The 131,004-nt window shown below is 46.2% G+C and overlaps 2 protein-coding genes across 4 annotated transcripts; one reads left to right on the top strand and one right to left on the bottom strand.

The window, feature by feature from the left end:
* Positions 1 to 58,223: 58,223 nt before the first annotated feature.
* Positions 58,224 to 102,210, bottom strand: capu (formin protein cappuccino). Of its 3 annotated transcripts, none has more exons than XM_075699612.1 (22): positions 101,892 to 102,210; positions 98,604 to 100,320; positions 94,834 to 95,009; positions 93,292 to 93,436; positions 90,448 to 90,509; positions 89,576 to 89,668; positions 88,960 to 89,283; positions 87,308 to 87,698; positions 83,262 to 83,382; positions 81,621 to 81,756; positions 79,997 to 80,084; positions 78,959 to 79,020; positions 77,823 to 78,032; positions 75,782 to 75,854; positions 73,157 to 73,230; positions 73,014 to 73,073; positions 72,916 to 72,945; positions 71,884 to 72,004; positions 70,308 to 70,452; positions 67,405 to 67,554; positions 65,454 to 65,556; positions 58,224 to 63,956 (listed from the first exon to the last, which is right to left on the bottom strand). In XM_075699612.1, the coding sequence occupies exons 2-22, from the start codon at positions 100,282 to 100,284 to the stop codon at positions 63,891 to 63,893; spliced, it is 4,311 nt and encodes a 1,436-aa protein (XP_075555727.1). In that variant the 5' UTR covers positions 100,285 to 100,320; positions 101,892 to 102,210; the 3' UTR covers positions 58,224 to 63,890. The 3 variants fall into 3 exon arrangements, with proteins under 3 accessions (XP_075555727.1, XP_075555728.1, XP_075555729.1); XM_075699613.1 differs by lacking the exon at positions 101,892 to 102,210 and adding an exon at positions 100,690 to 100,771; XM_075699614.1 differs by lacking the exons at positions 72,916 to 72,945; positions 101,892 to 102,210 and having other exon boundaries at positions 98,604 to 100,439.
* Positions 102,211 to 104,809: 2,599 nt separating this feature from the next.
* Positions 104,810 to 130,179, top strand: LOC142588128 (GTPase-activating protein skywalker-like). Its single transcript, XM_075699610.1, has 11 exons — positions 104,810 to 105,047; positions 105,235 to 105,407; positions 110,925 to 111,257; positions 114,421 to 114,537; positions 115,337 to 115,447; positions 116,328 to 116,421; positions 116,829 to 116,891; positions 118,946 to 119,070; positions 122,628 to 122,864; positions 125,457 to 125,812; positions 129,134 to 130,179. The coding sequence occupies exons 2-11, from the start codon at positions 105,270 to 105,272 to the stop codon at positions 129,267 to 129,269; spliced, it is 1,710 nt and encodes a 569-aa protein (XP_075555725.1). The 5' UTR covers positions 104,810 to 105,047; positions 105,235 to 105,269; the 3' UTR covers positions 129,270 to 130,179.
* Positions 130,180 to 131,004: the final 825 nt, after the last annotated feature.

Here is a 131,004-nt window from a genome sequence, read left to right as displayed (position 1 = left end):
TTAACTCGTGGTAATTCAAGAATTAAAATTATATACTAAACATCGACTTGACAGTCAAAGAGTGTAATCTTCCTGCTGCTTGTGAAGTAGTAGTAAAATACACCGTTTACTCTGCGTAGATATTTCCGCGCGCGGATAGAACGATGGCAGGAACGGGATTGCAGCCATTAATATTTGCGCGATTCTAGCGACTGAAATTGTCAACTTTGCAACTGGTGTCAAGCGTTTTATCGAGCTGAACGCGCAAGTTTTTCCGTACTCTTTCCCGGGACCATAGAGTATATATAAATTTTGCAGGTCATTGACGCAAGACCCTGTACATACTTCAGCTTAGCGAAACCGCAGCTGTAGCTCTTCAGAATGTACAATAAGACGAATCAAATTAATAACACAACACAGAAGTTTCAGTAGAAAAGCCAGCGATGGTGGGCCACTAGATTCGCTTCTTATCCGGTTTGCAACGAGATTTTTGCCCGTATGTGAAGCATGGATGCCCGATGCATGCGGTAAAATTAGGTTGAGGGGGGAACAACGTACTCCGTGAAATAATGACATGATCACTAGCTCGCAAGAACACTTACCACGAACTCCTGTCGATGAAAGAAGTCGACGCTCTTATTTTCGCATCTCACATAACATACGTTGGCCCTGGTTCCACAGTTTTTTGACGGCACGGCGAAGTATGATCAATCCAGTGAGCTCGGCGCTGAAATCGTCGCACCGCACTGCCGAGCAATAACCTCGAAAAAGAAAAACAATAGACTTTCACGAGAGGAAAGGCGAGAGAATGTCGATTGTCAAATACGGCGCTGACTAAAAGCGAACGGGGTCCGTGAACACCGAACGAAGGCGCTCTCACGTCCTTCTTCACAACAATTTTTAAGTAGGGCGGCCAACAACAGCGAATACTCGAATAGAAAAGCAGACGACGCGCGCCACGGAGAGGAGCAGACGACGCGGCGGCGGCGCGTCTCGTCGTCTGCTCCGCGGCGGCCATGGATCAACCAATAGCAACGCGGCGCGCAGCGCCACGGAGGAGAGGGGGTCTCGTGGCGCCCTCTCCGAGAGGGCGTGGCAAAGTCGCCGCCGCCGCCGTTCAAGTTCACTTGGCGCCAGTCGGCCAAATGGCGTCGTCTGCGCTGCCGGCTCGCTGCGGCCGTCGTCTGTTTCGCGCTCCCATGCGCAGTGGCCGTTCAAAACCCCGTTGCAAATCAAAAACGCTTTCTTGCCCCCTCCTCACAGCGGGAGATCTCGCACACCTCTACTACCTTCCCTTTCTTAGCCTCTCTCTCTTTCGCGTTGTGCATCTGTTGCTGATTTTCTGCCTGTCAGGCCCTGCCCCTCCGGCCCCCCTTGTATATGTACGTTCGTTCCGCAACATGCGTACCTGCAGGGATCTCTTTATTTATCTATTTATTTATTTATTTGTCGTGACGTGCTTATTTCGGGGCCGTTTCTGTTTCGCTCTTTTGTCGGAGCGGCTCTCTCGCGCTTCATTTACCGAGTTCCTTCCTGGACGGGCCTTCCCCGGGTAGATGCGTGCAGCACGGCCAAGGCTCGCGTTAGCGCAATCAGCCGTACCCGATATTAACCGGCAATCTTCACACTTTCGAACGTTTCGTGACTATACCAGTGTTTTTTGTATCGTGCTATCAAGCGGTGGGTCTGTTCGACGCGTGGACTCCCGCCGAACGCTCGTCGTTATTATACGCACGAGCGGTTTTCGGTTCAAAATTAAAGCTCTCCATAAAGGTGGCGCTCATGCCGCGCCTTCGACAATACTGAAAGGTTCTAGCAACAGACGAAGCCACGCACCGCAGACGCGTTTTTACTGCCGACGTTTTCGAGGTGGATTAGGCAGACAGAAAGGGAGCATTGGAAATGCTGTTGCCCGTAATCGTTTCCTCATACTTTTTTAATCTTGTTTGTTTCGGCGAGGAGGGGGAAAAAGAAAAACTGTCGGGCGTGTCTGGTTGCACTGGTTACCTGTATGCGAACGCATGTTGCTCCGAGCGGTCTATAGACCTCAAGAACTATCATCTTGTAGCGAAATTGGACGGAAAGTGCGAAGTGATTGAGCACTCTTGGCAGGTGATATTTCCGCAGCTCTGAGAAGCTGACAGAATGAACGAAGACGAACTCGAACGGAACTGTCAGCGACCCATTCCGTTAAACAACGGACAGCCGAGTATTGAAAAAGAAACGAAAAATGCGAAATAGCTAGACTAGACTAGACTTCTTCACATCTCATCACATGTTTGCACTGTTCCGAGCTGCAATGCATTCGAACAATTATGCCTAGAAACATTTCTTCAGCATCAATAAAGGAGACGCGGTGAGTGATACATGCTATAGTGGCAGGACAAATTTGAAGAATATCTGGGAGGACAACGTTCTGATGGGAACTTCATAAAAGCGACTAAAACCTAAAGAAGACCATGACCGGACTTGACAAAAAGCCCCCTTATCGAAACGTTGGATGCAGTGACAACCTTTGTCTGAGTGCTGTTTATCTTATAGCATTTTTTAAATAAGTCAGTACATACAAATGTCTGGACCCATAGTCACAAGGCTAGTAGAAAGTGCATGGCAAAATAGGCATACGAAACTGCAAAATCATTTTTTTATTTATTTGTTCAATACTGCGATGCGCAATTAGTTCGAGCAGGAGAGGGCAAACACAGAGAGGTAAAGCCACTGTTACAAAATGTCAACGAAGTTTCTCATAGATGAACAGTTCGAATGTTAGAAATAGAATACACCAGGATGATCAAAAAGAATCAAAACGACCAGGTCAACAAAAGCAAAACAAAAAAATAACACGTGAACTACTCCACTGAACCAAACAACTTTGAATCATGCGGCAGCCAATTCGAGTCATCTATTGTTCTAGAGAAGAAGGAGTACCTGTAACAGTTTGTGCGTGCAGAAATAGGTTTGATGCTCTTGCTTGTGACGAGAAACTCCAGCTATATACTTACTATATGCTCTTCTGGTTTTATATCATCATCAGCCTGTTTTATGTCCACTGCAGGACGAAGGCCTCTCCCTGCGATCTCCAATTACCCCTGTCCTGCGCCAAGCAATCCCAACTAGCACTAGCAAATTTCCTAATTTCGTCGCACCACCTAGTCTTTTGCCGTCCTCTACTGCGCTTCCCTTCTCTTGGTACCCATTCTGTCACCCTAATTGTCCAACGGATATCTAATCTGCGCATTACACGACCTGCCCAGGGCCATTTCTTTCTCTTACTATCAATTAGAATATCGTCTATACCCGTTTGCTGTCGAATCCAAACCGCTCTCTTTCTGTCTCTTAACGTTATGCCTAGCAATCTTCGTTCCATCGCTCTTTGCGCGGTCCTTAAGAGGAAGCTTTAGCTCCGGTGCTCCTATCTAAATACATGTAAAAGGAGAATTCGTTTTTCTCGGCAACCACTGCACCAAATTTGACGAGGTTTGTTGCATTTAAAAGAAAGACTTAAAATCTAGTGACTGTTGGTTTCGAATTTTCGAGTTAGGTCGTGAATATTTTATTAAAAATTGGCAAATATCGAAAATTTTCAGAAAACTAAACTATCACGTTTACACCTCTGTAACAACAAAAAATGATAACACAATTCTGTGAATTCTATCCAATAGTACATCTAAAGCGGACAAAATTGATATGTTACTCATGAATATAGAAAATTTTAGCAATAGGGAAATGCAACTTTTGCAGAACCCTTGTAAAAAACGTAATAAAATCGCGTAAGATGTAAAATGACACATCAAATTTGTCCGCTTTGAATGATCTAATGGATGGCGTTTACAGAACCGCGATATCAGTTTTTTATGCAGAGCTATGAATTTGTAAACTTCGTGCTTCTATTTTTTTCAGACGGTCAAATATTTGAAAATCTTTTTAAGAAAATTCAAGCCCTAAATCGAAATTCTGCTTCCAACAGTCACTAGAATTTAACTTTCTTTTTCAAATGCAACAAATTTCATTAAAATCGGTCTAGGGGTTATCTCACAAAAACGTTTTTGCGTTTTACATGCATTTGAATAGGCCGCGTCGGAGTTGGGCCCGAGCTAAAGCTTCCTCTTAACTTGTTCTCCAGCTTCTTTGTCAGTCTCCAAGTCTCTGCCCCATATGTCAGCACTGGTAAAATGCACTGATTGTACAACTTCCTTTTCAATGATAATGGTAAGCTTCCAGTCAGGAGCTGGTAATGTCTGCCGTATGCAATCCAACCCATTTTTATTCTTCTGTGAATTTCCTTCTCATGATCAGGGTTCCCTGTGATTAAGTGACCTAGGTAAACGTACTCCTTCACAAACTCTAGAGGCCGACTGGCGATCCTGAACTCTGCAAAATACAGTGAATGGGAGAAGTTGAATCTTGCTGGTTTACGTCTGTCCTTCAACGAGTCTAATTTGGTTGAGGAGAGCATCTCAAACTGAGGGCCTTTTCGACGCGTTTCGCACTGATTGGCGCGCACAGATCTGTGTGGCATTCCTCCATTAGCCTTTTATGCCACGTGCCTTCAGTCTTTTCTGTCTTCTTTTGTCTCACACCGTTTTCTCTCTTCTCTTCCTCCATTGTTTATTCCTTGAATCATGACAATATGTTATCCCCCTTCCCCTATATGCTTACACACACACACACACACACACACACACACACACACACACACACACACACACACACACACACACACACACGCGCGCACGCACGCACGCACACACACACACACACACACACACACACACACACACACACACACACACACACACACACACACACACACACACACACACACACAGGTCCCAAGAGGCTTCCGGTGAATCGCTCTGAAACCACACACGTCACAATACCTTATAGATATGGTGGGAACGGCGCGGTCCAGCAGTTCACGTGACCAGTATACACTCCGACCCTGGCTGCATGAAAGAAAACCCTTGTCCCATATAGATCCCACAATATATGCAAAACTTTCCGATTGACGCAGTTTTTCTGTTCAGTTAAAATATTGACAAATGAATCTTACTGCTAAGTATAACAACGAAGTTACACAGACTAGCTCGACACATTCTGAACACATCGACAACATGTACATAGATTAGCGAAACAGGGACTAGTGAAATAAGGGAAAAGATACTTATTGTTTCTTGGCTAACTTGGCTGTCAAGAATGAATGACCGGAAGTTTTCGGCGGTCATGAAACACATTGCCATTGCTTTAAAGGGTCTACTGTTTTAAGGAAATGAAAGGGGACGAAAATCTATCTTTTCATCTTCAAGATGTGCTATGCTACGCAGCATCCTGACGTTGCAATTATTGGATTGCTATGCTGCACGAGTGCCCAAAAGCTGATTCTTTGCTCGTGCAGCCATGGTTTCCTCGTAGGATGAACAGCAAAGCCATCTCTAAAACAGTTCACAAGACACTATAGCACGTCCAAAGTTATGGTACGCAAGTGATGGGATTCCGCTCAGGTGAAACTAGCATTCACTTGCGTATATATCATGCATCTTGAATTATAACCGCTTGTTTAAGATGTTATAACGCATTATTTACAATTCTATGATCACAAGCCCCTGAACTTGATTTTCCAACTTACTGCCTTTGTGTTACTATAGTTTGTGTGTTCGTTTGTATGCTCGCTTGCTTGTTTGTTTGTTTGCTTGCTGCACTCTCCTTCGTAATGTCCACGGCTCTGAGGGCACAGTAAATAAATAAGTCAATGAATAATTGTTGTCTAACGTGCACAAGGGCCTTGCTTTCGCAAGCCACTTGCGTACAGTGCACGCGTGGAAGGCAACCGCACCGTTTGGCACTGCGCGCATGCGCATGCTTTGGTGCGGGCTCTAGCGGTGCGCTCTCGTGAGATCCCGTTGCTGGCGAGATAGCGACAGATGTCTGGAAAAATGGCTGTAGCGTTAGAGCTGTACGAGTGTCGCTGTACGTGTTACGTTTTTCAGTCGCGATAGACGTGGCGTCATATAGAAGTTAAAAAATCTATATAGTATAGTAAATGATGGGATTTTACGTGTCAAAACCACGATCTTACGAAGCACACCGTAGTGGGAGGGACTCGGAAATAATTTTGATCATGCAACTGCGGCTCTTTAACGCATGCTCCTAAATCCAAGCATAAGCAAGTGTTTTTGAATTTCGCCTCCACCGAAATGCGGCCTCCGTTGTAGGGATCGAACCCACGAGCACCGAGTTCAGCCACGCCACGGGAAAGTTACCGTGGCAAGTGGCATATGTGCGGAATTACACAGAACGGGACGCAACAAGCAGCAATTTATTGCGCGGCGCAAGAATCGAAACACAAAATATACGAAATTCGCAAGCATCAAAGGAAAGTTTCACACACACACAAAAACATGGACGACGCTTAAGCTTCGCCTTTAAGAATGGAACGCGATAGCGTTCAAAGACCCCTTACTGCTTTTCATGCTTCCCGCAACTGCAGCTTATGTGACCGTAACGCTTGCCGGGAAACAATGACTGCGAACGCTATGCCCGAAGGAGAGCTTTTTGGTAGAAACGCGGCGCCTTGCGTGGGTTGATCTCCTGTCATTGTTTCGCATATTTAATATTTCGCTCCGAGAAGAGCTAATATAAAGGACATACGCCGTCGGTGTTCTTTTCCATTACATTTGTTTGTGTGCTGCCGTTCTCAAAATTCACAGGAATAACTTTGTAAAGAATGAAGCACAATGTATGAGCAGCTTTTATGGTAGAGAAGTGGCTGGGTGTGTGTGTGGTCCGGAATTTGGTTTGGAATTCTTTTTGCCGAGGCGACGTTGGACTCCGGACGCCGTATCTTCCGCGACACAGGCTCTTTAACGCTGTCGCGTTAAAAACGTCCTGTGACATGCGCAGAACGCAGGTATAGTGCGAAACGCGACGGTACTGCACCCGCGAAGCATTTGACCACTCGGAGCAGAGACGCGCTGGCGTCTCTTGGCGATCCGCGCGCAGAGCGGTATAGCATAGGTGGCGGCGGAGTCTGGAATCACACTCGTCGTCTAACGAGCTGTACATTGTCAGCGTTGCACGAGCCGTATTCCAAACGGGAGTCGCGCGCACCACAGGGGCCGTAAACAAATGTGCCGTTGTCAGATGGGAAGAGGACTTGGCACCCGGACGGGCGCCAAGTCCTCTTCCCATTCTCTTTTTCCTCTTCCCGGAGGTGCCTCCGTCCAAAGCATACATGTACTCATCAATCCAGCATTATTCGGTACATTGACCCCGGCACACCACCTCTACCTGGGTTGGCTGGGCGGGGGGCTTTGGTTCGGGCCAACGGTCCTTCCCGGACAAGGGGGCTGCTATGGAGCAGCACAAACTGAGCCACTGCGCTCACCGCACAAGCAGCCATGTCGGTCTTACAGGACTTGAGCCTGACAGACCCTTGGATTGCCTTAACCGAGTAGAGGTCAAGGGCAAGCATCCACGGAGATCACCAAAGCCGTTGGCAGTGCAGCGCGACCACACGAGGGTACCCCACGACCGGTTCCGGCTCTGGGTTCCACTGAGCCAAACGAAACCCCGTGGATCGACTGGCACACACGGCCAAGTCGAGCGACCTTTCAAGGGCATGCATCACAACTTAATGGAGAGCTTTCCACCTTACTCGCCGAAAATCACGGCAGGGCGAGCCCACACTTCGAGAAACGTCTTGTCGTCTAACTGATGCCGCTCCCAGGTGAGATGGAACCTAACCACCTTCCGTGCTTTCGCAAGCACTTCGTGAAGGCACGGTGCCCCCCCCCCCCCCAACCCCGAAAACCGTATCACAGCGTGCTAACCAGACTTGGTATGAGCCCTCAACTAGAAGAAGCACGAACTTGTTGATCGCCTGCTTATGCAAAGGGTGCAAGAAACGAACAATCTGACATGGAATACCTGGAAGACTACAAAGACTAGCAATCCGTTGCAGGAGAGGCGCGGGAAGCAAACACTGCGTAAATATATGAACCGAATCCTCACGACCGCCACAAAAAGGGGCACACTCCACGAGCCGGTATGGCTGTGAAGCGCCTGCAACTCATCGGCAGACACCCTCGCGCCAGGCGGTACACGAACGTAGCTCGCCTGGCGTCGAGAAAGCTGGCCGTAATGAGCTTCCAGCTTGGTCTGTGGAAGGACAGATCGTACCTTTGGCAATGCGGGGGGAGACCTGGGGTGAGGATATCGACTAGTTCTTGGATTGGAGTCGAAACTACGTCGATGTCGGGGTGAACCTAGCGGAGGCGTACCACAGAGTTGGCAGCCGCAGCATAAATGGTGGACGGGGTACCTGAGCGAGGCACACAGTGGGAAAATGTGATTTGCGAAAACAAACGGAGTCGAGTACTAAGAAAAAAGGAAGTAAAGATTCGAGTCAGGAGCATATCCGAGGTAAGAGCGACTTGGGCCCACCCGACGTGCAGGCAGTAGCCACGAAGCCCAGGTCGGGAATTCCGAGTCCTCCCTTATCCTTGCGCAACTTAAGCACTTGCCGAGCTACGCAACCAGTTGTCCCTTTCCAAAGAAAACCAAAGAGGACCCTCTCCAGGATAAGCTTGGTTCGGGTTGGAACAGGAGACACAAATGCTACGTACGTGGGAAAGGAAAACAGAAGTGAGCGAAGAATTGTCGCTCGAGCTGTCAATGGACCTGACAACGCGCTGAATACCTGAATCTCGGCTTCAAGCTTCTCCTTAGCTTGCTGCTAGCTTTCAGGAGATAGACCATCCTGATCGAATTGGAAACCTAGAATTCGCGACCGCGTTTTCACGGGTAGACCATTAACGGGCTGCGGACTGGATGGAATGGAGTTAAGTTAATGGCTGCACTTTTCGATCTATTAAACCTTGCATCACTCGCGCTACAGTAACCGCCCAGGACATCTAAGACGGTGCAAATTGATGCCTCGTTCGGGCCGACAATGGACAAGTCATCCGCATAGGCAAAGAGTGCAACAGGAGGGGAACCTGGTGGAAGGAGGAACCTGCCAATTCTGCTGTCACAGGACAACCTCTGCAGAAGCGGTTCAAAAGCGAGTACGTAGAGGGCAGGTGAGAGAAGACACCCCTGCCGTACACCACGTCCCACAATGAACGCCTCCGAGACGCTGTCCCGTATGAGAACAGCAGAAGTCGGTCGAGAATACAAAACTTGGACCATCTGCTGAAAACATGCACACACTAAAACCAACCTCTTCCAGGACACGGAAAAGGTACCTATGGCTAATGATGTCGAAAGCCTTCTCCTGATCGAAGGAGCAAAGAACACATGGAAGTTTCCTGGTATTTGCCCACAGGAGAAGGTCCCTCACTGCTAAACCATGAAGCTGAGTAGAGCGCCCCTGGACACTACATGCCTGGTATGGACCCAAAACAGTGCTGAGCACTGGCGTGAGTCGCATAAACAGGCACTTTGCTATGAGCTTGTAATCGCAGTTCAGAAGCCTGATTGGACGCCATGCTCTCAGATCGGAGCTCCTCGACTCGTCCTTACAAAGGAGAGTGATTAGCCCCTCTCGTTGAGACGCTGACAAAGTCCCTTCACTGAGTAGCCTGTTCACCAGTGACGTGAACGGCTTCCCTAACAGTGTCCAAAATTTGACATAAAATTCGACTGTCAGACCATCGGATCCCGGCTGCGATTACGCTTCATAGACTTCAAAGACGAAAACAGCTCGTCCTCATCTATGGCTGAGTCGCACACTTGCGGCGGCTCAGTTGGTGAAGCGGAACCGTTGTCAGATGGGAAGAGGACTTGGCACCTTTGAAGGCGCCGCGTCCATGAGCTTTCGTGTACTCATCAACCCAGCATCATTCGATACATTGACCCCGGTTCCCACCCTCTACCCGGGTTGACTTGGCGGGGGGCTTTGGTTCGGGCTAACGGTCCTCCCCGGCCAAGGGAGCTGTTGTGGTGCAGAAAGTATGTACAAACAAACTAGAGTGTACGTAGCCGACAGAAATCAAGCCGTCGAGTGACACCTATACAAATTACACAGCCCCCAAACCTGCCCAAAGGTTTCTAGCCTTCTCGTCATAAAGTGTGCTCGAACATACCTGCGGAGCGCAGAATGCAAGCAACATTGTACAGGCACACGTCAGTAGCATGGGTCTTTTAACCTATACAATGTCCTGAGTTTAGCAGGCTGTGGAACATCTTGGCCCGAACTTGCCTTACGTTCAAGCAAGCATACCCGCAGTCTGCGCTCTCTGAAATGCATCAACAGCATCGAGCAACGAAAGCTATACGCGTCAGTAGCTTCCACATGAGTTTCTCCGAGGGAACGTGGCACTGCAAAGCGACACCGCCGCAGTGCGGTATGTCAATCACTTTTGTTGCAATGACAAATATGCGGGCCACGTGGTATACAGGACACTCAAGGCACAGTCACGCTGTCGGCATCGCCGTTGCCGTGCGTTCCCTCTCGACTTCGCTTGTGCAGCTAAGTACGAAGCCTGCATCGTTTTTGCACTTCGCTAAGCAGTCTCTTAATGCGTTCGCACTGGGAGTGTCAAAACTGATAAAAGTGATATATATATATATATATATATATATATATATATATATATATATATATATATATATATATATATATATATATATATATATATCTAGAGAGAGAGAGACCTTCAAGCAATTATACTACAGTAGGTCCGCGTATTGTCTTATGGTAAGAATATGCAGGTGGGATACATTTGAAAGGAACTGATTTTTATTTTATTTTTTGCTAATTACACAAAGTGCTACTTTCGGCCGGTTGGTACATGTTGCATAAAAAAAAAGAGTAACAGTGCGAGACACAGCACTCCTTTCGTCTCCTTCTTATATGTTCTGCATGTGTTTTGCCTTGTTACCCGTTTTACATGCAATCTTACATGAGCAGCCTTTGGCCAAGAACGCGCAGTCAACCGTCTAGCTTTTCTAGCGCGATAACTAGCGTGATCACTTGCAATCACCAAAAGGCACCGATAAAACTGGCGAAACGTCGAACTATATATCGACCTCACCTTCATCCGTTCATCTTTCGTCGTCGTCTATCCAGGTGAGCGGCGTTTAACCGCTGCCCGAACGTAACGCGCCCCATATAAGTCACGTTTCCCCTCTGAACGCTCGGACAAAGTGTATGCCGTCGTGTGTGACGAAAGAGTTCAACGGCCTCCGAGGCGCCCGCAAGACGCATGGGCGCTTACCTCGTAGCTGTCGCGTGCCGACCAACGCACGGTATTTTTCTGCACGTTGCAGTCGTCGACTACTCCCGCGGTTCTTCTCTCATCTCACGGGGCACCCTCCTCTTAAGAAAGCTCACGGGGCCAGCAGGCGGGTTATTAGCGATAATTACGGGATGCCCTTTTGTGACGACGATGGCTCTTCTCGGTGCGCCCGAAGCAGACGACGCGCAACAGCAGACGAAAAAGCTGGCGCGAGCGCACGCTACAGCGGCGACTGTGGCGGCGTCCCGTTTCATTTTTAGCACGCGGCTCCTTGGCGTCGATGCCTCCCATTATCTAAACGATATGAGATTACGGCGCGCGCCACCAGGAGGAGACAGCGATCTGGGGATGGGATTGAGAAAAGAACGAGAATCGTTGCTGCCGGTGAAAACCTCTTGTCGTCGCGCCACGAGAGAAAAGAAAAATGACGTGCGTGTCGTCTGCTTCTGGGAGTATATCGTCCGCAAGAAATCTCGCAGCGTGCGCGACGTCTGCAACCGCCGTCGTTGCCGTGTCTTCGTCTGTTACCCGCGCATGCCATTAGCGAAGCGGTGCCATTCCGGCGTCGTCCGCTATACAGTGCAAAAACAGTTCAATGCAAAAACATTCTTACAACAGAGCTTTTCCGTGGACAAAATTTACAATATGCAGATTACTTTGCAGCTAAGTGCTGCACTTCCAAATAGAGGTCGACTACCTTCGGTGAACATTTTTTATACCTAGTGAATTTTTACAGTATCACTTTGTTTAATGACTAGTCCTATATAGTTCGAGTTGCCAGTTAACCTACTGTAGCCTCGCGATTAGCTCAGTTGACAGAGAAACAGCACTGTAAATGAGGTAGTGCCGGGTTTGATCTGTGGGTCACGATCACCTGCAAGCGAACGTCTCCTTATGAGGGACCCATGTGCGGATCCCTTGATACCTTCATTTTACTTTCATCTATATGAAACAGACTTGTTTACCTTATCCTATCCTTACCTTATCCAACTTGCCCTTTTCATAAATCTCCCTTCCCCTTGTAGGTTTCCGCAGAATTAGTTTCTTTCGTCGAAAAATGTGTGTCGTTTGCTGAACATACACCATCTGCGACGCCACGCATTGGACAGAACAGATGGTTTTCACTTACACGAATTTATGCAAACCGGCAATTTTTTTATGCTTGTTTTTCTTCTGTACCCCCCCCCCCCCCCACTGTAATGCCCGAATGGGCGCCGTGGGTACTAAATAAATAAACAGACGACGCCGTACGCCGTTTAGTCTGCTTTAGATTGCGCCAAGACTGACGGCTCTGACGTCGTCTGTTGAAGTGTAGTATAGGGCATGAAGTTTCCGAACGATGCTAACGGTACTGATTTCTTTGAAAAACTAATTTGTCGTACGCAAGGGACAAAACTATAGTAGGCAAGAACATCCTACTGAATCTAGGTGGCACACGTGTGCGGTCCGTCGAGTCGCCGCAGTCACCGCGCGTCTAGTAATATTCAGGCAAGCCTGCCGTATAGCCCAACTGTCGGGGCGTTGATCTAAACTTGATGTCTGCATGCATGCAGGCGCCACCACCTCTCTATGTATCTCTTCGTTCTTCGGGTCTTCTTTATGCTGTGATTTACTTATGTATTTAGGGTAACCGTGCAAATAGCGAAGGCAGGGCCGATATATAGGGCCCCTCGTCAGACGGCACTATTTTTCTAAGTTCCCGTCTGGTAAATTTTGCTCGTCAGTTTCTCCTGGAAGGTGTTCTTTTTTTTTCTGTATCACGGCATGCTTTCGGACTTGCTGCTGCAGCCTCTGTTTGGCCAGAGCAGCGAAGATTAGGCCGTGTTTTTTCTCAAGCACGGATTGTAGAATGTGTGCAAGAGCCTATCTATCTATATGTATCGATAGGCTAATCTACACCGGCCACGACACGCGCGATGTCGGAACTTATCGCCGCGCACACTCTACGAGCATTCCGAGCATCTCTCTTTCCCTTGACACTGTTAAAAAAATGAGCGCTCAATAAACCAAAGTTTTCTTTATCTGCTCGGAACTGGCTCGTTCATATCTTGCTTAAATACACAACGAAACATGGTGTCAGGGCATACTCCAAGATAGAACACAAACAGTCTTGAGCGAATGAAAAGGAAAGTACAAAAAAAGTATGCAGATCCCACGCACTGTGGGAATCGATGTAAGCGAAACCTTGTCTACTGTTTGCGTTCATTGAGATTATTTGACAGACGGCATACGACAGTCGTGACGAGGTGTGCAATGTTACTTTGCCTGCTCCGCTCGACGCTTTATGCGAGCCTTCGTCTCGTCAGCACTAAGTGCACGCTTCGGAGCCATTCTGGGTTGTAGAAATGTAGCTCACAAAACTGCCTCCTCTCCCTCTCTCTGTATTCCTTCGTCAACATTCTCCCCACCTCCTCCCTGTACTGTCGTTGCGGGTGAGCACGGAGACAAGCGCGGCAGCTCCTGCACAGCATTTGAGAGGGGTCACGCCTAGTCAAGAAAGACGCGTCGATGCCGCGAGGGGGGGGATCAAAGTAACGGCGAGCAGCCATATGCCAGTTTCAAATGCCGTATACGGAATAGGTGTGGGCACCTATAGATGTGGGCGAAGACACGCAGCACGGAAGTGCCCAGCATATGGACATACCTGTCGGCGATTCTGGAGGCAGAAATAATTTTGCTGTGCGCTGCAACAGCAACAAGCAGGTCGCGGAAGCCAAAAGCAGCAAGGAAGACTAACGTCCTCGACATCTCGGTCAACAGAGTCATGCACCAACACGACTGGGTGGTCCAAGCAGAAGTAGCGGACAGGGTGGTCGAACTGAAGGTGCATACAAGTCCTAAAGCCAATCTGCCTCAGGTTCCAGTGCAGGTCAGAGGCGCTAAGATTCCAGTGTAATCGCTGGTACCGCTTGGCTTCCAGAAAGTACTGTAGCCACAATTTGCGTCGCGCATACACTCTGACTACAAAACAATCGCAAACCATGACAATTGAAACAAGCGCGAACGATCCCAAACCAAGCAAGCGCGAGCGAGAGCTGACGAGAGCATACGAAACTAGCGGCCCGGCTGAGACCAAATACGAGTACGCATCGAGCGGTCGGGCGAGTTTGCATGAAACCCGTTTCTCACGTGCACGTCAGCTCTCATTGGTGTCCGCCGTTCGTGGCTCGCGTCTTTTTTCATCTGCCGCTCAGCATTCGCTCTTTCATCCTTCGCCGCTGTGCTCGTTCGCTCGATTACGTCGAGACCGACGCCGACGCAGGAAAGGGCGTAAGAGTTGCGCTCTAACAAATACAATGAAAGAGATGACTTAATGTTGACAGGGATGCGATTCCAAAGTGCGATACCGTAGAAGCGAAGTGTAAATTTTCCATAGTTGAATGGGATTTTATTTAAGAGAAGATTATCGTGCACTGAAAAACTATTATGTTTGTTGATGAGGTTATCAAATGGAAGGAAGGCCGTCTAATGATATTTCACGCAGAAACAGACGGAATTGAATAAGACACGAAGATGTTGATATGTAAAGAATGGCAACGGAATGAGCTAAAGGTCATTAATTTTATTGCCTGGTTTTGAAGACGTTAATGTGGTTAGAGATGACTCGCATATGTATTACCCCATGAGGAGAAACAGTACAATAGATGAGCATTAATATAAGCACGATACGATGATCCGATAACATGAGGGTGGAAAAATGCGCGTTTAATTTATAATTACAATGCGCATTAGTAAATCTCATTGATTTAGCGTGTTTAGCGGAAGGGACAAGGGTTGCAGCTACGAAAGCCGACGGTTTTCCTTCGACCTCATCTTGTGCACCTTCGAGGTACAACCTCTGCAACACCGCTGGCGGCGTTTCTCACCACGCTGCAGCGTTGTGAGACGCCTGGTATAGTTGCCAGGGTTGTTTCTGCTGCGCTGCCGCAGTTGCCTTGCGTGCTACGTTGAAACAACATGCCGACCCCGCGTATTCTTGAGCACCACCCGAGGAACTTCAGCAAAAAGCTCACCTTGCCATCGCTTTCAATGCTTCCCCTTTTGGACTATAAACAGCCCATTATTTTGTGACATACAAATCGACATAGATGTTTTTATTTATTTATTTATTTATTTATTTAATTCAGTGCATACACACAATACACAATACTGTTCGGACCCATAGCCTTGGCGGCTAGTTTGGGGTCCAATAACAAAACAGACATAAGAAGAACATCGTACTTATTGTACCAGACAACTTAAATACATGTTATGAAAGCATTTTTACATGGAAAATATAGAATAAACAAAAGACTATGTCATGACATTAGCTTATACAACCAGAAAGACCCTGTGAGCATTCATGAAAGAAGTTTTTTAAGCATTACACAATGTTTTGGCTAGTCATTACACTGAGTTTCCCTGGGATTACTTCGAATATACAAGACATATATTCCAGACGCCTTTAGATACAAGACAATGTGTATTGCCACTATTACCATCCTTTATAAAACAATGCTTTCTTCTTGTAGTCGGACGGGTTTTGATATGTTCACTTGTTAGACTGGATTCCTGATGAGGTTACTTTGAGAGGAATTTTCTTTTGTGCCCTCCAAAGGTATGAGTGATAATTTTCGTTTTATTCGGGAGATTCGTCGAAAGGCATAAGTAGCAAAAAGAACGAAAATTTTGTGGTGATGGGCCTTTAGACAGGAGGTTGCGGGCGGTCAGGGGGAGAGGGAGGCGCCATTACGACGAAGGCGGGAGGAGAGGTAGTACAGCGCACCTATCGATTGGCTCAAGAGAGGACGTAATTGGGTAAAAGGATAGCGCGGCGCCAATTGGATGGCACAAGCGTTGACGTCATCATGCTGCGGCGGCGCAGTGGACGCGACAGCATTGCCCACAGTGCGCGGCATCTGCGCGAGTTCTTTGACCTGCGAGATTTCTGCATGCCCGCCACCGCCAGAATTGCGAATCTCTTTCGCAGGAAGAATATATGAAGAAGATATGCAGCAATTCTGAACATATACTTGATTGTTCACGTAGTTCATAAAGATTGATTTAGTGTATTACATGAGCGGCGAGCTACAATTACCTCTTTTTTTGACCCATGGCACCGGCCTGTGCGTATGCCTATAATGGGAACGCCCTTCCTGTATTTGTTTTCTATCTCTCTCCTCCTCGCTTCCGTTCAGCCCTCATTCGCCCCATCCTAGAGCGGGGTAGCAAACCGGAAAATGTCATCTGTATTCTTTCCTGGCTATATACCTCTTGTCACGTCGCGACGTAACAAGCATACACAAAGCAAAACGTCACTCGGTTAGGTTTACACAAAGTGGTGATATTCGGACTTTCTTCAGAGATCTCAAGGAGAGTGTGTTGGGAGGCTAGTTAGTAAGGCATATTTCTGGAAACTTAAACTGCGCTAGGGACTAGACACCGAGGTAGAAGACAGGACGAACGCAGGCTAACAATTGGTTTACTGAAACCACACAATGCTGCCTCTTCGAGCAATGCGCATGCCCAAGCCAAATCATACCCACGTGACCATGGAACACTTCAATGATGTTTCCAACCAAAATTACTACAAGCGATTCCGGTACTAGTGCTAGTGTCTACTAGTGTCTGCGATCATGGCGGTTCAAGCATTATGGGAAAGATCGACAGTGCATGAATTCGCCTAAACCTCGTCCGTCTGGCTTTAAACGTCTTTCTGACTGTATTTTCGACAATAGCTTGCGTTACAAATGCAACCATTCGCAATGTGTTACGGGTGCGTGCAGAGGCTCGATGCCTTGCTGTGTGCAGAAAACCATGAGGGTTAGGAAATTTCGAAAGGTAAAGTGTAATAGATAACTCCACGAGAGCGTTTGACACCCGCAAGCACGAAGATTACACAAATCCATGTACTAAGTCGTCACTCCCACGGTGACTGAACGACTGCAGCACTCTCAAGTAATTTTTTGTAGGATACTATATGCTTTATTCGAAAGTCGAGGTAGATGAATTTCTGCAGGACTAGAAACACGTAAGCGCACAGATGTCGTGTGCTGGAAGCGCTATATCTCGCAATCGTCCTGTTCGCAACTGGCTGTGACTGTTGCGAAGAACACCGTGAATGTTTATTGGAAAGCAATAAAGTTTGCTTTAAGACGTGACTCGGCTCGAACCTCTCCCGGCAATTCGTCTCGTTTCCTTTGAGCTCCTCCTCGCTTTTTACTTGGGTCCCGCATTGTGTACAGGCAATCACAATGTGCGGGATTGGACAAGGCGGTGTACATCTATATAGGGAATAAAGAAATGCGCTTGGCCTCGCAGCGGTTATTTACATAAAGATGAAAGCACTAGGAATACATCAGGCTTCTTTTTTTTCTATATCTTTCTGTTTTTCTCCTTTCCTTCTCACTGCTTCCGCGGTGATATATATAGACAACATTCGTGGATGCCATACATATGCGAAAGATAAACAGAGGAACTCCACCGAGAGCATTATATGATACGTCCACAATGCCGCATCTCCGAGGGATCTGGGATATACCGGAACGAAAACAGTGATAGCAAAGAAAGAAGAGAGAAATATATGTCGTTCTTTGTCATCTCTTCTGGTCCTTTCTTTCTGAACCGGGCGACCGTCGGGCAGGCGGTCGGTGACACTATGGTTGTCCCAAGGTCTAGCCAGCCATATAGCCAAAACTCGGCAGCATTCTACTGCTGCGTCACAGATGACACAAACAAAAAATGGCGGGGGAGAGAGGGGGGCTAACGAAAGGGCAGGAGGGGTACGACAACGCCACCTAGAGCGCATTGGGTACGAGTGCGGTTTGTAGTGCGGAAAGCAAGGCGGAGGCAGCGACGGGAGTTTGGGGGAGGTCGCGGTTGTCGCCATGATGACCCCACGGGAGGTCTTCTGTCTGCCTCCCCCCCTCTTTTTGCCCCTTGTACTACCTGAGGCCCTCGAGGCGGCTAGACTACAATACTACAATAGCTCTTGTTAAGCGGTCGAGACGCCGGTCGCTTTTTTGCCGCTCTATGCTGCCGCCAGCGGCGGGTAGAACCTCTAGGATATAGCCAGGCTCCTTGAAGCCTTCTCTCCTCCTCTTTCTCGAGCAAAAGCGCTATTCTTTCATTCCCTCCGAGATCGACGACGCCGTGGCGCCATCTTGTGTCGCATGATCCCGACCCCGCTATTCATTGGACTTATTGTGTGGCGTTACCATGTAGGTCCTCCCCCGTTCTCGTGGCATGAGGGTCGCGGGCGCGCCATACATATGCATATATGCGGTATATTTATACACACGTTGTCGTGTACGTGGGTGCTGGCGTGTGGCGAAGCGCAGACGACGGAAGCCTGCGTCTTCCCAGGTCTCGTTTCTTGTATCCTTCCTGAGTGGCAGACTAGAGAGCACTAGCCCAGGTCGACCTCTGTCTTTCCTGTCAATAAATCCTATTCTATATATTCTTCCTTTTCGTCTTTTTTGTGCATTCCGTGCACACTAACCGGGGCACGCTTATAATCTCTGTATGGTCCGCATCCAGACAAGGTCATGCACTATTGAATTGTGCAGCCCCGAACATATCTTTATTATGTTAGCCTATAAATGAGCCACCGGCTACTCCCCGTCTCGAAACACGTTTTACACATATGCTATTATACACTCTTATACATAACTCCAATACCCTTCTACATGTAACACACACACGCGCGCACACACACGCACACACACACACACACACACACACACACACACACACACACATATATATATATATATATATATATATATATATATATATATGTGTGTGTGTGTGTGTGTGTGTGTATGTGTGTGTGTACTGCCTATGTAAACAACGTAAATTCAGTGTAATCAACGCATTACAAATTGACGAAGCAGCGCAAACAAAGCAACCCTGCCACTTAACACACAAAGCGCAGAATGACACTACAAAAAATGTTGTGATAATATTTTTTTAAGAAAAGGGTCGCATTGTGTACGTGCATCAGAAAGCTTTAAAATGTGAGAGAATCGAAAACTTTGTTACGTCTCCAACTTACCCACACCAATAATAGTGGAATAAATCAGGCTCCAAAATGTATAATTAGGTCATTATGCTCAATAGCCGGCTACGAAGCAATTGCATATTTCACTCCATTTTCAATTACAAGGAACACATGTTCCAAATGTCTTTTTTCTCGTCACGTTTTCATTGATGCTGATGGTACAGCTGCTAATAGCATGTGATTATGCCCCAAATTTTTCTGCAAGCTATATTACATAACACATCCTTACAACATCACCACAGAGCAATCTTTGTGCGCTTTTGTGCATGTGTAATGCAGATCTACACAAACATACAATCCTAAAATGAAAAAGAAACACGTGCTTCCTCTTTTGAAGATCAGCACAGGAACCATGCCGGATTTCGTTAACAGCCTTTAGAATATCATCACAGGAATCGTGCAAGACTTTGTTGGCAGCCTTTAGAACATCCTTATAGCAAATGTGCAGGGTTTGTTTACAGCCGCTTGAACCTCAGCACTGGCATTGCACAGGGATTTGTTGACAGCCCTTAGAACACTAGCACGACAATCGCTCAGGGATTTGTCGAAAGTCTTTCGAACATGAGCACAAAAATGCAGGATTTGTTTTTTGAACATCAGCACATCATCAGGTTTTTGAACATCAGCACACGAATCATGCAGGGATTTTTTATAACTTTTACAACATCACCATGGGAATTGTTCAGGGATTTGTCGACAGCCGTTCTAATATCAGCACAATAATGCAGGGATTTGTCGACAGCCTTTTGAACACCATCAACTACTGGAATCGCGAAAGATTTGTAGACAGTCTTTTGAACATCAGCATTGGAATTGCGCAGGGACCTGTTGACAGCAATCAGAACCCCAGCACAAGAATCGTTCAGGGATTTGTCAACAGCGATTTGAACATCAGCACAAAAACGCAGGATTTGTTGGCTGTGTTTTCAACACTAGCACAGGAATCGTACATGATTTCTTGACAGTCTTTTGAGCATCAGCATTGGAATCGCGCAAGGATTTGTCAACAGCCTTTCGAACATCAGCACAAAAATGCAGGATTTGTTGGCAGTCTTTTCATTTTGAACATCAGCACTGGAATTGCACAGGGATTTGTTTACAGCCCTTAAAACACTAGCACGACAATCGTCCAGGGATTTTTCGAAAGTCTTTTGAACATCGCACAAAAATGCAGGATTTGTTTACAGTTTTTTGAACATCAGCACAGGAATTGTTCAGGGATTTGTTGACAACCGTTCTAATATCAGAATATTAATGCAGAGATTTGTCGACAGCCTTTTGAACACCATCAACCACTGGAAAAGTGCAGGATTTTCAGACAGTCTTTTGAACACCAGAATTGGAATTGGGCAGGAAGTTGACAGCAATTAGAAGCCCAACATCAGAATCGTTCAGGAATTTGTCAACAGCCTTTGCAACATGAGCACAAAAATGCAGAATTTGTTGGTAGTCTTAACACCAGCATAGGAATCGTACATGATTTGTTGACAGTTTTTAACATCGCACAAATCATGCAGGTATTTGTTGATAACTTTTAGAACATCAGCACAAGAATCATTCAGGAATTTGTTGGCAACCATTCTAACATCAGCACAATAATGCATGGATTTGTCAACAGCCTTTTGAACAACCACTGGAATCATGCAGGATTTGTTGACAGTCATTTGAGCATTGGAATTGTGCAGGGATTTGTTGACAGCAATCAGGGCCCTAGCACCGGGATCGTTCAGAGATTTGTCAACAGCCTTTCAATCAGCACAAAAATGCAGGATTTGTTGGCTGTCTTTTCAACACCAGCACAGAAATCGTACATGATTTCTTGACAGTCTTTTGAACATCAGCATTGGAATCGTGCAGGGATTTGTTGACAGCAACTAGAACCTCAGACCCAGAATCGTTCAGGGATTTGTCAACAGCCTTCCAAACATCAGCACAAGAACGCAGGGTTTGTTGGCCGTCTTTTCAACACCAGCACAGGAATCAAACAGGATTTGTTAAGTATTTTTAACATCAGCACTGGAATTGCGCAGATTTGTTTACAGCCAGGTTTAGGCATTTGTCGACAGCCTTTCGAACATCAGCGCGAAAATGCAGGATTTGTTTACAGCCTTTTGAACATCAGCACAGGAATCGTGCAAGTATTTGTCGAGTCTTTATAGCATCAGTAATGGAATCCCGTGAGGATTTGTTGACAGCTTTTAGAACATCAGTATGGGAATCGTTCAGCGATTTGTTGACAGCCTTTAGAATATCAGCACAATTATGCAAATTTGTTCACAGCATTTTCAGCATCAGCACAGGAATCGTGCAGGGATTTGTTGACAGGCTTTTAAACATCACTACAGCAATTGTGCAGGTAGTTATTGACAGTTTTTGAACATTGGCACAGGAACGTTGTGGTGTTTGTTTACGGTCGTGTGAACATCGACATATGAATCTCGCCGGGATTTGTGAGAGCCTTTTGAACATTAGCACAGGAATAGTGCAAGAATTTGTTGACAGTCTTTAGAGCATCAGTAAGGGAATTATGCAGTGATTTGCTGAGTTTTCAGAACATCGGCATAGGAATCGTGTAGGGATTTGTTGACAGATTTAGAAACCTCAGCACAATTGCAGGGATTTCTTGACAGCCTTTTGAACACTAGCAAAAGAATCGTACAGGGATTTATTGACAGTCTTTAGAACATCAGCGCAGGAATGTTGCGGTGTTTACTGTCGTCTCAACATTAGCACATGAATAGCGCAAGGATTTGTGGCAGCCTTTCGGATATCATCCAGCCCATGAATAGTGCAGTGATTTGTGGCCAGTCTTTAGAGCATCATTAATGGAATGATACAGTGCTTTGCTGGCAGTTTTCAGAACATCAGCACGATAATGCATGAATTTTTGACAGCCGTTTGAACTTTTTCACAGGAGTTGTGCAGCAATTTGTTGACAGCCTCTAGAACATCAGCCCAGGAATCGCGCGGAGATTTGTTAGCAGCTATTTGAACGTCAGCACAGAAATCGCGCAGGGTTGTTTACTGCCTTTGAACATCAGCATATATATAGTGCAGGAATTTCTCGACAGCCTCTAGAACTCTAGCACAGGAATCGCCACGGGATTTGTTGATGAACTCTAAACACCAGGAGATAGCAGACGATGCTAAGCGCGCCAATCATGTGACACATGAGATACGCTGGTCGGAGTGCCGCTACTTTTCGATGACAAACTGAGGAGCACCACATCGCCGACACGTTTAGCCCAAGGAGCTCTCAAACAGCCAAATATAGCCTACAAACTCTGGTTTCTACTGATGGTAACTTCTGGATCGGGCTTATAAACGGCAGGTTGTAGTGGCAGTTGAGTTAACACGTACCACAACTAACACATACACCACAATGCTGCGGAACCACTGGCCGGCGTAGAATGAAGAGTGTCATTCTAAAAGCTAGTAGAGAGAGCTCTCAACTCAAAATACTGACCATCTTAGTCATTGCAGCACACGGAAAATTACATTTAAGTCTGTGACGTTACAGCGACGTACCGGTGCTAAGCTCATGTGCGCTATTCAAAATGTGAAAGTTTATCAATAACTTTATCCACTTGTAACACGCCTTTTTCCCGGGACATAAACTCTTGAAAAAATACTTGATCAGCACAAAAAGATATTGCAAAGGAAACTTTCGCAATGTGGTCAGATAGCCACACCCTTTTCTAAAAAAATTCTCAATAACTAATACTCGCACTCGCAAGCTCACTCACATACTAATTCGCTCACTCGTTCAACATCCGAAAACTCACTCAATATACTACATGAATTGTTCTACTTGATCACGCACTGATTCAAGAAATTAAGAAGTGATTCGCTCCGAGCTTACTGCGATCTGTCAGTTCAAAGACTGAAACAATCTAACTAAAATCTCTGAATTAAAAGAAAACTGATATGTCGCGACCGCATGAGGAGAGCTTTGATTGATTTCCTCGATTTCTTACAAAATAGGACAAGTATTATTTAAAGAAAGATAACTAGGATAAATCGTTTCCTTCACAGCTCTTTAACCACTCAACAACTGACGTCATAGTTTTAGAGGCCAAATATATGATAGAATTATTTAGGCGAACTTCGTTATGTTGGCTTGCAGGCTACGCGACATGCTTGCGTTGTTTGCATAAATCACGTAAAAGTTCTATTCATATATAATTGGCGTTTTAGAGCAGTGTAAAATGTCGAATTGGCTCTGTACGTTTCAATACGAATATCCTTAGGTTACATAATCTGCTTTAACGGGAGTTACCAATTTGTAAAACTTATACATATGTCCCTTCAACCTTTGGTATTGTAAACAGGAAGAGCACCTGCACTTAAAAAAGCAAAGCGTCCATTAAAAGTTTAAACGTGACAGTATCGATGCAGCATCTGTTGTCAAATAACAGACCTTCTTTAGAGCACCCAACTGTACTCCATCAGGGGTATAGCGTAAATGAACTCTTGTCATTTAAGGAGGGAGTAGTGGCACTAGAGTAATTCAACTCCACACTGGAGAAGCGGAGTACCTGCGTTAGGCGCTGTTTTGCTCTATTGCAGTTGGGTTCTGCAAGTGCAGTGCTGCAGTTTTACTCTTGTCATTGCTGTTAATGCAGCGGTTCAGTCCAAGCTCTGCAGCAGTTGGATGATGCAGCTCCGCCCCCGCATGGGACAAGACGGCACTTGAAATCTTGTTCAAGAAATTACATATGTAGGAACGTCTGACTTCGAAGGATTGCCCTTATGACTACGTATGTGTAAAATGAAACAATATATTCGACACATTTTCATGTGTCGAATATATATATATATATATATATATATATATATATATATATATATATATATATATATATATATATATATATATATATAGTCTTGTGGCATAGGAGAGCTTCGGACATAGTGATAGGTTTATGGTAACAAACAATGGGAATGATAGGAGCAAGGCCCATGAGGCTAAGGCCTTCAGTAATTTTTTGTTTGAGCAGGTACACTGAACAGTAGCTGACTGACAAACTCAACCGCGAGCAATTTATGATTTTCGCATGCAACGAAAAATTTGCTTCAGTATTCTGGTGCTTTTCATACAAAAACACTGGTTGGATGTGTACAGTACTGGCAGGAAACTGCAAATGGTTTAAACGGACAATGTTGGCAGGGAAAATGCTGATTTTCCCATGCCACAACTTAGAACGAAAAACAAGAGTAATTCAAGACAAAATTTGACTCCAGGAGAAAAGAAACCACACGACATATCAGTAAAGGGCCCGCAAACATTTTAAAGCAAAATCGCATTTTGTGCAATAGCTGGTGAAAACTGAATATAACAATGTGCCAGGGAGCCTATAAAGTGTCCCTCAAGGTGAATGAATGGATTGCAACAAAAGTATGCAGTTATCAATGTTTATCGTTTATAGTATATGCTACAGAACAGTATATGGTTTACGACTGTGCGCTATGGAGACATCGCTGAGATGCTTATCGACATTACTGCGAATAACAATACCAGTAATTCACCATGAGAACCAACCGAAGCGCGTGAGCAATACTCTACACTTCAACACAACGTACGTGGCCCATCCGCCACGCAGTCTCCTTCCTATGTCGAACCTACCTTCGCACACAGCGAAGCTCTCAAGGAGCGTTGCACATAAGCAGTTCTTTAATATTCAGACGACTGTAACACGTCGGAGAAGCATGAGAACTGGCACAAGAACAAGCATGTAGTAAACACAAACGCTGGTCATGGCGTTACACTTTGATGAGTGGCAAATCAAAGAAAGAAAGCGTTGGATCAACCCTTACCTGAACGAAAATACCACCATTGCCACTCGTTGTCTTCAAAATTTTGGTAACCATTAAAGCTGCCTTGAAAGCTTTAGCGCGCCGCTCACCTCGAAGCGAACGTTGTTCTTCGAGCATCCGTAAGGACCAGGTGCGCTACCTCGCTCACATATCGTATCTTGGTTGCCTGTGCCCCTCGCAAGCGGCTGAACTGAGAGGCACCCACAATGGGCCACAAACACGACGCAGAATGCATGCGGCCTACACAATTTTACGCAACTAAGTGGCTGCAGGCTCTGCGGGCAAGAAAATACTGAATACTCAAATACTAAACACTCAAATGCTAAAGTGACAATAAAGAAATTTCCAGTGGCTTCGCTGCCGAGCAAACTGACTCCGCGGATCGAGCTTTCGATGTGGAGTGTATTTGCACGTGCAGCACTGCACTTGCAGCAAATGTTCTGTTGCCTCCTAGTCCACTGTCGAAAACGAGTTCGAAAAAAGTTACTCCATTTCTTGTGGAGTGGTGCTGGCATTTACGCTTGCAGTACTCTTTTGTTTAGTATAAATAACAACCGCCTGCTGAAACCAACTGGAACTTAGCTTTTTATTTTAAGTTTCACTAATTCAAATCGGTTTAGCAGTCGGCGCTGAGAGCGTTTCGTCACGTCACGTGTGATTGATCGAATGATTAATTTATTTGTCGATGAATAAATCGTTGAATTAACCAACCCCTATGCGACGCTTGCTTTTCTGCACGACGCACGTGTCATGCGGTAAAAGACCTTGCGTTAACAGCAGGCGCGATATAAGGCTCTCCAAGGTTGTGTCACCAGACAGATAGGGTGCCTTGATGTCAGCGCCGCCTCCCACCGTAGTATCCAGCGTGGTATCGATGCACCCTAGACTTACACCAACTCTGTGTTTCAAAAGGCAAGCAGCAGTTGCAGCGCTCTTCCTGATTACTTCGAGCCCTTCAGGGAACGCTACACTTTTATAGCTCGCGTGTGTATATCTAAATGCATATGTTAGAGCACCTGAAGCCAACAAATTTGATATATTTGTTTACAGCATACATGAAATTGTTACTATGCTTACAAAAGTTCCGCAAAAGTTTCGCATCAATTGTGCCCAGTTCAGACGCAGTACTAGATGAAATTCACAAAATTGTGATATCGTTTTCATTGCTGAGTTACAGAATTGTAAAACTGATATTCCGCTTTTCTTTACTGTTGCAGTTGTTTAATTTTTTAAGAAATTGATGCCATAAGCTAGAAGTTCACCCCTTACAGTTGCTAGACGGATTTTAATGGAGCAAAACTCATGGAAATTGGTGCAGGGAAAACGATTTCTCCAGTCCCACGTATTTAGAGAGGAGCTTCTCTTTAAGTAGTTAATAAGCATATTCATAAAATAAGAATCTTCCCGATTATGACGAGGATGTAACGGAAACTAAAGACGGGAACAACAAACTAAATTTTGAGCTTCTATCCCCTGTCGCAATAAAAAAAGTTCGAAGCTGGTCCTGAAAGAACTGTCCCCCGTGCTGTTCTCGTCCCTTGAGAAAGTGATTCATGAGTCGAAATGTATCTAGCATAATGACGTGCGTTCAGTTAAGTCACATGAAAATGGCATTGCTGTTAGTATGCACAGTTGAGAGTTACGCTGTAGACATCACAGAGTTTCTGTAATATTTTCACGCAAAGCGTTGTGCAGACATTTTCTCAAGTCGGTTTCTTGGAACAGCAAGCTGGACACGTTCCCTTCTCAGCCCGCGGGACACTTTTCCAACGAAAAGGTTCAGCATCGCTGAAAAACTGGCTTCGAAGGCAGTGTCATACGCGTTGCCTCATCTCTCTACGTGTGCGCACAGTGGAATAAAATGAACACGCAGTTTAACAAAGTGTGAAAGCACGCGTGAGTTTGTCAGGTTGATTTACCATCAAGACAAATCAACTCGCCGAGTCCAAGCCGTTGCATTCTGTTTCGAAGGGAAAGAAACAAAGGCTCGAGCGCCGCGCTTTAGGTCCACGTTAAAGAACCTCAGGCGGTCAAAATTAATCCGGAGACCCCACAAGAGTATCCTCCCTTGATAACAACCTTTTCAGTTTCGGGAGGTTAAACTTACGAATTTTAACTTTTTTTATGTCGTTGTTATGGTACCAGTTCGACTACGACATCGTCCCGATCAGGGGGAAGAGCCGCTAACAGCTGCCTGCTGTACAAAATAAAGATGCAGTTAAGTTGCTCTGATTTTATCGCGCTTCAGTCTTCATTAAGCCGCCGCCGTCACTCCGAGTAGTGCGCAGTCAGCACGAGGTGATGTGCTCGACGGCGCCAGTCTGGCTTGGCGTCGGCACTCGAAAGATCGCATCAGCATCGCGGCGTCATCAGCTGCGCGTGCGTGCGTGCGTGTGAGAGAGAAAGAGAGAGATACAGTGGACGCCGAACCCCACGGCGCGGCGCCGTACGCGCATTAGCTCGTCTCCCGTGCGTGCGCGCCGGTATACATTGCCTCATTTAAAAGCGTGCACCACTGTGGAACATGCACCTCGCGTGAGCCAACTGGCAGAACGGGGCACAGGTTCGGAAACAAAGGACGCTACTGTGACGCGTGCCGCAGAGAACCGCTTAGTTAGGTGCAGTGTCTGAGCAGACGAACTCGTTCAGCAGACGAACACATTCACATGAGCAGGCGAACAAATTGACGTGAGCAGACGAACGCGTCGACATGGTCACACACTGACATGGTCAGATGGGCGTGTTAACGTCTGTTTACGCACTTGTGGGTTTGAACAACAATCTTCGCAAGAAGAGTTTTGTGAATTCGCAAGTGAAACTGGAGATGACGGCCGCTTTAATGAGGGAAAGAGCTAGGAAAGTGGCCCAGTCAAACGCCTGGCATGCTACTTCTAATGACTACGGCAATTGTTTAAAAAAAGAAATGCTAATAAAAATCAATATTAAAGAAAGAAAACACGCATTCGTCACGTCTTTAGAGAGGCAGAAATAAAAAATGAGCATAGCAGGTCAGACGAGTGACGGGTCACTAAACATTAAATAACGATGTAAAACCTGCACATATAACTTCCAGATAGCTCTAAAACGCACATACATCATAATAGCATAGTGTATAATATTCGTTGAACAACTTCTTTGACTATTCAATTTCTCGTTTCTTTCTAGCGCACTCTTAAGCGACTCGGTATGTGCCACTGAGTACATGCCCATTCTTGACCTCTGCATAATGAGTATGTGCCACTGTGACACAGGCATACATATAGCATACACACATGATCACTATCCTTCCCATGACAAGCATCATCTATCACCTCAGTTCCTGTCACATCGCTACGTTGACGTCATCAAACTGTGCACCTGCCTGATTAGGTTTCTTTTTTTGCATTTCGGCGTGTAGCTTTGTGAATGTACTGCATGGACATAAAATCGCGTGACATTACAGTTCTGCCATGTGCAGCACAACGGCCATAACTTTCTTAGCTGGATCATAAAATATCAGTCGTCATGGCATTGCCCTCACGGTCGCACCATCGCCGTCATCACTTTGCTGCTGGCGCCACATACGAACAGGTTCATCCGTAACTAAACACTTTATAGAATCCCAAGCGATTCTGGATAACCAGATACCTTCAAAATGTTTTGCTTAACATCGATTGCCGAAGTTGATGGGATGTGCAAGATATTTTTTTACAGCGAAGCTGCACATGGCTAGCCGATTCGTCCGTCCGTCTGTCGCCTGTACGCCGAAAACTCCTGTGGCGCAACCCCATGCGCATGCGCGAAAAAAAGAGAGAGGCGCGCGAATGGCTGCGCCAGTATACTGGCTAGTGAGGTCGATGCCTTCCGTCGCAGCCGAGCGCGCGCGCAGCAATTTCTCTCCGGCTCCGAAATGGGTAGGCCAGCCGTCATACGTGCTCCTTAGGAGCAGGCAACTGTCGATCAGCAACGCCGCGAGCAGAACCGGGAACGAGCTCGTGAACGCCGTGCAGATGCTGCAGCCCGCGCACTAGAAGAGGCTTGTGCAGCCGAGCGCAAGCAGCAACTGCATACCCAGGATCCGGCAGCCTACCAAGCCGTCGTTTAGTGAACCGTCGGGATTAACCTATATATATATATAGTTATAAAAACCGGGGCCGCACGTTTTCGCTTCGCTCGTTAACCATCTGTACGGAGTGCTTGGGCGGTGTTTTTTTTTTTTCATCTGGGACACTGGGCTTCGCCAATTTTCGACACGCGCAGTTTCAACTTCACGGAAATCGAATCTAGCATTCTTTGGTAAATAAAAAGGCTCATAGTAGAATGAAATTTTCAACATTTAGTAAAAGTACATGCGTAAGTTTAACGCCCGCGAGGCCGCAACGCCATTTGATTGGGTCAAGGAATTAAGCAGGATGATACGTATATCATTTTTTTACTCTCCGCGCTCTTTAACAAAGAATGGAGCGAGAGAGTTAAATATTGTACGAAAATTTGTACCCTCAAGAGGAGTCGCCCCATCGCCGACCATGGTGGCTTAGCAACTCGGCGAAGTCTGCGAACTGATAGGGAGATATGTGCACGGAGGATTAAAAGAAAAACAAGGTCGCCCTCTCCCAGTGCTACAAGCTTCTTGTTTCAACGTTCATCTGATTGCGCAAAAGTAACAATACCGCTGAACGCGTAGCCCATCGAGCTGCATCATACTGCTGCACCCTCTCGCGCCGACGAATCTCCCCTCCTGCTATGACATGCAGGCTCGCCTCGGCCTGGCCGACAAGTCGGAGCCAAGACAAGCCAAGACAAATGATTATCTCCACAGCAAGCAGACGATACGATACGCATGTTGCACATAAACTGCTACGGGCTACCACAGCTCGTGGTATGGCGCTGCCGGTAGTACAAAGAGAGGAGCGCCGACTCGCATGCTCTAAAATCAGCTGCTGTTCATCGAGCATGCACACACGAACACGCACACGCACACGTTAGGACGACGAGAGCGCTTGTATCCTCTCCCGCGTTCGGTCGCGAGAACCTCCGCCGGCGAGAAAAAGCAGCAACGGGGCCCGACCTTTGGTGGCGAGCCGCCGTCGCTGCCGCCGCATCGGCGCCACTGCCCAACCCCTCCGCAAGAACAGTGCGCACGGTATTGCGTGGTATCGTTCATTTTGCCGGAACCACTGGGAGCGAAGAAGGCGAAGAGCCGCCGCCGCCGCCGACGCTTACCCCGCCTACCGACGCAATCTGTCTCGCTAATGCGACTCGCATCTTGGCCCCGGCCTCCGCCGGTACGAAGCTGCGAGAGATCCATACGGGCTACAACTGTTCAGCGCTGCAGAAGTTACAAGACGTTATGAGGTAGCCATTGGGAGCGCGGCTGTATAAATATGTAGCACGTATGCTGTTATCTTACGAAGTGTTCTGACCAATGATCTCCCTTGTGAATCCCTGTATCCGCTGTTCCCTTGAAGACACAACGACAAACAAAGAACTTAAGAAGGATCGATCACTTTGTTGGTAGGGAAGAAAGGTATTCGCATGTACAGCAGCACAAATTATTCGCGCGCGAACGCTTGTCAAAAGGCGAAGTCCTTCATACGAAGAATGAAAGACCTCATCAAAACTTCGGTGGCATCATCGACACTGCCTTTGAACTTAAGAGCTGTCCGCGTTTTGCAGGGTCTTCTGCTCGCTCACTTCTTCAGAAGACGACTCGTGCGCAATTACGTAACGCATATATACTTACACGCTCTAAATTTTGATTGGCTTAAGTCACAAGGTTCTGTCCTTCGCACTGTTACACCGTTTTGCGTAAGCCGTGCAAATCTCCGGCTTTGTGGACGTAGCTAGCTATCAGCAAGTGCGTGCGAATACGATGTAAAGAACGCAAGAGAGAGCAGCGTTTTTTGCTGTTTCTCTGTAGGCGAATGATCGAAGATCGCACACAAATGACAGAAAAGAGAACAGGTAATTCGATCCGCTCCCTACATTCGCCGATGACGTTTACGATGACGTTTACGACAACGGGGTTAGGTGGGTTTACACATTACACGGGCGCTCGATTGCAACTTTAACGCAGCACAATGGAACTCTGCCTTTCGAACTTCTCCGCGTACCCCTGCGCGAGCGAATGTCTTCAGAGATATGTTGGCCAGATAGCGGCATATGAGGGACGACGTGGCTATGTAAATCGCTGAGCCACATCGGGTGCGTGGTTACTGTAGATGTAGTATGCGCCTGCTGAGCAGACGAACTCGCTGAGCAAACGAACAGGTTGAGCAGACGAGCATGTTCACATTTCTTTCTTCCTTCGCTTGGCGCCAGTTCTAAACAGCGATCATCGGCAGAACATTGTTCTAGACACCACTGCACGCAACTTACTTGGGCGTGCCTGCGCGCAGGGGAATGTATCGGTGCGGCGGACACTGCACCGAAGTTACTCGGAGGGTCCGACGGGAGGCTTTAACGCTTCCCTGCCAATGCGGACGCCGAACGTTCTCATAAGAGCACGCGGGCTTGATGTCTGATCGAGGCATACACAATGCCTCGCGCATCCCCTCCTCCTCCCTCTTGAGCCACCCTCCTTCGCTCTATCAAGGGGCTTTACTTCGCTCTGCTCAACAGCGCCCCATACAGTCGCTTCACCGGACAACACGACCCCCCCTCCCCATCGCCCCCCCCCCCCGTTCTCCTCTTCATCTGCCTATGTCTAGCATGCTTACACGCCCAAGGAGGACCAGGCGTGGGAAGAGAATCTTTTAAGACCTGGCGCCGGCGCGTACACCTCGCAGGCGCCTTATGGACGGCGCCCGCCGGTGTTGTTTGTGTGCGCGCGTGGATATTGCGGAATTGATGTTCACCGTGAGGCGACATGCAGGCGCTCGTGAAAGGGGCGCACCCGCGGCAACAAAATGATCGACGCATGCGCCTTGCACTCTCGGCGAATACATTCTCGACCGGCGGGCCGATCATGCGGAACTCTTCGGCGTAGTCGTGTCTTCCGCACGAACGAGAAAGGTCACCGGTTCGACTGCTGACCGGCTGTTTCGTTTCTCTTGTGCGTTACGCTGTCTTATGTTACGCTGGCCCAGCCGGTCGGTACGCACGTGTCAGCGAAATACCGTGTTACAGGTGAGGGGCCCTTTAAAAAAGCACTGATACATACTTTCGGAGTTTTATAAACGCTATCACATGTTCCTCACGCGTAGAGCGATGTTGGGAAACAGATACAAGATAATAGAACTCGCAACCTTTTGCCACTCCTTGCTACCGTTCTCATGACGAGTTACAGGGTACTTTAATTCGACGCTAAATTTGACCTCGAAAACCCGACGTCATCGGCCCTATATACCGTGTGACGTCATGGCACGAAAGCAAATATACTAACGTTGTTTGACAATTTGAACACGTGTTATCACATTGCTCACTAAAAAAATTAAGGTGTGCTGCGTGTTTTTCTTTCGGCTGCGGGCTCACGTGTGGCAGCCTGAGGGATCGCATGAACACAGCACGCTAACGTATCATGACTCATTCACCTGTTGGGCACCGAAACTGAACTGATTCGCAAAGGAAAGTACCGTATAGACTCGTGTAAGGGCCGCACCCGTGTAAGGGCCGCACCCGTGTAAGGGCCGCACCCCAAACTTGGCAGCCCAAAATTTGGAGAAAGAAATTTCCATCGGATAAGCAATCGCGTTCGGTGACCCGACGCCACGCGGGCGCATCGGCAAGTTTTCGCGCTCTGCGCCCTTCCACGTGCCCCTACTAGACCGCGAAAGCTGCACATTGACCTCTGATACAATGTTACATTCGTGGATCCGGGGTGTGCAGTAGTCGTCGGCTGCGCTGACACCATTTTGACAAAAAGGTTCGGTCCCTTTAAGGGCCGCACCTCGTCAAAATTGGGGAAAAGCGCGGCCCTTACACGAGTCCATACGGTATTGCAGTAAACTGTTTATGGGAGCGTTCTGAAGGACAAGTTGGAAATGTTGGCTCAGTACTCCTCTAACAACATATATACCGCAAGCAACAGAACTTGTTCGTATAGTTCGTTAAAACGAAAAAGCTGCGTCTGTTTTCACTCATGGTCCCATTAGTGATCACTACTGCTTCTTTAACGATTGTGTACTCTATAAGGCCTGATTCACACACATTGTAAAATAGTTTACATCCTCAAAGTGAACATCCTTAATTACACAGTTTTTTGGTTGCGTGTGTTTATAGACCAATTAACACCCTTGTTCACTTGTAAGGGTGTAAACTACATTACAGTGCAGCCGTCATCCAATTCATACCGTCAGCGTCTCGGCACTAGCTGGCGTCCGTGAGGAATGAGCCGTTTCGTCGCCAGTTTCTCGTCGAAAAGAAAGAAAGAAAGAAAGAAAGAAAGAAAGAAAGAAAGAAAGAAAGAAAGAAAGAAAGAAAGAAACGCCGCGGGTGTCCCCTTTTCGAGAAGCAACTGCGGCGAAGAAACGCTCTCTGTCACGGCGGATCGCACGATGCCTAAGTGGATCAAGCCTGACTGTAACCATTAACTGATGACGTGATAAAATGGAAACCCTGCTCTACTGATATGGTTCGGTTCAATCATAGCAAACTGAACAGTGCGCGAACCGAGGCTATTTTTCGTGGGTACCCCTTGTTTTACCTTCACAATGAGCATTGAAACACTGTCAGTAGAAAATTGGCGAACGCATATCCGAAAGAAGTTTGCTGCATTTAGGGGAGAAGTTTCAATTCTACTAACTGTGCATAAGAAGCGGGATATCGATGTAGGGCCTCGCACTTTTGACAGAAATTGGCAAAAATCGGAGTTATAAAAAAAATTGAAACACAAAGTTTGCACCATCCGTAACTTGGCACCGAAAACAGATATCGCACTTCTGTAAACTGCACCTGCTAGACTATCTGAATTCGACAACGTTAACATGCGAGTTCACTGATGATACGCGAAATTATCATGGCACCATGTTTCGCGGGCTTTTTTTTTTTTCAAAGTCCTGCTGACGAATTAGTGGTACATTTCAGAGCGATGTAAAATACATCAATTTTGTCCGCTGTGTAGATGTCTCAATAGGTCTCAATGTAGATATCGTTTCTTATTGCTCAATCAGAGAGTTGTAAACTTGATACTTCAGTTCTCTCCAGGTGTTGTGACTTTCAACATTAAAAAAAAAATATTGATGCTCAATACATAAAGTCTGCTTCATACAAGCAGCAGATCTTCGTTTAGCGTAAAGTTTTCTTTCACACGTAACAAACCTCAACAACATCGCTGAAGTGGATGCCTTGAAAAATGTCGGTTCGATCCCAAGACTAAGACCAATTTTGCCTGCACTGGCAAAGTTTTCTTTCTGAGAAACTCCGTATGGGATTCATTTGTAGCTTTGTTCTGCACTCTTGGTGTGTATGGCAACATTTCTCTCACCCGAGACTCAAGTTTTCAGCGCAACAGGTCTGTGTGATCCATGAAGCCGTATGGCGGTCCACCTATAACTCATCTCGCGCTTCAATTGTTTATCTTTTCGTTTCCCGTCCAAGTCTGTCTCAGTTGTTCATTGAGGTCCGGCTCTGCATGTATACTAACGTTACACGGTCTTTTCCTTTTCTTCTTGTCCTTTCTCCATTAAAAAAAAAAAACCTTGCGTCGAGAATTCCTTCTCCTAAAGAGGAGCACAATACCGCTTGACCATAAGTGCCCTTTAAGTGAAGAAAAACAAGGAAGCAAACAAACAACGAACCGACTCCCGGCGTTTTGTTCTGGAGCTTCATGGTGCCGAGCCCCGGACTGATGAGTTTTCCGGGAAAGAACAGGACGAAATGAAGCATTCCGTTTCGTTATCGCTCTCTCCCCCTCTCTCTGTAGGCGTTGTTCGTTACCGACCGCGAGACACGTATACCGCAGAGATCTGAAGAAGCGTGCCACGGCTGGCGTATATGAGCCACCACCGGACATTCCTCGCGGTAATGAACTCCCTGGCCGTAGTTCCGGGGCCCCCACCTCAAAGGTGCCGCTGGATGCGTTTGGCATGGATTCGCCGCAACCTGCAGCCCGGCGCGCCCTGCAGGAGAGAAGAAAGAAATTTAAAAAAAAAAATAAAAGGGGATATTCTTTTAGCTTTTGACCTGCTAAGTGTGGGCGGTATACTTGCAGAAGGGCGCGATCCAGTGCCTTGGTCACGGGTCAGTGAAAAAAAAAATTGTGCGCCGACCGAGGCAATCCCCTCGTTTCAGGAGAATAGAAAGAAGATTCAGATTAGGCACGCTTGAACACGCTCTACGTGCGCCCCGCTGCCCTACCCTTCTCTGGCTACACCACTGCGCATGCGCCTCTGTCCTTAAGAGCATGCCAAAGTATTAAATAAATAATATTTTACCAAATGAGCCAACATGCATCCACGCAGTGAACAAGAAAGTGCACAGCAATATCTTAACCAGCACGCGCTCCCGAGCTGCCCGGCGCGGGCGCAAGCTCACCCGAAAACCCGGGCTTGGCCCGCAGGCAGGGGAGGCCCGGGCCGGGCCGACTACGGCGTTGTTTAGCGGTCCTGGGCCGGGCCTGGTGCCCTCGGGCCTACGCCGGGCTTGAGGCCACGGGCCCGCGGGTGGGGCCTGGGCCCGCTCTCTGATGGGCCTGCAGGTCCCGTTTTCGAACACATGCGGGCGTTCCACATAGATACAAGGCATAATGTGCAAAGCTAAAATGGACAAGCTTGAATTTAGATTTATTTTTCTTGAACAATACATACAAGGAAGGAGCACAGCGACAACGAACTACTGAGATCAGTAGGTTGACGGGGTGCCTGCCCCTTCGCACAGCAGCAGCAGCAACAGCAGCAGCAGTTTACAAACATTTTTCATACGAATGACTGATTTTACGCACGTGTACATGATTTCACATGCGAACTTAAGCACTTTGCAAAATGCGAAGGAAAGCTTGACAATAATACGATACATACAAGAAAAATAAATACACGATTTATAAAAAGTAATCTCGCATTGTTTTTTCAGACAACTGTGACACATCTACAGATTTGTTGGCAATATTATTGAGCAAAACTGAAACAGTAAAAGTGACTTATTGTTTCGCACAGGTGTTATGAGGAGTAGGTATGTGCCAAATATTGGGGCGACGCGTAGTGTATACGGCAACATTTCCCCTTAAGAGGAAGCTTTAGCTCGGGCCCAACTCCGACGCGGCCTATTCAAATACATGTAAAACGCAAAAACGTTTTTCTGAGATAACCCCTGGACAGATTTTGATTAAATTTGTTGCAGTTGACAGAGAAAGTTAAATTCTAGTGACTGTTGGAAGCGGAATTTCGATTTAGGTCCTGAATTTTGTTAAAAAGATTCTAAAAAATTCGAAGGTTTGAAAAAAATACAAATCCAAAGTTTACAAATTCATAGCTCTGCATAAAGAGCAGATATCGCCGTTCCATAAACGGCATCAATTAGATCATTCAAAGCGGACAAATTCAATATTTCATTTTACATCTTACGTGAAATTGTTACGTTGTTTACAAGGGTTCTGCAAAAGCTGTATTTCCATATTACTAAATTTTTATATTCATATGTAACACATCAATTTTGTCCACTTTAGATGTACTAATAGATGCAATTCACAGAATTGTATTATCATTGTTCACTGTTGAGTTACAGAGTTGTAAACTTTATAGTTTCGTATTTTGAAAATTTTCAATTTTGCCAATTTTTAATAAGTAATTGACGACCTAACTCAAAAATTCGAAGCCAACAGTCACTAGATTTTAAGTTTTTCTTTTAAATGCAACAAACCTCTTCAGATTTGGTCCAGTGGTTGCCGAGAAAAAACGAATTCTCCTTTTACATGTATTTGGATTGGAGCACCCGAGCTAAAGCTTCCTCTTAACTCCGAAATCTCACTGTAAAATGAATTGTTCTTTTTTGTTTCCGAGTAGTATGACTGGAGTAAACGAGAGTCATAATAATCACTTACAACCTTAAATTTTTAAACATTTGCCGCGTGCTACAATCGTACGAGATATTTGCAATTATTCTCATAAACTTCTTTCGAACTAAGAACAGTCGGTTTAGATAAGTTTTTGTTGTGTCCCATACCAGGTGTGCGTAGGATAACTGAGAAAGGGCTAACGAGTTATATAGTAACAGCTTTATACGTTGATGCATGCTATTACCACATTTGTTTAGCATACCAGTGGTATATTGCACAATTTTTGTGAGTTTCGCGGATATCAATGAGATCATGATCAAGTGTAATCATCGGCAAGTTTACAACCTTGTGCTTTGGTCCGAGGAGCATTGCTTTTGTTTTTTGTGGTATTAATAAGCGTTTATTAAGAAGATAGAAATAGTGGCGTTGAATTACCTTGCCAATGGTCGAAAATTTCGTTCGTTTTCATGTCTCAAAAACAAACAGTTCTCCCGAAAGCAGAAGAAAAGAAAAAAATTCTTTTTTTCGCTACTAAAACGATTGCACTGTTATGTTACCGCTTTCGGTACGCACATTTTAATGCAATTGCGTCATTTTGCCGCTGTTTATTCATTCAAACACAGAAGATTTGGTTATGGTCACTGCAGAACACATCGATGGCTCCCACTTCAACCGCATTCACAATGTTCTTCGTGGGCCTCGTGGAGAAGTACTTGTTCGTGAGTTCGGCAGGGTATAATTGTGGCAGCTCATTCCTCGCTCACGCGCCCACAACTGCGTGTGATGTTGTATAAATTTCATCACTTGAATTTCAAATGAAAAGATGGAGAAAATGTTTTTATTTCTAATAGATTCTGGTCATATTGGTGATAGCTTGATCATACCGTACACGGATCGCCAATTGCCTCCTTCGTTATTTCCGTGCCAAGGCTAGAATGCGTGTGTTTGAAATTTCGGCTGCGTTTGCTTGCTGCATACGCCTAATATAAATTTGAACTTTTTATTGCTGCACAGACAATTCATCAATAAAAAAAAATCCAGCAGAACCAAGCTCACAATGAAGGTTGACGCGACTGCGATTAGCATTGAAGCAATGTATCGACACGTCGTATTGCAACCACCGAAACGCGTCGTGTAGTGAAGTGAATGCATCTGAGATGCTCTCTCACGTTTCCCTCGGAACACACGTGGTGCCATCTCGCGCCACCGCAGCGAAGTCCCCACGTGGCGCATGTGAGAAGAAGCCAACAAACACTGACACCAAGGACAACATAGGGGCAATTACTTGTGCTTAATAAATTAAATATAGAAACGATAAATTAATGGAAATTAAAGCGGATGAAAAAACAACTTGCCGCAGGTGGGAACCGAACCCACAACCTTAGCATTTCGCGAAGGTTGTGGGTGTGTATATATATATATATATATATATATATATATATATATATATATATATATATATATATATATATATATATATATATATATATGACGTCAGTGTGCGCCCGCGCAGTCGATGAAGGCTTTATAGAAATGTCCAAATTGCCAGAAAACGCCATTTCCTTCTTCTCGCACTTCGGCGAAAGAGCCATTTGGACAAAGCAAACAGTTCGTTTGTTCATTCCTTAATTGTCCCTTCGGTCATTATGACCACGAAAACGCACTCATCGAACGAAGGCCGCCTTGAATATATAGCTGGTCTCGAGCACAACGTCGCCCCACAACAAGGTGCAGCTTCGTCTGTCATACTGCAGCCAGCATTAGCTGCAACGAATGAGCGAATTAATTAATTAATTAATTTGAAGACCCGCATTTCGTGCTCGTTTCAATGTTTGTTCTGTCCGCGTCACTTTGAAGCGCGGCTCCTGATTTTTTTACGAACTATTCGCAACGCCACCGAAACGATATTCTGAACAGATGCGTTGGTTATGGTCTACGGTTGTAGAGAAAAATTGAACGAAGGAAGAGTCCCGCCGCAGTACATGCATCATACATAACTCGTTTCGACGGTGTCAATACGCTGTGTCGCCATATTGATTCAACGCTGAACGCATTACCGTCGACAGTCATTGTGAGATGGGTTGTGCCGATTTTTCCGTTAATCACGACCCATATAATGTCAGCAGGCAATGGAGCCAAGAAAAGCATAGGGGTAATCAGCTGCTGTTGAAACTGAAATGTAGAAAATAATGAAGAAAATTGGAATATCAAAGGGGACGAAAAGATAATTTGTGGCCGGTGGGGACCAAACCCACTACGTTCGTATGACGCGCGCGATGCCCTGCCAAATGTGCTACAGCGGCGGCCATCAATCAGTCCACTAACTTGTGTGTGTGTGTGTGTGTGTGTGTGTGTGTGTGTGTGTGTGTGTGTGTGTGTGTGTGTGTGTGTGTGTGTGTGTGTGTGTGTGTGTGTGTGTACTAGACGTCGCGCTCGGAGTGTTAGCCAGCGCTACTCAGAACCCTGGCGGGAAGATGTGGAACACCCCCGCCCTGTCTTTTTTTTTTTTTTTTTGCCCGATGGCGTCACGTGACACGTGAATTTATAAGGCATTCACGTGGCTAATAAACCCTCGTATGCTACCCAATGGCATCGAGGCTGCCAGACTCGAGACCGTCTCTATGAATGAACGAGGAGATGGGAAACACAGGAGCTCGACTTTTTGTTAATCAAGGCCATATAAAGCCTGCAGGCAATGAAGCCAAGGAAAGCATAGAGGTAATTAGCTGTGGTTGAAATTGAAATTGTAACACGAAGGCACTGTTACAAGTTATTACAAGTTAGTTAGTATTACAAGTTAGTCACCGGCGACAAGTTATATTTTCGTCCACTTTCATTTCCCATTTCTTCATTATTTTCTACGTTTCGATTTCAACCACATCTAATTACCCCTATGCTTTCCTTGGATACATTGCCTGCTGGCTTCATATGGCTCTAAGAATTCCGATCGCATTCAAACCACTTCACAACTGTATTTACTAAACCATACAGTATTTTCAACAAATTATTACGCAGAGCTTTAAATATAATACTTGACATAAATTTTTAACCCAACCTTTGCTTTCTTTTTCTCTTTTAAATGCTAGCTGCTCACTTCCGTAATGAAAAAAAAAGAGATTTTGTTGCAATGTCTTATCGTCACAGCAGTTTTATTCTAATGTCCCTCGATGTACCACCTAGCTATGATGTGTTTATTGTATGTGCAGAGGGAGGTCCCTAGGGTTCCCGGGCACAAGCTGGGCTTGGGCTTCAGACGACGAGCCAGGACCGTGCGCGGGCTTCAGGAGACGGGCCCGGGCCGAAAAATTAGGCCCATGCAGTGCTGTATCCCACACTTCACTTCGTTCTCTGTAACGTTTGCGTATTTCTCTTATCGTATAGTTTTTCTTATCTCTTCTGAGACACAGTTACGTGCGGCGCTATGATCCCACAGGCACCTCTCCACCATGCTCGCTACAGTAACGTGGGCGCTGTAGGGAGATACTATCACATAATGGAGATAGATAGTGAAAGAAAGAGAGAGACAGCAGCTACGGCAGCTGCAGCAGCCCCATCTATAGCGTTTGCGGGCCGCAGGACATGGAGAGAGCGGTTCGGACGAGGAGGAGGCGACGCTGGAGCGGCATTGCAGTGATCCGCATTGATCAATATCTCGCGGAGCGGCTATTCGCTACAAATGCAAGCCTCATGGGAGAAAATGAGGAAGAGAGGCGGCAAGAAAGAAGGGCATCCGCGGCGAGCGCGGTAGCAGGAGCGCAGAAGCTCCAGAAGCATCGGCGCGCGAACACCGTACACCTCACACGCCGCTAAAGACGGCGCAGTGGTGCTCTCTCTGGCGTCAGATACACAGCGGCTTCGACGCCGCATGGAGCCGCTGCCGTTGTTGTGTTGTTGCTCGATAAATAACCTGCAGCCACCGGTTCAGAGAGAGAGAGAGTGGGCGCGCGCGGGAACCAACAGATCGAGCAGACGTGCGCGAGCAGACGACGCCGGGGCCGGCCCTGGATGGATGCAGAAGGGAAAGGTGGTACTACATCTCGAACACGCTGCTGCCGTCTGCTTCTTGCTGGTGTCTTGCTTGCGTGTTTCTTGCTACCCTAACTTTTGCTTCTTGGTGTTCATTTATCGTTCGCGGTGCTCCTTCAGCGATGGCGTCGTCGGTTGGCGCCAGCGGGTCCCGGCGGCGGCGCTCAGACGTCCAGCCGGCGATGGTCCGGCCCCTGCAGTGACGAGCTGACCCCCGCGGCGACCCCACCCGACCCCACCGCAGCCCACCGCCGCTGGCTGGCCGCTGCCCTTTCTCGCCTTCCTCTTGCCTTTCACTCCTGCTTTCTCGCCCGGCTCTTGAGAGTTCTCAACGTTCCGCTCTCCCCCACGACTACCCATGGATAAAAGCGGTGGAAGCCTCCGACGAAAGCCGCCAGACGCCGCCACTGACCGGTCCGGCGAAAGGTTCTTAGGCCGGCGTAGATGACAACTCCACTCGCCCGTTTTGTACTACCGCGCTTTCAGTTAACGCTGAGCCGTTGGGAGGCACAGAACACTGAAAATGAAAGTTATGGTGAAAGAGGAGGGCACATATGTTAGTTGCCCGATCAAGGGAAGCGCGAGAGAAATACACGACGTTGCATTTGTGTTCGTATTGCTTTTTCATCGGGAAAAGAAAACATCATTTGTAAAAATCTAGGGGGGTAGGGCAAAAATGAAGTTGGTTGGCACTACCAAACCTAGCTAAATTTGTGGTATTTGAAAAAAAATAATAAACCTGCAGGGAGTAGGTCTTTTACTCGGGCAACAAGCCTTTTTATCAGTAATTGTGAACGGAAAAATTTACAATAACTGAAGCATTCATAAGCTTAATTACGACGCCATAAATAATCAATATAGAACGGTGTGACAATTACGTAAATCAGCCCAGTTTATGTGGCACCTAGGGAGAAATACAGTGGAACCTCGATATAGCGAAGTTGTGCTTCCCGCGACAAACTTCGCTAAATCGTGAGATTCGTTACTTCGAGTTTTAATGTTTCAGCATTAAAAACAACTTCACAAATTCTCAGAGCATTCCTGGCGGATAATATCTTGCTAGTAAGCACTCATAAACAAATCGCGAGAAGGTCGGTCCCCAATAGCGCGGATATGAACGCCAGCGCGTGCCATGCATCGACGTGGCTCACGGCGTCCGAGATCTACGTGTGTCGTATCGTGCGGCGCCGTAAATCTTGGAGGCCATAGCCGGCCGCGCTTAGTGCCCGCAGCCGGCACCCACAAATTAAAAACAAAAGTGTAAAAAGATAGGGATATCGTTCCTGAGTAAAATAAAAAGTCAGTTTCGCCAGAAAGGTGGAGCATTGACGGCGACAGCAGAGAGACTATATACACGAGGTAAAATTCGCATAGTTTTATCGGTGTCACGCGCATCTCACTCGCTCGAAACTCATTCGATGACCACGAACTCGCAGTCGCAAACGCGAGCGAGCGCTTCGTACCGCGTCTCGGAAACTCGAGATCACGCGAGATCACGCGATCGCCAACACTTGACGCACGGGAACAACAACAAAATGCGCGTGAAGGCACCACCCATTTCGGACTGCCGCGGAGAGGGTACCTCTAACATCATTGATACGGCGCGCGAGGAGGAGAAGGCAGACACACCCGAGTTCGTGCCCCCTCCCCCTCCTCCCCACCAGCGCGTGCTTTATCACGTTACCACGCGTCCTCGCCCTCCCCATCCCGTTTGCGCAGAAGGAATCGTCAGCTCTCGCGTTTCCCGGAGTAATTTACGAACGCGACAAATGGCACAGCGGTGTTTCCTGAGCAGCACGCTAGTGAGGTAGCTAGGCTCAGTGGAGCCCTGGAATAGGGGCCCACCCTTGCCGGAAGAGGCTCCAAGTCGCCGGCGCCCAAGAAGACGACGGAGACCTCGAGACACTAAATCCTTGAAAGAACCAAATAAAGTTTTCTCTCTCTCTCTCTCCTGCCTATACCGCTTCCCGGCACGTGCACTTTGGCGGCGCTTTTGCCGCTAAAGCTTTCCATGCAGAAGGACGCTTGAAATAACTTTTGCCTCGGCTATAGTTTCACGCTAGATCGATCTATCAGCCATACAGGCTCCATGTACGTGAAATGGCCGAAAACTTCGTTAAATCGAAACTGTGTCACCAAGTTGCTTCGTTAAATCGCGAAAAATATATATACACGGTTTTCAATGCAACTACAAGATCGGGAAATGAAAACAGTTCGTTTCATTGCGAATTTCGTTAAATCGAGGTTCGTTAAGGTGTCGAAGTTTGGCTTCTACAACGAAATTGCGAGTAGGTCTTTCGCGATACGCTCGTAAACACTATCAATTTTAACGATTTCACCTAAGCTATCAACTCGTTTATCACATTTGTCTACTTGTGATGAATCAGCTGATGCAAAGCTATATATATATATATATATATATATATATATATATATATATATATATATATATATATATATATATATATATATATGTGTGTGTGTGTGTGTGTGTGTGTGTGTGTGTGTGTGTGTGTGTGTGTGTGTGTACCTGTTTTCAGTGCAGAGCTACGGATTTGAAAATTTTGTGCTTGTATAGTTTTGGAATTTGCTGAGTTTCTGTAATTTTTGCAAGAATCTACAAGGTCATAAATAAAAATTATTCTCGCTACAGTCGGCAGATATTCGCTTTTTTTTTTTTAACGCAACAAATTTCATTCAAATCGTCCAAACGGTCGTGCAATGAGAGAATCTCCGCGTTTCACACGTGTTTCGATATGAAAATTGACGTGAACTCCGAGCTACGTCTTTCATGTGTTGTATGTTAAATGTCAAGCCGCAGGCTTACAGATGTCCCACTCAGCGACGATAGACGAATTTAGCAGTGACTTTTTTTTTCGAAGTCATTCAGCCAACTCAACGTTCCGTAAATTTTCAACAGCATGCCTCGCGCGCATAGAAGCGCATTCTTTTCCTCATCATTGCACATGGCCATCTTGAACCAATCGTCTGACAGACGTTTCGCAATCGTAGCGACGCGGGTCCAAAAATGTTTTCCCCTTGCTCCTGCGCCAATGCGTTTTCCTGAAATTAATTCTGACGCAGGAGCGTTGTGTGAGGCACATTATAAAAGCACAAGTCGGCACAATACGTGGACGTTCGCATATACTCACCGGCATTGATTTCGGTATATATGCATTCGCTCACACTCATGCGTACACTCGCACTCATCGGCCCTCCTTTGCATTATAAAATAATTTTACACATTTAAAAGTGAACAAGGGTGTAGATAGCAGTCCATAACTCATACCCTTACGCAGAAGGGTGTAAGGTGCTAGTTAGAGACCGATCTACACACCCTTAGTCACTTCTACACTTCAACTCACGCAGAAGGGTGCAAGGTGCGAGTTACAGATTGACCTACACCCTATGACACAGAACACTCACGCTTAAACTACACGTGCTCGCCAACATTCACTCGCGTTCATACTCTCCCTTGGTTTACATCTCACGCTCGTACTCACACTCACGCTCATCGGCACATTGGCACTCACGTCCGCTCAAAAATCACCGTCGCCGATTTTTTTGTTGATATCACGGACGTGCCGACTCAGAACTCGCCGTGGCGAAACTTTCATTTTTCTGGCTGAATTAAAATAAGAAGCACTGCAAATAATTACTGAACCCTCGTCTTTCCCCCTATAGTACATATTTTAATGCCTTATTATTATTTTTTTTGACGTTCGTTGTAGTTGGCTTCCCCGGTGTCCTCGGTGATACCAATTGGCTCCAACAACTAATCCATGGCCCTCAGTCCCCAGCAGCTGCGGAGCACCAGACCAAGGTGGCGGTCAGACTTGTAACGCAGCAGAGAGTGCTAAGAATCTCAGGATTCGGACAGGCCGCCAATGGCAACTGACCCTGTCAACCTTTAACGCCCGAACGCTGTCGAGTGAAGCTCGCTTAGCAGTACTCTTTGATGAACTATCAGACATTGTTTGGGGAATCATTGGCCTTAGCGAGATTAGAAGAACTGGTGAGTGCTGACTAACGGCCATGTCCTCTGTTACAGAGGCCTCCCAGATAAGAAGCAATACGGGGTAGGATTCCTAATCCATAAGGACCTAGCCGGCAACACTGACGAATTCTACAGCATTAATAATGGGCAGCAGTAGTCGCAATCAAACTTAGTAACAGTAGTAACAGGTATAAATTAAAATAGTTCAAGCCTACGCTCCAACATCCAGTCACGACGATGATGAACTAGATCAGTTTTATGAAGACGTTGAATTAGCGATGAGAAAAGTGCAAACTCAGTATACTGTAGTAATGGACGACTTCAATGCAAAAGTGGGAAAAAGCAGGCTGAGGATCAAACAATTGACAACTACGGCGTCGGTTCTAGGAACGCTAGAGGAGAGATGTTGATAGAATTCGCAGAAAGAAATAAGCAAGCTTCGGAACAATGCACACCTTTTTCAGGAAGCGTAGCAACCGATAGCGGAACTAAAAAGGCCCTAATGGTTGTTTTATGTCGAGACGGGCTCCCTACAATCATGTCACCCAATGGTGTCACTCTCTAGTAAGCATGTTAAAAAATAAGAAACAACGTAATCCAGTTTGAATAGTAAGGGGCAGTGTTTATTTTATTTAAAAAGAAAACAGAAGGGAGGGGTTAGTAAAATTCACAGCGAATAAAATATTTTCAAAAGAAATAGTAAAACCCATTGCAAATCGAGTCGAACATTCCCAAATACGAATAAAAATGAGATGCATACAGAACATCTTCAAATATAACCTATTTCTAATTGATAGCAGGCTGATTGGCATGAGGCCCGAACTTTATCACAAGTGAGATTCTCTCGCAACAGCTGGTAAGTCAACCTCAACTGTCCTGACATACTCTCAGCTCGCGCACAACACCTCAGTGTTAAGTTTCACTGTTTTAAAGAGTTTCTTTGCTTGGATGAAGGACACCTGCATTTCGGCGTCAGCCAACACTTTGCTTTTAGAGTGCAAGCTCCTTCAAAAAAGCGGCGGCATGCTTCCTTTCCCGTTCATTTCTCACTGCGTAGATCCTTTGTTTTGTTCTCCTTCGGCTGCGTGTTCGCCACACGGACTATTTGAAGCATCTTTTTGGAAAGTTGTACAGTCAGCGTACGAATTTTCGGACTCGCTAGGGGCCGCGAAAACGTCCGAAAATATGAATGCATGTCTTTTACAGCCCTTAAGGGCTCAAATCGCCACACGCGCACCCGGAAAAGCTCTGAAGGCCTGCCAGTACACTTATTAAGCATATCGGTGCTCTTACTGTTACAGGAAATGGCGGGTGCACGTGTGTATAGTTAAGGAATACATACTGGTGTCCAGTGACAGTTGCCCCTTCTCACACTTGTTATGCTTCACAGCGTAACATTGCTGTAATTAGGCGAAGCTGACTTTCGGGAACCAGCATTTTTTTTTTTTTTTTTCATGTACCCTCAGGGCCATTGGCATTGGAGAGGGGAGTAGTTACAGGCATACAAAACAAGATTATGCAACGCGCCGTGCTTTCCAAACTTCAAAGCGAATCGCGATGACCGCAAAGGCGGTGTCGGTGAAATTGCTGACAGCGGCGAATTCTTTCAATGAAAAACACGGCACAGAACGACAAGAAGCTTAATACCGAACCTCGAAGCAGCTAGGCCTAGCATTGGCGCGGTGGTGGCTACGGCTGCCAGTGGATCTGCGTGTGAGTGTGCCGGTTCGAGGCGGCGAGGTTATCAAAATGGCGGCGGTCTGCGGTCACGGCAAAAAGTCCGCAAAATCTGACGGCGACAGGTTCTTGCAACCGAAATTTCAGACGTTCTTATACATTGACCTGATGGGGTACGTAGTGAGGCCGCGAAGCCGTCGCGTCCGGAAAGTCGCTCGTTGACTGTACTCTGGCAACTCCTCCAGCGGACGAAGTGGCGTCGAAGACCATTCGTTACAATTCCTCTATGTTACTCAAGCCAGCATTACCTCGACTTTCGTTCCCTTTCAACAAAATTACAGCTAATGTTCCCTGATCGAAGCACAAGTTTCCTGAGTTTGCCCTGAGTTTTTCCGAACTACTCAAAATCCCTGAGAATTCCCGGTTTTCCCGGTTGGTAGACACCCTGCGCGGCTTCCGCCTCCACACCGTAAAAATACTATACACGCTTATTCAACTTTAAGTGTGTCAAGTATTTTACTGTGCAGCAGCCAGTAAAAGTTAACCTTTTGATATCCGTTTTCATTGCTCAGACAGAGCCTTAAGAGGGGCGTGGACTTGGATGCTACCTGTAGCACCCTATAGGTTAATCTTACGCCGTCGCATCAGAAGGCCGTGAAAGCGCTACTGCACTTCTTCGGATCGACTGGCCCGTGTGAATGCCTTTTCTCTTATCTATTCCTATTCTTCTTCTATTCTTATATTATTTTTTCTCTCACTCTCTTTGCTCTCTTTCTAACCTTTATATCCCCCACTCCAGTGCAGGGTAGCAAACCGGAAACTCGCCCATTGTTAACCCCCTTGCCTTTCCTCTCTCTCTCTCTCTCTCTCTCTCTCTCTCTCTCTCTCTCTCTCTCTCTCTCTCTCTCTCTCTCTCACGCCGTCGATATCCCTCTGGCGCCACTGCCCATTATTCAGCGGTCTCGCGGACGCGGAATTTCGCCGAGCGGTGATGAGCCGGACGTCGCCAGTTTGGCGCGCGATACTTTCCAGGGTGGCCTGGCCGGGTGAGGCAACCGCGGTGAGTGCGTGGCCTCGCGGAAGAAGAAGAAGCGGCGGGTGATACGCTAGTAGCGGCGGCGTCGTACAACACATCCGCCGGTGCGACGAAGAAGCGAAACTTTCGGCGGCACGCGAAGAAGAAGCAGCAGCAACGAGGACGACGACGACGCACGATGAATGAGCGCCACCGCCGCACCCAGCCGGCAGAGCCACCGGGGGTGCGGCACGGCGCTTCCCTTTTTTTGCATTGGCGTGGGAGCGCACCGCGTAGCCGCCGGGAGGGAGAAGTCACGCCTCGCGCGGAGCGACCGTGCGCTGATATCAACAACGGCACCGAGATTTGATAGTTTTCAGCGAACCCATTTTAGGATAGCCGTAAATTTATTACCAGCCACTCGGCGAATAGCTCCGCTGAAGAGTTTAGCCCAACTTTTGGGGTGGCCATAACTTTCTTTCCAGCCGTGGACGGCAAGTATAAGTATCGCTGGTGGCGACAACTATTGGCAGCTCTGTCAGAGTATAATGCATACGAAGCGTTTATATATTGCGTGAGTGGTTCTGGTCGAAGGAAAACATGAATTAGCCGGTTAAATACCATGCCACCTTCTTGTGTGTGACGTCATTATTTCTGCTTTCTACTTCCGGGTTTCCAGGAATTTCGCCAAAGTCGTGCTCACGTGGCGGGTCTCTATAAAGTCTACGATGTTGTACTTTGGCATGCGGTAATCAGTGATTTCTAATTCTAATCATTCCAGACACTGCAGCAACTCCACTTGGAACTAAACTTATACTCTGATATCATATATATAATGAAAACCATGAATTTTATACCGTAATGATTCTTTTTCTATTTTCATGACTTATTTTGAATATCCTCTATCGTCGTCTCAGGAGGTGAACCGGAAGTGCTGCGCAAGAAACAAGAGTGTCAATCAATGCTCCTGCCACTAAGACTGCATATGCTAACGTCTACGTCAGTACCGACGCTTCACAGCAGCAGCCAAGTAGAATATGGTTGGCGAGAAAAGCTCTGTGTCCTCTGCGGTTATTCTCTGCGCCGCAAGAAGGCGCCACCAGCGCTGCCGTTCACGCTAACGTCTCCTGTGACCTGGTTTTCTCTAAACTGCAATGCGTTTACGGGCAGGCTGCGTGTAGACGCTTTACAACAGTGAAGTATAATAGTTTTAGCGTGTCCGCTATTCCGGCAAACCGGGGTGGTTTGGCCGAATTACCGGATGGTCGGGGACGCGCGTAAACGTGAGCGGCCGGAGCGGTGGAGCCGCCTGGTGTTGTAGAGCTCAACCAGACAAACACAGAGCTAAGATTGCAGTAACCTACTTTATTCTGCTTCACTGCTCGTGCACATTTTCGGCAGCGGCATAATTGTGTTCATAATTACACCGCTGTCGAAAACTTACACCCCAGCTAAGAATAATATAGTAATTGGCTCTGTGTTTAGGTGGTTGAGCTTTGCACCACCAGCTGGCGCCACCAATCTGGCCGCTCACGTTTACGCCCCCAATTATCCGCTAATCGGCCCAAACCACCCCGGTTTGCCGGAATAGCGGACACGCTAAAAGCCCATAGTGTTTGCGTAATACCGGTTGGGACGCTTCATCTAACCACAAGGCCTTACAGATACGTTTTCTAACTCCGTAAATTTTCTTGTCGAAAAAAAGTTATTTAGAAGGCAAACGTGTTCGCAACTACGCCACGGCTGAAAATTTGCACAACCACAAAGCAGAATACATTTGTTTACTGCAATATTGGTTTTGGGCTTGTCTGGTTGAGCTCTGCGCCCACAGGAGGCGCCACCACTAAACCTGCAATTCAATTGTGTATACCGGAATACTGGACACACTGAAACTGTCTAATAGAGAGATTTAGCTTGTATTTAATCATACTAAGGTTCGCGGAATATCGGGTATACTGTAGAAGCGTACGGTATGGTACAGCAGAAAATTTTAGTGCGTCCGGTATTCCGGCAAGCGCGGGCGGTTTACCGGATGAGCGAGGGCATAAACGTGAGCGGTGGCGCCTGCTGGTGGTGCCACCAGTCACACCACAGACCAATTTTTGTCAGCAACACGATTACGCCAGTGCCGAAAATTAACACCAGCAGCGAAGTAGAATAGACTTGGTTACTGCAATATTAGCTCTTTTTGTGTTTGAGCTTTGCACCACCAGGTGGATGCACCATGCAGGCCGCTCCCGTTTACGCACCCGCCCCAACGCCCCTTGCGCCTACGGTTACCCGAATACCGGACACGCTGAACCTCTCTTAACGGCGGTATACGTAAAGGCAAAATTTTTCAAACGCCTCACAGTTGGACAAGGCGTCACAAGATGTCGCACCATCTTTTTTTTATGATACTGCAGCCCACGGCTCCGGTAACCCGCGGCAATTCGTAAACGGGAATAAGTTCACGGACTAGCTAAAACCAATTTTTAGCCTGTCCGAAAACGTACTGCAGTTTACGGAATACAGTAAGTCGACGGTGGCGGCCAAGGGCGTAGCTACGAGAGAAGGGGAGGGGGAGAGCACACAGGGCATGTGCACCCCATCTCCATTCCCCGAAATTTCTGTGTACCAAAGATATCCGGGCATAAAACGACGTGCGACGATATCCGTTGGCCCCGGCCCCCAACACCACCGAAATAAATTCTGGGCTACGTCACTAGCCGTGATGATGATGACTGGCATCCGCGAACGGCAAGTAAGCTTTACGGACGAGCCAAAAAAAGAAGAACCTTTCAGTACGCGTTCACGTACGCACTCGACGGTGTGCAAATCGACGCACGGCCGCTCCAACAGCGGGACGCTGCTCTCATCACCCGCTCACCTCCAAGCGGTGTGCGGCTGCAGCCCTCAGGAAGAGTGCGTGCACCATAGCCCGGCGCACAGACGGACCCCACCCTTGAATATCGAGCCACCGCGTCGGTGTGCTACAACGGTAGGGAAAGCGGATGAAGAAAAATAACCATCAGCGCGGCAGGAGAAGTGGCGGCAGCTAGGTGGCGCGAAATAAAAATACAAGTAAACGGCATGAAAAAAATAAAGAGAGCCAAAACGAGGAGATGCTGTGGCGGTGGTTGTATAACTATGCGCTTGCGCGGCGGCGATGCGCCTGATAATGCCCCGGACTGCGCAAAGGACTTGGGCCTGCCGCCGACCGAATATGCGAGCCTAATAGGAGGGCCATCGCTCGGGTGTGTATGCATCCCGGACGCGGCGGCGCGATTCACATTGGCGCCGGCGCCGCTATGTCGGCGGGCGTCCTCGCTTGTCTATTTGTTGCTTCCTTTCTTTTTTTACTCGCCATTGTCTCACGCTGCTGTTTCCTTGATTGTTTTGTGCGGCTTTCTACTCGCCTTTTATAGGCACGCCTTATCCTCACAAATGGTTTACAAAAAAAAAAAAAAAAAAAATGCGCGTTAATGCGAAACACGTCGTCGTCGTCGTGTTTCCATGAAAAAGACGAAAACAAACAAAAAAATCGGATATAGGGTCAATCAGAGACGCAGCCGCAGAGGGGTACGACGTGAAACGTCTTGTGCACGCACTGCAGACAGTGTACGGACGCCAGAGTGTACAGAAATGGACTTAACCAAATATACAAGCTACATTTATTCACGCATTAGGAATTGGTCACATGCTTAACTTGCGGTACAGCGAGTGGTGATCTTAATTACGGTCTAATTCTGCAATCGTGCTCGCTCCCTAGCGGACCCGGTTTCTTTTTTTTTTTTTTTCAGAGAGAGTTTCGGCACTAAGGTAACAAAGCTGACCCGTCCCGCCTAGAGGTGGTGCCCGAGACTTCCCTTCACTGCTTGAGCCCGCCGTGATCGCAGATGGTTTTGGGGTTCCTGCGCTTTCGCAACCTACGGCCGGTATAGTTATACCAGTCATATCCAACACGTGCAAAACTAACCTGAATATACAATCCAAGGTGCCCAAGCCCAAGCCCCTGGTCTACCGCGAAGCGCGTCAACGATATAAGTTATTGCAATCGCTCAAGATTACTCTATCAGAACGCACATAACCATTGAAACAATGCGTGTGCGTATAAGACACTTTGCCCGGACCCCTACCCACCACCTCGCAAGTCTCCCTGTGGAAAGACCCCGCACGACATTCAGAGCAACTGTCTTCGCCCACCGTGCCTCTCTTACTTCAGGGTACGCACCTGCTGCAAGACCTTCGATTCATCCACGGTGCGTGAGCCGTATACTCAAGTAAACCTCACAATCCCAGGACTTCAGAAAAAGCCAGACTTGCAGTCATCAGCACTCAAGCAACAATTTACTCGTCTCGTACGAGAAATACAGCGACTGCGCACACGTCTATACTGATGACTGAACTAAATCAACCAGTTCCGGTGGCGCTGTAGTCACCGAGGAAAATACGACAAGGAAGATACCAACAAGGAAAATAACCCAACGGTTATGGACTTCCCATATCACTACGTCTACAGCTGCAGAGCTCGCGGCTCTTCACGGTGTGCTTCATGTAATCAACACAGAGAGTTCTGAAAAATGAGCTGTCTTCTGCGATCCAAGGCCAGCTTTACGATGTATACAGTCATTTCGCCGATATGGAACTCACGACCAACTGACGTGCGAAATCGGGGAACTCGTCCATCACCTGAGAGAACAAGGCCATGATATCGATTTTCAATGGGCACCAGGCCATTGAGGTATCACAGGAAATGATGACGCAGATAAGGCAGCCCGGACGTCAAACCAAGAAGACCGCCGAGTCCGCATTCCTCTCTCGAGGACAGACGCTGCGAGACTGCTTTGCGTTCTAGCACGCACAATCTCGTCAGCTGAATGGAACACCGCACATGCAAGGTGCACCAGAGTGCACAGACTCAACCTTTCGCTGCAACTCAGACCTCCGGCCAGACTGCACCGACGCGAAATAAGCGTCTCTTCTGTGTCGGTTGTGGTTGGGAGTTGCATTCACGAAAGCTCATTCAGCAGTAATTGGAATGCCTGACCGTCCTGCGTGTGATCTCTGCGGCTTCGAGGAGAATACTGACCACTGTCCTCCGTTTGAAGCACAAAGACAATCTATGACCAACGCATTCAGGAAACCAGGTGATCGTCTTATGAGAGAACAGACAGTACTAGAACACCGTCACCACCGATCATCGGCTCAGAAGGCACTAAAGGTACTTTTGTGCTTTCTGAGAACGTCTGGCTTGTCGAGTGCCTTTTGACTCTGTAGTGCCGTTCGTGCACGTCTCTCTACCCCCATCTCTTTCTTTCTCTCCCTTCTTTCTATTCCCTTTCTCCCTTCCCCCAGCGCAGGGTAGCCAACCGGACTCTTGACTGGTTAACAAACATGCTTGCCTTCCTTTTATCTCTCTCTCTCGCAACCTGTGGCGACGGACACCTTGCACCGTGTGTAAGGGGCTCGATATGACGTGCTGCACCAGTTTCTTCACGCTATTTCTGGATCCTACGCGCCGAAACATCGGGGGACGCCATTATAAAAGAAAGCAATAATAACAATAGTAATAAGAAGAAGAAGAAGGAGAAAATAAGAAAAAAACGCGCATTTTTAGGCCTTATAACTCCTGATAAACATGGATTTGCGTTTGATTAATTATACCAACTGTATATATCAGAAAGAGCGCTCTCAACGCGACCACTTCTGTTCGGATGGACAAACGTATTGATGAACTGTAGCCGAGCTACGCCTCTGTGTGCAGGCACAGTCGAGTAATTGGCTTCTTTAAGGTATGCAGTACGAGTGCAAAGATATAAGTCACGTTAGTATTACATGTTTTCGTTGGATGCGGTTTTAGCAAGCGACCCCCCCCCCCCTCATCTTCCTCTGACCGAACTGACAGATGTTTCGCATGAAAATAATGCAGATTTAACGCGCATGTTGGAATTTAAGTGACACGAGGCCTTACGTGAAGCGGTGAACAGTGCTTTACGTGTAACACTGTTCACCTTTCCCACTGCGTTTTGCGCCGAGACGTGGAGACCCTCCAGCACGTGGCCAACATGACCGCGTATTGTACTGCCTCCGCGATCGGCACACGTTAAAATGACACTGCCTCCCGGATCGGCTCGATTTACTTCGACGAGATGACCGAGCGGACGTACCAAACCCCGGGAAAGAGGTCGTAGAGCTCTTCGTTATAGTAAGAAAGAATTTAGGTAGCGTTTGTTGTTTCACTGCTAAATTTTGTAGAGAACATAGCCGGTAATCAGCACATATCTACTTGTAATAGGTGGCTGTACACCAGGTGCTCTTTGTTTTAATGCGCATCACTTTCCTAAGAAAGTACTGTCATATGTGGGCTTCTGTGCCGTTTCTGAAGATATATAGGCTATGTGGCTAGGACGGACAGCATCAGCAAAAAAAAAAAAAAAAGATGTCAATGATAATTTCCGCTCATTAAGTAGAATACGCGAAGTAACGTTTCTAATTATCAACTTTAGGGCGCATGTTGCGATTGTGTAAGCTTACTCTATTTATTTACAATATCTGCAGCACGATTACTACATTACATCAGAGGGGAATAAAAAATATTAAAAATTTCAAAGTCAGAAAGAACAACATGAATTATAGTAATAAAACAAGACAAATATATGTCAATGCGATAGGTATATATACATTAAAGATCCATATAAGGTAACTGCCAAATTGCGGGTCAGACGTACGAGTAATAACTCCACGGGGTAGTTTGTTCCACATAATTGTTTGAGGGAACAATGACAGTTTGAAAACTTCTGTGTGGCATCTTATATCGCTAATTTCCCAAGTATATCATTTGTCCTTGAAATAATATGCGGAGAATATATACACGTTTGTTTAGACCGTTTAGACCGTTAAAACCGTTAGTTTAGACCGTTAAAACTGAATAAATGTGTAAATCGGCCTATAACTCGCACGCTTACACCCGAAATGGGTGTAAGGGTGTCGTATATATATATGCATGACCGAAATTTCAGGCGTGCTGAGGGGACAGGTTTCAACAACTGTCTCTTGGGTCTCTAGGTATGTAAAGTGGGAATGCGACACGGTATGTGCCGCTCTTCAATGGAAACAAAAGGTGCCCTAAAATGTATCTGGTGCTTTGTCGTCTGCTAAACTAGCTTCGTCGTCTGCTATGAAGCTAGGTCGGGCTAGGGTGGCCTAATCGGACCGCAAATAGTAGTAGCATAGAAAGCGACCGAACGAGTGCCAAAACGTGGCAATCAATGTCCTGCTCCCGCGTGGCCACATTCTGTCTCACGACGTCATACTCAGCTTCTGGGAGGCGAAACTGAAACACGTTATATGAAATTTAGAGCGCTCGGCAGCATTTTTTCTACGGTTTCGAGGTGCTTAATATCCATTTAAGACAGTAATTAAAGAGTAAAAAAATATTTTATCAGCTTTATATATAAGTAGGACTTTTTTTTTTTTATCTTCACCGGCTACACGAGTGCAGCTTGTGTAGCACTGATTCTTTTTTTCTTTAATCAGTGAAGATAAAGCGTAGCTCAGCCCACCTACACGAAGCCACTTTTAATTCCTAAGCGCGGCACAAGAACTACTTCCAGCACCGCAGTTTCGATTAATGTAATAGCAGACGAGAGACACGCGGCCGTTGAAAACGCGTGGCGCCATTTTGTCTGGGACTCCGTGTGTGTACTATGTTGCGTTGTCGAGATAAGGACAACGAGGTGTTGGCGCGACCGTGCGTCGCAGAGGAACGTGACCGTATCTTCGAAGATAATAATTACTGCAGAAACCAAGATAACATTCACTCCCTAGCGAGACTTGTCAGATAGTATGTAAGCATTATTTCCAGTCGCTCACGGAAACGAAGAAATTTCTTAGACTTGAAATTGCAAGTTTAATTTAGCTGATGTGTAGAGGTAATAGTTCTTTCTTTTTTTCGCACTCAAAATAGCATGCAGTGCCCGTCGGATTCCTGGACCACTTTAAAAGTTCAATTTTTAAGAAATGTTGCATATGTTTGCTTATGAGCTGCTGAATATTTTGTTTTAACCCCGTGTACTTTTACTTGAAACAGGATCATGAACTTCTGCTCCTACTGCCATCATTATACAAAAAAGGCTTGATCTGAAGGCTGCCGTTACCTTCGGCGACCGCTCCCGTTTCCTGCCTGCCGTTGTTATTATTTGTATTGCGTTCATGCTTACATGGTGGAGCGGCGACACTTCCATGAGCTAAATGAGAGAGCATTAGCAGTTCTTTTACCGATTTGGAAGGCCGACGAACGGTGCATGTTTTGGCGACTTTCATGCGGTATTTTTGTGGTTTCGCTTATCTTCCGTCTGTGCATGGTGGCAGCCTGCGTGGGCTATTTACGCGATCATGTTTTAATGATGTAACATCATGCAACATGATGATGAACATAACATCGCAACCGCATATCGAGTCAGTAACGGAATGTCACATGCTCCCGTCGTAGCCTCAAAGCCAGTACCATAATCAAGTTGCAATTAGGCAGAAGGGGAAAAAAATGTTGCTAACAAACCTAAAGAAACTTGCAATCTGAAACAGGCTCCGTAAATAACTGCATGAACGTGACAGTGCGAAACGTTATCTGACCTTCGCGGCGTTCGAATCGTGCGACGTGGTTTCCAGCGAAGTAGGAACCCTTCAATCGTATTATCACTCACCGAACCGAAATGAAGCGGTGTTGTTGCTGCCGTTCTTGCAAACACAGTCCAAAGTTCTCCACGCGAAAAATCTCATCACTTTAAGCAAGCGAACAGGACGAACGAACCACCACCACTACTGTCGAAAGTTTCAAAACCGGCGAAAAAGAGCGCGAAGCCATGCGAAGCGGCACGGTTGCATGTGGCGCTGCCGGCGCTGTGCTTCAATCACGGTAGCTCGAATAAAGCTAATATTTTCTCGTGCTTACGTATATTCACTTTAAATCAACTTTAACCCACAGCTATGTTTATTGAACAGCATGCATTTACCTTTTTCCTTGTTCTTTACGTAAATTTTAAATTTCGCGCCCCCTTTGAGGGCAGCAAGTCGCAACATGCTATCAATGTGGCGCCAGATTTGAACAGGCGAACGTGCGCGCGCTTCGAAACGTGCGTAGGAAATTTATGCAGAATCGGTTTCAGTGAGCTCCAATTGTGGTGCCGATTAAGCTACAAGGGGTTTCATATGCGCTGTCCCCGCACCCTTTTCCGAAGGATGCATAATTAACCGTGTCGGCCACCCAGGATCCTCTCTGGCAATGCCTTTGAAATTGTGACTTTTTCCTGCCAAACGTGTACACACTGGCAAGCGTGTATAGCTTGGAGACATCAAGTGCTAGCCATCTTGAAGATGTCTAAACTACAGCTTGACATAGCTCTAGCTGCTTCTAGGCTGCTCAAGCTGTATCAAGCTAGCTAGAAGCCAACTTGTGCCTACTGGGCACGCATTGAGTTCTGTTGGTTTTAAGAAACAGTTGATCGATGCGCTTCGTCCGTGGTTTTCGTCCCTGCGTAATGTTTCAACTTTGCGGCGCTGCTCTGTAAGTTCAAGCATGAACTTCACGTCTTTCATTGCCGACCACCCTTATTTACGGGTCGCCATTTCTGCGTTTAGTACAGCTATATAGCCAGTCGCGCACGCGGCGCCGGCCAACTCAAACGTCACCACTTCCCGCGCCGCTCCCTTGGTCCGTGCACGAAGCGCTTCGCGACACTGCGGCGGGCCAAATCGCCGTTGGGATTCGGCTCGGTAGGTCGCGTATTGCGCCCCATCGCCGTTGCTCGTGCGCCTCCCTCCGGCCGCGCTGTCATCCTTTGTCGCGTGAAATGCTATAGCTGCGATAAGATACCCGATTCACGTCACATATCACGTGACGGATTCGTCCGCGGTAACGTCCCCGGCACGTGAATCCAGCTTATCGGCATCGCCGATAAATTGGGGGGGGGGGGGGGGGGCAAAGCCACTGACCGAAGGTGCAACGTGACGTGGTCGAGTTGGGAGTCCGCCAATGGGGACCGTTTTTCCACATAATTCAAGCGTCGTATGCAGTCGTTTCCGCGGAATGTACGCGGTGGCGGGTTATCCGTGGAGAAATACGGCACAGCCGGCAAGTGCGAGTCCCTGCGAAGTGAAGAGTCGGGCGTTTTTAGTCTCGTTTGACGGGCAGTAGATCCGTTGGGCTGCAAGTCCAGCACGAGACGCGGCATACAATGTCCTGCACTGCACTCGTCTGCACGAGCAAACATGAAGTGCAAGTTAAAAAAAATATATAGCTCTAGCAATTGAAGGTTCTTAATGCTCAGAAGCAGCAAACTGCGTTATAAGGTTTGCCTTTAGGGAAGTCTCTGGTTTAACTGTAATTATAGGGGCTTTTTCATCATGCAGCAAAATTACAGTGTGCAAGTTTTTTTTGCATTCTGCGATTGTCAGCATGCAGGCGTTGTAGGCTGGAGTCGAACCCACAACCTCACTCTCTGCAGAACCGTTAGGCTGATAAGGAACGTATGGAACACAACACGAAGCGTGTAAAGAGCTTTATTTGTCTCTAAAATATTATAAATAAATATAAATTAAATAAATACATCTCGAAGGAATGGACCATCTGCTTTAAAAGAAAGTGGGGGGAAACAGTGGAATGTGCGTCTTGTCAAAGTCAATAAGTGCTGCCTCTGAAAAAACAAGTGTTCATCACCCAGGGAGCTTGTACAAAAAAAAGAAGCTGCTATATGCACTACATTCCCCAACCAAACTGAACAGACTCAAATAAAAAAAGGTCCAGAGTAGAACATCTTTGGCAGAGTCCACCACGTCGATCTGCTGAAATAGGCAGCCACACCATGCAACCGCAACATCTACAAGCATATACAGCAATAGCTACTGCAAGGCAACCTTTCCGTACAAGCAACAGAATCACTCGTTGATAGCATACCACTCGTAACAGCACAAGTTATTATTCATATATGGTGTGCGCTGTATTAAGGGTCCTTCACTTTAGGTTTTCCATTTTTACATCTGGGACGTAAAATTTTGGGCGCTATTGGCTTATGGTAACTTGTAATCGAGGTAAAAAAACTTGGGCTATTCTCCTGCAAACTGTTCACAAAATGATTTTTTTATTTTGCGAGAAATTTGAGGGAGAAAGCCTCGCGGAAGAAAATCACAATCAGCACTCTTGCTTTGTCAGGTATAACATACTTGATTACCATTAAGTGTGTGTTAAGCATGGCTGAAGGCCCATCCTCATGCAGAGGGGAGACCTGTTTGTAAACATTAAAGTGGTTTCATTGCAGTGCTGCGAAACGACTGCGATTGTCCCAACAGACTCCCTCCCAACTCTCACCAAAACCAGTTATAAGAGTGTGTCAAATATTGTCTGAAAATGGATTTCAGCCCAGAATGAAGGACCCTGCGCACACAAGTTCAAAGCCAAACCATCAACAAATGGAAGTTCTTAGTACAAAAAAAAATATTGCAGGTGCAATTCACAGATGTCTCACAAATGATATGTATCATCCATTTCAACAAGTGGGCACAATCTGCCACTCCTCCAAGCAATATTAAAGAACAATTTTGAATTACACAATGTGATCACAGCTGTAGGCGTGCACATACAAATCATACACAAAAATATTTTATACAAAGTATACCCTTTATCGCAGTTAGTAACATGTCTCTTGCAGTCACAGCAATGCGAGTATTCTTGCAGGTGCGCTAAAAGTGCTTATGAAACAAAGCTGTGCAAGCAACGATGTCACATAGAAGTAAACCAAACTTAACTACACAAAGCCACAGTAGAAGCAGTCTACTGTCACATATGTATGTACTATATGTTAAATTAAGCGACACTTTCGCATTTGTGGGTATCATTTGATCTCTGTGACAACCTGAGACATGGAACAGAAGCCCCTCCAGCTAGGTGAATTTCCCACAAGCTGGAAAGGTTCTCTTGAAACAAAAGCAACCAGCATGATGATTAATCTAAGCCTTTCAGGCACAAATTGTCTCTGCAGGCTGAAAATTTTGCTTTATGATTTTTTGGGGTTAGTTAGCACTTAAAAACGAGCAAAATCAAAGCAGTAAAAAAAATAGTATCCACAAATACACTAACTCCAAGCATGAACTCAAAATGCTACTTTAGCATTTAGGAATGAGAATAAGCTTTTTAAGATGCGGTTGGAGACACCCAGCCAGTTCTGAAGTTGACCTGATGTAAATCATATCAAGCAAAAAAAAAAAAGAAAAGAAAAAAAAGAAAGAAAAAGAAAATCTCCTTTTGTGGTGATGTAGTGGCACTGTTGGAAAGCACATCATATCTTCCAGCATTTCTTTTCTTCTTCTAACAAACTTGATCCATGATCAACATTCAACAAGTCTAGTAAGCAGGGATCTAAGATGTTGCAACAAAAAAATAATAACCATAATTCTTTTTACTAGTTGCTCGTTTTGCTAGTTTCAATTATCAGGTGCCACCTATGTAGTTAGCACAATTTTAGACGCCCTGCCACAAAGGCCTAATCATCCTCCAGCATGCCGATCTAAGACAAAAGGTTGCAGCAGCAGTTGAAAGCATGCCATGCCCCTGTACCCCTGCGGGCCTGCCGTGCAACTGATCTAGCAGGCAGTTATATCAGTACAAAGCGCTGAAGACATGAGAGGTTCACCGATCAACGCAACTGTTAAAACAATAAAAATTTACGTTGTCCACAGCACTCATCTATGCTATTCGCCTCTGAATAGATATAGTGAAGATGAAGTTCAGTTAGAATTGCAGATCCAGGCACACTGCTACTCCCTTTTGAATAAATATGATAGCAGTGACAAAGCTTGATAAGAGCTGCACATTCTGGCACACTGTTTCTGAAAACATAATTGGTGCAAGTCATAGTGCTTTGAGGGTCATGCATGGCAAACAGCTGACATGCCTACCAAACCTGGGCAAACCCAATGCCATCTTGCAGAAAAGAGAAAGAATAGGCCTACCCGGTTCTGTGCAGTCATGTGTGAAAAGTTAACGCAAAGTCTGAGCGACTGAAAGTTGAGCAAGTTAGGTGGGATGCCCATTACTGAAAGGCAGTGTCCGGGCACACTAGGATGCAAAACTGTCGTTTCTGCTGTCCTGCCTTCCTGGGAGCCTCTGTCAAAATAAACACTCATCGCCCTGAGACAAAGTATTCAAAACGTAAAAACTTTGGCTACAACTTGAAGCCAGATGTATATGGTACCATACAGGCCGTCCCACATAACTTGAGCCAAGAGTTTAAAAAAGGAAGGTACGTCGGAAGCGAATTGAACCAAACGCATACTATTTGCAATAGCCTACAGTAACTCGGACAATTTATTTCGTTTTCCCCATAACTCACTAATTAAGGTTAATTACCCAAATTTTTAATTATTGGCTGAGGGCCCCAAGTATGATACGCAGATTTGTAGAGCACCTTCAGAAACCACCGATCAAGTTGTTTCCTTTACGATATGTCTCACGCAGTCCTTTCTTTCAGGTTGCAAAGAAAGCTCCGCGAAATATGAAAAAAGCCACGTGATGGAGCGTTTGTGCAGTGGTATTGTGCTGCTCTCAAGCATGCGTTCGGTGCGGCAAGCATTCGAGCATGCTGCTGTCATATTAAAACAGTAATTGAATTTATCAGTCTCGCATATAAGGCGAGAAGGTGACTTCGAGGCTAAGGAGGCTGAAAAAAAAAGAAGATGTCAGCTTATATCTCAATAAATGCAACAATTCTGCGACGAGTACATCTTGTCTTGGGTCTTGATAGAACAGGCAGTTTAAAGCGTGTAAAGTTTGGCAAATATTTCATGTTGCAGCAAAAAAAATTTACTGTTTGTGCAGTGTTATAAAGACAGGAAATACATACGATATTGCTGACAATTACTGTTGCGGGACAAGATCATGACCTAAAGCTAGGGTGCACAGTTCTTATGTTACCAGTATCAATGAACAAATGGGTCCACCACTGTATATACTAGCTTCAGTGGGCGCTCCGTTGAATGAAGCCATAAAAATTTAGGTCTAGAAGTGCGTCCAAATGCTTTTGTAAGAGTAAGTTGTAGTTATTCCCGCAAAACAATCATCAATGCAAGTTACCCAGCTAGCGTGCCATGATGTTTTTCAGATGTACAGTTCTGTGGCATTCTCAGATATCTGGTCACAAATTATCACGGCAGGATACCACATTCTCCGCAGTGCACAAATGCAATCCCAAAGTAAACTTGCATATTGAATTGAAACGCTTTTACATGCAATCCAACAGTCCCTCCACAGTACGATTCAAATAAATTTATACAGTGAAACCTCGATATAATGAATATCACGGGCATACTTAAAATTGTTCCTTATTTTGAAGTATTGCATCGAAGGCACGAAACTAGCATTAAAGACTAATTTCAACAGGAGGAATCAGCTATATTTGCAAGTAATACATCCACAAATACATTTACGCCATTTACAGACTCTGCATGACGACATGAGTGAGAACGCACGCTTATGATCTGATTGTGAAACAAATCGTAATTTTGGCCACCTCAGGTTTTGTAACATGCACCGGCATACACGGGTGTTCTTGCATTTACCCTGCATCGAAATTCTGCCGTCACGGCCGGGATTTGATGCCCCGACCTTGTGGTTAGAGGCAAACCAGCCTCTTTCGCTGTGAAAAGACTGTTAACATGAAGCTTGTAGTAACAAGATTTCACTGTATAAGCACATCCTACTGGGTGTTCCTTTAAGCTGCATAAAATTTTTTAAAGATTGCCTATGGCAGAGGGCACAATTCTAACCTGAGATCTAAATTACTCGACGAGACGGCCGTCACTTATACGAGAAATCAAAATGTTCAATTGAATAATTCACGTAATTATGCTAATTAGCTTTTTTCATTATTTACTTTACGCCACATATTTCAATCTATGAATTATAGCCGCTGAGTTCGCACGGCATATCCACTTGGAATGAATTCTCTGGACAGCATCAGTTCAGATATCTTAATTTTTGAAGTGTCCCTCGAAATGCATTGGTGCTTCAGTTATTTTTGTGCTTCAATGCATAACACAGCGGTTTCTTAAAAAGTAACTGGAACACAAATGCACTTCGTCAGAAACTGAAAATTAATATATCAGAACTGGTGCTATCCAGAGAACTCATTCCAAGCGGATACGCTGTGCGCACTCAACGGCTATAATTCGTAGATTGAAATACGCAGCATAAATTATTAATTTAGAAGTTAATTAGCACAATTACGTTAATTATTCAATTGAACCTTTTGATTTCTCATAGAAGTAATGGCCGCCTCATCGAGCAATTTAGATTGGGGGTTTGAATTATGCTAGCTGCCATATGCAATAAAAAAAATGTGGTTACTTCCGTAACATTGTATGGGACACTTGTAGAATCTATAGCATCACTAACATGCTCTGTATTGATAAAAAAGTCTGAACTAGAATTTCTTGTGTTGAGTTGATAAAGCTGCCCTAAAATGCTCTGTAAAGTGGCAGTTAAATTTTTTAATCCATCTATTAGGTTACAACAACAATCGCAACTCACAACCAGCTGTGGCCAGCCATCCAAATGCCACTTGTCGAGAACTAAAAAAAAGCTAGCATATTTTTTTTTCTTTTTGCACTTGCTTCGTCAACCTCATGCAACCACTTCCAAGACACCTGCTATCTTGCATCGTCGAGACAGTGCCATATCCTAATGACTGGGACTGTATTATACAAGGATTCATTTGATTTTCCCTTTTCTACGTCCTTTGTCACTGTCTGGTGAAACTAAGTCTTCGATATTGTCAGTACTGGCCACCTGCTGTGACCAGTGACAAATTAATAGAATCGAAGGAAATCAATCCTTGCACAATCCAGCCCCTGTTTATCGCACCAGTAAGTGCTCATCACGTATGCAAAAAAAGAAACAGTTCCCTGGCTCTTGCATCTAGCAAACACGTTCGACGACTTGAGATTCACGATTTGACGCAGCCTTGCAACAGCTGACAGACAGATCCAACACAAAAGTTACCCGACGTACCTGTTACACGCAACAACAACTGTGCGCCCTTAACAGCATTAATCTCTCATTAAAAATAGTATGTCACACTATGTATATACATATACTTGTATGTTTGCTTCTGCGCACCGCAGGCTACAAACGTCAGATCTATTCTCACAAAGATTTTTTTTTAAGGTGCTCCAGATGCAGGAAAGCTCTGTCCAAGTTGCTGCATCCTTTTCGTCATTTTCGCTTTCTGTTCAGAGAGAAAGCAAAATGCAAAACAAAGAGTCAAACTCGCAAAATGACATTGACTGCTTAATCTCTCAACTGCCAATGGCAAGTCAACTCATCGTAACAAAGGTTACGCCACCTTGTAATTCAGACACATAACTAGTAAACAATGACATTAGTATTTGTTTATTTACACATACTGCAGGCCAAGTTTGAGCCAAGCAGGAGTGGATTAATAAGTCCACAAACAAGAAAGTACTATATACAGCGGAAGATGCTCGAAATTAATGAAATATGTCATGCAAACACTGAGCCAGTAAGAAAGAAACCAAAACGAAAGGATATTTGGGTTCTTTGAATTTGCTTCCAAGCATTATACAATAACAGGGCACAAATATTTGATGCAAACTGCAACAGTGAAGTGTACAATAGAAGAATAGAATTTGTAAGTGCCATAATATTGCACGAGAGTGAAGTGTGTTATATGTATTGAATATGTCATCAGGCAATGAGCTCCAGCAAAATATTGCTTGTGGGAAAAATAGGCCACATATTTTTTTCAAGAGCAGTAAATGCACTACAGGCATTCCTGGTTTCATATTTTTTAAAGTTCACTATTATGTAACTCAACAATAGAAAATGATATCACAATGTTGTGAACAGTACCCATAAGACATCTCAAGCATTATACACCACCCTGAAATATACCACTACTAATTTATGCATAGCGCCTTTGCAGAATTGTTGTAAACATAGTAGCAAGTTTACATAACATTTGTCCGCTTCAGGTGCGTTAAAGTGCAATCTACCAAACTGCAATGTCTTTTTGATGAAGGGTTATACATCTGTAAACTTGATGCTCCGGTTGTTTTCTTTCAAAACTGCCGATTTCTGAAAATTCTTGCAGAAAGCTTTCGATACAGCTTTCTCACTGAAATGCAACAAATTTCATTTGATTTTTTTTTTTTTCAGCATTTGTCCAACCTGAGCATTTCTGCATTTCATACGCATTCGAATAGGGAAATCAGAGTTGGCTTCCTCTTGAACCTTCATCTTAAAGAGACACCAAAGGAAAATATTAAGCCAAGTTACATCGTTAAGTTATTCAGCTGCAAGTCTCATCTTTTTGTCTGTGCCATGAATGACTTTGTCGCCTAGAAAATTGCCGCTGAAGGTCCTGCTGCTGCTTCTCTATTCGGATAGCCCATGCCTGGCTGGGCGGGTTGACATAATCCTCACGAGCTCCCTCTATGCTGCTCTTTGCGAGTCGGCCAGTGTGGACATCGCACGAGAGGTACTGGAGTCTGCAGCAAATGGAACCGCTCCAATTTTTCCATTTTCCACCATTTTCTCGCCTACGACAATGCTGTTCTCGCTCCAAATGACGAATTTGTTATTTGCAGAAGCTCACTCTTCCAATCTAGCTCGACCTAATATTTTTCTTCAGTTAACCTAACCTAGCCTAATTAACCTAAGGCCAACCTATGATTAGCATCACCGAGCACATGCAATCGCTCACCAGGCCAGACGGCTTGTTGTTCCTGACCTTCACCACCTCGGACATCACGCTGGATTTTTTGGCTTCCTGCAGGTCCTTCACCTTCTTCCTAGCTGCCTCAAAGCTGGAGAAACAAAACAAAACAAAAATTAACCAGATTCTGGAGTTTTAATGCACCAAACCCACAATCTCGTCCACAATCTCGTAATGCAGGCCGCAGGTGGGAGACTCCGGATTAATTTTGACCACCTGTGGTTCTTCAATGTGCACCGAATGACCAGTAAACTAGCATTTCTTTTTTCATTATGCCTCCATAAAAATGCGGCTGTTGCAGCCAGGATCAAACCCACCACCTAAAGCACAGTGGTGCAACACCACAGCTACTGAACCCCTGCAGTGGCACATCAAGCTATAACAAGTGATCATACTGGGTAGCTACATGGGCGTGTTGGTACGGCATCTTCTATTTTGTTGTACCGCACGTATGACTTACTGACACATTGGTATGACATATTGAGGGTTATGATCTATAGTACAACAAATTGAGAGTGTATATAGCAACGAGAACTGGAAATAAATCTGTTGTTGAAAGTTAGCACTGTGTGGTTGTCAAGTGTGCCTTTCTGTTGACCCTGTCGTTCAACTTGTGCTACAACAAAATAGATTACGATATAGGCACTAGCTGTTGTGGTTAGAAACGTCATGCAGCTTTTGCGACTTCCCAACTGGACACCATGGGCACACTTTAGCTCTCCATCTACTCTGTAGCGCAGTCACTGGTTCCTCGCACATAGTAAAGTTTACAGAATGCCAAAACATTGGAATCCTAGCTAATAGCAGTAGCGTTGGTGGTGACACCTTGTGGGAGTTTGTTAAACCACAAGGCATCAGAAGTTTTTTTTTTTTTTTTTGCAGTTCTGTTCTCACTGAAGGAAAAGAAGAGAGCTGCTCTGAATTCAAGATTATGTTGCTAACAATGACTCTGTGCAAACAGCTAAGTTGCCCAGTTGCTCAGGAACCAAGAGGTTGCAACGTCCCCACATGTTCCAATTCAAACAGGGCATTGGCCCCGAGAGCCAAACCCTCCCTCCAACATGGTAACTGAAGCCTGGCTTTCAATATAACAAGGAAAAGTATGCGTGGGCGAAATTGACCCCAAGTCCTGCCACTCCACTCAGCATACTCTTCTGGAGCAGCTGAAAGTTGCACGTAGCCCAGTAAATGCAATGATGGCGTAATGCCTCCTAGTTCAACTCAACATCACGAGGTGGTGCCTGCCACGAACACTGCTGTATGCATCCGGTATCCTGCAAACAGTCGCACACATAGGGACAAGCTAGATCTCTTATTTTCAACTCTGCAAAGTCGGCTTGTCAATACTTGGAGAGAAGCTCCTGCGAGAAGAACGTGTGTGGAAGTGGCTAGCAAAAATGCATTATTGCAGCCCTGATTGCGCTTCTCAATGACGTCCATGGTCATATTTTGTAATGACTACATTTTTAATTCCTTTCTGTCGTTCCACACTCGCTCTTGCACAACCATGCTACCATTACTGTCAATACAGGTCACTTGGCATAATGAATACAATCAGGCGAAAGGAGTCCTTATAAAACATCAGCACTGTGTTGAGCCGCTAGTTGATTCCGTTTGCAGATATGCTTAAAATAGTGGCACTGTGAATAATTTATCAAAATTTCTTCCAAAATCTATTTAAAGATTGCCATTTGTGGGCACCAATTTCATACAGCTAAATTATAGACTCAAATAGAACCTCCTTTTTGCAAGGACCGATGCATGGCCTGCAGTATGTTATAAAAAAGAAATGAAGGTGCTGAATTTAGAAAGCGGTCAATTAAAAATATAAAAAATTTTATGGCCTATATAAGCTGGCTGGAGACAAAAGGTTTACTCTCCAGTGATTTTGAACTTGAACTGGTCAGTGGCTTTCTGCAACTTTGCGAGCACCACTTACTCAAGCTTGATCTTGCGCTGGACCTCCTTCTTCCAAATGTTCTTAAAGTCATTGCAGAAAGGCACCCACGGAGTGAAGAACTCCTTTGGCCACTCGGACTCATTCTTGGACTTGGGCTGCAAGCTGAAGTAGTCCTTGGTCTCCAGGAATCTGAGAACAAGAAGCAGCACAGGCACTCCGAATGGGAGTCTGCAACACCCGTTGTCAAAACACGCACACTGAGGGCATGGATCCGATGCTGATCATACCATCCCTTGATTACATATGCAGTTCAACGTTCTCAGTTTATTTTTACAAAGTTCTTTCCTTTTTTTTCCTTCCAGTGAGTTATACAGGGTCTTCAAAGTTAAACAGTAACAGCGTGCTCACTTGAGCTCGCTGGTACACCTTGTCAAACAGCAGAATTTTGAACAGCACAACACAGGACAAAGAAAGGAGACACGCGACAGAGTGCTGACTGACAACCAAATGCTGTTTGCAAAAGCGGCATATACGTAAATACATGAGGAAGATAGAAAAAAAAAAAAGGAAATGTTAGGACAGATGGTCCCATTTATTTTGTCTATAGGGATATGGACGGAAAGCTAACGAATGTGTCCCTGTGTGTCAGAATGCTAAAAGTTTCAGAAAATCTCCTGCATGTGCTGTCTGGAGTATCTTTTTAACTATTAGGCACTTATCAAAGATTGAGGTGCAACTGTACCTTCGACAACACGTAGCAAGATGACTCTGCAGGGAGCCTCTAAGTAAAGCTGCATGTTCATTAAGGCAGTCATCGATACAGCTTCCTGTTTGCCCAATTTAATAGCAATTGCACTTGAGCAGAATTCCACATACAACATGGGTGCGACACTCAACAACACGATCAGCAATGCTGTTTTACAACTTGTTCTTGATGAACTCACTTGCATGATCTACCGATTTTGTTAGGGGTGCTAAATATTACCTTAAATCCAACCTCAGCTGCGATTTTCAAAATGTAGGGGGACACGCCGTGCACATATGGAAACCCAGCAAACCTAGATCTTGAGGGTGGCATCCTTCGGTTGGATCCGTTCGCCATTTTTTATTCTCACCGACTAGAGCTACAGCAATGCTACGCAGGATCTTGCTCGGATAGCCACCCAATTCTGGCTTGTCAACCTGTGCTGAAAAGCTCTGTTCCACAGAGTGCTTGCACAAGCGCATGAGTGCAGCTCGCAAGCAATGCTTTCATGATGCCTCATTTTACAAGTCTGTAATGCGCAGAATGGAAGAAGGCTTTTCCTCAAGCCAGGCACATAGCTCCAGCACATGCGACAAGGCTTCAAAACGATTCCCACGTCTAGATATCTTATTTTTTAGGTGCAAGCGTGCGCTGTTGATGAATGATGAAGCATAGACTGGTTGATAGATGGACTTACTCTGTGGTGCTGTGTGTAAGCTCGCATATCTGGCATAACGCTCAAAAGACACGGCAAAAGTTAATGCGAGGCATGTTCTCAAGTGTCCATCAAAAAAAAACTACGAAAAGTTGTCCAGGCGTGGCATTAAACCCACACAGTTGTTGTTCAAACCCTTTGACCACGAAACACAGATTGATACATTTTTATGACCAAACTTGTTGCACAGCTTCTACAGGTTTGCATGCCAAGTATGAAACTGGGCATGGTTAGGCGTAAGTTCACGAGTTTCATCCCGTGGGAATACAGTTGAACCTCACAATAATAAAATCTGCGGAGAACGTGAACTTTCACAGGAATTTCATTGGTGCGAATGAGACAGCACAGAAAGGGAACGCGCTGAAAAACGAAACTTTCTTGTCAAACTTTCTTCAGCCTACTTTGGCGAGCCTAAATATAGAACTACATTCCTGACATCACGAAGTGTGCCCCATGCGTTGCCGATAACTTTCGGCGATACGATCACCATTGCGAGATTTTATACAATTGAGCATTGTACATATCTACGTCTATAGGCGACAGCATTAATACACTAACTTCGCAAGATTTTGTCTAACTCGGCAACAGACGGGTTGGTGCCAATGGGCAACAGCATTGATATGATCACCTTTGCAAGATTTTAGACGGTTTAGTCTCTACAAGCAACAGCACTCTTCCAATGCACGCTGTTGCCTGTAGAAGCCAATGCATCCTGTGCCAAGTTAAGCGAAATCTCGCAAAAGTGGTTGCACTCACTACAGCGATCGATTAAACATAATGCCCCATCACACAAACCTACGGCCAGCAATGCCGAATTCACACACGATGCCTGTTGGGTGGTGCCAATACCAGTATTCGTGAAGCAGGAGGCGCGTATTCTCTGATTTCAATCAGCCCACCTTGGTGGGACGTGGAGTCTTTTCTTTATTTGTTTGATTTTGCTGGACTTTTTCTCTTGCAGATTATGCAGTGCACATGGTACACAAGAAAATGTCACATGCCAGAGTTCGACAGCAATGCAGCCGTGCCATTTGAGACGGGCAATTCAAAAACAACATGGCAGCCATGACATCAATCGCCTTCTGCACTTTGCTGTCTTTGTAAGAAAAAATGGTGGTGGCCTCACAAGTGTGCTGCAGCAGTACTTTACGCAATTTAAGCGGACACAAAATCCATTTGAGCACTTTTTGTACATTTAGCATTACATGAATTCCAGAAAATTTAGCTGATATGGGAGTACAGTTTGGAGACGTTTTCTTGTCGAGAGACGCGAAACGCACTGAATCCTACGGCCATTCGCCAGGGATATGAAGACACTTTCATTGTGGCAAGAGTTTCATTGGCTTGCGTTTTCGTCATTGCGGGGGTTTGACTGTAGTACATCCAATGTACTGGGCTTATGTTGGCCCAACACTGGACCAATGCTGGGCCCGCTACTAAGCACTAGCCGGGAGAGACACCCCGATGCCGCCCACCACTCACTTGAGCCTGCACTCCTCAAGGTTCTCCTCCTGCTCCTTCTGTTCCTGGCATGCCTTCTGCAGGAACGTGGTCATCTGCTCCCGGAAGGGTTCCTGGTGCTCGCCGTCCGAGTTTGCCAGCACCTTCTGCACCTTGGACTCGCAACCTGAACAGCGACAATTGACATAGTACAATTGCGTGGAAGCAGAATGCACCCTAAAGAAAAACACGCACAGACATGTTTTCCTTTACAAAAACCTAAGGGTTAAGGTGCACATCTGCATGGCTGTTAACGCAGCACAATATCTGCTGTCGTCATACAATACATACCATACTGCCACACTACAGTACATGCCATACTGACATGCACGCTATGACACAGAATGCTAGATTTGCATTTTGTATTCTCCACTGAACAAGAACATCACATAATTTATACTGTAAAACATGAAACTTCATTGGCATTATCAAGTTTTTCCTTTTTTCTATCAAGCCACAAGTGTGTATCTCTTATAAAAAAATATTACCATTAATTCTTAACGATTAGTCACTGGACTTAAGTTGCCAAGTAGGAACTACACCTTTGCTTGCTGATACAGAAATGGAGGTCAAAGTCAAAAAGGGTGAGTTGTTAGTCTTGCGCATGAAAACCCATTCCAGACTTACTACATGACTGAGGTAACAGATGCGCAAGAACACTCGTGCCATCGTTGGCTGGGATGCAACACCACGAGAAGCAAAAGCGAGAAAAAAAAATCTGACCAAAGAAAGTGTCTGTTCGTGCAAGGTGTATGCAAGCGAACTTTTATAACCATTGATAATTAAGTTTCAAAGTGCAAATTCGACACTCTTACGCAGGTTGTGTTGAAAATTGACATTGACCTCACCGCCACACGCCAGCATTCACCATCACACGAAAATATCTGCAAATCGCCCCTTAACAGCTTCACGGTAAAAAAAATAAGGAAAAGAATATCGAGGACAGAAACAAATGTGCGCAGGAACTAGGTGGTGGAGATCCCCAGAACCATGGCTTTCTCCTTCAAAGCAATGGTTTTTTACATGGCACAACAGCAACACCACAACTTTTTTATATTTCCTCCGAGATTCATTGCCACACAAAGAACAAATTGTTTTTACCTGCTTTAGAAGAAAAAAATGTCTGTCAGTGGGCTAGCCACATGCATAGCATCCGTTTGAGTGGCCCTCAACCACACTTTTCCTGTGCCGAATTTATTGGCTCTGGCGATAATCCAGGAAATTCCAGCAAACATTTCCCGATTAATCGTTAATTTATTAGCTAAAGAAATACGACTGGTATGACAACTACGAAATACGCCTGGTACAAAATATGGCGCCCCACAACAGCTATTCCTGGCTAAAGAAAGATATCCTATCACAACCTTCAGAGATAAAATGTAGCCTATTGAAACCCCCACATAACCCTTTAAAATATGTTTTCCTGTGTATGGTCCTGCTTGTCGCTAGAGACTTGTTTAGAAATTTGACAGCTTTGAGGAGAACTTTACCCCACTTTACGAAGCGTACACCAGGACAGCATACGCCTTGCCAACAGGATTGGAAAAGTAGCGCTCACTCTTGATCTGGGCCTCGAGCTTCTTGAGATCCGCCCTGATGTCATCGAAATTGACGAGTCCAGCTCGCTCCATGTCGGTCGGCTCAGGTAGCGGAAATTTCGCCTTCTCCTGGGAAACGTCCTGCAGCAACAAGAACGCAGCACAATGAAAAAAAAAAATTTCTTCCAGGACATTAATTGCACATGACTGTCGTTTTACTCGTGCAACGAAGACACGTCATCAAAACAAAGTGAAAGACAAGCTGAGTTGCCTGCGACACTCCTAAACGTCTAACAAATATAAACCCGGGAAGCACAAATAGCGAGAGGCCTAAACTCTTGTCGGCAGAGTTCAGCTTTTTCGATCAAATGCAACAAATTTCACTCAAATCGGTTCAGCAGTTGAATAATACAGTCACTTGTGCGTTTAAAATTTATTTTAATAAAAATTGCAGTTCACCACAAGCTAAAGTTTCTTCTTAACTTGCCTCTCTAATGCCTCCCACTGTGGCTAGCATTTCCAGACACAGTTTACTGGTTTTTCATACTCATTACGATTAAATCATGATTTAGAACAAGAAGCTTCCACTAGGTTTCAGAAAGCAATGCGCATAAGTCTGAACTATGTTAGCTACATTGTACAGCCACTCTTTAAATTTCTATCATGAGGCGATCATGTTATTTACCATTAGTTGAACCCGATAATTGTACGGTACCTCCTACCAAGTTAGTTTTCAAAATTCAACTGAAGTTATAAAACAGCTGAAATAATACCCCAGCATGTTTCTGTTAAAGGTTCTGAACGGTATACATTTGCATATGAATACGCACATGCAAATACATACAGAAACTTCAGATACGTCCTTCATATAGAAGATGCATCTTTAGGCACGTCTCGCAAGTTAATACAGATGTGCTCAGCAACAGTAAACTAGACTAGCGGCAATGGCACACCTATCTAGTGGCACAAATAAATGTTAACTGCGTTAGGGAACGCGGCACCGACACTAGACGAGAAAAACACACGTGAGTGCGTTGAGCACTGTACTTAACATTAACAGCACAAGGATTCTCTGGAGGCAGCTGCAAGTATACAAGGGAGGGTTACAATGAACAGTTCAGTGCCAGGATATAAGTTTCGAAGTCCTTACCTCCTGGAACTTGCTTATATAGACTCTGACAATGTAGTGAAGAAGAGTCAAAGAGTTGTCCTGGAAGATGAAAACAAAAAGATATGTTAGTCTCACCTGCAGTGAGACCAACACCAACAAGCTGGCATGCACAATCGACCAACCTTGCTCTTGACGTCCTTCAACTTGGCCAGGATCTCGAGGCCAAAGCCATCAGCTTGTCCACGACTCCTATTCCCTGTGACACAAGCGTTCCACTGTTGAAAGCCTCGTGCATTTGCACACCACGCCACAACGAATGAATTCAGGCAATCTCTTGCAGGTAGAGGTGTGAGAACATTCACTACCTTGAGTTTAAATAAAAAGCCTTTACTTATTTGACTTGTATTCGATTTGAGAAAGTGTGCTATTCATTACAGTTGAATGCTTGCTTCTGCTCGAAAATAACCATCTCTGCCGTGATTCTAAGTGTAGAGATGAAGCTTACTTTTGAATATTCCCGACAAGATACAAGTTTCAATGAGCTACAAACCTTGAACATCATGCTGAAGTTAAACATAACCCTCTGCCTGCAAAAAGCAATATCATAAGCCCCTTTTGATCACAGAATAATGCATTGCAAGTAAATTGCGTGATCAGAAGTCTTGAAAATTCAAGGATCTTCATCATCATCAACATCAACATCATCATCAACATCATCATCATCATCATCATCATCATCATCATCATCCCAGAATAATGCAAAACAATGGTATTCTAAGAGGTACACTACCAGGTTTGATCAGAATTTTGATGCTTTGCTCTGTATCATGGCCGTTAATAGCATTCTTTCTTGCATCAGAAGGCCTTCAACTTAATTAGTGCACTTACCTGTAACAAATTTTTTTTTCGTGAGATAATGCATCATTTTATATTCATAACCAATTATTTTTGTACATATAACTCCTCACCTAACATGACTAATGTTCGTGCTAGAGGTGCAAAACTTCTTTCTCCAAAATTGGTGCCAGTTTTCCAGAAGAATAGATAAATTTGGACGCCTTCTTCAGAACGCTCAATAATATTTTGTTACTTAAGGATATAAGAGAACACTTATTGAAGCCTCTGAGAAGAATAAAGGGATTTGAGGGGTTCAACTTTATTGAGAGTTAAAACCAAACGAAAAAAAAAACGAGACAGTGAAGCCAGAGAAAGTACAGGGGAAATTAGTTATGCTTAATTGAATGTATAAAGAAAAGGCAAGAAAGAAGTGAAAACGGACGAAAGGATTACCTGTCGCAGGTGGTACCAGAGCCCTCTTCTACATTTCACGTGCGATGCCTTACCATTTGGATTGAATTCTGGCATTTTACGTGCCAAAAACAACGACCTTGTTATGAGGTGTGCCATGGTGGGGACGGGGGGGTCGGGGGGGGCTCTGAATTAATTTTGACTACCCGAGGATCTCTAACACACGCCTGATGCGCAGCACACAGGCATTTCTGCATTTCGCCCCCATCAAAATGCAGCAGCCGCCACAGCTGGAATTTGATCCCGCGACCTCATGCGTGGCAGTGTAACACCATAGCCACTACAAGCCACCATAGCGGGTTGCACTACGAATTACTTTACTGTGACCACCACCCGCACATCCACTTTTTGGGGAAAGAGGGGGGGGGGGGGGGGTCATTTGTTTATGTGTACTAGATCCAGCCCTGGGAGTGTGTGTGAGCCAGCACGGCTCAGCACGGCCAGCAGATGTGGAACATTCTTTTAACTTCAGGCATCTTAGGAGCACGCTAGTTGCCCAATAAACCCTTGTATGCCATCTCAAGGCATCTCAACGCTGCCAAATTCAAGCACCTTGCTACGCATTAAGCGAGAAGAATAAGACCTGAGGAGCTCAATGTTTGTTAGTATTCAGTTGTGTAATAGCACTACAGAATGGCATTCAGTAAACCATAATATAATGTTATTCAGGCGGTTTATGCAGCCAACAAAGCTCCACAGGTATATAAAGGCCTATGAGTGTATCGGTCTAAGAATCAATGTCGCAAACACATCACTGGCTTTCACACCGATACACGCAATAGAGCTGTTCGACTGATACATTAATATACGTATTAGACTAATACACTAGTAAACTGTACCAGTGTCAACAACCTAATAGCCTATTAGATTTTGTATAAAAACTTGTGCTAGGGAAAACACGTGCAGTTTCTAAAGGCAGTGCCAACCTGCCACAGCATTTACTGCGCAGGTGCTTCTGACAATGCAGGGAGGCCGGGGTTTGCCACGCATCATGTTTTTTGCTGCCAAAGAACAACCCACCATGTGGTTGAAGCTTGGCAGGTTGTCTACATCACAGACGCTTGTTTTCACATCAATTAAACTTACGAGTTCCGTCAATGGGTCTTGCTTCTACTGTGCAGGTATAAACGACTATCCATAACTTTTTCTTTCTTAATAAATTGTGCACTGGCTGGTGACCTCTCTCTCTCTCTCTCTCTCTCTCTGAGCATGCAGTCCATTTATTATGAACATTGGGACATAAACAGGGACTGTGCGATGCTTAGGTTCGTTACAGGCAGGCTTGACTGTGTAGCTCAACTCAACGTGCTTATAACGAATGTCGAATATAACCGATATATTTGTGACGGATGCACTTTTGTTATAACAAGGTCCGACAGAAGTCTCAACTGCACCGGCCACTAGCCGACGCAGGCTGTCAGTCCAGGCAGTTTTGTATCTATTCCATGCAACTTAGATAAAAAGGATCGAGTCAGTATCAAAAGGCTTAGGCAGCTTACCTCCGTTCATGTAGTTGCCTAGAGCCAATATAAGCCCCAGGATAGTGCGCACCTCTTTACTGTGTAATAATGCCTGCAGCAGAGAAAAAAAAATAGAGACAGTTCGAGTCGGCGTATAATTAGCATACAATCAATTAAACGTGAATGATTCTGAAACTACTTCAATACACAATTCCATTTCCAGGTTCACCTACACTTGTAGCAGTGGCTTAAATCAGGCTCCTGAGACGTACACTTGGTACTATGTTCCATGCCTGGAAACTGGCTACAGGCTGATTACACATTGCACTTCTATGTAATTATGCATAGCAGACGTTCCAATTGGTTATTTTCTGTTAGAGTTTTAATTTATGCAGATGGCATACATCTCTGAACTACAGCTGTTCCTACAATGCCCGAGTCATTCAAAGGGATTCTGAAGAGGCTAACTAATTTTCATACCAAACCTAACTGGGCAAACCTACAAAGAAGAAGAATAACTCTAGAGGTGTCACTCTCTTACCCCTTAGTTTGAGCTCTGCAGTGCCCAGGAAAACTTGGACGCTACCCAGAAAGGTTACAGGAGGTTTCCCATTGGAGTTGACGAGTTGTCTAGAGGTAATCCATTTTTTTCAACTACTTCCCTTGTTTGAAATTGAAAAGAATAGGCATCATGCTAAGAGGCAGGAATACAGCACCATGGATCAGAAAACAAACAGGGGTAGCCGATATTCTAGTCAACACCAAAAAAATAAGAAGTGGACCTGGACAGGCCATGTAATGCACAGGGCAGATAACCATGCAGTGGTCTACTAGAGTTACAGAACAGCTGCCAAGGGAAGGTAAGCGCAGTCAAAGACTGCACAGAATTATGTGGTGCGATGTAATTAAGAAGTTCACAGGCACAATTTCGAATCAGCTAGCTCAAGACAAGGGTAATTGGAGAAGACCACTGGACGAGGCCTTCGTCCTGCAGTGGACATAAATTTGGCGGACAAGTGACCACTTCCTCTGCACATTTTTATTTTAAAGCGTTCAGTTAAGATACAAACACCTCTATTTTAAGTAGTTTCCCTGCAGTTCTTTGTGTACTGGGCAAGTCAAGTGAAATACCTGAGCAATGAATTACATGTGAAACAGGTTTTACTGAAGGACGTAATGCAGTGCAATGCACACGTGGTTGCATTGTTGTGCTGCTGCATTACGCCCTTGAAGGGGTCAATGACACCCAATTTTTTAGCTTGAACTATGTTAAAGTGTACTTGTCCCACAGCAAGGTCACAAAATTTTAGTGCATTCGGTACCATAGAAAATTCATAGTCGAATATCATAGTCGAACCGTACAGCAACCTGGCAACAATGACAGATGACAAAATGAAGCCCGTTCTGCGCAGTCCATGCGCATTGTATACATACGGTTTTGTTTTCACTTGTGCGTCTCAGCAGTCAGTCCGAGGTAGTTTGTGAAGGAATTCGCTGGCCTGTGCCGATTTTCCCGTGCGAGTGAAACAATTGAAAGCACGATGCAACGTTGATGCCCTTGCTGCACCGCTGGGGGCCAGAGTATGCAGAGCAAGACATCCAATGTGGTTTCGGACCATTTCAGGGCAGATGACAATGGTGGCCCCGAAATTCTTGACATTGCACAAGCCATACCAAAATAACAGTCAGTATCTGTAGGTGGGAGGAGTTTGGAGGCAGCGATTTTAAATTGAATATTTACGGGTTAAAAAAGCACTCCGAGAGCCTAGTTTCTTCTTTTTTTTTTTTTTTGCATGCGTACAAGTATACTGGCCCCACCCTCTTGTCTACGTTAAAATGTCATAGCCCTTCGGTACAAGCGCAAATTATCCCAACAACATGTTCTCCCACAGGATTCTGCCAAACATGTTTCCACACAAACAGCTAGTGCCAGCCACTTCAGCGGTTACTTGGGATGCGAGCTAGTCAAGCTGCCCAAGAAGCAAATTCCATTTCTGAATTTGACCATAAATTCCTTTCAACATTACGCAGTTATACTCCCAGTCATCGAACTTGAGCACTACCCCACCCCGCATGTCACCTGGCATGTCATCTTGAGGTTGTTCAGCTTGTTCTCCACGGCGCTGATGGCCTCCGTGTAGGTTGACTGGAACATGATGCATCCGACACGGTCGGCGTACTCTGGAATGCGAGACAGATCGAGCAAGAAGCGCTCCGGCTTGTCTAACGGAATGTCTGGCTTCACAGCTAGGTGGTCCTGGATCAGCTTCAGCTCCTCATTTGTCGGGCGCTGCACGAAGCATAATACAGGGTACAGTCACTGAAGAATAATTTAGACGTGCTCAATTACTCGGTGAAGTTTATTTCTAGGCAAACTCCATTTTTTTCAATAAATGTGAAACGCAGAAATACTCTCCTTTGACAAGCTGTGTACAGACCTTAATAAAATGTAGCACGTAAGTGTTAAAGCCGAGTTCTACTGACCATAGAACGCAAAACGTTGATTTAGAGCCTCAAAAGAAAAAATGTTTCTAAATATCGGCAAGTTTAAAAACAAATTGTAGCACACAGTTCACAAATCCTTAACTTTGCACTATAAGCTGCAACTGCCAGAGCATCTGAAGTGCACAAATTTTGAATACGAGCCGACAGCTCACAGGAAATTGTTACAGTGCTTACAAAGGTTTTGCACAAAAGATCTACTGACAAATATGTCATACATTTCAGAGCAGCATGTAATACATCAGCCTTGTTCCCTTTAGATGTCTCAAGAGGTACAGATTACTCAGTACATATATTGTTTCTATTGCCAGGCTAGAGTTGCAAACTTGATGCAAGAGTTTCCCAAAATATTGCAATTCTCAAGAATTTCCTTTAATAGATTGACAACTGAAACAATTATTTCAAACAAACAGCAGATTTTAGCTTTCTTTTGAAGTGCAACAAACAATTAAATTCAGCCTTCTACGGATGCCAAGCAAAGCGCTTTCTTTGTTCTCGTGTATTTAAACAGGAGCTCTCGCGCTAAAGCTTGCTCTTACAACATTCTTCATTAGTGCCACTTTAGGTACCCGTTGCTGTAATGTGACAAATGGCGTCTTTGTTGCATGCACTTGTGCTCAACAGCTCTACGACAAGTGAATGTGACAGGTAAAAACAGTTGTTACGCACGAAGTGCTTTTTTCACATGAAAGATACATTGTAGAACAGGCTTACAATTTCATAAAGTGCTTGAAGTGTGTCCAAGCTCACGACCGATGTGTCGAAGTTGTAGATGGCTGTAACAAACAATAATACCCGATAACAATGGTAAATCGCAACGAGAAAGGAGGCCAGGACAGCCTATGCCAACAGTAGGTCCCGACATGCGATAGATGTATGATCTCTGCACGCTTTCATATTTTCAATGCACAAAAGCACTGAGCTTCCCAGGTGAGAAATCGAATCCCCAATTTTGGTCCCCATGTTGTTCACCACGATGAATAATCCCCGGATTTGCATTGACCAGTGTTTAGACATCTCAGAGAAATAATGCGAGTGCCCGCTCAAACAACACACTCTTCAATAAACAGAATAACGCACAGCCAACCCCTGAGAAAAAATGCCAAGCTGGCTTTCCCACAATGCAACATGGCAGCTGACTGACTGCCAATATGCAGACAGCAGCGCATTGTTCCTGCTTTCTTGCGCTTCTTCCCATCATATCTAATCCATGAAAGTAGGAACAATGCACTCGCTGCCCAGTAATCATCATTTGAACAATCTGTAGCACATTGTAATGGCAATGATGAACCGTACAGTGCCAAAATGGAGTCACGAATCTTACCCTATAGGGTGTAAACTTGTGCCAAGGAAAACAAGCAGCATTCAAAGCACGACAACAGCAGCGAGCAAGTCGTCGGTCGTTGAAATTTAAATTGCGGGTCAATTCAGTCTTATTACACAAGCATCAGCGTACATTCTGGAGTAATAGCTGGTGTTTCCGTACTTTCAAGAACGCACAACGCTAGTCCTGTTGCGTGCCCTGTCTGGTAGCTACAGCATCAGCGACAAAACTTAAAAATTCAGAACAGCCCTTTCAGTTATATTATGCTCGTACTAAGACATTTCAGCCCAATTTGTATCAGCTAAGGAGCATGCTTACTGCAAAAAAAGTTAAACACATGTACGTAGAAACACGAACAGTGGACTCATGTCATTGTTCCCGTTTCTTTGGCCTTGTTGTTCTTTCTAGAGGCAAAAAGCTTGGCTTACCGTTCTCTACATCGCTTATTTCGAGGCGAAGGCTTGATATCAGTATGCCGACGTTTTGTGATCGTTTCTGATCAAGAAGCTTCGCCACCTACAAGGAAAAAACAATTATGTTCGAGTAAGCAATCTTGATTCAATTTATGGATGCACTAGCAGAGCAATAGTTTTTCAGGGGTTGAATGCAGTGCTGAGAACTTAGCTGGTGGCCTAGGCATTACTGTTCTTATTTAAATGTCGAACCTCCCTACAATGCAGAGTGCATGTCAGTGATGCTTAAGGACTGTTCAATTGAACCCACAATGCAAAATTAGTTCATTTGCAGTCAGAAGTACACAATCTTCAGTAAGAAAAATAGGGAAAACTAAAAATTTAATTGAAGTTCGCTATATCAAAGCTCCTTTTTTAAAATGTACAGTAGGCTTCGAAAGCTTATGGAGCAAGTGACCTACAAAAAAGTTCCGAGCAGCTTGTACCCGTGTATCGGACAATCCTATGCTGACCACAAATACTAGTACAGCTTGCAATCCGAATTAAGGCTGCATGCTTACGCTGAAGAAATATACAGATTTTTCTTGGATTAAACAATCTAAACTGTTGATGTTGAACGTACAACTTGAAGAAAACAGCAATGTGGCCAGACATGTGCTCACAATGGCACAAGAGCTCTATGCTGTTTCATACCTAGCAGGCAATGCTACGAAAGCTAAAGAGACTTCAACAGCTTGCATTCCTGTCCCAAAAATACACAGTGTGTCAGATATGAAAGAACTAAGTAGGTACATGTTATGTAATTCCATGCAAGCATAAGTCTCATACTCTAATGTCGCAAAATGTGCCAATTCCTACATGGTAGGCATCACAGATCTTAAGCTATTTAGCAACGAACAAGCGAAATGACATGTTTCCACAACCAGCTGCCATAGCTTGTGCTCTCGACCAAAATATGCGGTAGTACTTCATATACTGACAGCCCAAAGGTATACAGTAATACTCAATGTGACATACAGTATCTGCCACTTTCAAAACAGCATCTTCTTGTGTACCCTTCAGCTCTGTCTCTCAGTAAATGGAACTCCTGATAAACTGTATTTCCCTTTAACGGGAGCCTACTGTATACGAGGTAGTAATAAGGGTAGAATGTATCACAGGTCAAACACAGGTGCATTGCGAGACACTTTGAGTGAGACACTTGGAGTGAGACACTTGGAGTGAGACACTTGGAGTGAGACACTTGGAGTGAGACACTTGGAGTGAGACACTTGGAGTGAGACACTTGGAGTGAGACACTTGGAGTGAGACACTTGGAGTGAGACACTTGGAGTGAGACACTTGGAGTGAGACACTTGGAGTGAGACACTTGGAGTGAGACACTTGGAGTGAGACACTTGGAGTGAGACACTTGGAGTGAGACTTCCGTGGCCACAATGGTTGTGTAGCTTTTGCAGCGTTGCCTGCTAAGTGTAAAACAGGAGTATAGGCTAGTAGAAACGCATGGAAATGAGCTTGCATTATGGCCTCACATTGCGTAAACCCTCCAATTTATACGAAAATGTGTTGCATTCTCAAAGAAGAAAAAAAAAAAAGGGCGCGCCTCAAAGCAGCCGATGGGGCACAGCGAACGTGGTACCTGCTTAGTCTTTTGCTTGGCACTTTTCGTTTTGGCCGTGGGCTTTTTCTCCTGTACCTGCCTAGAGAACAAGTTTTCGAACTCGTCCCAGTCAGTAGGGGGAGTCTCCTCCAGGCTCTCCCACAGTGTCTTCTGCCTGGAATAGGAGAGGATCGACAAGATCAAGAGAACGGCTTTCCGAAGTTCCGGTACTCAAGTGCCAAACTGCTGCCCTTCAGCACAACGAGTAAATGTAATTACTAAGGATGGTGTCCTTTCACACCTTACGAGCATTTCACCTCGCAAGAAGCGCATGTTGCTGCGTAGTCAAACTTAGTTGTCCGGCATGAATTTACCTTTATTGTATCACATGTTCATTACAATCATGTTTATTTATTTAATACGTACTCCTAGCCTTATATATAAGGGTGTAGCAGGGTAGGGACACAAATACAACTGTGAAAGTGGTATCAAACATGGTTAACAGTTTCTGTTAATAACAATTCCAAATATTGTGGACAAAGAATAAAGGTAGTACAGACACTTTCCTGCAAGTCATGTCAATGTATGCAATTCGTATACACAAAGGTATTAATAGCACTGTAAACAAAAAATGAAAACTTACCACGAAAAATTACTGAAATGAAAAACACCAATACATACGTTTAATTTCTCAAGCTAAGGTAGTAGAGAAATATAATTGGTTAGTCTTGAGACAAACATATCAGTTGAACTACTACCAACGACATGTTCAGGTGGTGCATCCCATTCTGTCATTGCCCACGGGAAAAATGAGAACTTAAATGTATTATTGTGGAATCTATACTCTTTCAAGTGTCTGCTATGTTTCGTTGTTCATGATATGGCGATATGAATGAGAAAAATTTTAGATTTATTTTGTTACATCCAATGATTCCTCATATTTGTGTTCATTAAACCCGAGGTTCGGCTTACTGCCTTGTCGTCAAACAAACCTGGACAGTCATACGATGGCTGACCACTGGAAGGGAAGCCTGAAGATTGTGTTGGGGAGAGGGGGGGGGGGGATGCTCTGGGTTAACATTGCCAACTTGGAGTTCCAAATTACACGCCTAAGTAGACGAGTCTTTTTTGCAGTCTACCCCATGATAATATGGCCGATAATCTGGTAAGCCGCGACCTCATGCCCGGCCACACCCACTAGGCCACTGTGGCAGGTGAACTACCAACTACATATTGAAAACTGAACCTAAAGCATATGACATACTATATGTGAAATCGTGAAAAAAAAAAGTTTTTATACATGTAACTGCCAATCCTATTGTCCAATACCATTACAATGATAATCCTTTTCACTAACAAGGTGATCAAGGCCTACAGATCAGCGTGTACAGTTTATGTATTTATGATGCCATGCACACACCTTGTTCATCATTAAAAATTTATTTGGCAGCCCCGTAATGTGTTGTATTCATTATGCTAGAGGTGGGAGAAGTAGCTCAATCAAGAGCCACATCGCAAGCGTGTACAACATGGCACTCAAATCATCTAGTTGGTTCGACGGCTTGTGGAGATCTGTCTACAAATGGGCTTGTGCAAGCCCTGTGCCAGACATATTGCCAGCCCACACAAGACTAAGAGAAGACATCTACTAGAAGACTATGTGCATGCTGCGTTACATACTCTGCTGTCTTTTCTGGGCTCTCCGGCAAAGCAGCCTGTGGCTGCTTGGCCGTGGGCACTTGAATCCTCGTCCAGTAGAGGGGCTTCATCGCCGCCTTGGGGTTCACAGGTTGCTTGCGGGCTGCACAAAATTGGGCGCATCCGTTATCTCAAAGATGAGGATATGTTGCAGTATCAGAACAAGAAAAGCAATGAAAATGCAGCGTGAAGCCAGAGCATGCGTGTTGCATTGCCAAAAAGAGCCAATACATGCAAAACAATTAGAGAAAAAAAAAATAAAGCTCACAAGTGCTCATGCTACAGCTGAGTGACTATAGTGCAATAGCGTTATCAGAATTAGCCCACCCACATCTTTTGTTACAGTGCCTCACTTTTTTTTTCATTAAATGAACGTCTTCGACCTTAAAACCACAGAAAAAACACATGTAAGCCTCGAAGCACCCTAAATAGTTTAGTGCTATAACAGCTTTTTAACGAAGCTGTTTGAGTTTTGTGTTCCACAAGAGGTGTCGCGACGTCATGATGCAGAAGGAAGTCACATGCAAGCAGGACATAGTAACATTTTGGCACTCCGAACAGCTTGCTCAATTGTCAGCTATGCTGCTACATCGGGTCATGCAATCAATAAGCAGCAATGTAGCACACAGCCGAGCAAGCCGGAGCAAGTGCCAAAACATCCACAGACTTGACAACCTTCGAACTTGAAAAATACGACAGTTGTAGCCAAGAAATACAAAATGTTGGTAGAATATACTAAAGATTGATTGATAAAGCTATTTATTAAAAGTTCGCAGGTTTTATTGTGTAGGGACACTGTCAAGGGGCACACTAATGTATATATTCGCAGCTAGAATGATCTGCACCACAAATGTTTATTAAGCGCATTCATGCAATTTTCCCGAAACCCCGGTCGAAATTTTGAATGACATTAGATACTGATTCTATAAGTTGGTTTCACTGCTGCGTGGGTAGGTCTGTATAATCAATGACTCTGAAGGCTTATAAAAAAAGATCAGTTAGCATCTGTATTTGCGTTCTCTCAGAATATGTTTTGTCCTAAACTAGGCATAAATGAATAAATCCCCATGTTATTGGTGTCTACATAGCAACTGCATAGCAGCTTAAAAAGCGAGCATTTTGCAATAAAATTTTAAAGTTGGCAGGTATGCATCACAATGTCCTGCTCCCATGCGACTGCCTTCAGTGTCATGACATCAAGACACATACACCTTCTCAGAAATGAAACCGAAGCTTGGTTTACAGAAACGCTATAGTAGTAACGAACTATTAAGCATACTGTAGTGTCGTTGAGCGGAAATACGGGCTGAAAAAAACGGAGTGGACAGGACAGACGCTGTCCTGTCAACTCCACCATGGTGGGTGGAGATGCGGAGGCAGCATCTCCACCCACCATGGTTCTACCTTCCGCCGCCAGTATGGACCCTATATTCTCACACGCCGACATTGTAGCAGAACAGTTGTGCGCTATTATTTGTAAAAAAATGACGGTGCAACAAATGTTTCCCAAAGTGATGCCACCTCCCATGTGAAAAAACTACAATCTGAACATCTCATGATGTCTGTTCAAACCACGACATGTTATCAGCCCTTTCTGAAAGGCACACAGTCTGCCCTTAAAGAGAGTTTAAAAGCACTTGCTGAGGGTTTATACTCGTGCATATCTGGCTTAGTAGTTAAGCATAAAAACACATACACACACCATTAAAAATACTTATACTGTGGACCCCATTGCACAACGTCGTCAAGAAATACATATTGTATTTACTCCAGAGTGCAGTACCACTTTGGAATGCGAAAATTTGGAAAGAAAATTTTAACTAAGCGTCACGCGTATACATGCTTGCTGGTTAATCCTGACAAGCTGCTACCAGATCGTGCTAGTCCCATGTCAGAAAAGTGGTTGGCGATTGTCAATGTGTTCATATTCGGCCACCAGTGGTTGCATTTATTTGCATGCCAGTCTGAATGCAGTTAGAAACTTCAGTGAGCCTGCCTCAAACAAGTGCCCGCACTTGGTAAAAATTCAGAAAAGAAAAGTGTGGGCCTTGCACAAGTAAACACGGATCCCGCGTGTGCACGTGCAGCTGCATAAAAAAAAATTTTTTAATGCAGCTGCACATTTGCATACCAAATGTTATATTTCATGACATTACGGAATCAAGCGCCGAGAGCGCCGAGAGTGGCGCTTGGCCCCCCTTCATTTCTTTTATGGTGTTTATGTGTTTGCACTTACTATGTCACTGAAGAGTGCCTTACACCGCAACCTAAGCACAGTACACTTTTTTTTTCCACCCACAGCCGCATGGGGTTGCCGTGGCCAGGGCTCCAACCCACGACCTCATCCGCGGCAGCGGAATGCGACAGCCACTGATGCATTAGCTATCAGAGCCATAAAGCAGCACAATAGGCGCATTGCAGCAGCAAGCACACAGACACGACGGCTGTTCCGAGGGTGCAGCAATGCAAGAAATAAGGTACTGCTGGCTAGTAGCCATTACTTGACAACTCACACTCTAGAGTGCCAGCTACTGAAGAGGGCATTATAAGGTCCAGCCAGAGGGAGAAGAAACGAGAGGTCTGTGGTGAGTGAACATTGCAACCCTCCAATGGCATGACACGATTTCAAGATTTCCCGCAACATAGATCAACTCCAACCTAACACAACAAAAAAAAAAAAGCTCAGCCATAAAGAATAAAAGGCAGGTTTGCATGAGAAGTCACAGCAACATGAACGTGCGAGCGCACGGCCATCAATACCTGCAGCATCATCTCGGGATAACCACCTGGGCTTTCGACGGGCCTCTTGCCATCTGGAACTGGACATGCAATTGATAACCCAGGTGGTTTCCATGAGGCAGTGCTGGAGGTATCGACGGCAACAGGCTTGTATGTCCCTGTTGACATATAGCTCAGTTCTGTACAAATAAGGCAAAAGGCAGGTGTGCTGCCATGCCCTGCAATGAAGGTAACCATCAATATAAACAGAAATGCAAACAGGCTAACATCTACTGGAATATGCCCCTATTTCAGGGCTTCTGTGTGTTTGCACTAGTGCTATAATTCAGGCATGCAGCTTTGATGCTACAGCAGGTTTAGAATCCAGCTGTGCAGCTACTGCATGTTGTAGACTGGAGAAATTACATGCTACAGGTATTCATTTGTTCTTTCCAGTGTTCATGTTACAATTTATGCCAATGGGAAATGCAGTCTGTATAATTTAATGCATCGTATTTCTTTACTGCTGAATATAGTGTTACAAAAGAAAGTAGTAGTGAAAAAAGTAGTAGTGAAAGTAGTGCTTTGAATGCTCTTTACTCTGCTCAGACTAATTTATTTTTGCAGTAGGTTGCAAGAGTCCTTGGGCCTAATCACGCTGTTTCGCAATAGCTCTTTGGTGCCAGTGCTACCTGGAATGAATCTGTCATCTCTGGAAATAAAGCTCCCTTTGAAATTGATTGTAAGGTTTACCTTGATGGCACATTTGGCTGTAGTACATAGATATAGCCTTCATCAAATGTATACGAGCTACTCAATGCCATCACAATATATAGTGGAATCTCGATAAACGGAAATCGCTTAAAGGTAACTGCCTCTTAAATGGAACACCATCCTCATGGTTGGTTGGTTTTGTATTCATGCAATTGTATTCAGCTTTGTCTCTCAGTAAATGGAACTCCTGATAAACGGAACCAATTGCCCTGGTCTCTTGAGGTTCCATTTAAAGAGAGTCCACTGTATGTTGCCTGGTTGTTTCGTATTGTTCCTGTGGCCCTCCTAACACTGCAGAGGGCAAGAACGAGAGTTCTCATCATTTCCCAGGATGTTGCAACTTAGGCCATGTCACAGGTACACCCTGAAATAGCCAGCAGTCAGCCTAGTGATTGCAGAAAACGTAGCCCGTATACTTTTGATGAAGAGTACACGTCAATGCAAGAAAAAACACTGAAAAGAGCCCGCCACAGTTATCACGGCGAAAGAACTGCATGCCAACTAAACACAGAATGCATATATCATCCGGAGCTTACCTGCAGCATAGGCGTTGTGCCAGCCACCCACAGGAGGCGCCGGCATCGGCACGGGTCCCAGCCCCGGCGGAGGAGGAGGAGGGGGCGCCGGGGAGCCATGGACCGGCGCCACGAACGGGGGTAGGGGAGGTAGCGGAGGGGTCATGCCCATTCCTGGCGGAGGGGGAGGGGGTGGAGGCGTGGCCATGCCGGGAAAGGGGGGAGGCGGCGGTGGAGGAGGGGGCGTGGCCATGCCCAGAAATGGGGGTGGTGGAGGCGGAGGAGGCGGCGGTGTGCAAGGAAATGGTGGGGGTGGGGGAGGCGGAGGAGGTGGAGGTGGTGGCGCTGCCTGGGAGAGTGTTGTTGCCGTGGGCAGGCTGCCAGCGCTCGTCACTACCACGGTGGGCAGGACCTATGGAGAGAGAATCCAAGAGTAGCATAAGGTCCAGTGAAGTAGTAATACAACTTTGTGGGCACCAAGTTTCCTGTAAGCTTTCTTTGAAGCCTCGCAACTCGTTTTAGAGTTGATGGGGCAATTACGTCCATCTCATTGGATTTCTTGAACCATGCAGAAGCCAATGACAGCATGTTTCGCAAAATCTGAGAAACTAATTTCACAAATGTTTAAAGAAAAATAAGCCAATTGAAACTTTCACAAAACTAGAAGCACTCTAGAATTTCCAGCTCCATAACGTGCAACATATTGCCATAGTGCTGAAAGTGAAAGTGGTCAAGATAAGCCCAAGGACAATGCTCATAGACTTAAGGGCAATTGAAGTCACTGTACATATTCTGCAAATATATGTTGTGCTTCTCCTTGGAATGTGTTGGAGGTGTGGGCTCTACTCCACACACCACAAAACTCCACAGCAGATGCTCCCTGGTTGCCTCTGCAGTGTTGACTCGAGAAGGGCATATGCCCGAGCGTTCGGCTAACATGACCATCATCATCTCGGTACAACCACGAGACTTGGGTACCCTTTCCCACACCAACTGCATTGACATACTTGACCAGCTACAGATATCAAAGTTTACAAAAAAAATTTTTGGTCTAATACCCTCTCTGCCCTTTAAGGGGACCCATTAAAGAGAAACATTAAATCAATTTAAACAGCTTTTTTTCTTTCAGAACTATTTTTGCCAATTTCGTGGTAAGAAGTGAAATTCAAGAAGAGAAAATAAAGGCGGAACTTCCACTGTTCAAATTTTGCGCCAACCCTTCAGCACCTGTACGTCAGGTTGACATCATGAATTTCAAAGTACTTTCTAACATTTTGGCGGTTGTGCAGCAGTAAATTTCCTGAAACTTGCCAAGTTCAGTTTCTGGCTCCTTTAGCATGCAAAGTGCTCCATGCTTACCAACAAACAATTAACCAGCGAGCAGACTCAAAATCCACGTCATGACAAGGTGGTGTGGGAACGTCAAGGCAGCAGTGCCACCCGTGTTGTTTTTTTAAAACCTTTTTTCTGGTTGCCAAGCCTTCTTTTCTCATAGTAAGAGTGATGTTTTTGTTGTTGTAGAAGCGTAATTTACCAAGACAGCTCAAATTACTTTTCTCTTCAGAGGCTTCAGCAACCTTTAAACATGGGGCCTAGGAGCGCTTTAGTGGGCCCTACACCCCAGTCAAAACCTTTGACCACTTTGAGATACGACTGTTACCCCAAACACTCACAGGCTGCTCGTCTGTCTGGCACTCCTGGTGACACGCGTCGACATGGGTCTGAGATTCCTGGGTCGAGTATTCCGCTTCGTCCGTCTGAACCATGCCCACCGCAAACCTCCACTGCGCCTGGACCCACTTATCACAGGTAGCCGATCCAGCAGTCTGCACTTCGCAAGACCGCAGCGCAGCGGAGAGGGTCTGCACTTCGCAAGACCGTTGAGACACCTGCGCCGTAGCGCGAGCGGGTGCCGGAGTCGTCGCCTGGGGTGCGTCTATGTCTCGCGCCTTCCTGGTCAGCTCTTCAATACCGGCCAGGGTTTGGTACTTGTCGATCTGCAAGAGGAAAGACATTATGCAAGTCAAACGCACGTGTTTTAATATATGCGAAGCAAAGCATGAGGAGTGGTTAATTGAGTGCTATGAAACTAAATGTGACGCAATTAGTCCTTATTTTCACCTTACGCAATGTGTAATCATGTGCAATGTTGATGTCTGTGCACTGCAATATGCACACAAGCCACACCAAAAAATGCCTACAGCGAGTTCATGCAAGCACACACTGCGAGATGTCGACACAGCGATGGCGCAAGGATGAAGGCAATGTGTGACAACAATGCACACACACCTCTTGCTCCAGGCGAACGACTTGGCCCTCGTAGTCCGTCAGCCTGGCAGCCTGCTCTCCTCGCAGAGAAAAGAGGGCCAACTCGTGGGCTTTCTGCAATGTTTAACAAAAAAAAAAAAACAGTGAGTAGGTTCCACAAGACCAACTAAAGAACGAGACAGTCACTATAGCATGTGATAATTTGCACTGCCTTCACCACCGTGTGACACTTAAGAGACGGGAAGGAGTCTGCATGCTACGCATTCATTGCTGTCACTTTGCACAACTGGCAATCCACAACATGTTAAAAAATAATGCAAGAAATTTGACCCCATAAAGCTCCACACCCCCGTACCAGTTTTCTTTTTCAATGCAAGTAAAGAAAAAAAGATATTGTGAGTAAAAGACTATTCCCATCATTCGACGTATTTCTCTGCCATCAAAACCAGGCAACTGCAGCAATATGCCCGTAATCTCTCTTTGCATTGTTTGTGTCTTAAATTTAAAAAATAATTTTTTTTGTTTACCTTACAAGTTTGTCACAACAGAAGTTAAGCTTCACACTGGTGCACTGTATCTATGGGAAAAACTGAAAAAAGGACCCCGAAATGTTCAGCTTATCCGAAAATTCAGCTTCAGGTAAGTATTGTTAATGGCAATTTACTGAGTAATAATCGACATATAGAGGATCAAAGGTTAGTTCAATGCACAAAGCTCATTTCATCTTTCAGTGCTTCTTTTGAACCAAGTGTAAACAAATCTCATTGTTGCAGGGATGGTGAGATAGAAAGGCTGCAAAAAAAGAAAGAAATAAAAGATGAAGAAACAAAGAAAGCAAAAGAAAAGACGACACACTGCGAGAAAGCAAGCTTCGAGATATGAGCAGAACAAACCTGCAGCTTCTCCAGCTCATTCCGGTGGGCCTTTTTCAAGCCCATGACCATCTGCTGCGCCTCTGTAAGACAAGTGTGGGACGAGAGCATTGTAACTCAAGTGTTATAACCTTTGCATATGAGCGATAGTGCATTGTGCACGCGCTGCAGCCCGCCAAAATGAGAGTTCCACGGAGGGCTGCGGTGTTTCGCGAGACTTGCATCAAACTTGTGCTAGCGGTGAAACGTGCCCTGAAGCTTCTTCAACAGGGATCTCATCGATATCGAAGGGATCAACAGTGGCTGATAAAGGGAAGTCTCAACCTGAAGCTAATGTTTGAACAAGGCAACTTTGGCTGGCTACCCAATGGGCACCCACCGATAGAGTGCTTGTGGCTCCAGTGAGGTGTCATGCCAGACACGCAAGGGCGAAAGTACGCTTGAAAGCGATTACTCAAGCCGCAGCCCTTCGACACAGTTCAGTGCTAGTTGCTGGATTATATTCACACACTTCATATTGTGTTGCACTGTGGTTATAGACAAGATGCAGCAGCACCTCTTGGATTATTGATAAAGCTCCACGAAATGAAAGCATGCGTCCTAAATTGCGCTGTTGAATAACAAATCAAGTTTACTGGGGATTCCCATGTAATGCCAACAGGTGACAAATAGCACATTAATTTAAGAGCTCATATTATATCACTGCTGCGTCAACCTTGACACAGTCTGCTGTATTGTTTGTTTTTTGGATGGCTTTGAAAAACTGTTTCTGTGCAATATGAAAAGCATGTATACTTTATAATCTCCTACTTTCACGTTAAAAATGACACAGCAGCCATAGGTGCATTCTGCTGCTCAAGAAAGAAACATGCTATAATCTTCCGCAGCAATTAAGGAAAACCTACAGAGCCGATGCGAACGCATGACGGCGATTTTTTTTTTTTTTTTTTCATGTGGGCTTATATGGAAGCTTCACTACCAGTTTACATATACACTGCCATATGTGCACAGGTTGTCACACGGTTTACGGAATGTGGCCAGTAGATATGACGTCATTACAGTTTTTTTGGCCCCCCCTTCCTCAAACTGTCAATGATGTGTGCTATCACGAAGAGGAAACTTGGGCAGGGGGGCGTGGCAAAAGAAAAAATGACTGCGGCGTTAGGCATGTGTTCTCTTGCACCTAGTAGCACTTATATTTTTTTTATTTCATCACTCATCATTAGTACACACGGAGGTCCTTGAGTTACAGCTGTCAGGGGGGGGAACCTCCTATTAGTAATTTAACAATATTACATTTACAGTTAGTACATTACGGCAACATAGAAGCGACAAACCTCAGATTACGTGAAGTTAGTGAAGTAGATAATCAAATACAAGAAAGACGCTTATTATAATTGAAGTTCTCTGCTCACTGTGTGCCACATGTATAATTGCAAAATGGAAGCTCAGAAGACGTGAAGTCATGTCTGCTTGCATAAATCGCAAGATTGGCACCCCTTATTTATTCCTTTATTTACGCCCCCAAAGCCCAAAGGCATTACAGGGGGTAGTGCATTAAAACATGATAAATAGACCAAGTACAATGTGTAAAACTAAACTTTCAAATTATATAATTATAGCTGGTGGTAAATAGGAAGCATAGCAAATAGCAGTCAGTAAGAGATAAGCAGCTTTGTAGTTATGCAGCATAAGCTAATATTACAGAGGATGAAAATGAATGTGGCGAGTAATTAAATTCTGGCTAAACTATGCTAGTTAAAATTGCAAACATATTAAGATTATTAGTAATAGTTATTTCCTTGGGCAGGCAGTTCAATTCATCAAATCTGCGAGACATAAGCTAGTCCAAGAAAGTTTTAAAGTGACTATATTCTATGCCTACTGTGTAAAGGTGATGAATGCGGTGGAGATAAAGTTAATCATAGAGTGAAGAATGATGATATATTTTAAGGAATAAAGCTAACGTCTAGGTTTTTACAGCAGGAAGCAAGATATGGAAGTTCAAAGTACTAGCAGTTCAATAATTCGAACACGTAAGCAGAGTAATTTTGAGCAAGGTTTGTTGAAGCAATAAGGTTAGTATGGTTGTAATCTTATATGAATACCTGCCAACTCTACAGATTTGTCCAGGACACTCCCGAATTAGGACCAATCCTTTGGACTGTATGGACATGGACACAAATCTCTCGAAAATCGTGCCCAACCTCGCCCCGATGCAGCACAGCCATATCGTAATTGCCATTATGCATTAGGTAGCCAGCCGAGGTCAGATTAAATGCAAGCCATTTGTGTGCACCCAGTGTAGGCCTAGCTCAGTTGACTTCAGATAACGGCATGCATTGCGCACATGAGGCAAAGGTCCAATATCTGTTGCATAATCGCTGGGTTCCTTAAGTCAGCCACTACAGTCTTGTTATGCGGCGAAGCATATTGAGACTGCAAAGGGATTCCTGTCGCAGGACGCAGTGTGCGTTATTCTAATTGTACACGACCGCACAAGCCACCTCTGGTCACAGTATGAACATCGAGGCATCTAATAACTGTACTGGCAGCCATACGGAGCTGTTTGACGTTTCTCTGCCCACTCAACCCCCACCCCCCCCCACCACAACAAATGGAATTTTTGAAGTTGTTCTGTATAGGAAAAATAAACCACCTGGTAAAGCCTACATGCCACTGCTAAAAAAAAAAAAAGTGAACAAGCGTCAACCCTGGTTATTGCAAAACAACACACTGCTCCATGGAGCACACAGTCTGAAGACTGGTACTTTGGCAAGCTTCCGAGCGCTAAGGCACAAAGCATGAGATACACAACGTACGTCAAGAGCAAATGTGACAATTGCTACAGTGGCGAGGCCTTACCTGCTTCTGTGTATCGAAGCCCAGGCCTGGCATCACCTTCAGAGTCTGGCGGCGGCCAGTAGTCCGTGGTCAGTTTTCCGGGCACAACGTTGCTTACCGGGCATGCTGGTACTTCAGAGTGTGTCCAGTAGTACATCAGGTCAGGCTGTAGAGGAAAAGGTTATGGACTCATTAGCATGCAAACCTCTTTTTTTCATTCATAACATTTGTAAACAGATCTCAAGATCCCTTGCATGCGAGTTTATTTCATTTTTTTAAGCTATTGCATTTGAAAGCATATATGGTTCTGTACGTGTTTCTAATGTTGCTTTCGGTGTTGTAATTTTTAATTTATCAAATGAATTTACTTATAGGAGGTCCCTTTCAGCCATGAACAATGGGACTTCCTCCTGTACTTTTATGTGTGTGACCACATTGATGTGAACTAAAGTGCTCCGTTCTGTTCTTATGGACAAAGTTGCAGACAAAATCACAGACAAATGTGAACAGAATGTCTATTGTAGACTAGAGGGAAAAAAAAAATGCTGGTAGAATGGAAACACAAGCCCTATTTCTTGTCATTAGCATAATGAACTTAATGCCAAATAAGGATGCCAAAAGAAATGCTCTCTGCTTAAAAGATTGCAGTCGGCCAAGTAGGTAGTGTCCACAGGCAAGGCAGCAACTATTTCTCTAAAATATTGCCTCAGTTTACGCATTTATTGAATAGACAATACTAAAACGGCAAGAACAAGAAATCTTGTTTTGCAGAAGCACAGTCGAAATATTTCCTAACTGTGGCTTGCCTTCGCTTCAAACTTCTTGGGAATGCAAACAACACGAAAGCAATTCTTCAGTTTGCACTAAGCAGGCAGAAAGAAGCAGAATAACTGACATCGTAATCCATTGTAAATTCAAACTGGAAAAGTAAAACAGCAACTGTGCTTGAGGAAACAGGCACTGGCATAGTCAGCCGAAGGCTTTATTCAATAAAACATCAGTTGGTAGTCAATCTACGGTCTTGTCTCTGACACCTATGATGCCTCTACTTCATGCTGTAGAAATAACAAAATACCAACTTTGCTACTTTACCATTTTGCTTTCTACTTCTTCAGTTCTGTGAGAAATATACTGTAAGGCCTCTACTATATTAAGCCTCATTTTTCACTTAGCAACAGATTAGACGAGGAAATTTCAAGGACTGCAATGGCCATAATGTTACACATCTGTGGGCTTGCTTATTTATTCATTCATTCAACACTGCCAGCAGCATCTTGACAGCCAAGGCAGATATAAGGTTAACATCAGTTGTCAGTTCAATGCGAGAAGACCACCAAAAAGTTTGGGAATAAAGTAACAAGCAGACTTTGCCAAAACTGTAAAGAAAGATCGCAGGCATAGAAAGAGGTTTACCAAATGGAAGCATGATATAAAGACTCTTACAAGTAGAAAAACTAAATGCCACCAACTGCTACAGAAAATGGAACATGGCCAATAAAAAGCTATTCACGCGATGTCACCTGCACATACAAGAATGAGGAACTGCTGCCGCAGCACACGCACCCGAAAGAGGGATTCAAGCGGGGCGTTTTCGTCCTCTATCTGGCGCAGCACCCCTGCGGCCAGCAGGTGAGTGCAGAACTGAGCCGCCAGCAGCTTCAGGTCCTGCTTTGTCAGCAGAAACCGCAGGTAGTGGTCTTCCGGGAACGTCGTGCAGAACCAATTGAGAAGCATCTGGCCTGAAACGGTGAAACGTGCGACACCGAATTTGCCAAACTCGACTAGACAGCCACTATCTCTCAAGTTTAGCAGCTTGGGGAGAGGTTTGACAAGTTACCATATGGCGCGAATAATAATTTATCCCACACATTCATCTCGTTCCCGTGAGCTATAACTGCCAAGCTTAATTACTCTTGTTTGTACGACAAGATCACTAATCATTCGCCCAAAAGGCAGCACTAAAAGCGCACATGGGATGTGATTAACAGAGTAATTGGCGACTTGAAGGTGATTCCGATTGTGTGAGACAATAGACCCTGTTTATAATTTGCAAGCATGCTTTTCTGCACTGTATGTTTGCCCAACTAATGGTGACTCCTGTCATTCATATGAAGGCAAAGTGCCAGCTGCGCATACTGGGCTTGCCACTTGCGCACGTTCATCGCGAGAGCCCCATTTATCGTGTTTTCCATGTCACAAGATAAGCAAACTACGATTGTACATGCTGTTTGTAAAAAATGACCATCCTGCCATTAGTTGCGCGGGCTGCCTCGCAGGAACGCCCTCAGGGTAATGGCAGCGCAGCACCATGCGAGCAGATGAAGAATGAAAAGAATGGATGAAAGGAGGTATCGTCGCACAAGATCATCGCAGAAACGTCGCAAATACACAGGAGCTACAAGAGATGCTTGAGGGGCTCCAGATACATTTTATGAACACTTTAAGTTTAACTACTAACTAACCCAACTAGTAAATAAGTCCTACTAACTGACAATCGCAGAGAACAAGCCACACTCGTCAACTTGGTTTGCTTATGTTTCACCACACGACAAAAATCAATAACTACACCACTACCACAGGGTTACAAACTCTTGCACGCAATTGATTCCTAACTGGGACAGACGGGACACTGTATTAACATACGGTTAAGAGATCATAGTGCATCCGTAAATAATGCAGATTCATACAATCTAGCTTTGCACTGCTGATTGTGTGGTCCACCACTTTTCACACACAAGGAAATAGAGAGAATAGTCAGAATAGTATTTAACTGAGCTCATCTTAGCTATGGAGATGGTGTTTAGACAGAGATATCAGACTGCCCAAGAAGTGGTCGAAGCTTATCGCATTTGCAAAGAAAACAGAAACTGTTAGCCGAACATCAGTTGGTTCGGATGACAAAGATATGCTTCTGCACCCAGTAGATGATTTTCTTAACTTTAACTCATTCAGATGTCAGTGGCAGCTCATGTCACGTGTATATTTGTGCTTGTTCACACGTGTGAATGCATCAATAAACCCTTCAGCTGTGTGTCAGCGCTTGTGTGTCACTCTTCCTGCTGAAAATGGTATGCGACAATAGGTGTATGTTGCTTTTCAACGTACCTTTCTGATGCCAACTTGAGTCACAGGCTATTTGCTTCTGGGTATTTTGCAACAGAACTGCTTGTTGGCCTAGTTGGTGTTTGCTAAAAGACACGTTTTTTGCCACAAGTTAAAACACACACAAAAGGAAGACATTAGTGTCTTCTATGTGCCTTCCTTTTGTATGTGTTTTGTAACCTGCGGCAGGAAACATGTCTTTTAGCCACAGGGTATGTTCCGCTCGACGAACCTCTGATGCCAACTTTGGTCGCAGGGTATTTGCCACTGGATATGTGCTGCTATTCAATGGCAAAAAAAAAATTTTGAAATTTATCTGACGCTGAGCAGAATTGAACTTGAGTTATATTTATTTAATCTTAGTCTGAACATACATTAACACATGCGCGAACCTTGCTGTTGTGCCGCTAGATGGCGCAGTGCATCTAGAAGGAAGGGCAAGAGATGAGCCCAGCTGCATACACGTCTCATATGCAACTTGTTTTGGCATTGGCAATATGGTGTCGCTACATTGCTTCAATGCTAATCGTGCTAACCTTGACATTGCTCGCGAGATGGGTTCAGTCCGATTTTTTTTTCTACTTTCTTTCACGTTTCAGCACATTCGAAACCGTCCCATGTGGAAGCTACACTGATTCAGTGTGTGTTCCAAGAAACAAGAAGAGCTGTCAAATGCCGCCAGAATAGTCTGGTCTACTAATACATGCGTAGAAGCCCCACGCCCCACAGCTTTCCCTTCACTGCCACAGTTAGTTGTCCGTGAGTATCGAGTTTTGTTGGACATGCCACGACGTCAAGACAATGTCGACGGAACCAAGGACCAGCACTCGGAGACTTGTTTTAGAACTGAATCAAAATATGTTGCAAGTGTTTCCTCAGCCTCATACTTGCTAAGTGCCATTGTTTTACATGCGAGAAGCACAGGGTAGTGTTTCTGAAACTACTAAAACACGTACCAGTACTACTTTTAACAAGATGGCACTCTGCCATGTAAGGAGCGCTACAATGAATGCTTGTGTGGAAATTTAACACATTCACTGTGGCTGCAGAACTTTTCGAATACTCGATTCCAGCGTGTCATGACCCAATGCATGGTAACACCAGGCAATTGTGCACCTTTGAAAGTTTCTGACGGAAAGAGGCGGCATCGCGACACGGCCACTCGAACAACAAGAGCTTTCCCTCTCCGCTGATTTCTAGCGAGGATGACACATGCGCAATGCAGGAAAGCCTTTCACAGTCGCACAGTGGGAGTAACTGCCGTGACCCACGTTTGAGTGAAAGCTTTAATCCCAAACCCTCTGAAAGGGATTTTTTGTGCAACAGCAACGAACGACAGCAACGAGTGATGAAACAGGCCATCACCCGAACAGATTACTCATTCTTGTCACTCTGTTCTGCACATCTAGAATTTGTTGCCCAATGCCCGGAAGTGTTATGAGCGACTAGCCAATCAATGTGAAACCAGAACTGGATGTACATCAGTCAAGTACTGCCAATTCTAGCACGGAACAAGCAAACGACTGAATTTTGATACATGCAAGAATTAGAACCTAATGCAAGACCTTCATAAATATTTTATGCTGATCTTTACAGCAAAACACATCAATTTAAGTTATTGAAGCATGTGTCACACCACTTTTGGCATGTGTTTGCAGCCGTACCTCACACCAGCAACACCGGGAAGGCGTAGGTCGCATGGGGTTCAAACTGTAAGAAACGAGTGGATGTGACACTCATCTGCATCATGTCGCTTCTCGCCGTCGTGCCAGAGATCACTGGCATGGGGTTTATACTTTAAGGCTAGCACTTGGCAACTGCAGGCAGATGTTTTCAGCTTAAATTTGAACATTACTGAAAATTATTCATCGCAAAAACCAGAACTAGACAGTTTGCACAATGTTGCCACGGCTGAACACACTTGAGGGTGTACGTCAAGCAACTGCAGCACTGCGCCAGTACAGATACCTGCACTAATGTATAGAGTGCAAAATAATTAGGTTCGCTGTGATGTTAAGAAATCTATATGTGTGCATTACTGACCGGCATGAAGGACACTTCCAACCTCTTACGTATACCAACTGTGGTATTTTAGTTTGCTCGGAAGCACAGTGTAGGTGAGCATGCCCGAGACAGCTGTATAGTGTGGACGTCTGTACCTCTTAATTTATGCATCTCGTTAACAAGTATAAGGCTGCACGCTAAAAACGTGCTAGGAACAAGGCACGCACCTTCGAATTTTTCATAAATGCTGAAGTCGAGCTTCTCGGGAACCACTTTCGGCCGGTTCACTTTCGCCTCGATGGTCGCGCGCTCCAGCGTCAGGGAGGCAACTTTGCGGAGCACATTGCCAGCCAGCGGGGGCGCGTCGTCGTACGCCGAATGCCGGCGTCCACCGCCACTCGTGACACTGGAACCGGCAGGCGCGCCAGGTTTTGCATCGCCACTTTCCTCGTTGGCTGCAGAAGCCGATGCCGAAGGCAGCGCGGTCGAAGGCGCGGAGAATTTGGGTAGAACCACCTTGCGGTGCTGCGTCAACGTGAAGGTGGGAGCGGCATAGCCCGCTGCCGTCGCCGCTCCCTCGCTGGTCGCCTTGTTGGAATCGCCGCGACCCAGACTCGTGCACGACGGGGTCGCGCGAGCGACGGAGTACACCGACGTCGAGTCGGCTTCACTGTGAGACCGCACGCGCAGTCCCGACACGGTAGCACTGCGGTACGCGGGTAGAGCGCCGGTAAGCGTCGTCGTTCCCGCGCCATTCGTGGTGACAGGCGCCGAGGAGGGCGGGGTCGGCTGCTGCGGAAACACGAAGTCGGCGACGTCGTCGCCGAAGACGGTCGTATCGCTCGCGTTGCTCGGAGACCGCTGCGGTGGCGTCGTCCCTGCTTCGCTTTCGGCCGCCGTCCTCGAGGACGACGCGTCCGCTACGACGCCGTCTTCGGAATCTGCCAGGTGCGAGACCGTGTCGACGTAGACCGAACCCGAAACCGAGCTCTCCGGGCTCGACTCGCTTCTTCTCTTCTTCGGGGTGCCATTCGTACCCACCACGTGCGACTCGGAGCCCGTGCCGCCGACTTGGCATTTTCCCGCAGCGACGCCGACGTCGTCTTGCGCAGCGGCGGCTGCCGCCGCCGCTGCCTTTCGCGCAGTCTGCGGAGTCTTCCGTACTTTCCCCCTGACGACGTCGCGGCCCAACCGAAAGAGCCCGGGGCTACCTTTGGGCGTCTCGGACAAGCAGTCGGTGGAGCCCTTGGCTCTCTTTTCGGCCTGATGACCGCTACTGCTCGCCTTGTTGCCCATAGTGTCTCCTACGGGTGCGGCAGCTGCTGCTCTGAAGGTGCTCGCCGCCGGTGCGAAGCTAACACCCGCGTCGTCGTCATCGCCGCCGCCTTCGGCGGCCGCCGCATCACCTGCCGAGGCGTCGCGCAGCAGACGACCTACGCGGTTAGGCCTAGGGATCCTCCGCCAATCGCCGGCCACCGAGACCGCAGCGACGCCGTCCCGTTGGCTCACGCCATGGCTCCGCTTCGGCTGGAACGAATCCGTGACGCCGGCGGCGTCGTCGTCTGCTTCAGCGACGTCGTCTGCTCCGCGGGCCACAGAGATGGGCTCCGATGGCGGCATCCCGGCCGGTTCTGCCCGCTGGTTGCTGCTTTCATCTTGAACGGCGACGGCGGCCGGTCGCTTTTCGAGGAATACCGAGCACTGCGGCGGCGCAGTTCGCCTCGCCGCAGGACGGCCTCGCTGCTCGCAAGCGACGGTGGCTATTCTCCCGACGGTTCCAACACGAGCAGCCGTCGCGGCCGCTGCGGCGAACCTCTCGATCTCGTCGCCGAAACGCTGATGGTTGGCGTTGGGCTGAGGGAAGCGCCAGAAACGCCACTCGACGTATTCTCCCCGTTCGTCGGTCATGGGTCCAACCTGACGCGGCTGTGCTCACGCCGCCACCTGCGAAAACGCGCAAATGTGAACGTCAGCTGCCGGCCGTACGGCGCGGTGAAACGAGACCTTCTGACAGCGCAAATGTGTGTTTGTTTACGGGTAGTGCCGACATCCAATCGCGGCACGTCTTATCTGATAAGCATGAAGGCCCGCCCGTTGTGGTAAGGACACGTCATGCGCGGAGGAAATGTGCAATCTGTGCACGTCCTTGCCACACAACAGTACGGCGTATCTAAGAGCATCGCATATCACGGGCGATAAGCGCACTGCTGACTTTGTCCAACATGTAGCAACGTGCAAAAATTACGATAAAACGGTGACACCGATGGAATGGCATTCGATAGCGATCGAATTAAGTTATGCCAAACAAATTACCGTAAAATGAAGCGACCTATATAGAGAGGCCGCGATGACCAGCGGTCCCGAGATGTCGCATCTTCGTCTTCTATCTCCTCAAGTCAACGCTACCTGCCTCAAGTAGCCAAACTTCGGCCGCTATAAAAGGCTAGTCGGATCGAAGGCTTCCAAATCGCAAGAAAAAGAAACAAAAACGTGGGCGCGGCTCCAGACCAAAATGAAAACGCGTGGGCAACTTGGAAGGACCTTTCGTGGCCGCGATAAATAATAATGCACGACTGCTGTGCATAAAAAAAAAGAATAGAAAGATCAACTTACTTGAGGTAGTGTGTGAATGGCGACGCCCAATCGTAATTAATTGAGTTACAATTGACGACACGCGGAGAAGAAAGCGAAACTATTGGCCAAACTACACGTATGTCCCGCATCGAATGACGTTAAATAAGTTTCAACCAGCGTATAATATTTGGTTCCGATTGACATTAGCTGACGCTAGCTGCCTCAGACGCGTACGGAGTCAAAGTATCTACAATCATGAAATGAAACATCGTACCAACTGTTCGACTTGATTAACGCGAGACCATACGCTAAGCAAACTATGTATAACTAAAGCCGTAATGTCAATTTCTCAACAGCACAAACACGTGCAACTTTCTTTATTATTATTATGACGCACCCAATTTGCCTCGCCGCTTAATTTTCAAGTCGTTCTCCCGTCGCGTGTAAAAAAAGTGCGGTACGCATCGGACCTTGTCCGTCGTGGGTCGTTTAGAAAGTCGAGACAGACCTACAAAGGCGCTGTACCTTTCGAGCCGTTTCCCGTGAATACATTGTTCTAAAACCGAAACGAATTTACATTCCGGGCTGACCAGTGCGCATTTACACACAAAAACCGACGAGCTCCACTCTCGTCTCACTCGCCACATACACAGCTCGCTAGCTCGGTAACCGGCTCGCGCTACAGCACACACACATACACAGCGCGCAGCGCCAACTTCTGTTCTGGGATCACGGGGCGTTGCGTGGACGCCCAAGCAGCCCGTGCCGTGATATATCTCGCTTTCGTATCTGGCCTTTGCTCGTAGTACGAGTTCTGCGGCGGAAAGCCCGAGCGGGCCCAGCTAACCCCGCTGCTGTTGGATGGCGCGCGCGCTCGTTTCAAAACGACGAGATCGCGCCGCCTGCTACCTGCACCGTTCCACTTGACGAAATAAACTCACCTGTTGCGCTTTGCCAACTCCACGTGCATCGTCGTCTCGCCGCGTACGACACGGACGCGTGACATACGCACACACACACACGCAACTTTTGTAGAGCGAACGAAAACAACTCGCGAAGTCCACAAAGCCGTACGGCCGGCCTTCCGTCTGTGTCGCCGGCCGCGCTGTCCGGTTTAGGAGGCGAGAGGGAAAATATGGCCGCCGGAGTGAAACGACCTTGGCTGGAACGAAGACGCGAACGAAAGAAGCGATGCCTCTTTCTGCGTTCTTGGACGCTTTGTTCTTGCTTCGCAAAGTTGCGTGAGCTTGCTGGCTGCCGCGTTGAAGAGCGTATTCTTCCCTTCCCGTATTTTTGGTGGGTGTATGGGTGCTAGCCAGTGGCGCGTCGCCGCTTTATTTTCCCCCGCATCCTGCGGTCCGCCGGCTCCGTCATCCGGTCCGGTCGCTCGACCAGCGTTGTTGCGGAACCGTCGGCGCGTCAGGTGCGTGGTTGTTTGTGCGTGCGTGCGGATGCGAGCGGAATCGGTAGTCACGGTCTGTTGTGCGTCGCTGTTCGTGGTCGTGGCGTATGGCGGAAGTCGTCGCGCACAGTGGTTCCTCGCCTGTCGCCTTTTTTTTTCTTCTTCTTCCTTTTCCTTTCTTTTTTTCATTTCGTCCGTACGGCCGCATCGCCACCGTGCTAACCGTGTGCTTCATTTCAGTATGTCACGCCACGCGCGAACACAGAGGTCGGAGAGGCCATCGACAAGGGCCGCGGAGGTCAGGCGCACCTGGCTTGTCGAGATTGCGAGGATAGCTCAGGCTACGTCGGGCCTCTGGACGACAGGAGTTATTTCGTGAAAGGACCTCGCGTAGACACTGTGAGAAACAACTCCACCCAAAGAAGATGCCGCACCGACAAAGTTACATTACGTTTCTGGCGGCTCCGAGCTAATCACATGCTGACATCACCTGGTGGCGAGCTAGACAACTGCCACGTCCCTGCTGTTGTGAATAAAGTTTGTTGACTACATGAACCGGTAACAGGTAACATGGTTGCGAGCCTGTTTATGTGCCGTATTCTGCTTAATATTGTTGCGCTAGGTTTAACATTCTTGCTACTAGTCAATGACAAACAATGCCTGACAAGGCTGGGGACATACATAAAGCCGTATATTGATGTGTCCTTACCCATGGTATCATGGAGTGTTATTCTGGACATTGTCAAATTCCGCCATAGTGTTGAATCCGGTAATGACACCGTTTTGAGCCAGTCAGAGAGAGAGGCTGTAGCAGCCCTCTGGTCCAATCAAAAATGACAAACTGGCGGATTCGAGAATATGGCGGTATTTCAACAATGTCCACAATAGGGTACCTGGAAGCGATTGAATACCATGAGGACGCAGGGAATTGTTTGCCATGTTATGACCCATGGACGGTACATTAACGTAGCTAAATACAGTAAAACATTGTTCTGACAAACACGCTTTATTCGAATTATCGCTTTATTCAGAGTTTTTGAAGGCTCCGACCGCAATGCATGCGTTTCATACCCGATTGCTTGCAATATACCTGGCGCCAGTCTTGGCATAGTACAAAGTGCAAAGCAGGCAATCCGCACAAGACATCTCAGTACTGCATACGAGGTGTCATGATTTTTCTATCATGTGTTCTATAGGCAAAGAGTGCAGCGAAGAGCGGTCCACCACGTGGTGAACAAATCCTCAGGGCATTGTCTGCAACGACGTCACTAGTAAGTTGCCGATTTTGGTGCATCGGAATGGCGGCGCCGTACATCTCTCACCGCAATGGTAAAATACTCATTCCGCCATAACGATTACAGCTGGCGCTACGTCGTTCTGTTCCCCCCTGGTGTCCATGTATATTATCCCAAAGGGAGCAAGGTTGCAACTCCCCTTTCCTTTCGCCGCTACTCGCCGAGCGCCATCAAGTGACATAAAATGGCGTCACATGTTCCACCACGCTGCGGAGAAGCCAACTTCACAGACGCGAAGACTGCTGCTATTCGTTTCCTTCACAGCCTTATCAACGTCGCAATTCACCGCTTCGCTAACATGCATAAGATGAAATGATTGACGTCATAACATAGCATGGACATGTGGTGCATCACATAACAACGCTAACATGTATCTGTGACTCACGCGCGGCATGAATGCCATCGTGACATGAATGAATGGCACGACATGCATGAATAAGATTAATTACATGAGAAGGATAACATGATTGACGTCATGATATGGCATGAACGCCATGCATGCATTCATGACGTGAATGACATCATGAGATGGCATAAGTGGCGTAACACGAATTACATGCATGACGTGGCATGTCATAAATGACAAGAACGACATGACGCATGATACGTACGAGCACATACGCAGTGGCTTGAGCTAACACACGGCCTGAATGACGTGCGACTAACAACGTGATGAAAATTCAGCGGCGATTTAACGGTGAATGCGAGAGAAATGTGTTGGCATTACGTCACAACTCCTCGAGGTCCCGAATCCGTTATTTAAACCACGTTCACCACATTGCAAGGTGTTTGCTGCTCGGGATCTCACGCGACGCGCGTCCCGCCTCTTCGAGGATCGAAGTGCACCTGACGGTGGTCCGGAGCAGACCAGCCAGTTGCATCATTTATGCACACCACGTGAGCGAGTGAGTGAGTGTGTGAGTGAGTGAGTGAGTGAGTGAGTGAGTGAGTGAGTGAGTGAGTGAGTGAGTGAGTGAGTGAGTGAGTGAAGAAACTTTATTGCAGGTCCCACGTGACCAGGCTTCGCACACTTCACACACATACACTTTTGTTTTTCTTCCAATTCGACACTCCTAATGCTAACGTATTAAAAGAAGAGGACGGCAAGTACGACCAGCGCGCATTCAGAAGAAGACGAAGAAGGCGTCGCGCGTGTAGCACGCCTCGTGCACTCGCAGCTGACGGCCGCTGAGCATCGAAGCCTTCCTCGCTCCGCTCGTCTCACCGGCAACGCGCCGCCATCCCGGCGACGCACAACTCATCTGCGTCCCCTGACCCCTGACCCCCCAGTTCGCCAGGAGACTTGCCTGAGGCTCCCCCGGACCTCGGGCTAAGCCCGCGCGCGAGTCTGTTGACGTCCCGTCTATCCTCGACTGCCGGATCGGCCCCGGGGTTACCATGTAAGTCTTAAGATTACGTTCCTGGATTGTAGTGTATGCTTCTCAAGCATTTAAATTCACAACGGCTTCACGAAAGCTTCGCGTCAAAGAGATTCGAACGTGTGCGATGAAACGGCATCCCCCCCCCCCCCCCCAACCCCGAAAGTTCACGCCTTTGCTCCTTCTGCGTCCTCTTCAATTCGTTCAGACACAGGCGGCGGCTGCAGCGAGCATCGGCGAGAGATGGCGCTTCCGTCGTGTTTCCAGAAGCCGTTCGTCAATGCGTCCAGGCTGCCCGCGCCAGTACCCGCCCCTCCGACGCCCGTCACGAAGGCCTACGATGACGTCATCCGCTTCATCAAGCAGGGCAAGATCAAGGAGGTCGGTTGAAATTTAAACGAGCATTGACACGTATTTCCGGAGTCGTGCAAATTCTAACGATGACACTTGGCAAGCACACGGAGTTTGGGAAACACTTTTAAGAGGTCTCCTAAGAGAGTAATGTCACGGTAGTAAACAATTATGAGGTGCCTTGAAAGGGTAACGGCATGATATAGATCACTTATGAGATGTCTCAACAGAGTGACAGGGTATTAAACGTTCATAAAAGTGTCTTAATAGAGTAATGACACTATATTAAACATAAATTGTCGTAAAAGAGTAATCCCATGATATTAGACATTGATAAACGTGTCTTAAGAATGATACAGGTTGTCTTAAAATAGCAACGGCATGATATTGAACATTCATAACGTGTCATAAAAGAGTAATGACATATTTCCGACAGTATATTCTTGTGTTTTTTTGCCAAGTGAAGAGGCTCAAGGCCTCTAAGTCCTGAAAAAAGAATGAAAGCTCGGCAAGCCCCAGGTGGCGCGCTAAAATAATATACGTTGTGGTTTTCTGCTGCTGTGATGTCATGACGCCGAATATGGTCATGGGGGAAAGGGACATCGCGACGTTGTTGACACTCGCCCCGGCTAGCTCGGTCGCATGCTATGCTGCTTGACATCCACCCTCACGAGGAGCTGCAGATCCAACCGAGCGAGCCGGAGCGAGTGCAAAGCTGTCGCAATGTCCTGCTCCCATGTGACCACATTTCTGCTAGGGTTATAGAGGTCAAGAATCATCTTTTAAAGCAAAAATTACGAGTATATTATACTATGGCAGGGCTCCTTTAGAATCACGAATTCCAAATTAAACAAGAGGAACATTAAAACATTTTTATGTACGGAAGGGAACCCCAGAACTCAATGAGTATTGGAATGCATCAATGAGTAGCTGTGAGAGGGGTTCATATAGTTAATACAAATAGCAATAAAAGGAGCACTGAAAAGTAGGAGCGGTAAATATTATAGCAAGAAAAGTGACAGAAAAGCGTCTGATTAGTTCAAGTAAGAATTCAAGGAACTTGAAATTGGTATATCAAGGTGGATTTTAATTATATTCTATGAAACGTAAAGATGCTGTTCTAATTCGGTTCTAAGCGAATGAATGATGTTTTCAACTTTGCATTCCTGCATGAAATTGGGGTCTAAGACGCCGAATACCCCCCCCCCCCTCTCTTCCCTAGAAAGAAAAAAATACAGGCCAGCTTCAGAGCGGCCTCAATAATTTCACATCATCATCATCATCATCATCATCATCATCATCATCATCATCATCATGTTTTAAGTCCACTGCAGGACGAAGGCCTCTCCCTGCGATCGATATAATACCTTTTTGAAACTAGTTTGTTTCGTTTCTCAGGAAGTGTATGTTCGTGACGTCATGACGCAGAAGGTTGTGTCACGTGGGGAGCAACATCGTTGCGTTTTTGCACTCCCTCCGTGGTATACGGGGTGTTTTTTTTTTAGCTGCACCAAATTTTTAAAAATTGCCTGTGACAGTTAGCACAATTCTGAATCTTGATCTAAATTTTTCGACGAAGGCGGTCGTTACCTCTACAACAAATCGAAATGCTTAAGTGAACAATTAACGTAGTTACGCTAGTTAATTAATTAATTTCCTTACGGCACATACTTCAATCTATACCAATCGTGGGTATAGTGAGCATGCAAGGCATGTCGACTTGGAATGAACTTCCAAGACTACGCTACCTTCGAGGCCGAAATGCGTTGGCGTTTGTTACTTTTGTGCTTCAGTGCATACAACAGCGCTTTCTTTAAAAAAAAAGTCAATGAAACGATGGCGCATATTTCGAAACCAGTGCCGTTCTCGGAATTCTATATATATATATATATATATATATATATATATATATATATATATATATATATATATATATATATATATATAGTAGGCAAAGAGGGATTCTTCAGGCTACCTTTCAAACGTAAAGAACTTGAGTGGTGCTACAAGGTAAACAGAACAAGTATTTAATTTCGACAGTTTCGATCGGTGGACCGATCTTCATCAGGGTTTACAAAAAAAGCCCTGATGAAGATCGGTCCACCGATCGAAACTGTCGAAATTAAATACTTGTTCTGTTTACCTTGTAGCACCACTCAAGTATATATATATATATATATATATATATATATATATCGGGCAAACTGGCTGCCGCCGTAATGATCCTGCAGGAGAACAATGACTTTCGATAAGAAACAATGGTATCGCGCATTTGTCTGAGCATTGCCGAGTTTGCATGTACGCACGACAATTTCGAGAGGAGGAGACGGAGGAGGAGGAAGAGGAGGTCAATATTCTGGGCCATAACCAAAGAGTCCACTGCGAGAGAGCTGGCGGAAGCGTTTCATGTTGCCTCCAGAGATGAACGCATTCGTAAGCGAACCCTCTGTTACTTTGTTTAGTATACGGGGTAACCATAGGGACCATGCGTGGCATTTTGCGGCGACGTAATTCATTATGCTCGTGTTTCACCGACCATTTTCCTTATTACATTTTATTTTTCGCTAAGTAAATGTGTGTTGCTCCATCGCGCGTGTGGTGGCCGACTCCATATATCGACAATTCCGACGGCGAAAAAATTTGCTGATAGTTTGCGCTTGTCCGTGTCGATATACCCTCTTGTGCCTGTCTGTCTTTGGCGCTGTTATCTTCTTCTATATATAAGCGTTATGAACCAATTCGCCCAGTAACATGATTTTTTTTGTGTGTACGTTATATTAAGACGAAAAAGCCTAAACACCATACCGCGTCAAGAAAAATTAGACCAACTTGGTCATCTTTATTCCTGGCCAAGATGAGTAAACTCGCAGATAAAAAAACAATTTAATGTTATTTGAGTTTTGAGTTGTTATAGTAATTATCAATTGCTTCGCTGAGCTATCCGCAACCGGAACTTCGCTCCATGCGTGTCAAAAATGCCACTGTGTCTTCTTCCTTAACGCTTCCCGCACTAAAATCGGCATTTTGAGGTAGCAAACTAAGCGTGCACCACCACCATCATCATCATCAGCATCAGCAGCAGCAGCAGCAGCCTGGTTCGCCCACTACAGGGCAAAGGCCTCTCCCATACTTCTACAACTACTCCGGTCATGCGCTAATTGTGGCCATGTTGTCCCTGCAAACTTCTTAATCTCATCCGCCCACCTAACTTTCTGCCGCCCCCTGCTACGCTTCCCTTCCCTTGGAATCAAGTCCGTAACTCTTAATGGCCATCGGTTATCTTTTCTCCTCATTACATGTCCTGCCCATGCCCATTTCTTTTTCTTGATTTCAAATAAGATGTCATTAACTCGCGTTTGTTCCCTCACCCAATCTGCTCTTTTCTTATCCCTTAACTTTACACCCATGATTCTTCTTTCCATAGCTTGTTGCGTCGTCATCAATTTAAGTAGAACCCCTTCCTAAGCCTCCAGGTTTCTGCCCCGTAGGTGAGTACTGGTAAGACACAGCTGTTATACACTTTTCTCTTGAGGGATAATGGCAACCTGCTGTTCATGATCTGAGAATACCTGCCAAACGCAGCCCAGCCCATTCTTATTCTTCTGATTATTTCAGTCTCATGATCCGGATCCGCGGTCACTACCTGTCCTAAGTAGATGTATTCCCTTACCACTTCCAGTGCCTCGCTACCTATCGTAAACTGCTGCTCTCTTCCGAGACTGTTAAACATTACTTTAGTTTTCTGCAGATTAATTTTTAGACCCACCCTACTGCTCTGCCTCTCCAGGTCAGTGAGCATGCATTGCAATTGGTCCCCTGAGTTACTAAGCAAGGCAATATCATCAGCGAATAGCAGGTTACTAAGGTGTTCTCCATTAACTCGTACCCTCAATTCTTAAAAAAATAAAGCGTGTACCAAATACTTATATATCGGTATTTGTCGGGATCGAACGAATGCATCGCGAAATGCAATCTTCTTGCTAGATAACGAGCTCGGACACTCGAGCGGTGCAACCGGAGGGTAACCGGCTCGCTTAATTAAGCAAGATCATTCAGTCGGTATGGCCATGGCATTGCGCTGTCTAAGCACGAAGTCGCGGGATCAAATCCCGGTCGCGCATTTCGATGCTGTGCAGAGCGCGGTTGAGATGTCTCCTACGGAGAGACAGTTACTGCGCTGCACTTCATCCCATATTTTCAACCCCATTCTATTAAGAATCTCCTCTCCATAGGTGGACGAAATGCAGAAACCCCCCGTGTACGCATACGTGCTTTGGCTGCACGTTGAAAGAACGCCAGGTGGTCAACATTAATCCCGAATCCTCCACCGTGCGGCGTACTTCGTAATCAGACAGTTTTAGTTACACGTACATAGAGGATTCACGTACTCAAACGTGAAAAGCCTACGTACCATACGTGCACGCCACATCTGAAACGCTTTTAGCTACACGTACGCGACGCAAGCCAAGAGGGACCCCGTAGCTCCATCTATCGGGAAATGTGAACACGGCGGTAGCCAATTCAATCCTGTCGCCGTGTTTCGATGAGAGCCGTCTGCGCGCGCGCTGCTCGCTATCGCTTGTTCGTGATCTTGCGGAACTCCCGCGCGAAGCTGTCTACGTGCGCAAGAAACGCACGCAAAGAATTGGATCTCAGGTACGTCCGTGAGACGCGCGCGCGCCCGCTACGTTCTACGCATGCGCACTGCTCACACGTAGAAGCTCTACTTACGCAAAGCCTCTACGTGCGTGTAACTAAAACTGTCTACCATGTCGTAGTTTCGTCACGTAAAAAGAACAGGAATTTAATTAAATGTAAGGCGCCGTCTATATCTCCCGGCAGCCGGGAGAACTTCCGAAACGATTTTCTCCGGGACCCACCGTGGTTACTTAGTGGCTATGGTGTTGGGCTGCTGAGCACAAGGTGTCGCGGGACCGAATCCCGGCCCCGGCAGCCGCATTTCGATGGTGGCGAAGTGCGAGAACACCCGTGTACTTAGATTTAGGCGCACGTTAAAGAACCCCAGGTGGTCGAAATTTCGGGAGTCCCCTACTACGGCGTGCCTCATAACCATAAAGTGGTTTTGACACGTAAAACTCCATAATTTTTTTTTTAATTTTCTCCCGACTCTCACCTTCTAATGGCGCTAAGAAGTCACGTGACAAACTGCCGGGAAAAAAGACTGCCTGCAGGTGTGCCCGAGAGCATACAGGTGCGCCCTAACCTAACCTAACCTTCCGAGAGCCAATAGGAGGTGAGTAGAACACGTTGTGAGGCTAGTTGGTTCATAGCTTTGAAAAGATGAAGCGCCAACAGAGACAGCACACTAAGAAAGAACAATGACAGAACAAGGCACAAGACGTCTTGTGCTGTCACTGTTCTTTCTCAGTGTGCTGTCTCTCTTGGCGCTTCATCTTTTGAAAGGAAGTGAGTGCCGGGAAACAAAAAAAAATCGTTTCAGAAAATTCTTCCGGCTTCCGGGACATGCAGAGACACTGTCTTTAACGCATTCATTTTCGATCGGCGTGCACGCGCGCGCGAGCGCAGGCCAAGAACATCGTGCGGACTCAGCACTGGCCCATCGACCACCTGAACCGGGGCCAGCTGTGGCTGAAGCTGTGCCAGGGCCAGGTCAAGGTGGGCCCGCCCGACGACTACTACCAGAACACGGTCAAGGAGTCGCTGGACGGGCAGTGGCCCACCGGCATGCCGGCCTTCGCGGACCCGATCTTCGACGAGGCCTACCTGCTCTCGGCCGAAGGGCAGCGGCGAGCCGAGCGGGTGCTGTACGTGGTGTCCGTCAACTACCCCTTCATCACCTACTGCCCGATCCTGCACCCGGTCGTCTGCCTGCTCCTCCACTACCTCACCGAGGAACAGGTCTGCGATAAAGCCACTTCGTAAAGTAGTGCCACGCTTTGAAGAGTGCCGAGTGATATGATATAGGTACCTATAACAGCATTCAGTGCTTGAACATCCGGTCGGTCGTCTGCCTGCTCCTCCACTACCTCACCGAGGAACAGGTCTGCGATAAAGGCACTTAAACTTCGTAAAGTAGTGCCACGCTTTGAAGAGTGCCGAGTGATTGCTACAGGTACCTATAACAGCATTCAGTGCCTGAACATCCGGTCTCCGATAATTAACATCGTCTGCAAGAGCTTCATCTTTGTCATAGAAATCCATCTTGGTGGTGGCTGGTGATGGCATAGTTTCCTACAAAAATTACTCGAGGGAATAGTTAGGCTCGTTTGTTCAACATCTTTCAAAGGGGAGAGCAGAAGTGGCGCGAGAAAAAAAAAAGGCTAGATAGGAAAGACGCTCACTTGCAACCGAGTTAATTATAAACTCAGTTGCAAGTGCAGCGTCTTTCCTGTCCAGCACTATAGAGGGAGCTCTGGCGCTGCGATCGTTTAAAGCCCCTTAAACTTCGTAAAGTAGTGCCACCCATTGAAGAATGCCGCCTCCTCCTCGCGCGCTCTGGCCGAGGCCGACGCCATGTCGCTATTGGCCTAATAACATCACGTGGGCCCTCGCGCCGTGCATCGGCGCCATTTTTGCTCGAGAGGCATCTACGGAGTGGCGAGGAGCGCATGTTGGCGCCGTTGCTACGTTCGAGCAGTGTAGGCGGCGCCACGGTCGAGGAGGGAGCGTGAAAGAGAGGAGAAACGAGGAGGTGTGAAGGCGGAGGAGAGTGTCGCTACTTTACGAAGTTTAAGGAGCTTTACTCTGCGACTCTCTCTCTCTCTCTCTCCCCAAGACCTTGTTTCGTGGCGATGACAATTTTTTTACTGGACGCTCGAGGGCGCATTCCGGCAGACGTCGTGCGGTCCCCGTTATACAGACTGCGCATGCGCGGCTCAAGAGTAGCTGCGGTCCTGTGGGCGAAGAGGAGCGGTAGCGCTGCTATCCCAGTGGCGGAGCAGGAGCAGTTTGGTGACGCCGGGAGCAGTCCGACTCCCGCGCGAAAAAAAAGCGCAGTTGAGAAAGAAGTCACGTCACGCAAACGCGTCGTATCCTTTTAGTTTGCTTGCGTTTCCGTCGTTTTGCTTTCAGCGCGCGGCAGCAATGGCGGCTCATAGAATCGAAGTTCGCCCGAGATTCAGCGCGTATTTAGCGTCGTCACGTGATACACCTTCGCCCTTGCTGCTGCTCTCCGAGCACGCGGAACGTTTTAACAGGGGGAGCGAGCAGTCGGAACTCTTCGTTGCGCTAAGTACTGCTCTGTTCCTCTTTTTTTTTCAATGCGAGGGTATATGCCTCAGGGCATACAGGGGTATGGGATGGGGGTGAATAAGGATGATTAAATGAATGAAAAAGAGATTTGCGGATCTAATGAAGTCCAAGAGGGATCGATGATGTGGTCCCTGCGTCCACGCAGTGTAATCGCTCGGATTATGCGGCGAAAGTCCCGCTGCTGCCAGGTGCCGGGGCCTCGTCAGCTTCGATGCCGGACCAACGCTGCATTGAAAGGCTCTTTGTCCGAGCTCCTGTTCGGCCAATGCAGTGTGCCATTAGAGCGTATCCAGAGACGCTGAGTGCGTTTGGCTGAGAAACCGACAAAGCCAAGCGGACGTACCGTCACGCCTCATTCAATCAACTCGGCAGTGGAACCTGCACAGGGCGACATTCTGCCATTCATGGGCTGGCATGAGAACGTTCGGATTGGCATACTCTTGTGAAGGTTTTCTTTAAGCCGCGAACTTCACAAGCCCCGCGTGTGAAATGTGGGGACTGCCTTGCCGGAAATGCATGAGTATGGTGATTCGTGGCGCAAACTAGGACGAGATAACGATAACTTTGTTGGCTTCTGCAATTCGTTTACGAAAAAAAAAATTATCGGAGGCGAGGTCAGCTGACCTTTGATTCAAGACTGACGCGAGCGGTCTGCTCCCTGCCTCTCCTTGACTATTAGTCCAGTTTTGTGCTGTAACGTTGCAACACTAATCCATTTACTGGACATCGCGTCGGTACGCGAACGTTAACATCGTGTCTGCGCGTATGCACAGCACGTGCCTTTAAAGCTGGCTTCTCCCCATAAAGGGTACTTGTGCGGAGAAGCCGGCTTCTTGGATTTTTTTTTGCGGGGGGGGGGGGGAGGAGGCCACGTTGGAAATGCAGACTGCGCGTGTTCGTAATGCAACAGAGAAGATCACTTTGACGACGGTAAGTTTCGTCTTCATAAACAAGCCGTAACAACAAAGGCTCTTCATCAGAGATTGAGCATTGACCATGCAGTTTCTGAGGCTGGTGCATGGTCTAAAAAGCGCACAAAATCAATTTGCGCTGGTAAAATATTATATCCCTAGCTCTATATTCATTCGCTTGTTGGGAAAGGTTGGTTATGTTTTTAGAGAAAATTTAAGGGCAAACTTACCAATTTCTACCTTCGCGCCCGCAGCCCTGGTACGTCAGTGTGACGTCACGAATTTAACCACAGTATATCTTATTCTCGTATTTGGACTGTTTTGGAACAGGAGATGGCCTAAATCTGCAGATCATGTCGAGCCTCCGATTCCGTTAGAATGCGTACTCGTAGTCCTTCGCTAACCGATAAGCGAGTAACTAGAACTGCCAAAATCCTTGACGTCACAACAGCCCCGTGCTGGTGCTCGGAACTTCAGCGCTTCGCGACAACACATACTTTTTTAAATGTTACTTCTTCTCTGGCTTTCCAAGCCAAAGTGGCCGCTTTGCTTTTGAAGAAGCGCAATTTGCTGATACAGCTTACCTAAATATTCTGTAGTGTCACTTTAAATCGCGAGAAGCTGGGCATTTTTCCGCTAAAAGAACTGCACACTTGGCGCCTTCTTGCGGACGCTTCACGAACCAATTGCGCACCCAGACAGACGTCCTCAATCAGGCAGACGTCTCAAAGCATGTGCGGTTTCTTTTCGTCCTTTCCACTACGTAGATGTACCAGTGCGCATGCGTCGTACCTCAGAAGGCATCGAAGGCACCATATAGTACGCCACTTGAGCCAAACGCGGCAGACGTATTAGGCATCTCAAAGTATGTTAATTTTTTTCCCCTTCTTACTACGCAGACGTACGAGTGCGCATGCGCCCTCATCGAAGGCACCATAGTGCGCCACCTGAGCCAAACGCGGCTCATGTACGACACGTCGGCCCACACGCTCATGAAGCTGACCAAGAACCTAGCGGTAGGTGGAGCCTGCTACGCTACTGCGCCAACGCGTGACGTCGAGCGTACGTCTTCTTCGAATGCAGCCATCTTGTGTCTCGTGCCCATTCGCGAGTGCGCCCTCCTCGTTGCCCTAACGTTTCAAAAAAGCGCACGCTGCGAAGAGGGGTGGAAGATCTACGAACGTGCGGCATCATCCCCGAACGACAGACGAATTAACGGAAGTCTTCATACATCGACCACAGTGACGATGCCGCTTTCTTTTTTCACCTCACTTAAGCTGCGCGCCAACGTCTGTCAGCTCCAAAATGTAGGCTACACTGTAGGATTTTGGAGCCTATGCGGTTCAACTAGTATGTCTGAATAACTAACAGTTGTTTCACAAGACGTCGTAATCTGCAAGCACATAGTGTTTCCTCTTTTCTTTTCTTTAATTCCAGCCATATGACGGCCAATCCGAGAATGAGAGAGGGGTCGCTTAGAAGGCGCCACTTTATCGGTAGTTTGTCACAACTTCCTCCATGTGCGGAATCAAAGCCGTAGAAGCGTTAAGCAAAAGCTGCAGTCGTTTGCAATAAAGCGGGTGGTGGGGGGGGGGGGGCAGGATAGCTACGATACACACGCGCTGAAGCACTGTTTTACAGGACTTAAAAGCGTGCGTACTAAGGGCTCCCTAATTTGTATGAGAACGTGGCGCCACCGCATCGGAACACTGGCCTCCTATGCATACACTTGCAGTGACTGGGCAAGCACTAAATATAAATTCAGGAGGATATATACGGCTCTCAACGCAACTCCGTCATTTATCGCATGCGCAGAAGAAGACGTACAACAAGCTGCTGCGCAAGGTGCAGCAGGAGGAGGACCTGGAGAAAGTATTCCTCACGTGGCAGCTGTGGATCTTCCGCGGGCTTCCCTTATACCACCTGGTACGTAACATAGCCATACGAAGCTACAGCGAACGTTGAGCAAAAAAGCAAAGTTGTGAAGGAACCGTCGACGGTATTTTTTTTTTCAGTGTAAGCGAATAGCCGAAGGCTTCCGGAAAGCTGCTATCTGAGATACCTAGGTAGCGTTTGTCGTTTCATTGCGTAATTCCGTAGTGAATGTCGCTGTCAACCAGCGTACGTTCGTAGCGGTGGTGCATAGGTGGCTGCACGTATAAGCCGATTCATCACATGTGCGTTGTCGCCAGCGGCGCGAGCGCCGACGTGAAAGGCGACTGCCACCAGGTGGTGCTGCTACCACCCGCCTCTCTGGTGCTGGTGCTGCTCCCACCAGATTGGAGGATTGGTGGCTCAAAAGCAGAGAGGTGACATAAGGTTAAAAGGGTAGGAAGACGTATTTAAAGAAAATCGAGAAATTCAATAACACACAACACAGATAAAAATAAAAGGCAAAATAAAAATCTGAGCATGGTGGCAACTGCCGTCGCCCCGTTTCAAAGGGGACGCTCCTACCTTCCATCCATCCATCCATCTCCCGCAGCCGCCGTAGTTGGAGAGGGAGGCGCGGAGGAGGGGAGCGCTGTCCTTCCCGGGCGCTCCACCACAGCATCCAAACCTTCGGACGTACCAAAGCTCTCGCGCGAGAGCAGCACATGCGTCTCGAAGACCTATACGAACGCTTTTTTGAGAAGTTGACGACAACTGTTTTCGTTTCTCCCTCCGAACGCGAGCACTAACATGCCGATTATGACGGATTACGTACGCGAGGTTTCCTTCGTGATAAGCAGTGTTATCGACGCAACACAGCCGAAAGCGCTTCTCACTGGGGTTCTTTTTTTCGTTTTTTTTTTTCGGGCTTCAGGTGCGGACCATGGACTGCTTCCTGATCGAGGGCGTGAGAGCGTTGTACCGCGCAGCCATGGCCATCCTCATCCTCTTCGTCCAGGACCACTCGAGTGAGCCGCAGTCACGTGCCTATAGACCACACAGACCAGGGTGGGGAGGAGGATGTATTCTGTAAGCGTCCACCTAATGGACATGTCCATTTCGTCCGCTGCTGAAGCTCTGATTGGCTGGGCTGGGGTAAGCGTGAGAAGGAGACAGGCGCGCCCAGCCAATCATCACTTCAGCAGGAGACGAAATGGACATGTCCATTAGGCGGACACTTACATAATGCCATCCTCCACCTCCAACCCGTCCGGAAAGATTTAGCTCACACTGCTGACCTCTTCCTTTTAAGTCTGCTGACATGGGGACTGTTGTAGTTACGATTTTTCTTTAATTAAGAAACACCAAGGGAACCTTACCTATATACAAATGTGCCGCGAATAATCTCACGCTCTTTTTTGTTTTCCTCTTGCAGGCGAATATCCCAACGAGTCGATGTTCGCCCGAATGTTTGGAGGAAGGAAGAGCAAAAGCAAGGGTGAGGGTTCCAACGGCACAAGTGAAAAGCATGCAAATGTACACTAACGGAGCCAATCGCATTCCAACACGTATCCTTATGTGCTCATAAAATGACCAAATACTTTAAAAATCATCAACGTGTGCCCTAAAGAGAATAATTCAAAGTTAATAAACGAATCTTTTTCACTGACTATCTGAATATGACATTCTTGTAGTGGATGTGATGCCCACCTCTACAGGTGCGTGACCAGGCCGAAGCACGATATATGATAGGTGCTTCCGATTTTGAAAGATTGCTCGATTTAAAATCAGTCTATAATACCGGATGTTGTTACTTTAATGTGAACAGTTTTTTTAAATTGCTTGTGGGATCGAGACAGCACCTAATCTGATCTTTAAGCTACATATTACTCTTTAAAAAAAATTATATTCTGAGGTTTCGCGTGCCAAAACATATGATTTTCAGGAACGCCGTTGTGAGTCCTCCGGATCAATTTTGACAGCCTGCCGTTCTTTAACGTGCGCAGTAACTACTGGACGAGGTGGGCATTACTTATCCCTGAAATAGTAATTCATAATTGAATAATTACCCATTTTTTCTGATTACCTCATAAACAATTTACTTTAGCGCACATTTTGCGATTTACAAGTGCGAGCCAGTGAGTTCTCAAACAATGCCCATTTAGCACTAGTTGTAAGATCAATGCCGTCAAAGTAGCGCTAAAAATTTCTCTTACCTTTTAACCAAAACGCCCTTTTCTGCACTGCAGAAAAAAAAACTGGCACAATGCCTTTCGCCGCGTGGGCCTATAGCAACTTGGCTACATTTTGTTCTAAGAGAGCCAAACGCTAAACTTGGTCAGTTTTGAAAACTTGTAATGAGCCGTGGCTGCCCAAGTGCGAAAAAAAAATCATGACGCCACGATGACGCATACCGGTGCTGAGATTTTGGCGCGAAAGTTAAAGAAACGGAACTGCGGCCTTCATTTTCTCTCATAATCATCTTATTACCTCGAAATAACGAAAATGTAGTATATGAAATGATACTTTATCAGGGTAAGCTGATTTATTGCTTCTTTGTAGTTTTGATTGCTTCGTTCGTTGCGTTTAACGAACCTCAGCAACTCTGGGGATGCGAAAGCCGGCGCAATGGAGGGCTACGGATTAATTTTGACCACCTTTTTTTTTTTTTAACTGGCACCTAAAGATAAGTACGCGAGGAGCGTTATTTTCCATTTCAACCCCCCCAGCGGTGTAACGCGGTCGGGAATCAAACTTTCAACCTCAAACACAGCAACACCTTGTAGCCACTGAGCAAACTTCTTTAAAAATATATTTATTCTATTGGGCAATCTCGACGGGTGTTTCTTTTCAGTGTTCCTTTAACCGCTTTTAAGTGCCGTGGCAAACTCCAAAAAAAAAAAAGTTTAGAAAAGTGCAAATTCTCAGGACCTGCATATTTCGCGCCACGTTTTTTTTTTTTCGAACTCTTCTTCGGAAATATTTGGCAACCTTTTTACAGAAGTTGCTCAAAATTCACGACGAGTTAACTTGTCATCGGCACGAGACGACGCTCGTTGTGACGAGTTATTCCGTCATCGGCAGTTGAGGGAGGGGTTAAGACTCTGCTAACACTTAAATAAGCCATCCTGTATAATATAAGTCTGCCCCGCTTTAACTTGCAAATCCCTGATTATCCCCATTAAGGGATAAGAAAAGAGCAGATTGGGTGAGGGAACAAACGCGAGTTAATGATATCTTAGTTGAAATCAAGAAAAAGAAATGGACATGGGCAGGACACGTAATGAGGAGGGAAGATAACCGATGGTCATTAAGAGTTACGGAATGGATTCCAAGGTAAGGAAAGCGTAGCAGAGGGCGGCAGAAAGTTAGGTGGGCGGATGAGATTAAGAAGTTTGCAGGGACAACATGGCCACAATTAGCACATGACCGGGGTAGTTGAAGTATGGGAGAGGCCTTTGCCCTGCAGTGGGCATAACCAGGCTGATGATGATGATGATGATGATGACGATGATGATGATGATTCCACATTTACCTTACCACCCATGGCAGCTCCCGGTCCCTCGGGTGAAGGGGGGTTGGACGCGGCCGCCGCCTTCCTGGACCGGATCATATTGTACCTCAGGGACTTGCCGTACAATGTGGACAGTTTCCTCAAGACTGCCTACGGCATACAGGTGCGCACGGGCAGTGGTCACGTGATGAGAGTAGCCACGAATAGGGAGTATACTCACGTGATGTGCAATCACGCCGTATTGTTGTCCTCTTCTGCAGCATCCACGGCGCATGTAGAGATAAGCCGATCAAGATAACGCTCGGTTTTTCACCGTGCTGGCTGCACAGCACTATGTGGCGGCCTTGATAACGCCAGTGATCATACTTCCCTATAGGGAGTATTCACGTGATGTCACGCACGCCATATTATTGTCCTCTCTGGAACATACACGGCCCTGCTGGCCAATCAAGATAACTCTGGGCTTTCCACCGTGCTGGCAGTAAAGCGCTACGGCTGCCTTGATGACGTCAGTGGTCATACTCCCCTATAGGAAGTAGTCACGTGATGTCACGCGAGCCATATTGTTGCCCTCTCCACAGCATCCACGGCGCTGCTGGAGAAATGCGAATCGAGATGACGCGCTGCCTTTCACCGTGCTGGCGTGCAGCGCTATGGCGACATTAATGACGTCATCGAGCCTCGTTGAGCGATGTTGTTTCGGCCTCCGAACAGCATTACAAGACGGGGCGTTTAAAAAAAAGGAAGGCAACGTTGACAATATATCAATTGTTTCTTTTTTTGCATTGAAGAGCGTAGAGTACATGAAGGGCGATATCCAACATGCTTCGCAAAGCCTTAAAGCAGCATCTTGATAGCTGCGCGCGCAAATTCGGAAAGAGGAAGACAAATCTTCGTTTTATCTTCTTCTTCTTTTCGAATTCCGTCTCATTGTCAGATTCGTCATCTTTTAAGTCGTAATTTAGCTCACAGTGAGACTACGTGCTATAGCTCCGATGGCTCACGTCATCAGATGCCATGATTGGCTAACGCCCGTTCAACATTTGTGTACTGGATAGATGTGACATCCGCGCCTTTCTTTAGCGTTGTATAGCACGTCGCCTTCCCAGTTGCGGAGGCGGTCCCAAATGAAGTTTTCTTCTTCTGCGAATATCTAACGACATTGATTAGGCGCCCCTGCTTAACCTTCATTAGTCTCTAGCCATAGCACTCGGCTTCTCGTGTTTACTGGATTGCCATGACGTCGTCTCGTTTAAAGCCCCTCCATCCACGAGCCACCGCCTCGTTTTCTTCAAGGATAGCGTGATATCAACAGGGCATAGCACAAATATAAATGAGAGAAAATCCGAGTGAACCCAGCAGTAGGAAGCTAAATGGTTTTCAGTAGAGACCACGTGGGTTTATGTCCACACGGATAAAGAAGGAGAAGGAAGAAAAGCCGATTCTTTCCACTTCATCACCAGGAGGCGCAACTTCCGCAAACGAATACGGAAGACTCCACCGGTCGGCACTCGATATAAGCAAGAGACGTTTAGAGTATTGGTGACAAAAAAAAAGCAAGAAAGAGATTGATACGTACAGAACCGTTACAGGCATAGGTAGCGTTACAAGGTAGATTCTTGAGAGAATTTTGAGGAAACAGGAAAAGGTAAGGCAGAGGTACACAAAAATGCTTGAATGAAACGCACGCATAGCGTACCTGATTAAATCGAACAGGCTAGGTGACTATTTGTCACCGCCCCGTTACAAGAGGGGATGCCAATAAATCATCATCAACAATACTACGACTGCGACTTCTCGAAACTGCGTAAAACAGTCCTACATTTCGCCAGGCATCGCGTCGCTGCTTGTCGGTGCAGATGAAACGTTTCTTTTCTGTTTTTTTTTCTTTAGCTTTACTCTTTCGTGACTTGGAAAACGGGAAACTGTCGCAAGTGAGCTGCACTGACTCAACATGGGCTCCAAGAAACTGAAAGCACGGAGTCGTTTTTTTTTTTTTTTTTTGAAGCCTGTCGCTATGAAACCTATAAAGGCAAAGGTTGTGGGAAATATGCCCTTAGCACGTGATATATGCAAGCGGTAATTCCTAGCCGCCGAGCGCATAAAAAGCATGGAGGAGAGCAGAGCAGACAACGGGTACGTGGCGAGGGTCGATCGTAGCGAAGGCATCAGCATCAGGAGCTATTACCACGAGCCCAAACAATGGCTCAAAAGGTCCGGCAGCCTGGTAGGGCCTATTGCCCAAGAGTCATCGTGCGGACGGGTCCTTAAACAAGGAGGGGCCGCCTCAGATGACGTTTCCTTGCCGAGGCTACATAGGTGTCTGCATCGTAAAATAATTTGCACCCTTTCAAGTGAATAGGTGTGTAAGTCTGTCTATAACTTAACATCTTTGCATCAAAAGCCGGTGTAAGGGTGTGAGTTAGATAGATTTACACCTCTTCTTTTTCATTTTGAAGGGCGTAAATTATTTTACGGTGTGACGATCATGCTCCATCCAAGTCTTTTGCTTCCACTGCCGGACTTGGTGTAGTAACACACTGTAGAAGAGCTCTCCATTTCTGTGTCTTCTTCACTGCCACGGAAAAGTTCAGAAGGGTAGATGTTCGTGCCAGTTGGCACATCGCCTAAAAAACGAAAAAGAATGCGCGATACACACAATTTAGCACATTGTGTTTTTCTTGCATGTTTGAGCCGCCTTCCATGCTTTCTTCTTTTTACGTCATTTTAAGCTTTGCGTGCAGTGATTTATGACGATCTACTTTCATGGCGCTGGGGAGAGAGTGGGTTTGCCTTGTGCATGCGCCGTGGTCCACTGATGTGGAAGGTTTGCATCGAGTTGGTTGTAAGTTAGTTTTATTTATTTATTTATTTCGGATACTTTCCTGGCCCGAAGGCATTACAGAAAGGAGTGGTAAGTGAAAAAAAGTCCATAATTATACAATAATAGGTATTCCAAAACGGCAGAAAATACAGCAGTCTTGAAATTGCCAACGTCAGAAATGGCAGCGATAGAGGGAGGAAGGTCGTTCCAGTCGGCGCTGGTTTTAGGAATAAAAGAACCATGACACATTTTTGTTCTAAAATATGGGACACCAACTTTAAACATGTGATCGAAACGGGATGAAATGTATGAAGGGCGAGTAATAAGATGATCCTTTAATAGTGGGTTGTGGTGATACAGCCTGTGGAAAAGACACAGTCTAAAACATGTACGGCGCAATGAAAGCTCCGGTAATGTAAGTGTGTTTTTCATGGAAGTAATGCTGGCGTAATGGGAATAGTTAGATAAGATGAAACGTGCTGCGCGATTCTGGATGGATTCTAGTGTGTTTATCAGTGTGATTTTATGGGGATTCCATACGGTGGATGCATATTCTAGCTTTGGTCGCACTAATGTTTTCTAGAGGGTAAGCTTTATCGGCATAGACGCAGCAGAGAAATTTGGACGCGAGTATCCAAGAACCCGGTTAGCGTTATTAGTGACGTGTTTGATGTGCGTATGCCATGATAAGTTACGTGAAATATGGACACCTAGGTATTTGTACGAGTTGACGGATTCAAGAGAGGTATCGTGAAGTAAGTGAGTCAGTTCCGTTGTTCTCGTTCTGTTCTTTCAGTCCTGCGCGCATATCGCGCTCTATCTTAACTTTTTCACCGAAGATTGAACCGCGCATGTAGGAAACGTCGGGCCTGATTTCCGTGCACGTGCGCGCGCAGGGGGTCAGCGCGAAGGTGCTCAACGATCAGTTGCTCAAGTCCGAGGCGTACGTGCGCGGACACCCGGGCAAGCGACTGCTGGGATCGCCCTCGGAGACCGGCGCCTCGGCCAGCCGCCTCGAGATCACCTCGTCTTTACTGCCCATCAAGAAAAGCAGATACGGCGCCTCGGGCACCGTACCGGTCGGCATAGCCCAGCTTACCAACTTCCACTCGGAGATTCTCAGCCGCGACCAGGTGCGGGCGCGCGACGACGTGCAGGGCGGTTCACTGCGAAGGGGCACAGCCAGACGGCCTGGAAGCTATACAGTAACTGCAGAAGTGCTAATGCTCACTTAGCTGGTACCAGCAGCTGCGGAGTACAAGTCGACGTATACATACAGAATGGGAACGCTCCGTTTCGGCATCACGGCAGACGTGCAAAGCTCACGTGCTGGTACCCTGCAGCTGCTGCGGAGTACAAGTTGACCCTTGGGGTATAATGTGAAACGCTCGGTCGACATTCCATGACGGCAGAAGTGTACGCGTTCAGTGATCACGTGCTGGTACCAGCTGCTGCTGAGTACAAGTCGACGTGCTGCAGAAGTACGAGCTCAGTGCTCACACAGCAGATACCAGAAGCTGCGAAGTAAAGGTCGACCCACGGGGCACAAATAGGAAATGCCCGGTCGGCATTCAATGACAGCAGAAGTATACGCTTTCAATGCTTACATAGCTGGTAGCAGCAGCTGCGTAGTACAAGTCGAACAGGGTGACCCGGCCTGTATATAACAGCGCCCAGTCGGCATTCAAGCAATGATGGCTGCAGGAGAACGAGTTCACTCGCTGGTTCCAGTGGGTGCAGACTATAAGGCGATGTATATACGATGGTCCGGTATAAAAGAGAATGACTGGTTGCGGATTCAAGCGTTAACAAATGCAGAAGCGTTTCTCAGTGTTGCTTACCTCATTTACTATAGCTATGTACGGCGCAAAAGGCGACATGCAGGGTGGTCTAATATGAAAAGTGCGCTTGGCTGGCATTCAAGCAACGACGTACGCAGAAGGTACGAGTTTAATCATCTGGCACTTGTAAATGTGGCATGCAAGGCGACATACAATGTAGCCTAGTATACGTGAACGGCCAGTGACTGTAGAAACAATGATCGCTGCATAAGTATTAGATCAGTGTTCACTTGCAGGTACCAGCAGGTGCTGCATGCGAGGCGATGCGCAATGTGGCTCTGTATCAATAGGAAGGACCAGCCGGCTATCAATCAAAGAACAAAGAAGTGTGCGCTATATGCTCCTCTTAATAATATAATTAAGACCGGATACAGGGTGGTACAATACGAAAGGAAACACTTAAAATACCATTCAACCAATGGTGAGTGCGAAAATGCGAGTTCGTCGGCTAAGGCCCAAGCCAAAGTCAGCATGCAAGAGGAGAGTGGTTTACAGACATGGCAGAACGGCACCACGTATCGCACCCTCGCGCAGGGTGTACGTGAAGGAAAAGGGGGGCGAGTTTGAAGCCATCTGTGTCTGTGCACCTCCGCATCATGGTGTAGTTCAATGGTTGCATCGCCAGGTGTCAATCAAGCGCTTGTATTATAGGCGTCACGCGTGCACCATCGCTTCAATGTTTGCAATCATTCTAATGTAGTTCACGCTATTGAAAATAAATATGCACATTTATCGATTACTGATATGAGGACTCTTGCGTCAGTCGAGTGATGCGTGACTCTAAATGTAAGTTTTTCTCAAGATTTGGGGGACACTTTATAATTCATGACGTTACATTCAGCGCCATGCTCCTCAATTAAGCGGCAGCCGTTCAGGAGTCAATTACACCCGGCAACTATATTTGCGCCGCGAAAATAAAGCTAGGGGGGGTGGGCGGCTTTATTGCTTTCTTCACGTCCATTTCCTGTCCGGCTTCAGTCGATTAATAATGTAAGCGCACGCCTGCACAGTGAAGGTTATCTACAAGAACATCATCTATGGCACGTAATACGACCTCGCCAAGGCATCTGCACACACGTTAGCCAAGTGATGCTTGCTGAAAACTAAATCGTGTAAATGATCAATCCACAATGCCAGCCGACACGGCGAGCGCGCGCAAATGTGCGATCGGTCGAAATGGCCGCCGTCTCGCATCGAGATGTTGTAGCCCGAGCTCGCGTGGCGCATGAAAAAAAAAAATAGCTGTTGTATTCGCATAAAGCCGCCACTGAAGAGGCTCGCGATACCATGTTCAGATCTCTCGTGCCCAAAGTGCCACTGAGGCAGTTGCTTTTGCTCGTGAATCGCCTCTTGAGCTGCACATTGACGAACTCCCTTCGCCAGGCTAGATATTATGCCCCTTGGTGGAGCATCCGTAGACTGCGGCGCGATATACTTGTGCCATCTAGCATGTTCTTGGCGAAGGATGGCCGTTGCCTCCGAGATTTTGGTCCCCATCTTTGCGTCTCTTTCCGCTATAGTAATCTCTTTGCGTACTTCCACATATGGCTCCAAGAGGCTGCAGTCAATACGCCACAATTCAGTGCAAATAATGGCGTAAGTAAAATAACAGTAGTCCCGCGCCATGTAAACTGTTAACTTGATGCGAACAAAGTTCAGTATTTGAGAACATCTCGGAGGCGCATATGACACACAAGAGGCTTCAGACAAAACGCTTCACGAACCAGTTTAAAGAATAAGTACAAAACTTTTCTATCACAAGTAGTGACGCTGATGGGAGGAGTGATACTGCTTTAAGTCGCACCTGCACTCGGGACTACATATGACTTAGCCAATGAACACGCATTCTGTCGGCGCCCGCTTTAATTGCTGGCCTCTGCGCAGATGTGCGTCTTGTGGACCTGGCTGCCGGCGCGCATCACGATGTTGCAGCCTGAGCTCGTCTACTCGACCAACGAGCACGGCAGCAGCCTGACCAACTTCTACGTGCATTCGGACACCTGGGAGCCCACGGTGTTGGTGGTGCTGACGACGCGCGGCGAGCGCTTCGGCGCCTACTGCTCGACCCGGTGGCAGGAGCGCAAGCAGACCTACTTCGGCACGGGCGAGACGTTCCTCTTCACCTTCTCGCCGGAGGCCAAGCGCTTCGCCTGGGTCGGCGTCGGCTCGTCGCGCGACGTGCCCCACTCCGCCAAGCTGTTCATGTCCGCCAACCAGACCATGATTCTCGTCGGCGGAGGGTACGCGTCTGGGCCTCGCCCGTCTCACTCGGCACGCCTAGACGCTCTAAAGAATTTTACATCCTTAATGGTGGTTTAAGGGTGTTTCCTTGTCGCACTGTAACACCCTTACCGTCAGGGCCTTGAAAATTTATAGAGGACAACAGCGGAGCTCTGACGAGACGTGCGGTGACAATAGACGTAGTTGAAAACTATGTAATCATTCTGACAGCCTTTGGGCGCGCAGAAATATCCGACAAGAGAATTTCGCAGAGATAGGAAACTCTCCTGTAGGATATTGTAGGATAGGTTAGAGCTCCGCTGTCGTCCTCTATAAATTTTTGTAAGGCCTTAACGGTAAGGGTGTTACAGTGCGACAAGTAAACACCCTTCAGGCTGTAAATGTTTAGAGTGCGTGCTGTAAAATGTTTACACCCTTAAGGTGGTTTTCTTGTCGCACTCGTAACACTCTTACCACTAAGGCCTTACAAAAATTTAGAGGAAGACAACGGAGCTCTAACTAGACGTGTGATGACAAAAGGCGTAGTTGGACACTACGTAATCACTCTGACAGCTTCGGGCGCACACGAATATCCGACAAGAGCATATTTCACAGTGAGAGATATGAAACTCACCTGTGGGATATTTCTGTGTGCCCAAGGCTGTCAGAATGATTACATACACTCTAAAAAACGTTTACACCCTTTGGGGACATCTTGTCCCCAAACAATAATCGTCATCTACCTTGCTGCAGCGTTTCCTCTCTTGAAAACTCGGCGCTCGCTGGCTTTCCTGTAGAGAATGTTGTGTCAAGATGATAACGCGCAAGCCGTTCGTGACTAGGCAGTGCCAGGCTCGCAGCGTTAAAGAAAGGAAATGCGGGCAAGATTGATGACGATTATTGTTGTGGAACAAGATACGCCCCAAAGGGTTCAATTTTTCTAAGATTGCATTGCGAAGGGTGTAAAAATGGTGTACCTTGTACACTTTTTGAGCGTTCTAAAGGCTGCACTGCCTATTCATGTATCGACAAATGGAGTGCCGTCAACTCCCTTTCGGAAGTTCGTCTCCATAATATTTCAAACAAATCTACGTTTTAGGCGTTATTGCTGCAGTGACCACAGGATGGTAAGAACTCGAATTAGCCTAGACCTGAGGAGGGAACGCAAGAAACTGGTACATAAGAAGCCGATCAATGAGTTAGCGGTAAGAGGGAAAATAGAGGAATTCCAGATCAAGCTACAGAACAGGTATTCAGCTTTAACTCAGGAAGAGGACCTTAGTGTTGAAGCAATAAACGACAATCTTGTGGGCATCATTAAGGAGTGTGCAATGGAAGTCGGTGGTAACTCCGTTAGGCAGGATACCAGCAAACTATCGCAGGAGACGAAAGATCTGATCAAGAAACGCCAAGGTATGAAAGCATCTAACCCTACAGCTAGAATAGAACTTGCAGAACTTTCGAAGTTAATCAACAAGCGTAAGACAGCTGACATAAGGAAGTATAATATGGATAGAATTGAACATGCTCTCAGGAACGGAGGAAGCCTAAAAACAGTGAAGAAGAAACTAGGAATTGGCAAGAATCAGATGTATGCGTTAAGAGACAAAGCCGGCAATATCATTACTAATATGGATGAGATAGTTGAAGTGGCTGAGGAGTTCTATAGAGATTTATACAGTACCAGTGGCATCCACGACGCTAATGGAAGAGAAAATAGTCTAGAGGAATTCGAAATGCCGAAGGTAACGCCGGAAGAAGTAAAGAAAGCCTTAGGAGATATGCAAAGGGGGAAGGCAGCTGAGGAGGATCAGGTAACCGCAGATTTGTTGAAGGATGGTGGACAGATTGTTCTAGAGAAACTGGCCACCCTGTATACGCAATGCCTCATGACCTCGAGCGTACCGGAATCTTGGAAGAACGCTAACATAATCCTAATCCATAAGAAAGGGGACGCCAAAGACTTGAAAAATTATAGACCGATCAGCTTACTGTCCGTTGCCTACAAAGTATTTACTAAGGTAATTGCAAATAGAATCAGGAACACCTTAGACTTCTGTCAACCAAAGGACCAGGCAGGATTCCGTAAAGGCTACTCAACAATAGACCATATTCACACTATCAATCAAGTGATAGAGAAATGTGCAGAATATAACCAACCCTTATATATAGCTTTCATTGATTACGAGAAAGCGTTTGATTCAGTCGAAACCTCACCAGTCATGGAGGCATTACGGAATCAGGGTGTAGATGAGCCATATGTAAAAATACTGGAAGATATCTATAGCGGCTCCACAGCCACCGTAGTCCTCCATAAAGACACTCTATATGTCATCATTGAAAAATACGTCATTGTAATGTGCCTTTTAAAACATCGTTCTGCTGCTCTGTGAGCACACCTGGCCCTTGCACTATTAAAAAACAATAAGCTCTTTAAAAAGTTTGCACACTTTGGGGCTTAACTTTCTTGTCACGCAGCGATAATCGTCATCTATCTTGCGAACCTTTCCTTCCTCTAACTTCCAAGTCACGAACGGCACGCGCATTGACCAGCGTGACGTAGCATTCTCGATGGAAAAGTAGCGAGCGCAGAGTTTTCAAGAAAGGAAAGCCAAGCAAGACAGATGACGATTATGGTTGTAGGACATGATAAATTAAGATGACTAGTTGGTGCTGATATCCGATATTGGTGTTGGGCTTGTCTTGTCGAGTTGACAAGGCCCAAAGGGTGTAAACTTGTGTAACAGCGCACATCACATGTTAACCTGCTATTCCGCAAAAGGTTAGTAGATGGAGAGTAAGTTTGTCCGCAAATGTTTTGCCGTCGGTGGATTGACCGGGTTACCGGAGGCATATACGGTAGTGGCAGTGATGGTGGCGCCACCTCGTTGGCGGAGCTCGACCACACAGAACTGTTAACAGTAACCTAATTTATTCTACTCCGTTGCTGGTGTAATTTTTTTTTGGCAACGGTGCAGTCGTGAACACGTCACACTTTAAATGTGTTGTTTTTTTCGGCAAGGACGCTCGTAAAACACGAAAACGTGTCCACAAGGCATTGTGTCTAGACGAAGCATCGCAAGATGTCACTACCATCGTGCGGTAACCCGGTGTTACACAAATGACATTGTATGTAGAGATATACTGGACGCGCTAAAGTTTTCTGTTACGTTTACGGACTATGGAAGTCTATAGCTGCAGAAAACCTTACGAAATTTACCAGCCTTGTAAAACTGAGTCAACCACATCATCACGGGTAGTCAACCGAACGTTATTTTGGTTAACCTCCCTGCCTTCTGCTTTTTCTCTTTCCTGCTACATCGTCACGGCTTTGTGCGCAGGAACGGCATGGGTCTGTACATCGACCAATCCCTGGAGAACGGTCGCAGCGAGCACTGCGACACGTTCGACAACGATCCGCTAGGCGGCGCCAGCGACTTCGTCGTCAACATCTTGGAGGTCATCGGCTTTGCCTGACCTCTTATGGTCCGCTGGCCGCGAAGATCGTACCGAACCATCCAGCGTGCTGGGCGGACAATTTGTGAACAATTCGCGCGTCGTCGCTGCACCTCATCGGCGACGACGGCGATTTTTACGCAATTACAGGACGATTAGCCCGCACGGCGTTTCTGCAGTGTACACTCGGGCGCCGTGTGAGGACGTTGTCTTCCTCCATTTTTTTTTTCCAGCAGGCGCAGCTCTATGCTGCCAGTGCCAAAGACGTGAACTTATACGCTGGTAGTGTTACGTCATCTTCACTGCTCCGCGAAGATAACATTGTATAGGGTTATTTTATTTTGTTTAGGATATTATTTATTGTGTATATACCGTATGCCGATCTGTGCTTGCTATGTGCGCGTGCATCCCAGATACAGTGCGAGCTGACGAAGACGTTCGATGTGCCACGTGTTACCTGCTGCCCGCGGGGACGATCTCGCGGTGTCGTCGTTTTGCTGGAATCGTCGACGTGCAAGTTTTTTTCCGCAATTAATCTTCTATGCAAGAAAGTTCGTATCATTACAAAACTGCCGAGTTCATTGCAAATTGCACGTCAGCTTGCGCCTCGCTCGCGAGGTCGTGATGACGTCACTGTTGCGTCACTTTGGGTGTGCAATCGCGCATGCGCGCTGCGCGCCAGCGCGCGTTTTTGGCAATAGCATTGTATACGCTCGCTCCTGCTCGCTCCACATGCTGTCTGGTAAGGTAGCTTTCATGTGACGTCGCGGTCACAGCTCTCAGCCCAAACATGGTGGCCACGATGACGTCAAGGCACCGTGTTATCAAGCGCACATTGTTTTTTGACGGCGACTGTTTTTCACCGGTTTATCACTGTCATCGCTTTGTCGTTCGGTGCAAGACGCGCCTGTCATGCTGTGATGTTTCTTGCTTGCGCCGCTTCTCGACATGCTATAAAATAGTTCTCCCCCCCCCCCCAAAAAAAAAAAATTAAGATGACCGTGATGACGTCTGCTGCGCAAACTCTGTCGAGTGGCCGGCTGTGGACTGCGATAGCGTTAACAGCTGCTGCATCGCGGTAGCTGCTAGGCTCCACTAATGCGTGGTCTCATTGCTGCGTCGGCCTATGCATTGTTCTGCGAAAAAGGGCGGCCAAATCGGCCGAGGCAAGGTTGCTTCAGACTGTACAAGAACTGCACTTTCCAAACTCCTTGACAGCTGTTCAGTTCTAAAGAAAAAAAAAAGACTATTATCTTAGTCGGCCGGGTGTCAACAGAAGTAAAGCTCGCGCCTCCTCTAGCTGTGTCGTTCACAGCTTGAATTGAATTCGTGGAATGTTTAATGCTAGTCAGGATTGCTTTGCAAATTAGATTCCGGTTTTCTTTCTAATTCAATTGTGGGCTTTTGCATGCCAAAACCACGATTTATGAGGCACGCAGCAGGTGTGGACTCCGAAAATTTGCGCCACGCGCCTAAATCGCCTAATTTCGATGGGGCCGCATTTCGTCCCCATAGAAATGCGGCCGCCGTGGCCGGGATTCGATCCCGCGACCTCGTGATTAGCAGCCCAATACCATAGCGGCTAAGCAACCATGGATTTTATATATATATATATATATATATATATATATTGTTTGGATCCCACCGATGGCATCGGTTGTTTGGATCGCACCGCTGGCGCGATCGGTTGTTGGGAACTCGGCGCTGACGCCCGTGGTTGTACCTGGGTCGCAAGCCCCAAGGGTAGCGTTGGCCT

The sequence above is a fragment of the Dermacentor variabilis genome, chromosome 7 (assembly GCF_050947875.1).
Source record: "Dermacentor variabilis isolate Ectoservices chromosome 7, ASM5094787v1, whole genome shotgun sequence".
NCBI classification, from domain to species: domain Eukaryota; kingdom Metazoa; phylum Arthropoda; class Arachnida; order Ixodida; family Ixodidae; genus Dermacentor; species Dermacentor variabilis.
Note: the sequence above shows the minus strand (reverse complement) of the source record. Positions and strands in the feature narration are given on the sequence as shown.

Bases quoted from the DNA above. Each gene is read 5' to 3' on its own strand.
- capu (XM_075699612.1), bottom strand. From the start codon at position 100,284: ATGACCGACGAACGGGGAGAATACGTCGAGTGGCGTTTCTGGCGCTTC. The intron at 90,510-93,291 runs GTAAGGCCTCGC...CTTGTCTTACAG, and splicing joins GCTTCGATACACAGAAGCAG to AGGCGCAGCAGATGGTCATG. The intron at 78,033-78,958 runs GTAAGCCTGTTC...TGCTTCGTGCAG, and splicing joins TTCAAGCACTTTATGAAATT to CGCCCGACAAATGAGGAGCT.
- LOC142588128 (XM_075699610.1), top strand. From the start codon at position 105,270: ATGGCGCTTCCGTCGTGTTTCCAGAAGCCGTTCGTCAATGCGTCCAGG. The intron at 115,448-116,327 runs GTACGTAACATA...TTCGGGCTTCAG, and splicing joins GGCTTCCCTTATACCACCTG to GTGCGGACCATGGACTGCTT. The intron at 119,071-122,627 runs GTGCGCACGGGC...GTGCGCGCGCAG, and splicing joins AGACTGCCTACGGCATACAG to GGGGTCAGCGCGAAGGTGCT.